This window comes from Sminthopsis crassicaudata, chromosome 3 (assembly GCF_048593235.1).
Source record: "Sminthopsis crassicaudata isolate SCR6 chromosome 3, ASM4859323v1, whole genome shotgun sequence".
NCBI lineage: Eukaryota > Metazoa > Chordata > Mammalia > Dasyuromorphia > Dasyuridae > Sminthopsis > Sminthopsis crassicaudata.
Window position 1 is genome coordinate 328,092,303 of NC_133619.1, and position 144,179 is coordinate 328,236,481.

A 144,179-nucleotide genomic window follows, 5' to 3' on the forward strand; every position below is an offset into this window, starting at 1 on the left:
TTTGTGGTTTTATTATTTAGTCCCTCTGCATTTAGTTATGATTTACCTCTGTGTTCCTCTTTACACATGTAATTAATTCCCCAAGTAAAGCTTAAAATTCTTAAATGGGAAGAAATTGAATGATATGAGGAGCTATCAATTTTGCATGTATTTCTTTTATTGAGACATATGCTTCGTTGACTAAGCACTTAAAGCAGGCTAGTCTGATGGAGAGATGCCTGGATTTGAAATCAGAATAGTGGGAATGAATGAAGGCCAGATCTGCTGCAACTTGTCCAAGTGTTCTCAGACAGGTCATTTCATTTCTCTGGGCCTGAGTTTTTACCTCCATAAAATAAAGGAGATGAACTAAATGAATCCCAAGGTCCCTTTATGCTATGATTTTATGATCCTATGTATGGTGCAGGAAACTTCTGAGGACTATAAAGAGCACTATGGAAGGAGGGGCATATTCCTAAAAAGGAGTGAATGGTTGGGAAATGGTAATGCAGAGCACACCAGTATTTTATAGGATCATATATATAAAATCAGAAGGGATCGTAGACGTCATGGAGACAGGTTCTCCCATTTTATAGATGAAAAAACAGGCCCAGAGAGGTTGAGTCACACAGCTAGTAAATGTCTGAGGTGGAATTTGAAGTCAAATCTTACTGATTCCAAGTCCAGTTCTCTATTTCTCTATTGTATCATATTACCTCTCAACTACAAAACACTGAATAGCTTTAATTGGCTAAAATCTAACCTTTTAAAATTTCTTCCACCTTTTAAAATTTTCATTTCCTCAAATTCTCTTGGCTCCTAGTCTTTTTCTATCCTTTCTTTCACCACCTCTCAGGCTAACATTCATGTAGAGACTCCAGCCACCCATCTTTTTTTTTTTCATCTCGTAGGGAAGGATAATATATGTGTATATATATATATGTGTGTGTGTGTGTGTGTGTGTGTGTGTGTACATATATTCATGTATACAGACATATATACATTTGTTTTGGACTTATAACTGGATTTAAATGAAGTAGAGTTGCATGATGTTATTGGCTTCACTCTCTATATGAATATATACATATATTTATTTATGTCTATATCTATCTTTATCATCTATCTATCTGTCTGTCTAGCTACTATCCTTTCTGTGCCCAACCTGGCTATAATATAGGAACTTCTGATATTCAGTGAACTCAAGTTAAATATGGTTAAATATGAATACCTTAGCTTAAAAAGACCAAGGTCCCCTACTACATCCTGGGCCATCTCCACTCATCCTGAGCTGTATCTGGCCACTGGACCCAGATGGCTCTGGAGGGGAACATGAGCCAGGTGCTTTTGCACAGTCCTCCCTCCCTCCTTCCCTTCCTCCCTTCCTTAAATCCAGGTCATTTGCATGTTGTAGCATCTCCTCCCTGATGTCATGGTCCTCCTGGAGAATGAAGGTCAAACAACAACAATCTCTCATCCTAACATCTCTATAAAAGGCAAAAAGGAAAACCAGGAAGCAGGTATCATGGGATTGGAGCAAATGATTCCTAAGATCCTACCCAGCTCAAACATTCTCTGACTGGGAAACAAGGATGCTTGTAGCGAAACATATGTTTCCCTTGCCACATTCCTGAGGTCAGCCTTATTCAGCCCAAACTTCTAGAGCAGGGGAGGGGGAGAAAGCTGGGAAAGAGATTTGAGAATAAACTAGGCCAATTGGCTTTCAGGAAATTAACTCATTCCTGAAGCAGCAGTTTAGATGGCCAGAAGTTACTCTTACAGGCAACTAGCTCCTTCCCGCTCCCAGGGGAGATTGGGTTGATTTAGCAGCTTATTGTTCATAGGATCTTGGTGCTGAAAACCAAACTGGGCCCATATAATTTCTGTTAGGGAAACCAGAACCCCCTCCTGGATCCTGGAGCCAGCCCAATTGCACCAAGGTCCCACTCCAAAGTAAAGTTTTCTTTGGAAAGGGTTGCCATTTTAGGTTTCTGTTTCCAGAGCACTAAAATAAATGTCTTTTCCATAATGAAGCATTCTCTTCTTCTCTAGAAGGAAAATAAATAGAAGTAAAAATGAAGTTGGCAAAAGACTGTGGAAAGAAGGTAGGTTTAGGAAACATTAGGGCATTCACTTTTCTTTTTCCTATTTCTTCAAATCATGCTCCATCCTGTGATGAAGAAAAAAAATGAATTTGAAGTCAAGAGAAAGCAAATTAAGGGGAAAAGAATAAAACTCCATACATTAGCAACTCTCCTTATGTTTGTTATGGTCATCCTCCAGGCCAAAGTGCCACCTTACCTCCATTCCTAAGAGTCCCTATTTTCTTCTAAGGCTCAGGTTAAGTGCCTCATTTAGCATTTAATATTTTCTGATCCCCCAATGCTACTGCCTTCTTATCCAAATCATTTTGTTTGTCACAAATAAAGAGAGGGGGAAGGGATCTTAGAGACCATTAAGTCCTAACCTCTTTTACACATTGGGTAACTGAGGCACAGAAAGTTTAATGCTTTGCCTTTGTATCCCCAGTGCTGGGACACTGCCTGGTATTTAACTGCCTGGTATAGTAGGTATTTAATAAATGCTTTTTTGATTGGTTATGTCCTAAAATGGCAAGTGACATCATGATCAATCATTGGCTCAGATCTAGTTATTTGATGAATATCATGGTATTTTAAAATGATTTCTGCAATATCTACAAGTCTTAGAGGAAAGTCCATGGATAACAGGATGATATCCTTACATGGATACCAAGATGGAATACAAAGTGAAAGAAGCATGGAAAACTGGCACAGAATGCAGTAACGAGGGCATGATGAGTGGGACTTAGCGAAGTACAAGTGCCCTTTGGCAAGGCAGAACAGAAATAAGTCTAACACTTTGCACACAGACTGTGCAAAGGTTTAGAGATATAGAGAGTCATATGTGAGAAATAGCAAGAAAGTCAGTTTGACAAAAACTTAAAAATGAAGGATGAGGAATATAATTAGAAATAGATAATAGAAATAAATAAATAGAAAAAATAGATTGGCATTAGATTTCGGAAGTCTTTAAAAGCAAAGCATTGGAAAACAACAGCAGCACAATACATATGCATACACACATGTGCACACAAGCACGCACATGCACGCCCAGATAAACACACACCTGAAGCTTGGAATAGTGCCTGTCTACCCCCAGGTACATAATATTCAAAGTCAAAAATAGAAAGGAATAATAGTCAAACAAAAAAAGAAAAAAAGGTGGTCAGTCATTTTTTAGTTGTGTCTGACTGTGACACCATTTAGAGTTTTCTTGAAAAAAAGACAGTGGTTATTTCTTCTCCAGCTTATTTTACAGAAAAGAAAACTTATGCAAAGAGGTTAAATGACTTGTTCAGGGTCTCAAAGGTAATTGAGGCTAAATTTGAACGCAGGTCTGGCTCTCTAACCACTGTACCACCAAGTTGCCTAATATTAAAAGAATTTGACTATTAAAAGTACTACAATGAGACCAAGACATAAACTCAGAAGATAGTACAATGAAATAGTCAAAAGCAAATCTTCAAAGAAAAATGCTAAGTGGATACAAATCCAACAAGAATTCCTGGAAGAGCTGTGATGGAGGGAAAAGTGAGGGAGAATGAGAGTAAAGCAAGAAATTTATAAAAAAGTTACAGAGGATAAAAGACATACACACACATACAAATAAAGAAAATAACAAAACTGACCTAATGATAAAAAGCACAAAAGTTTACTGAAGAAGAGAAACTATTAAGCAGTAGAATAAGCCAAATGAAAAAGGAAGTACAAAAGCTCACTGAAGAAAATAATTTCTTAAGATTAGGATGAGGTAAGTGGAACCTATTGGCTCTATGAGATATTGAGAAATAAAGTCAAAAGAATTTTAAAAAGAAAATGTGAACTATCTCATTAGGAAAACAGCTGATCTGGAAAATAGATTGAGGAGAGATAATTTAAGAATTATTAGACTGCCTGAAAATCATGATCAAAGAAAAGCCTACACATATTTCAAGAAATTACAAAGGAAAACAGCCAATATTCTAGATTTAGAGGGTAAAATAAAAATTGAAAGAATTTGCTCATCTCTTGAAAGAGATCCCAGAGTAAAAACCAAATTTCAGAGCTCCCAGGTCAAAGAGAAAATACTGCAAGAAGCCTGAAAGGAACAATTCAAATATTGTGGAGTCACAGAATCACACAAAATTTAGTAACTTCCATGATAAAGGAGTAGGGGGTTTGGGATATGATATTCTTGAAGGCAAAGGAGTTAAGATTACAACTAAGAATAATTTACTCAATCAAGAATAACACTCAACTGAGTATAGTCCTTCAGAGAAAAAACAACTAATGAAATAGAGGACTTAAAAGAATTCCTGATGAAAAGACCAGAGCTGAATAGAAAATTTAACATTCATATATAAGACTCAAAAGAAGCATTAGGGGCTCAATAAACTTAAACTGTTTACATTCCTGTATGGGAAGATGATACATGTAATTTCTAAGGACTTTATTATTATTAGGGCAACTATACAGAACTTATATAGTGAGAAGGCATGAATATAAGCTGCTTATTTTGGAATAGTCTAAAAATGATGGGGTGAGAAAGAGGGATGCACTGGGAGAAGGAGGGAAAGGGAGAGGTAGTATGGAGAAATGTTTCTCACATAAAAAAAGTGCACAAGAAAGGCCTTTTATAGGGAGAAAAAATGGAGGGATAGTAGATAATGCTTAAATTTCACTCTTATTGGAATTGGTTCAAAGAAGAATGTGTGTATGTGTATGTGTGTGTGTGTGTGTGTGTGTGTGTGTGTGTGTGTGTCTTTAATCACACACATAGTTGTGTATAGAAATCTATCTTGCCCTATAGGGAAATAGGAAGAAAAGGGGATAAGTGAGAGAAGGATAGGCTGGTAGAAGGAAAGGTGGATTAAGGGAGATAAAGAAAAATTGATAAATGGTCAAAGAATAGGAACAGTCAATTTTTAGATGAAGATATTAAAGCTATAGTCATATGTAACGAGCTGTCGTCTCTTGAAGCTGCTGGATCGCTCTCTGGGAAGAGATCTGCTGTGTCTACTCAAATCTCTCAGACAGATTCTTCTTCCTGTAACGAACCGTTGTCTCCAGGCAGTTGCTGTTAACTCTTGTCCAAAGAAGTGACCTCCCTTCCTGTAGAGAGCCCCGTCAAGCCTGATGCAATTCAGAGTCTTCTTGACTCCTGGCTCTGAATCTCCTCCAGCTCTTATCCTTCTCCAGGCCGATCTGCTCTCTGCGCCCAGTGCTGTCTCTTTTTATCCTCCCAGAGAATGGGCGTGGGATAATGCAAGGGCTTCTGGGAAGAACCACCCCAGCCAATGCTTGCCCCCTCTATCAAGTCAACCTGAGTTCTCACCTTGTAATTGTCCAGAAAACCTGAATTCTCACCTTGTCACCTCCAGACAACCTGAGTTCTCACTTAGTAATCCTAACAGTCATATGAAAAAATGCTCTAAATCCCTATTGATTACAGAAATGCAAATTAAAATAATCTCATACCTATCAAAGTGGCTAATATGGCAAAAAAAAAAGGGGGGGAAATGATAAATGTTGGAGAGGATGTGAGAAAATTGGAATATTACTGCATTGTTGATGGAGTTGTAAACTGATCCAAACATTCTGGAGAGCAATTTGGAACTATGCATACCCTTTGATCTAGTAGTACTACCACCAGGTCTATATCCCAAAGAGCTCATAAAAGATTGGAAAGGCCTCACACATATAAAAATATTTTAGCAACTTTCTTTGTGGTAGCAAAGAATTGGAAATTCAAAGGATGCCCATCATTTGGGGAATAGCTTAACAAGTTGTGCTATATGAGGTTAATGGAATAATATTGTGCTATAAGAAATGATGAGCTGGCAGATTTCAGGAAAACATGGAAAGACTTTACATGAACTGATGATGGGTGAAGTGAGCAGAAGCAGTAACATATATATAGTAACAGAAACATTGTGTGATGATCTACTTTGATAGACTCAGCTTTTCTTAGAAATACACTGATCTAAGACAATTCCAAGACTCATGATGGATATTGCTGCCCATGCTCAGAGAAAGAACTATGTAGCCTGAATTCAGATTAAAACATATACCATTTTAACTTTTTTCTTTTTTGTGTTTTTTTCCTTTTGTTCTATTTCTTGACTAATGTGGAAATATGTTTATTATGATTGTGCATGTATATCCTATCTCAGATCATTTGCCATTTTGGAGAGGGGAGAAGAGAGAGAAAAGAAAAAAAAATTGGAATTTATGCTATAAGAAATGACAAAAGGGTAGTTTTAGAGAAACATGGCAAGACCAACATGTACTGATGCAAAGTCATGTGAGAAGAACTGGGAAATCATTGTGCACAGTAACAGCAATCCCACCTTCAGAGAGAGAATGTGCTCTCTGCGTGCAAATCGAAATACAAATTTTTGCTTTATTTTTCTTGTTTTTTTGGTGAAATGGCTAATATGGGCTTATATTTTGCATGATTTCACATGTCTAGTTTATATTTCTTGCCTTCTCAGGGAGTGTGTATGTCGAAGGGAGGCGATAGGAGGGACGTAGAGAATTTTGAACTCAAAATTTAAAAAGAAAAAACTATTTAAAAACAAATGACAAATTGGGAGGGGGAAAACTAAGCATAGCTTTTGTATTTGATCCTAGAGGTAATTGGAATTTCCTGAATGGAAGATTGACATGGTCAAATCTGTGGTTTAGGAAAAGCACTATGACAAATGTGGAGGATGGATTGGATAGCGAGACTTGAGGTGAGAAAACAGTGAAGAGGCAATAGTCCCCCAGAGAAGTGATGAAGGCTTGAAGTACAGTGGTGAGATATAGTCAAGTGGGTCCACTAGATGGTGCAGGAGATAGAATACCAGCCCTGAAGTTAGGCAGAAAATGAATTCAAATCCAGATTTAGACACAGCCACATTTACTATCTGTGTTACCCTGTGCAAGTCACTTAACCCCAATTGCTTCTCAAAAACAAACAAACAAACAAAAACATAAAACAACAAAATTTAGGCAAATCACTTAGTTTTTCTGAGCTTCATTTTCTTCAACTGGAAAATGAAGTGGTTGGACTAGATGTCTTCCAAAGTCTAGTTTTAATCCATAAGGGAGGATGGGCTGTTGAGGATGACTCCAAGGCTATAAATCTGAGTGATTGATGAATAGTAATATCTTCAATAGAAATAGGTGTACAGAAGAGGGCGAGTTGGAGAGGAAAATTAGTTCTTATTTGGTCATGATGAATTTGAGATATCTTGGAGGTATCCAGGTAGAAATTGTAAGGGTGATATGCAGAGTTGTGCTTGTAAATGTTTAACATCTGGATCTCAAAAAAATAATAGATGATGCACTTTAAAACTTAATCTGCAACATTAACATAGTCTTCATTACCTTCTTATATCTAGACAATCAAAAAAAAAACCCAACCCAGAAATGAAAGCTGGATTTGTAGCATTCGCTAATTTGTTTTTTAAACTTAAACTGAAAAATTTAAAATTGGTGCAGGGTCCAGCAAGTTTCAAATAAACCCTTACATATGGAACTAGAGTTTAGGAGAGAGATGATTGCATCTGGCTTTTTTTTTTTTTTTTTTTTTTTTTTTGTGGAGGCAATTGGGGTTAAGTGACTTGCCCAGGTCACACAGCTAGGAAGTGTTAAATGTCTAAAACCGAATTTGAACTCAGGTCCTCTTGACTTCAGGGCTGGTGCTCTATCCACTGCATCAACAAGCTGCCCCCTGGTATTTATTTTTATAGGAGAAGTAATTAAACTCCTAAGTAAATAGCTCATGAGGTCACCAAGAGATAGAATATAGAAAGCAGAAAGTTCATGACTCAGGACAGAGCCTTAGGCCCCAAATTAAAGGAACAGAATATAGTGGCTGGTTCAACAAAGGAGAATGACCCTGAATCAAGCTATCTTTCTACTGCCTCTTAAATCATTTAACCTTTACAATTAGTTCTACTAATTATAGAGAAGCAATTCTCTAACACTATAACTTAGAGCTGGATTGCCAATCTATTTCAATAGTAGGAAGGGATATTCCTTCCTTATGAAATCTTAGCCCTGGGCCCCCCCAAAAATCTTGCTGTCATTTTTTGTCTATTTTATGTTTTTGAAGGACTAATCTTAGCTTTTAACATTACTCTTCACAAAATTCTGCCTTTTTGTGTACTTAAAGCCTGTCTCTGTTAATGAAACAGTATTTCCAGATTGGCTAAACTTTAAAAAAAAATAGGGACTATAGAGAATGGATATTATTGATTTTTTAGGCTACCTGGTGATTATATCCTTATTCTGAGTATATGTTGACATTAGGGTGTTGAGGCAGAAAGAAATGGCTGTACTGTACATTCCAAGTCTTGATCCTTAACTCTCAACACTAGAACTTCAAAAATGTGTAATTTTAATGGGATGGGCACACACTCCATCAATGAAAATGAATAGTTCCCCTTTCTTGAATGAGAGGCTGAGATAAACAAAAAACATTTCTTCTTGACTGCCCTTCTGATGAGAAGCCTCAGTCTGCTTCATCTTATTCCATGGACTTAGTAATAACATTCATTTTGTAGTAATCCAGGAAATATGAAGTAATATTACTCCTCTTTCCTGCTGTGCTCTACTACTCTCCGTTTATAAACACTGAACCTTGGCAGATAAAGGAGACAGTAATTCCAAGCTCCTATAGAAATCCTGTATTTCTTCAAGGTTCTGAATCTCTCATGGGTCGCTTAAGTCTCTTCTCAAGGTTTTGCAGACCCCAATCTTATATTTTCATAGTGAGCCATTTTTAAAGTCAGATAGTGGTCCAGAATAGAATTTTATTTGGTCATTCTTAGGAAAGGACAAAACAACAACAATGAAATCATTGTTTTAATTTCTTTATTTGGCATTTATATCTCCAAAGGCAAAAAATGAACCTATCAGGAATTACAAAAAGAATTAAAATAAATGCAATATGAAAACCTACTACTGACTACAGAGACCTTTCACCAACACATTCTCACATGCACAAGAAACAGAAAATTTTTTTAAGTTTTTTTTTTGTATGCAAAAAATACGCATAAGAGAAAATGTCCCTGCAGTCCTTTCTCTGAGACAGCTACTTAGAACTTGGTGGATGATGGAAGTGAGGCTAACTAGTAAGGAGAAGACTCATCTGCTCTTGAAAATGATCAGGCAGGGTATAGTTCTAACATTTCCATGGATAATTGTTTTTAACTTATTTAACACATGAACATAGGCTTATAAGACCATATTGCCCCTTTCCCAAAAGGACATAATTGTACGTTTATGAAATCCTCTTCCATTTATTGTGCAGAATTCTCTCCAAGACCCCCAAAGTTAAGCCACAAAGTCCCTTCCATGAGCTTTTGGGCTGCTCATAAGCAGTACTTTGATAGAACTGATTAGAGTTACTCTCAGTTTACAGACTAGGCCAGGCTGATTTTACATTTCATCTTTTAGATCCAAGTTGCCCCTGTGCTCTGAGAGATGGTGTTAGAGATAGGGAAATAGAATTTAAGTCAGACCTTGATTTAAATCTTGCCTTAGACATTTGGTAGCTATGTGATCCTAGCCAAGTCATTTAACATTTTTTGGGGATGACAATGTCCTCATGTGTAAAATGAGGAGGTTAAATCTTACCTCTGAGATCCTTTTTAGCTCTAAATTTATGATTTCATATGGTGATGGTAATTTTGAATTGTACCACTAATTAAGTGTAATGGTGGAATTGGTTGATGGGTCACTACATTGGTAATTTCCTTCCAACCTCACGGCCAGACTCTGACCTTCCTTCTCTCCTTAAGGATTCTGAGATGGGAAAAGGAGTCCATTTTCTGCAAGTGAAAACTTATAGTTTGATTAAGGCTGGCTGTGAGGTTCTGTAAGGCACTTGAACAAGGAGATGCTTAGACTTCAGGAATAAACAAGGAAGTTAACAATGCCTTAGACTAAAGATAGGAGAAAGATTAGAATTCTATGCAAAATGAATCAGAGTTGGAGTGTCTGAAATTGCATACTTTTTCAATGAAAGAAAGAAAGGAAATCTATTTAGGTAAAATTCCAATTTAAACAGCTTTTCATCATTGTTCATGCATTACAACCCAAATTATTTAATTCTGAAGAAAAGATGGATCCTTGTCTGTCTTTTACACACAAGACCTCATGTTTCTTCTATTAGCCAATCAACAAATATTTACCATGCGAGAATTATGCTAGGTTCCTGTGTATTGGTCTGAAATAGATGTAGTTCCAGTATGGGAAAAGGAAAGTTAGAATTGAAATTCTCAGAAACAGAAAGTGTCTTTTCTCAAATATTTCTTTTTCCCAAGCCAGATAGTGCCAGAGTTGTCTTTTTTTCTCTGTTAAAATTAGAAATAAAATTTTAATTCCATTCTCTAATGGTTCTGTGATCTTTTATAAGTGGGCATTCCTTTCAATGAAACAGATTTCAGTTCATCCATTCCTACCCATTCTGGGTGATTTTCTTTTATACAGAGTACCTGGCACATAGTAGATGTTTAAGAAACTCTTGTTGACTGATATCCTACCCATAAATTGCTATTGAAAATATTTTATTTTTGTTTCAAAGAATAAGAAATCTAACATGAATTTAAAAACACCCTCAAAACAAATCAGATATATCTCCCCCTATTGTCTGCTGCCTCCATTGCTTTTTAGCATAATCTACAATCAGCATTAAATTTACCCCCTTGTTGCCAATCTTCGGGGATCATAACAGAGCTTCATTTTGTGGAAGGAAATTAAAATCACATGGATCTGAGCCATAAACTCAGAGACAATCAGAATTTGAAAAAATGTCAAAGGATTAAGAGTAGACAAGCCTTCCTACACTCATGGAAACCCAGCTCCCTTCATAAGACTGTACCTCTGGCCACTATCTCTCTAGTACAAGATGTTCCCTCTCTCATAGCCCAATCCTGACAATCTGGGTCAGAAAAAGATGTAGTCTCCCTCCTTGACTCTCAATACTATGTCAGACCTTGCCTCTGTCGCCATCATTGAGTAATCTCTCCTTCTTGGAAGTTTACCCTTTCCATTTGTATCACTTGCTATCCATCCTTTTGTTATAATCTCCCAACCCCATTCTCTATAGAAAGAGCTGTATTGTTGTACTTTTTTTAAACCCCTGACCTTCTTTAATATCTGAATTCTGATACAGATAGCTTTTTGGAGCCCTCAAAATCATCCCCATGGAATTCAGTCTTCCTACACAGTTTCCTATGACAATGTTTCTTCTTCCATTGGCTTTTCTTTGGGGCCATCCTTATCCCCACTCACAGACATCAATGTCCTTGGAAATGATGGAAGAAAACCCTGACCATCCAGTGTGCAATGTAGTGTGTAGTCTGGGCTGCAGGCATGATGAGGCCATGCATGGAATTAGACATTAAATAATAATAAATTCTTCCCTCCCCTCCAAAGTCTAAAAAGTACTGAAAAATATAAAAACTCAATTCCTAGTCCAGAAAATAAAATATTCATGAACAACAGGCAATGGTAATAACAATAAATGAAAAAAAAAGAATCAACTTGTCAAAAGTGTTTCAAGAAAAGATAGCACCTTTGTGAAAAATTAAAAAATAAAACAAATGAAATAATGTGCCCAATGGAGTAGGGGGTGGTGGAGGAGACCTGGAGTACAGGGATGTGAAACTCCCGGGGCTCTTTGCCCAAGGCTCATGAGGAGGTGATGGTCTGGAGGATGTATGGTTACTAGCAGTTTGCCAGGGTCACAAGTAGAGGTACAAAATTCAGATCATGCTGACAGACAACTGGCCAATGGAAAGCTGCAGTGAATTAGCCTGGATAGAGTGGGAGAGCACAAACTGAGAGGGCTTGGGTTCTCAGAAGACAAGTTACAGTATGGTTTCCCTGCCCTCAGTACCTTTTCTGGGGCCGGGATGTATTAACTCTTATATAATCTTCTTCTGCCCTCCTCTTTCCACAATCCATAATGGCCACCACCCACCCATCCTCCTATTAACAGATTTCTCTGGCATTCTATTATTGCATTTCCTCTAGCTCACCTGAGAGCTGTATAGGACTGTACTGTGGTTCTGATCCATGTGGGCTCCTCCAGTAATTGGGAAGCAGCCTTCTTGGTGAGCCCTTCCAAATGCCAGTTCCAGTTTCCCTTAAAGCTTTCCTAAAAATGAAGGTTATGGCCCCACCCCCCTCTCTTCTTCCACCTCTTCCTTTATTATAAAAAATAAATGAAAAAAAAACTCATTATACAATGTAAATATTGGTGATTTGGAAAATTTAGCAGACACTTGTGTATATGGAATTCAGCACTGAAGTAAACGGGCACAGGCTGAGCCTGCCAAGAGGCAGAATCCCTGGGTTCCTTCTTCAAGAGCTGGAAGCTTCTATTATATCTCTTTGGTGCTTGGCTTTTTGTTCTTTTCCGCTGTCTCCTTTGAAAAGCAAGAGGAAAAAAGGAGCAGTTTTAGAGAATGTTGTCAAGCAATTTCCATTGTAATCATCCTTTTTCCCCCCTTAAAGCTACAATGGACACATTTTTAAAACTCAGTCTCGCTTAAGTGCATAAAGCTGACATGTGGGAAGGCTGCCATTGCAGCTGAAAGACAAGATGCTCCCTTTCCTCATCAATAGTTCATAAGATCATCAGATGTCAACCAGAAGAAATCCCTTTTCACCTCCTCCTCCTCCTCTTCTCCCTGTGATTTGGAGTTGGCTGCCTGCCAAGATGAAGTCTCCTTCTTCCTCTGATACTATTCAATGGCAGCCCACTATAATGAAGAATAGTACGGGAGATGCAGTAGTGGATAAAGGGCTAGACTTGAAATCAGGAAAACTCATATTCCTTAGTTCAAATCCAGTTTCAGAACTCACTAGCTGTATGATCCTGCACAAGTCACTTCACTTTGCCTCAGTTTTCTCACCTGTAAAATGAGCTAGAGAAAGGAATGGCAAACCACTCCAATATCTTTGCTAAGAAAAACCCAAATGGGATCATAGAAAGTCATAATAATGGAAATGAATGAACAACAAGAAAATAGTAGAGAGTATACCAGATTTGGTATCAAAGTACCTGGATTGGAATCTGGACGCTGGGTGGCCCCGAGCAACGTAGTTAACCTCTCTGACTCAAAATGTCCTCATCCATAAAATGATAAAATTGGACTAAAGTTCTTTCCCACTCTAGATTTATGATCCTATGATTCTTCAGTCACTTTTTTCTAGCTGTTCTTCCTTTTATGTTCCTCCCCACCGCCTGAGGCTGGGGTTAAGTGACTTACCCAGGGTCACACAGCTAGGAAGTGTTAAGTGTCTGAGACCAGATTTGAACTCGGGTCCTCCTGAATTCAGGGCTGGTGCTCTGCGCCACCTAGCTGCCCCTTTCTTCCTTTTATGTTAACACGTGAGACCAGGAAAAAAAGAGTAAAAATACTCTTTGCTCAATACTTCCTGACTCATCTTTGCTACCATCACTAAGCAATCTCTGATCCTTTTAAGATATATTCCATCCTTCTCTATCACTTGCCCTAGATTTTTCCTATTATAGTCTACTGGCCTTCTGATTATAGCAATAGTTACTCTGTGGCCCATTATTCTAAATTAACACCATTTTCTACCATGCTGCAATCTGCCATGATTGATAAAAACAAATCAATCAAAAAGTCAGCTAGGACAGAATCTGAATCTAATGGCTTTTCACATGGCAGCATCAGTTGAGTTCCCATGCCCTTGAATCAATCCAGGTAATGTTTTTAAGAGGGCAGGTCACTTGGGCATTCTAGGGCAGCAGAGTAAGAAGTATAGATTAAATTGTTGGTTTGGGGGCTAACTTACACTAAATGAAAGGTTTCTATTCACCTGATGCTTCTGTAGTTCTTGGACATATCTGGCCAGCTCCTCTTCAGTCAGATCCTCATTAGGCTGCTGCCCTTTCTGATTCTTTCCTGAAAGAAAAAAAGTCAGGTTCAGAGAATAGCAGAAGCAATTAACTGGTTTGGGAATCTTATTAAGAGTTACCCAATTGAGGTCTCACAACGATCATTAGTGAATACATGGATCTATCTCTACAAGTACATGATATAATTTCTCTCTTCCTTTGTCTCTCTGTATCTTTCTATCTCTGTCTGATCCTTATAACTAGGATGGAAGATCAGGCTTTGTGTCTAGGGAAGAGCTATTTTCCTCACCCATTCTTGGTGTTTGACTTATAAGAAGCAAAGTAGATGTTCATTGTGGAATGACTAAAGAAGTGTCGGGTCATGAATGTAGTAGGTGAAATGTAGGTGAAAAGAGTATTTCTTTTTTTTTTCTTTTTTTTTTTAATTTAATTTTTTTTATTCATTTTTCCAAACTATCCCCTCCCTCCCTCCGCTCCCTCCCCCCGATGGCAGGTAATCCCATACATTTTACACATGTTACAATATAACCTAGATACAATATATGTGTATAAATACCATTTCCTTGTTGCACATTAATCATTAGCTTCCGAAGGTATAAGTAACCTGGGTAGATAGACAGTAGTGCTAACATTTTACATTCACTTCCCAGTGTTTCTTCTCTGGGTGTAGCTACCTCTGTCCATCATTGATCAACTGGAAGTGAGTTGGATCTTCTTTATGTTGAAGATTTCCACTTCCATCAGAATACATCCTCATACAGCATTGAAGTGTACAGTGATCTTCTGGTTCTGCTCATTTCACTCAGCATCAGCTGATGTAAGTCTCTCCAAGCCTCTCTGTATTCCTCTTGCTGGTCATTTCTTACAGAGCAATAATATTCCATAACCTTCATATACCACAATTTACCCAACCAGTCTCCAATTGATGGACATCCATTCAACTTTCAGTTTCTAGCTACAACAAAAAGAGCTGCCACAAACATTTTGGCACATATATGTCTCTTTCCGCTCTTTAGTATTTCTTTGGGATATAATCCCAGTAGTAGCACTGCTGGGTCAAAGGGTATGCACAGTTTGATAACTTTTTGGGCATAATTCCAGATTGCTCTCCAGAATGGCTGGATTCTTTCACAACTCCACCAACAATGTATCAGTGTCCCAGTTTTCCCACATCCCCTCCAACATTCATCATTATTTGTTCCTGTCATCTTAGCCAATCTGACAGGTGTGTAGTGGTATCTCAGAGTTGTCTTAATTTGCATTTCTCTGATCAGCAGTGATTTGGAACACTCTTTCATATGAGTGGAAATAGTTTCAATTTCATCATCTGAGAATTGTCTGTTCATATCCCTTGACCATTTATCAATTGGAGAATGGTTTGGTTTCCTATAAATCAGGGTCAGTTCTCTATATGTTTTGGAAATGAGACCTTTGTCAGAACCTTTACTTTTAAAAATATTTTCCCAATTTGTTACTTCCCTTCTAATCTTGTTTGCATTAGTATTGTTTGTACAGATACTTTTTAGTTTGATGTAATCAAAATCTTCTATTTTGTGATCAATAATGATCTCTAATTCTCCTCTGTTCATAAATTCCTTCCTCCTCCACAGATCTGAGAGGTAGATTAGTGAAAAGAGTATTTCAAGAAATAAGTAAATCATATGAAAGAAGAGTTTCCTTAGCTATAACTATCTGAAGACAACTGGTGTCATATTCCACCTATTGCTTTCAAAGTGTGAAGCAACATAATGTAAAACCAAACAATTTTTCAAGAGGAGGCAATGTACAGTAATGGGTAAAGAGAGCTCCCACTCTCTTAAAGTTAGGAAGGTCTAAATTCTGATCCCATCTCTGAGACACACAAATCCCATATCACACTAAATTCTAAATTCTATGAGCTCAGACCATTTGCTTTTCTTGCCATCAATCTTAGTCTTTGTCTGGCACTTTCACTCTTTTTTAATGGTCCTATATTACTTGTCCATCATTCCCCATTCTCATCTAGAATTTTGACTGCATGACCTCGACAATTCCCTTTAAATTCTAACCTTCCATGTTTATGTCTCCCAGCTAATCACACATTTCTGTTTCACAGGGTTTGCCAGTGTTTGTTGGTACCTGAGGCACCTGGACTAATTTCCCATCTTTTATTCTTTGGCTTCCAAATACCTGTGTGCTTTTCACCTGCAGCACATCCATCTAATTCCTTAACCTCAGTGATTATTGCCAAAGGTCCTGTCAATTCCTTTTCCCCAAAATCCAGGCTTCATATGCTTTCTGAACTCAGCATTTCTGGGATGAGACTGTCAGTACTCTTCCATACAAAAGTATGATCACACAAGTCTGATCCAGTTTCTCTCTGTGTTCTAATAATTATCTCCCCTGTCTGAAGGCTGGCTATTAATTATATGAAGGAACCTATCTTCTTTCTTGTATTTGGATCAAAACTTACCTTCACAGGTCATGGCAGTGCAGACCCAGTTCCCACAGGCACAGACACAGCGATTACATTCCACCTGAGTCTCAGCTCCATCTTCATAGCTTTCATCTTCCAGAGCACATTCTATTAGGGCAAAAAAAAATGGGGGCAATGGTTTTAGTAGACAGGAACTTGAACTTTTCCTTAGGACATTCCATTTTTCCTTTTGCATGAATCAAGAGGACATTGTGTCTTTATATCTCCTGAAAGGCTCTACATAAAATAAGAACTTAATTCAGTTAGAAAGTACTGTTAGGGCAGTTAAATGGTACAGTAGATACAGCACCAATCCTGGAGTCAGGTCGACTTGAGTTCAAATGCAGCCTTAGACAGTTAACACCTTCTAGCTAGGTGATTCTGGGAAAATAACGTAACCCCGATTGCCTCACCAAAAAAAAAAAAAAATATATATATATATATATATATATATATATATATGTATTATTGACTACTAGATCTCCTATGTATAATGACTGTGGATCTACAGTTGGAAGGGAACTCAGAGACTACCTAGTCTAATTGCTTTATTTTACAGTTGTGAAAATTGAAGTTTTATAGAAGGTAAAAGACCTAACTGTGGTCACAAGGTAGTAACAAAAGTGGGTCCTTTGACTTCTCTAGAGTCATTAATTTTTCCTTAAGGGCTAAGTAGTAGAGAAAAATAAAAATGAAACAGTGCCTAGTCTCAAGCACCTTACATTCTATTAGAATGTTATGAATAAATGAAGGAATTTTTTATCGCCAAAATAGTGATAAAGAGAATGTAAGCACTAAAGGTCTGGCTTTTATATCCTAATCTTCCAGCAGAGAAGCAGTATCTGCCACATAGTAGGTACTCCACAAATGCTTACTGAACTTTATTATGGATCCCAGTTCTATAAAAGTCTTTCTCATTTATTGTTTTTGTCCTTTATTCTTGAAGAGGACTATGAGATCAGGGAGGTGATGCTATGACATGCAAGTGAATTGGATATAAGTGAGGGAGGGCTGTGCAAGGTCATCTGCTTCACTTTCCCCTCCAGAGCCATCCAGGTCCAGAGGCCAGATATAGATTAGGAGACTGGAAATGGCCCTGGATGCAGTGGGAGACTTTGGCCTTTCTAAAGCTAAAACTAAAGTCTTCAACAGGTCTCAGTGATTAAGGGGAGGTAGCAACGGAGGCAAAGAATCTCCTTTTTCACTTAGTCAAAAACACCAACAAAAAATCCTAAATAAATAAATCTGTTTGGGAGGGGAAAACTTTCAGGATTTCTGACAAAAGCAGAAATGGTTGCTATTTATATTCAATCTAAATCAATCAGGACTCAAACAATGACTAAATGGCACTTGGCTTGGGATCTTTTAGTGACCAATCAATGAGAATCAAAGAGAGAAATCTATCTAGTAAATGCCAAAATATAAGTTAGGAAAGCTTACTCTTCTCAGGAGGGTTGAAAGAAGGGTTGAGGCACTTGAGGAATTCATGAAAACTGAGTTTCCAATCAGCATTTTCATCAGAGAGCTCAATGAGAGCATCGATGCAGAGTCCCCTGAAACAAAAGACAGGGAAGGACAAGGTTAGCAGGAAGACTTCAGCCCTGTGCAACAAAATAGCCAATGAGAATTGAGTTCCTTCATTTCTACTGTGTACTCAGTCTCTGTGAAGCCCTTTATACCTATCAAGGAAGTCATCTTTACCATTTCAAGTCATTTTGCATTTTTAAGCCTCAGTTTCTTTATTTGTGAAATGAGTTAGGTTCCTTCCAGCTCTAAATCTCATGACAATATAAATATAAATCCATGAATTAACCTATTAATGGATGTCAGATTCCTTGGGTTATCTAAATGTTCTTGTATACCATGTCATGTTTTCAGGATGATTTTTCCATTTTGGCCAACAGATGCTCCTGTCCTTACAAATCTACCTTTAGCAGTGTTCTTTTCCACTGTGTCTTCTTTAAGTTAATCAAACCAGAAATGCCAATTGTAGAAACTAAAATCTAAAGGTGAACTCTGAAAGTAATAACCAAAACACAAAGGAACCATAAAATGGTATTGTTAAAACCAGAAGGGACCTTGGAAAGCAGTGAGTTCAATCTTCTTCGCAGATGAGGAAATTGAGACACATTAGTTGAGTGACTTGCCCAAAGTCACACAGCTAGTAAGTGTTTGAGGACATATTTGAACTCAGAAAGATGAGTCTTCCTGATTCTAAACCTAAAGTTCAATCCATTAATATGCTATATAAATGTTGGTTATCATTGCTGCTCCATGTTGTCATTTAATAACTGAAAATATGACCTGATCTAACTTATAGTAGAAAGAACACTGGATTTAGGAGGAGAATGATCAAGTTCAAATCCCAGTTCTTTTCTCTGTTATCTGTATGACATAGAGCAAATCATAACCTTTTGGTGTCTGCTTCCTCAAGTAAAATGGGAATCAAGATAATTATGCTATCTATCTCACAGAGTTATTTTAAGTAAAATGTTCTGTAAATTATAAATGTGAAACATTGGAAAAACAATACAAAATTAGAGAACAATAAATGGAATTGTTAGTGTGTCTCTTATATCCCTGTAGAAATAGTTCTTTTGCCCAGAAGAAGGAATCCTATTTCCATTCTCCCACCCAACCTTCCTACCTAAGCAGTTTGTTGGTCTCTTGGTTAACATAGGTAGTGATGTTGATTGCAGTTTCATTCTGTTCCACAAATTTTAAAAACTCATTGGAATCTAATCGGGAATCTCCATCATCATAACTCTAGGGGAAAAAAAAGAATGAAATGCACATATAAGCAAATGTTAGACAATGGTGGTTTCATCTTTTCTTCTATAATCTGACTAAATAAATTCATCTTTAAAAATATTTTTTATTTTTAATATTCTTTTCAAATTTTAAGTTCTAAATTCTCTCTCCTCCCCTTCCCACATACACTGAGAAGGCAAGAAATATAGCAATTATACATGTGAAATCATGCAAAACATATTTCCATATTAGCCATGTTTTTTTAAAAGAAAGAAAAATAAAGTGAGAAAATTGCATTTCAATTTGCACTCAGTTAATCAGTTCTTACTCTGGAGGTGGATAGCATTATTTCATCATGAGACCTTTGGAATTGTCTTGGATCATCATATTGATTGTAATAGCAAAATCTTTCATCATTACAACATTGCTGGTACTGTGGACAATGATTTCCAATTTCTTCTCATTTTATTTTGCATCACTTCATATTATTTTTGCTACATTTCTCTGAAACTACCCCCTCATCATTTCTTATACCACAATAGTATAATATCGCAATTATATACTACAACTTGCTCAGTCATTCTCTAATTGATGGGCATCCCCTTAATTTTCAGTTCTTTGTCACCACAAAAAAGCCACTATAAATATTTTTATACACATAGGTCATTTTCCTTTTCCTTTGATCTCTGGAATACAGATTTAGTAGTGATATTGCTGAATTCAAAGGGTATGCAGAGTTTTTATAGACCTTTGGGTATAGCTCCAAATTGTTCTTCAGAAGGTTTGGATTAGTTAACTACCCCACCAGCAATTCATTTATGTACCTATTTTTCCTTCATCCCTTTCAGTGAAGTGATACTTCAGAGTTATCTTAATTTGCATTTCTCTGATCAATAATGTTTTAGAACATTCCTATATGACTATAGATAGCTTTGATTTCTTCTGTTCACATCTTTTGACCATTTATCAATTGGGGAATGGCTCTTATTTTTATAAATTTGGCTCAGTTCTATACTCTATATCTGAGAAATGAGATCTTTATCAAAAATATTACTTATCTATGGTACTTTTTTTAAAGCAAATATAATTTCCCTAATCATTTCTTTTAATTGCCTAAATATATTCATCTTTTCACCTATAGTAGACACTCAGAAGATGATATCAAAGAAATTACTTCATTGTCCATGGTATCTTTTAGCAAAATAGTTTCTCTAATTATTTCTTTTAATGAAATCTAAACATATTCATCTTTTCACCCCTACAAGACACTCAGAAGATGATAGGTTTAATACTACAAATCAGAGAGACGTTCAGCTAACTTTCTAGATTCCTCCATCTATCCACAGAAGATAAGATAGAATGCCATTGAGGAGAAAGCTTGCTTAGACACCACTGAAGTATCATTGAATCCAAGAAGGGACTGAGCAGGTAGGGTAGAACTGCTTTATAGAATCATGGAAGGGCTAAAAGGGTCCTCAGTAATTCCCATTTACTCCTACTTTATAGAAGAGGACACTAAAGCCCTGGGAAGTGAAAGTTATGTAATGATTAAGCAGCAGGACCAGAAATAGATAAGGCAGAAGTTGTTCCGGAACAGTTACAGGAGAAACTGCTATCATGGATCTGGACTGCTCACAGATCATTGAAGCACTTTTATATCCAAGAAAGGACTGGTCAGTGGATGGAGACCTGGGTTTAAATTCAGAAAGAACTGAATATAAATTCTGTTTCAGATATTTCCTATGTGACCATACGCAGTTTGTTCATTTGTAAGAGGAGGGGATGTGGCTTGCTAATTTCTAAGCTGTCTCCCAGATCTATGATACTACAACCTCAATCTCTGGACAGTGTCCAACTGTTTCTCTGAACTCTACTTTGGTGCTTTCAATGGATGATCAAGCCTCTTTTTTCCCTTTACTTTTTCCCTTTAATTCTTCTTGATACATTTTTTTAATTTTTATTATATCTTTTTTATATACAAAACATATGCATGGGTAATTTTTCAATGACCCTTGCAAGAACTTCTGTTTCAACTTTTCCTCTTCTTCCCCCCATCCCCTCTCCTAGATGGCAGGTAGTCCCCTACATGTTAAATATGTTAAAGTATATGTTAAATACAATATATGTATACATATTTATACAGTTAACTTGTTGCGCAAGAAAGATCGGATTTAGAAAGAAGGTAAAAATAACCTGAGAAGAAAAAACAAAAATGCAAACAAACAATAACAGAAAAACTGGAAATGTTATGTTGTGGTCCATACTCATTTCCTAATGTTCTTTCTCTGGGTATAGCTGGTTCTATTCATTACAGATCAATTGGAACTGATTTGGATCCTCTCATTGCTGAAGAGAGCCACGTCCACTTGCTACTTTTTTTGTTTTTACATCATCTTCACTTTAAAATATATCCTTTCTCCTTCCCTCCCTAGCCAGCCAATGTAAGAATAAAAAGGAAAAATAAAATCTGCAACAAAAACAACAGATCAATCTTTTCTGAGAGTAATTAAATTGCTATTAAAATGTTTTGATACTGTTTAAAAACAACAGATTTCTTTTTTACTTCTCAATTACCGTTTTTCTCTTCTTTTGCTCTCTCATCTCAAAATCCTTTCTCAAAACAAATATCACTAAACAAGACAAAACAGTACACAGGCTATCTCTGGCAATATATGACTTATTTTGTACCAATCGCCCATCACTTCTCTGCATGTTTCACCAACTTTGACCATTGAAATCACAATTGAAACTAAATTTCTTTGCTCTTGACTTGACGTCTAGACTCAACAATGACTGACCTAGCCTGTTCTATCATACTCTTTGTCTTGTAGTCAATATTTAACTCTTCATGAAACAATCTGTTGCATCTCAAGACAAACACAATTCTCAGCATGACTTGCTATTTCAGGTCAAACAGCTCTAAGCTAGTCATCTCCTCCTCTCCTCCTCCTCGGCCTTGGCGAGATGGTTTTCTGATAGTAAGCTGAAAAAGGAAAGGTTACAAATTAATGGCCTGTAGGCTCCAAGCAGCACAAAGTTCATCAGAAGTGGCATGTAAACCACAAGCCATCCTGAAGAACTGTCAACACAAATTCCTGGATGATCCATTTGCAATTTCAGCTCCAGCAAAATCTGTCCAGGTAGATGAACAATGCAATGGACACTGATGCAGCTACTTTCCTATAAGACATTAAATTGAAACCTGATCTATCTGTGAACATTAAAGAAGCTATGGCATGGAAGAAATAGGTGATGAATTTCACTGCATTGAACAAAGTGTCAATTTGATGACTAGATCACAAGATCATAGATCTGGAACTGGAAGGAAACTTAAAAACCAACCCTTCTACTTCCTTCTTTGTATGGGAGAAAACTAAAAGAGACTCAGAAATATAGAGGGGTCTTATCCAAAGTCACACAGGAGCTCTACACGAGTAGAGCTCGATATGAACACCTGCCCTATGGCTTCAAGTTCATTGCCTTTTCCACCACATTATACTGTGTCCCAAAATATATCTCTTGCTATAAAGCATAAGTATGCAAATATACAATAATATATCTTATATATCACATATAAACCATAAATAAATATATCAAATATGTACGTATTATATACATTATGTATGCATTAGATATATACTATGTCATACTTATATATTATGCATATAGAGCATAAATAAATAAAGCATATAAAGCATAAGGCTTCTTGCTTTCAACTGTCCTACTTTTTTGAAGACCATGGACCAATTTTTTATGGTCCCTCTTACATTACACCAAAGTAAGAGATGAAAGTGAACATCTAAGACAGAACCCATTCTCTTTTCTTCTAAAAGTTTCTCCCCCTTCCAACATTTCCTATAAGTGTAGATGGCAATATCACCCACCCTGTCCTTCTGGTTCACAATCTAGAAGTCATCTTGAACTTCTCGCTATTTCTCATCCTCTCATACCCAATCTGTTACCAAGGCCTATTCATTTCACCATTTTTGCAACATTCCTTGAATATGCTTCCTTCTCTCCTCTGGCACTATTCCCACTCTAGTGCATGCCCTCATCACCTCACACCTGAATTACTGCAATATCACACCTGCTAGTAGGTCTGATTGCTTCAAGTCTCAATCCATCCTCCTTTCAGTCACTGATTTTCCTAAAATATAGGTCTGATCATGTCATCCATCTACTCAATAAACTCCATTAATTACAAAATACTGTGCTTAGTGTTCAGAGACCTTTATAACCTAGCTCCCATCTTTCCTATATCTTACTCTCCATTGTGTACTTTTCTATCAAGTGGTATTGTCTTCCTAACTGTTCCAGGAAAAACATATTCCATCTCATATCTCCAGACATCTTCTCTGGTTGGATCCTATGCCTGGAAAGATCTTCCTCCTCTGTTCTAACTACTGATCTCCCCCAACTTCCTTTTTGTCCTAATAAAAATCCCATTTTGCAGGAAGCCTTCTAAATAACTCTTCTTAATTGCGGTGCTTTTCCTCTGCTAATTTTTTCAATTTGCCCAAATAGAACTTAATTTGTATATATTCATTTGCATGTTGTTTCCTCCATTAAATAGTAAACTCTTTGAAGGCAGAGAGTGTCTTTTGCCTCTTTTTGTAGCCCCAGCACTTAGCATAGTGCTTGGTACATAATTGATTGAAAAAAGAAATGGCTCCTACCTTCCAGGAGCTTAAGTCAACCTTTGCTTGAAGACTTCCAGGAATAGGGATTACATTGCCTCAGAAGGCAACTTTTAGAGAATCTATTTATCAATCTTATTTTATCTTATAGCTACAAATAGCATTAATAGCACCATATCAAATAGCAGTAGTAAATAATGGATACCTTTGCTTTGTCCCTGATCTTACTGGAAAGGACTTTAAGTTATCCTATACAATGAGTGTGACTACTTGACTTAATTAATTCTTAACAATTCTGTTTCTCTCATTTCTCCAAAGGTGATAATAATACTTGTACTATCTCACAGGGTTGTTTTTAGAATTAAACTAGTTAATAATTATAGGTAACATGTTTGGATGAAAGTACTTTGTAAATTATAATGGTAGTATTGCCAATGTAAAGGATTATTATTTTTGGGAAGGCATCATAATGTGGAAAGAGTGTTGGATTTGGAATTCAAAATATCTATGTTTGAGTCCTGGCTCTAACCCTTATTAATTTTGTGATTGTGAGAAAGTCATTGAAGTTTTCTGGGTCCCAAACTGCTCATCTGTAAAAGTGTGCTAATGATACCTGTAGTGCCTATCTTATAGGGCGGTTGTGAAAAAAGCCCTTTGTAAATTATAGGACATCATATGATGATGTACCTTAGAGCTGGAAGAATAGGAAACAGCATGATATAATAGAGCTCTGAACTTTGACCCCTAAAACCTGAATGTGATTTCTGACTCTGCTAGTTACCACCACTATGACTTTGAGAAGGTAATTTAATTTCTCTGAGACTTAGTCTCCTCACTCGTAAAATCAAGAGTTTGGATTAGATGATCTCCTAGAGATGTGATTCTCATAGTGTAGAACTTTCTTGAGCTATAAATGATAGTTTGATGGGGAGGACTATTACATTAGGCACTTCCTAGGGATATAGTATTGAATGGCTAAGGGTATTGATTTCTAAGTGAGTGTAAACTAGAGTTACATTTTTTCCCCATCTGTAAAATGAGGCAGAGAAGGAAATGGCAAATCACTAAAGTATCTTTGCCAAGAACATCTCAAATGGAGTCATGGAGAATCATTCTCAAGAAGTTCAACAAGCACATCCAAAAATGGATCTCTTGATAAACATCTTTTTTCACTATAACCTTGTGCCACAGGCAGCTGGAAAATATTCTTTCTCCATAGTTTACAGCTCAGAAAATAGAAACATGCAAAGAAACATGTCCTTGGGCTTGGATTGAGAAGAAAGGGAAGGAAGGAAGGGAAGTCTCTTAGCATTAGTGCCAAGTACAAGTGTAGAGTTTTTTGAATGAAGAGTCAGGCCTCCACGTTCATAAGTGAATGGCAGTACTCACCAAGTTAAGGACCACTCCAGGCTATACCTGGGGTCAGAGAATAATTTAACACTAAGAAAACAGAGATAAGAAACAAGAGTCCAGGTATATGTCCTTCAGGCTATTTGAATAGATTATATCCAAATTGGATATAACTAATTGAATAGATATAGATTATTTGTTTATAAATATATTTATGACTTTGTGATCAGCCTTCTTAATTTGGATTTGAATTGAGCTTTGGATACTGTAACCCCAGCGATTGAAAGGAAAAAAAAAAAAAGCAGTCACTGTCAAATCCTTCCTGTAAACATGCCAAGAAGATGTTTCACTGATGTTATAGGGGAGTGACTAAATGGAGATAAAGAGATAAGAATTTATCTTTGTTTTATAAGTTTAGACTTTGTCACTTTGAGCCACTTGAATCCATCACCAACTGGTAGCTGCTTAAGACCTGTAGATGAGACATCTTAAATAAATGTTAGTATCAATTGGGTCAGTTGAAAATGAAAAGAGAAGTCCTCCAATCAACTCAGTGGAGTTCTCAGAGCATTTGGTTTACAAATCTTGGCTCTCACAAGAAGAGAAATTCAATGATGGAAGTGGGAGAAGACCTTTTAGCATAGATTTTTTTTTCCTCAAGGGAGCTTTTTATAGATGAGATCTGTTTCAGTATAGATTTGTAGGTGAGGGGTAGATGGAGATGTGTGGATATGGGAGTGTGATACAGGTACCCAGTAATCAAATCTAATTGTAGGTGTCTCTAATACCTGAGGCTTATGTCACCAAAGGCCCATTATTAACACTACAAAGCTACAAACCCCTCCTTGTGGAGAGGTCTGGGTCTCAGAGCTCCCAGGTGCTGTAATTACCACAGAAATGCCTGTGTTCCTAACAAACTCCTGTCAAGGATAATTTATCTTGCTATCAAGTGTCTTGTCTTGTCCAAGTTTCTTTCTCTTTCCACCTTTTATTTCTAGCACCGTTCTTTGATGTGCTTTCCCTTCCAGGAATACTTCAACCTGAAGGGTCATTGGTGTGCTGAGCAATGGAGTAAGTAAGTGCAGGTCTGTTTTTCTAAGAACAGATTTGAGAAAGGATTGTCCCTAGAAGTTTGCATCTTCAGGACAGTTAAATAAAACTGATTATTGAATCTCTGAGCAAAATGAAGTGAGTATTGTTTCAACACTTTGATAAGCTGCCTCCTTCTAAAGGGTTCGTAGAAATGCCACTTTTGACAGTAGCTACTGGGTTTGGTTGCTCTGGAACAGCCTAAGTCACCCAGCTCTATCTATCCACACCCAAGGAAATCAGGCTCTGTCTTCCTCCAGTGACAGAAAGAGGGGAAGGGAACAAGCATTTATTAAGGGAGAATATGAAAAGTTTCCTCTCTGAGGCAGGCCTTGTCTTACTTCCAAGGTCTCTTTGTCTCTGGAGACTTGCCTAGCTTTGACCCCTGCTCTCTCTTAACCTATTTAATGCCTGGCTGGCCATATTGTGATCTCTGCCTTCACTGCCAGGTTCTAGAATTATGACTTTAATTAGCAAGGAGATATTTCAACAAGAATGGGTTAAGACACAAGCCAAGCCATAAGTAGGAATTTGTTCAGTCAGAGAAAGTGGCACAAACATACTCTCATTTTGGGGAATAGGGGAAATGTTGGTCAGGACACCATTCTGTGATAAGGAGACAAAGATATCGAGGTTTGGGGGGAGGTGTATTCTTGCTAATTAGGCACTGGCAAGTGATGTCACTTCAGCACTCTGGGGTAAGGTCCCAGTTGCCCTGTCCTGGTTAGGGCTTTGGACAAAGGGTCAGCAAAATAGTCAGGAAGGAGTCAAGGACCCTATATAAGTTGAAAAAAGACCAGGCAACTGTAAATAAAAACAAAAAGTGATGTAAAAACAAAGGCTCCATTACAGAAACAATCTTCCTTTGTGGCTGGTAGCCAATCCCAGCCTAGGTGCTTCTGCTCCTCTAGGTGAGAATGGAAAATTGGCGACACTTACTTGAGGTGGGGACTGCAGGGGCAAAAAGGACCAGGGACAGTTCCTGATAAGCAAATGCTGACAGGTAATGAATTATTTAAGTCTTCTACATCTTTTCTTTCTCCTCTTTCTATCTTGCATGTTTCCAGGGAGCACTAGGAGCCTGCTGCTATAACTCTGCTTCTTAAGTAACACTCCTCTAAGCAATCTCTGAGGGATGCCTAATTGTCATTCACTGTAGTTGTCTGTGTATCTAAAGGAGGATAATTGTCATTCACAGTTGTGTGTACCTGTGATGGTTTATCTTTGTGCATGTGTATTTATATTGGGGCATACCTCAGAGCGTCCAATAATGTAAATTCAAACATATGCAGTGGTCTTCATGTGTTTACATCTCTTCATATCTAAAAGAAACTGTTTTTCTGTCCGTTTGCCTTTGTGATTTATGTTTTAAGTATGTCTGTATCTGGGTGGATATAAATTTATTAGGTATTTGTATATGTCTGTGGGCATGTGCCTTTATTCCTTGAGATCCCCTTCCCTTCCACATTGTTCCTTCCCACTGAGATTGCTTTCTATTTATAATGTAGATATCTTGGGAGTCTTTTTTTTTTTTTTTTTTTTTTTTTTTTTTGCTGAGGCAGTTGGGGTTATGTGACTTGCCCAGGGTTACACAGGTAGGAAGTGTTAAATGTATGAGATCATATTTGAACTCAGGTCCTCCTGATTTCAGGGCTGGTGCTCTATTATTCACTGCACCACTTAGCTGCCCAAGTACAGACCCAGTCCTACTAAGATTAGTATGGAAGCTTTCACCTTCTCTAGTTTTCATATGTGCCAGTTTCTCCTTCTTTTGGGGCAGCTCAGGAACCCTCACTTCAAGAACTCACATATATTAGAGTTAGACAGTGGAGATAAGGGATCAGCTTAGCTAACTGCACTCAGAGCTGCTGAACTCAAGTAATCCATTAGTCTCAGCCTCCCTGGTAAAGTGCACTCCAAGGACACATTGTTTCTTCAATTGGAAAATGAACTACCTGAGAGCAGGGAGCATGTTTATTAATTTGGGGAGGAGCTAAAGACAAACTTGTTTTCTTTTCCTAATTTATAGCAATTCCAAAAGCCTTATAGTTAAAATTATACCCCAAAGCTAGAATAAGACATAAGAAAAAACCCAGAGGTCCTAAAGATGTGGCCATCCTACTCTTGAATACAATGTGTATGTATGCGCGTGCACGCTTCACATATAATGAATTTAAAATTAATAAATATGCAGTGATCTTCTCATGAAGCCTGCAATCAGGAAATCCTAAGTTCAAATTCTATCTTAGACACTTAATGGCTGTGTGACTCTGAGCAAGTCAATAAACCCCTATTTGCTATAGTTCTTTATCTGTAAAATGGAGACACACTGAAGAAAGAAATAGCAAACTATTTCTCCAGTATTTTTGCCTAGAACGCCCAAAAGGGGTCATGAAGAGTTGAACATGATTGAACAATTCAACAACAACATTTCTTACCTTAAAATACTTGTCTAAGATTTCACTGTAGTTGCTTCCCTTAGAGAACCAGCCATCAGGTATGATCTCAGCCTCTAGCCACTGGATGATGCGCCTCCGGAGCTCATCACGGTCAGATTGATAGCAGACAACTGTAGAAGAAAGATGAAAATAAAAATAAAAAAAAGGGGGGGGATATGGTAGGGAGGATACAAGGAAAGTAAGAAAGAAATAGAGAAAGAAAGCATGCAAGATAGGTAAGAGAAATGCAGGAAAGAAAAAATATTTAAGAGAACGTTTCATTAATCCTTATTTACAGGATTTTTACAGGAACAAATGTTTTGATTACAAGATAAAGGGAAAAAATGCTTGATAGACCCACATTGTATACTTCTTGGGTTACAGATAGATATTAGCAAGCTAAAATGAAAAAAAAATGATCCTATCCTGGCCAACTGCTGTGTTGAAGCAGTTCACAAATAAAATGTCAATTTTACTATTATGACTGTTCAATCCACCTGATTCTGGGTCTTTAATGTGAACATTCTATCTCATCATATAAAGTAATATTCTGCAGGTTTCTCATCCTTATCAACTTATAAACCTGTTGTTATTTAGTTCTTTAAGATGACTTTTCATGATCCTATTTGGGGTTTTAATGGCAGATACTGGAGTAGTTTACCACTTTCTTCTCCCTCTCACTTTAAAGATGAGGAAATTGAGGCAAATAGGGTTAGTGATTTGCCCAGGTTTTCACAGCTAATAAGAGTTCTGAGGCCAGACTTGAAATCAGGCTTCTTAAGTCCAGGTTCAGCATTTTATCTACTGCAATATCTAGCTCCTCTATATATCATTTGAGATTGTTTTAATATAAACTGCTGTTAAATATTCCCAAGAAAGCTTTACATTTGGCTTTAACTGGCTCCAAGCTCATAATTAAATTTTCAGTGGGAGCATTTACATTCAGAAATTGGCAACTGCCCTATATCAGGGCTTGATTTATTGTTTTGTTGATTGTGTAGATTTAAGAAAGTGTTGATAATTCAGATTAATTTTAAAATGTAGGTGCATGTAGTTTTTTAAATAGAAATCTTGGTGGTTAAACATTTACCAGCCCACCCCTATTTTGCTTTATAAACATTGCTTAAGCTCAGCAAAAGCACAGTAGAATGCTTAGAGAATAAAGTCTTCACCAGACTCAATGCCTAGTGACTGTAGGTTAACAACAACAACAACAATAACAACATAATAACAATAATGATAATTGGTGCTTATATAGCACTTTGAAGATTTGCAAAGTGTTTTACATCCATGATTTCATTCAAGCCCTCAATGCATCAGTATTTTTAAAAATGTTATGGGATAGCTATCAGACATCACATTCAGGCTGAGGAAGGATTGGGAAACCAGAGTGGGAAAAACAGGATGAGAAGAGACCTGAAATACCCACAGGTGGAAACTAATGAAAAAAATACAAATGAGTTTAATGGAATTTCCAGCCATTACAGCTCTGAATGCTAACTGTATGACTTTGGCGTGAGTTATTTAATCTTTTTCAGCCTCAGTTTTCTTATCTTTAAAAGGGAAATAAACATACTTGTACTAATGACCATACAGGTTTGTGGTAAAGAGAGCAATTAGTAAGTTTCAAAGCTCTATATACATGAGTTATTTAATAGAATTTAAGTGTATGATTTAACTGTGTTGGTTATCTGATTTTTTAGGACCAAGAACCACAGGACTCAGCAGACAAGTGAAGGAGAATGGGAAACTCAGTTATAATTTCTCTAAAAAGTTTAAATCTTGCTCACATCAATATAACCCACTGGTTCAATTTGATGCGTAAAATGCAGAGTTGACCTTTTTGGATCAATACCCATTTCTGTGCCATGTCCACTGACGTCACTACTGATAATGACACAAACCTGATGTCAAGCATTAGAAAGTAGTTTCCTGAATGTGGGCTGGTTAGGAAAGGCAGATACTCACCTGGGCTTGCAGAAGGACTTGCTGGTTTCTTCTCTGCCAAAGGAAATGGAAAATTGTGTGACTTGTCAAAGTAGAAAATGAGATCATTTCATTATTATGGTTAGTCCTCTCCTGGGAGGCAGTTGAGATATGTGTAGCACTGTTATTATTTTCTACCTTAAGTCTCCCTTCATTTCAATGAAACTAACTTCCAGAAAGAAGCCAAATGGATCCCCAGCATTTTATCAGATTGCCCAGGTCCTAATTCATTGAGCATCCAAGGCCCAGGATACCTATTCTATTCTAGTAATATGAAAGGATTAGAGAACGGGGTCAAAGGTCTTTTCACCTAAAAGAGAGGTGGTTAAAGCATAAAACCAAGGTAACAGAATATGCTGAAGTGTTCCCAAATTCCTTCACATTTTATTCAGAAGGATAGACAGAGAAAATTTTATAATAACATATAGAAATCAGCTAGGGGCTCCACAAATTCGATATAAGAGAAAGAAAAATATACTTAGGATCAAGAAAACCTGGGTTCCATACCAACCTCAGATATTTACTAGCTAAATGACCTTAGTCTTTTCACCGATAAAATGACAGGGCTGGACTCAATGACCTGGGAGGTCCCTCCCAACTCTTAATCTATGGTCCTATGAGTACAACCTATTACCCAGCTGGAAATAAGGTCAAAAGATTTTTGTAGAGAATTTGACAGTCTGTCAGAGACCTAGATAAACCAGCATCATCTCTAGGAAAAAGGCCAATGATTAATGAGGATTTGGGTAGGAGCTGGAAGGGAATGGGGAAGAATTGGCAAAGTTTCAGTGAATCTTTTCTTTTTTTAATCTGTTCAACTGGTCTAGCACCCATACCTCTGAGCCCAATTCAAGGTCACAGACTACCCGGACTCACTTTACCTTTGCAGTGTCCATCATGGTCCACCTGGATTTTGGATCCAGTGAGACAAGCGTCACGGTGCAGCTCACAGTGGTTGAGGTAAGTCTTCCCATTACTGCCACACACAGGCCTCTTGTGAGGTTTGCATTGCTGGAACAGACCCAAGGATAAATATGATGTTCTTATAGCCTCTGACACAGGCACCAACCTGCTCATTGGTGAACTTCCCCCTTAGATGGATAAGGCTTCTCCTTGTAGTGTGGTATGGCAGATTGAGTGCTGTAGTTAGAGCCAAGAAGCACTGAGTTCAATTTGCCTCTGGCATGTGCTAACTGTGTATTCCCAGGCAATTCTCTTCACCCTGTTTGCCTCAATTTCCTCATCTGTCAAATGAGCCAGAGGAGGAAATGACAGACCATTCTAGTATCTTTGCTAAGGAAACCTCAAACCTCATGAAGAATCATATATGGACAACAGAATTTGCTTTACATATTTATTCCCTGATCTTCCCAATTAGATTGTAATTTCTTTGATAGAAGAGACCATCTTTTGCCTCTTTTTTTGTGCCCCTAGCCCTTAGCAAATACCTGGCATATGGTAGCACTTAATATTTATTGATTGCTCAAATGAGATATTTGTAAAGCACTCTGCTATATAAATGCGAGATATGATTTTTGTTACTAAGACATGAAAGGGCTACAAACCACAAGAATAGAGGAAATACCCACATGGGTGCAATCATGAGTATCAAAATATATTTTCCAAAGAGCAACTACCAGGTTAAAGAGTATGAACAGCTTGGTATATCTTCTTCTTCATCTTGACAGCTTACCACCCAGAAGGAGTGGATGGATAGATGTCTATGGCCACTAGCAATGTTTTAGACTACCCTTTCCCATATATAATCCTTCAATATTGAGTTTTATCATTCCAATTTGCTTTTGCTATTTTAATAGGTATACAGTGGCATCTTGGAGTTGTTTTAATTTGCATTTTGTAAATGTTAACAAGGGCAGGGCACTTCAAATGAAATAATATAGGTAGAGCCCTTTGGAAGCCTTAAAGTTATTTATAAATCTCAGTAATTAGTATCATCATCATCATATCATTATTATTATCATTATTATTTTATTGATACTTTGCTGTTCATCTTCTTTAACCACTTATTAAGTAAACTCTGATATTAGCATAAATATATATATAAATGCATAATACATATGTCAATTTTTTCAATATTTGGAAAACCAAGCTTTTAGCCATTTTTTACATTTATTTCCTCTTTATATGTTGCTTTCCCTGAGATATTTATGTTATTGTGCTTTATTATGCAAAAATTTTCATTTTTATTTCTTAATAAAACTGGAAATCTACATCTTGTCTTAGCCAAGAGTCCATTTCCCTTCCACAGTTGTCATAAATATGCTCTTAAATTTTCTTTTGTTGTTATTTTGTTAAGTAGGCTATTTTATTTTTATGTTTAGAACTAACCCATCTTGAATTTATTGCTATTCCTAGTGTGAGGTATATGGATTCAATTCTTCTCCATTCATATATATCTCAATTGCCCTTTCTTTGAAATATTTATTAAATAGTGAGTCTTTTTACCATTGTTGTATTATTTCTGGTCTACTGCACATGAAGTCTTTGTTATAGTTTAACTTTATTCTTTTAATTTCAATTATATTTCATTGAAAAGTTTTCTGATTTTTCTTCAGGCTATAATGTGGTTTTTTGATAATGAACAGACTAGGGAAATGTTTAATTAGAAGGAAAGGCTTACATGACAGATTTAGAGCTGGAGTAGAACTTAAAGGTAATATACTCCAAAGTTTTTTTATTTTACTGATGAAGAAACTGAGACCAAAGAATTTAAATGATTTGACCTTTTGGTTGGTAATGAGTTGCCAAGTAGGGAGCTGTACCCAGGTTTTTCTCATTCCATATCCAGCACCCTTACCACACATCTCATGATGGTTCTAAGTCTGAGCATTATTGGCATACTCCTAATTCAGGAGTTCTGGACAAAGGCCTACAAGGCAGCTTTCCTATGGTAATTCATATCAGGAGTAAGATTTATTTGCAAGTCTCTTACAATGAAGTAAATATGATTATTTCTCTAATTCTTATTCTGATTCCCCAAGTATGAATCTTCAGAAAATGCATTTATAATTACAATGAATCATTTAGGATTTGTTTTTACTCCAGAATGAAAAAATCCCTAAGGTCACTAAAATAGATGAAGGGCTATTCTGTTCCATTTCTAAATTAATATGGATAGCAGTGTGGTACAAGAAAAAGAATCCTGGGATCCACCTAGGTTTCAGACCCAGCTTATTACCACTTATTACCTCTGTGGCTTTGAGGAAACCTCTCTAAGCCTCAATTTCTTGATCTAGAAGCAGCAAGGTGGAACAGTAGATAGAGGCACTGATCAGAGAGAACTTAGCTTAAAAGCAGCTTCACATACTTACTAGCTGTGTGACCCTGGGCAAGGCACTTAATCTCTGTTTGCCTCAATTTCTTCAACTGTAAATGTGAATAATAACAGCACTTGAACTTCCAATATTCCTTTGAGTTCTAAAACTGTGATCCTGTGAAGGATACACACATACACACATGCATATGCACACATGTATATACACACATACATGCACATATACATATAAGATAATCGGAAAAGGCAATCCAAGGACACTCTCTAAGAACTTTAGAATTGATTGTATGACATGGGAGACACTGGCACAGGACTGTGTGTCCTCATTAAAGTCCTGTGCTCTGTGAGCAAGAGAATTGAAGTAGTTCAAGAGAAACTCGAGATGCACAAAGTTAAAGAATCACCCCAAATATTCATAGGGACTCTTTGTGTCCAACCTGTGGCAGATATTTTGAGCTCATGTTGGGCTGATCAGCCACAGTTGGATAGTGATGTCATTTTGGTCATCTTTGAGAATGAAGGACAACCGACCAACCAACATACACTCTGTCTCTGTCTTTCTCTTTCTTTCTCTCTCTCTTTTTTCTCTCCATATACACACACGTATGTATATACATAGATCCATAGACACATACACACACATATTCTACAGTATCTTTGTGAAAGCCAGCCCTTAACAAAACAGCCACATGCCATTTCCGAAGCTATCCTTTTTGCTGAATAACTTACCTCAATACAAAGACAGGTTGGTTCTCCCTTCTCGGTCACTGCACACTCCCGGCCTGCACCACAAAACACATTGGCACAGACTTTGGATTTGCTTTTTTGTTCTTCCTAAAACAAAAAAAGAAACAGAAAGAAGGTGACCAAGAAATATTCCGTATGGGGACAATTTGGGGTGAATTACAGATGATACAACATTTCCATTAAGTTTTTTCAGGTCTAGCTCTTTGAACTAGATTCAGCTATTGATTTAAAATTCTGGATCACAGGTCTGTAAGGACACAGTAACATTCTTAATCATTGCAGATCATCAGTTTTCACTATTATAGAATCTTAGTAGATGAAACCTGAAAAGATCCTTAAGGAAAACCTAGTTGAAGTTCATCACTCTGTCAAGAAAGAAACTGAGTCCTAGAAAAAAGTGACCTTTCTAGGATAGCAAGTGCCAAAGCCAGAATTTGAATGTGAATGTTCTGATATAAAATCCAGTATTTCTTTCCTTCAGTAGTTACAAAGCACAACACTTCCTATTCAATCACTACCTTGGAACAATAGGTCAATACTAGAAACCATTTCCTGAAAAGTCAGCATCTGAAAGAGCTAGTATTGATGGTTTACTAAATCTCACGATAAAAGTGGTAGAGGGAGGATGACAGGGGAGGGCTTTTAAGGCAGTTCTGAACCACATTGAGCATTCATTAAAACTCTGTGCTTGGAAATTAAATTCCTTTTATCAGATGTTTACTCAGTGCCTTTCATAAGCTGGGCATTGGGTAGTCATGGTTACTGTTATTACCCAATTTGGTAGCATCTGTCAGCAGTCCCCAGTTGTTGAATTCTACCTCCAGATACAAAATTGGTACATTATTAAATGTATCCCTCTCCAAATACATGAATGGCAGAAGTGATCAATTTGGGCATAAACTTGGTTTATGATATTAAAGCTGCTTTTCTTCATCTATAAAATGATGGGGCTGGATTAAATGATGTCTAGTTCATTTTCAATCCTAATATTCTATGATTCTAGTTTGTAGACTTGGGGAAAATGTCCTAAATTCCATTAAATTCCAGTAATATTTAGGCACCAATTATATACTAGAAGAGAGGCAGCATGGAGCTGTGAATAGAAGTCAGTTTTGGAATCAGAAAGAGCTCTATTCAAATCCTCCCTCTAAAACATACTAGATATGTAACTATGGGTTACATATCACTGCTCCCAAGCATTTGTCTTAGACCATACTCACAGAGGAGTTGTTGGCATATAATAAGGAGAGAGAGAATTGATGTATGTAAGGGAATTTCTGTAACACAAATGAAATCACAGATCTGGACAAACAAAAGAAACACAAGAAGGTGCCACGTGAGGCATTAGGGATACAAAGATAGTTGATCCTAGATGATCTGTCACAGAAGGCGGATGTTGTTTTCTTGTTTGTTTGTTTTGTTTCTGAGGTTAATTTTTCAGGGGAGGAAGGGAGATAGAGGGAGGCAATAAGATCAAGTGGCTTGCTCAAGGTCATAGGGCACATAAGAGGCAGGTGTCTGAGGCCAGATTTGAACTCAGGTCCTTTTGAATCCAGAGTTGATGCTCTATTCACTATACCACCTAGCTTGCAGACATTACTGTTAAGGAGTTTAAAACCTAAGGATGTAGGGAAGTAAGAAAATAAATTTGGAACAAAGAAAAGTGAGATAAATTCCAAGTAGAAATCCAGGCAAAGTGTCATGAAAAATTTGGGGGTGAATTACAGATGATAAATTTCTGATTGGATGGAGAGATCATCTAGTCCAACCTGAATATGAATCTTTAAGTATACCTGACAAATGTTTGTTGTTAGTAGTTTTAGTTGCCAGTAATTATTTATGACCCTATTTGAATTTTTCTTAGCAAAGATCCTGGAATCATTTGCCATTTGTCTCCAATTTTACAGATGAGGAAACTGAGGCAAACAATTAAGTGACTTGTCCAGGGTCACATAGATGAGTGACTGAAGCTGGATCTGAACTCAGGAAAATGAGTCTTCCTGACCCCAGGCATGGCACTCCATCCACTATGCCACATTAAAGTTTTGCTAGAATGATTCCAAGGAATATAGAAAACATACTTCTCAAGCCATCTCATTTCATTTTTTGGATAATTATGATTATTGGCCATTTTCTGTTACATCAAGCTTTCAACTGGGGACAAGGTGGGGATGAAGTGGGGAACAGGAATCAGGGAGGTAAAAATTAATTCCCTAATGAGATAAGTATGTAAAGTGGTTTGCAACCCTCTTGATTGTATAAATGGCAGCTATTATCATTATCATTATTAGGCAGATAGGTGGCACAGTGGATAGAATTTGTAAAATGAGCTGGAGAAGGAAATGGCAAACTTTGTCAACAAAGCCTTAGATGGGGGCACAAAGAACTGGGACATTGTTGAAATGATTCAACAACAGTAAGATGATTATTCTTACTAGGAAGCTAGGTGGTGCAGTGGATTGAGTGCCAGACCTCGCATCAGATAGACATAAGTTCATATCTATCCTTAAACACTTACTACCCATATGATTCAAGGCAAATCTCTTAACCTTTATCTGCCTCGGTCTCTATAATAATAATGTCTATTCTTCTAGGGTTCTTATGAGGCTCAAATGAGAAAATATTTGTCAAACATTTTGCAAACCTTAAAGTAACATATAAATATTACTGATGAGGATGAATGCAACAAAGATAATGACTACACCCAGACTTTAATTCCAAGGAAGTCACTACTTTTTCCATAGCAGAATGCTGACCCCTCCCTCTTTAAGTAAAGATCCTTTCAACCCCTTTGCTGGAATGGCAGTGCTGGAATAAAAAAAGTTTCATTGTTTCAGCCTCCAGTACCTATAGCGTGCAACAACCTTGGGTGGGGTGGGAGTGAGAAATGGATAATGGCAAAATAGAGGCCGCAGCCACAGACGGGGCAACAGATTCAAACTTGCAGAAACTCAAATTAAACACAAATTCTTATGTACTTTATTTCCAATTCCCCAAATCTGCAACACTGAGATACAAGATTCAGTTACTTTATATCAAGGGAGAACTAACAGATAACATGTATCCTTCTATCCTTCTCCCTGCCCCACCCCCACCCCATCCCCATCCCCACCCAATGCGGGCAATAGGAAGCTGACAGGCTGCCATCAATGCAGCTTGATCTGCTGCCATCTGCTGCCCGTTTTCTGAATTCTGCGCTTCAACTCTTGGAAAAGCTCATTTCTTTGTCCTTGACAGCTAAGATTCCCATTGGTTTAGCAACAACTTCCAAGCTTGCATTTCATTGGATCATTGATTTTTTTTTGCTGAACCAATGACTGCCTAGGCCTTTTAGCTCTTGCTAAAGGAAAGGAGCCAATAAGGTTAATGGGGAGGAGAAGAAAGGGGGATGGAGGCTAGCAGCTTCTGCTTCCCGAACAAGGGGGGAGAAATGGGAAAAAATAAGAATAAACTACTTCCCAGCAGGGTCACTCTTCCCTGGGAACAGGACCAAGAATATAAGGCTTAAGTAACGTGGGAGAAGGGGGAGGGGGAACCATTTCGCAGCCCAGAGTTAAAAATCAATGAAGAGAAAATGTCTGCACACTCTTTCTTTCTCCCTTTCTCTTTCTCCTCGCTCTCTCTCTTTCTCTGTCTCCCTCATTATGTCTTTTTCATCTTTCTTTTTCTCTCCTTACTCCCTCTCTCTTCCCCACGCCCCATGTCGTCTGCCTATGTCTCTGTCTCTCTGTCTTTCTCTCACACACGTTCATCAAATACCAAGGTCAGACATAGCAACATCTCTAAATATTCACTGGCAAATCTGTACATTGTTAAGCGGTTTGTCTACAGATGCAACATACATATAACTCCCAAATATACAGAGGAAGTCATTGTTTATATTTAAAGCATGCTCCAGTTACAGAATGTTCTTTATATACTTGGTTCTTAGCTTAGATGAAACAGGAATTATTACCTCACAGAATCAGTCTCAGATCTTTCTGAGAGGCACTGTGGAATCATAGTTAAAGCCAAGGAAAAGAGAGCTCAGACTCTGTCTTGGACACTTAATGACCTTGAGCCTTAGTTTCTTCATCTCTAAATGGGGATAATTAATAGCATTTGGTGCAGAGTGGTGTTGGGAAGAGCAAGGGAAATAATGAATATAATGAATATCATTCATTTAGTGCCCACTATGTCATCTAAAGGGCACACCGGGCAGAAGGTGTTCAAATCTCAGACACTTACTAGGCTGGGTGACCTTAGGCAAATCACTTAACTCTGTTTACTTCAATTTCTTCATCTGTAAAATGAGCTTTATGAAGCTTGAGGCTTATATAAATGTCTAGATAAAGCATCAAAGAATTAAAAAGTCATTTAATCCCTCATTTCACAAATAAGGAAACTGAGACCCAAGGAGGTTACAAGACTTGCTCACAATCACATAAATAATAGATAGAGAAGTCTGCATTTAAACGCAAGAACTCTGGCTTTAAATCTATTACTCTTTCCATTATACTATGCTTTCTCACCAGTCCTCTTCTTTTATTTATCAGGATGATGGAGACCCAAAAAAAAAGGGGGAAATGACTTGGTTCTGAGCTAGTATTTTGTTGTTCAGTTGTTTTCAGCAATATATGACACTTCATGACTTTTCAGGGGGTTTCATGGTAAGGACAGTGGAGTGGTTTGCCATTTCCATCGTTAGTTCATTTTACAGATGAGGACATTGAGGCAAATGGGATTAAGTGACTTGTCCAGGGTCACATAGCTAGTAAGTATCTAAGGGCAAAGTTGAACTCAGATTTTCATGACACTAGTCTTGACATTCTGTTGTGCCATCTAACTACCTCTTGAGCTAATACTAGTATATCACAAAGCTTCTGATTCTTGAATTCAGTCCATACCGACAGGTATTGTTTTCCCATACACACCTTAATAGCATAAATAGCTCTAACTAATTTAGGATGAATGGGGTTTTACTTCACATGCCAATAACTGAAGGAGGGCATAGTTTTTCTCCCTCATCAGTCCCTCCAACTGCCTCATATGGACTGAAGGAAGATGTGCTCTAGGAAAGACTAAAGAAGTAATCTCAAGTCAGGAGAGGATGGGCAAGGAAGTAAGGAAAGTTGTCCCGTCTTTGTAAAACTGTTTCTAGGAGACATAGTAAGCTGGGATTTGGTGCTTTGGAGTCTCCCCATTTTGTTCAGATACTGCACAATATGCCCTTTTATCCCTCTTGTGTTAGACAATGTCTCATCCTCATCCCTACAGTTGAAAGTGGTGATGTTGAAGTGCCTTATTGCTTCGGTCAATCAACTATAATTTATTTAATGCCCACTATAGGCAACTAAAAGGCACAATGGACAGAAGGCCAACCTGAGTTCAAATCTGGCCACAGACACTTACTAGCTGAGTGACCCTAAGCAAATCACTTAACTCTGTTTACCTCAGTTTCTTCATCTGTAAAATGAGCAAACTATTTCAGTATCTTTTCCAAGAAAACCCTAAATGGGGTCACAAGGAATTGGACACAACTAAAATTGAACAACAATGTACCAGAAACTAAAGTGACAGAGACACAAATAATGGCAAAATGTAGTCCCTGCTCTTAAGGAATTAACAAAAGTCCCTTGTGGAAAGAATAAGCTCCCCTGCCCAGAAAAGCATGCCCCCTGCTGTTGGAATTCCTCCTTCCCCAATAAGAAGAAGCATATCTTGTGTCCACAGAAGCATATCTTGTCTCCAAAACATCCTCTGTTCCTCAGAGTTCAGCCTTCTCTCTGCAGCAGTTCTTAGTTTACAAAGAAATTTCTCCTACCTGAAGCAATTCAGCCTATACCTGGGAGATTCTAAGACCCTGAAATACCTTAGTTCTCTTTCTCCTTTTCCATCCCCACATTCCCTTCTCTGTCATAGCTACTCTATCATAGTACATATGAAGGGAGGGCTATGCAAGACTATTTTTGATGAAGAGTAAAAAAATTCCTGGTTGTATCATTATTTAGGAATCAAAGTTCCTTAACCTGGGGTCTGCAAACTTAAAAAAAAATAAACATAAGAAATACAAGTTGTAAATAATATTTAAGCTACTCAAATTGAAAGTAAACTAAGTCATGGGAAAATCTATATAATACAAGTGAATAAATAAAATACAATATTTTGATGCATTTCAATGTAATTGGTTTTCTTTCTAATCCTATACATTTTATTTTATGTGTTTAAAAGCATTATCCTGAGAAGGGGCTCATAGGTTTCTCCAAATTGCCAAAAGAGTCTAGGAAAGGGTCTAAAAGGGATACTTGGCTTAAAAATGCACATGCTCACATGTACACTGAAGCTGTGTTTCCATATAGCCCTCATTTTCACCCAGTCTCACATACATACAAAGACAAACACACTCAGTGTTTTTCTAAGGAAAGTATAGGCTTGGGACTCAGCTGCAGTGGTGGACAGTCAGATGTCTGGTAGTTAGTTTGTATATTCTTGTACTATCATTCTGTGGATCCCTCCACACTGTATAGTCTTACAGACAACAATTTATCTTTAGCACTTACTTCACAGGGTCGTTATGAGGATTAAATGAGATAATGTCTGTAAAGAGCTTTGCAATTCCCAGACATCAGTTATTACAATCTTTAATATACCCCAAGATGGTTTTTGGAGACTCTTAGAACCCTCTAGAACTGCAGTTTTAACTTTGGAAAATCAAAGCTTCTGGGTTTTTAAATTTAAAAATATAGTTTTAGACTATGTTGAAACTTTGACTTTGGAAAGGATGACTTTGAGGGAGTGGTAGCTACAAGATCTTATTCTTTCAAGTATCTATGAGCTTATGCTGATAGAGGCAACTACTCTGAACACAGACTGCTTCTTTGGTTGTATTTAAATGATAGGCCAAAAGGAACTAGAAATTGAGTGGATGCCCATCAATTGGGCAATGGCTGAACGAGTTATGGTATATGAAGGTAATGGAATATAATTGTTCTATAATAAATGATGAGCAGGCTGAATTCAGAAAAATCTGGAAAGACCTATATGAACTGATACTGAGTGAAATGAGCAAAACCAGAGAATATTGTACACAGCAGCAATAAGACTCTGTGATGATTAACTCTGATAGACTTGACTCTTTTCAACAATATGGTGATTCAAGGCAATTCCAACAGATTTTCGATGGAAATACCAATCACATCCAGAGAGAGAACTATGGAGACTGAATACATATAAACTATATTATTTTCACCTTCTTTTGTTTGTTTTTTGCTCGTGTTTTTTTTTTTCTTTTGGTATGATTTTTCTTGTATGACATAACAAATATGGAAATGTTTAAAAGGAGTGTACATATTTAACCTATATGAGATTGCTTGCTGTCTTGGGGAGGGGGAGAGGGGAAGTAGGAAAGGGAGGGAGGAACATTTATAACACAAAATTTTACAAATATGAATATTGAAAACTATCTTTACAGGTATTTGAAAAAATAAAATACTATTAAAAGATATTGGATTTCCCCTGACTTTTCCCACCATGGGATCTCAACTTTTTGGGGGGTCCTGGGCCCCTTAGGCAATTTGATGCAACCTATGGACCCCATTTCAGAATAATGCCATTAAATACATAAAATGAGATATGTAAGATTACAAAAGAAAACAATTATATTGAAATACATATATGCATTACATATGTACATATATACATATGTGAAAACAAGTTCACAGACTTCAGATTAAGAACTTTTGAAATATAAATAGGCAGATCATTAGATATGAGGGTAAGAGTGCTGGGAGATTGTAGGTGGAGAGGATGAAAGGAGGAAGAATTTTAGACATCATATTGCTGAATATAAGAGATAATTTGGTTGTATCTTAGCTAAAGAAAGAAAAAAAAATCTGTTTATGCCAGTCTTAAGCTTTCAAGCGAGTAAATGGACAAGCAGGTGATATGTCTGACAGTAGGTGGCAATCTCTCTCCTTTTCTCAACACTCCTAGAAGCCTGCAATGCAGAAGTCTCTGCCTCTTTTCTTACAAAGATCAGATTAACTTGTGCTTTTAGGAAACTGGGGTTTAAGAAGTGGGGAATATCAATAGGCATTACACAACACAGACTTGGCAGTAGATATCAAGTTTGGATGTTTGCTAATTTGGAAAAAGAACATCTCAGTTTCACTAACAAAACCCAATCTCTCCATTTCTCTTTCTTTTTCCCTGGCATCCTCTGAAACACAAATGATAATGATCTGCAGAATGAAGAATGTGGGCTAGAGCTCTCCAAGGTCTCCTTCAGGTCTAACCTCAGTGATCCTAAACAGCATGCTCCAGAGGAGGTCCTTTGGTTATCTGAATACCTTCCAATTCCTTCTTTGCACTTCCTAAGAAGGGAAAAGCCTAGGATCACTCAGTTTGCCTTTAAGGGGAAGAAGTATCTTACTGTTCTTTCTGTCTCCCAGGACCTACTGTTCCTTCTCTGATGACTACAAACATGATCAAGTCTCTCCAATACTGAAAAAATCGTCAGTGGATCTCACCATCACTCAAGTGATAGGCTATTTTATTTCCAAAGGAGCTAGGAGATACTGGATGGAGTACTCTACCTCAAATCTGGCCTCGGATAGTTACTCGCCAGGTGACTAGGGCAAATTACTTAACCTGTTAGCTTCAATTTACTCAAATGTAAAATGGCTATAATGATATCTCCTAACTCTCTGGTTTGTTGTAAAGATGAAATGAGATAATATTTGTAAAGTACTTAGCATATGCTTGGCACACAGTAGGTATATATAAATGCTAGCTTTATTATAACCTCTTCTTTTTGTATCCAATCTTTTAGGAAAATCTGTCAGCATGTGTTATCTCCATGTGTGTTTCCATATTTCAGAATGAGATAAAAATGTATGGATACTGCCTAGTACTATTCCTGGTACATAATAGTCACTTAACAAATCCATGATGATAGATGGGTTGCAATGCATATCAATAGAGGAAGTATATACATCAGTGGCAGATTCACTGAATTGTTGAAGTGTCTCTCAATATAACATATAAAAGGTACTCAGTAAATATTTATGCACAATATTCAGTTTAAATTTATTCTGGTGAAGTCCAAGATATATCAGAAAAGACAAAGGGCTAATTTTTCAATAGCAGTAGAATATGTAGGATCTCAAAGTGGCATTTTAAAGTGAAGCAAGCTGGGGCAGCTAATTGGCCCAGTGGATAGAGCACTAGTACTCAAGTCAGGAGGACCTGAGTTCAAATTTGACTTCAGGTACTTAACACTAAGCAAGTCACTTAACCCCGATTGCTTTCCAAAAAATAAAAAATAAAAAAATAAGCAATCTCTAAATCTGAAGAAATTGTTCCTGAAAGAACTCTGAAATCTTGACTGTGAGATAGGAAAACATGTATGTCCTCTTAAAAGTATCTCTTCTCTTTGAGACAGTAGAATCCATACTCAATACATACTTTTGGGAGTACTAGTGACAGGATACCTTTTCTTCCTAGCCTCCAAGAGCTATACTTCAATGTGGCTGAGGGTTTTAGTTTTCTCACTTGTAAAATGAAAAGACAAACTTGATAATCCTAGTATCAATATTTTTAAAATTATATTCTTCTATATAAATTGACCCATCAAAACATTATATAGACCAGGGATCCTTACATCTTTTTTTGTATATAGACCCTTTTGACAGTCTGTTAAAGCTTATGGTCCCTTTCTTGGAATTATGTCTGTAAAAGCACAAACTAAAATCCATAACTTTATAAAGGAAACAAATTATACTGAAATACATATATATATTTTTAAAGCTCACTCACATCAGGTTAAGAATCCCTGATAGACCTTTACTATAATAAAGAAAGAAGGGAAAGGGGTAAGATATTTAGGCATTTCCTTTACAAAATCCAAGATATAAAAATCAGTTACACTATTTAGGAAGTGTAAGTTTAAATGAAACAACATACTTGCAAAGCATTTAGCACTATGCCTGGCTTATAGTAGATACTTAAGAAATATTTGTTATTTTTTCTTTCTCACTCTCTCCAGAGATAACACTACATTCTACCCCTTCAATCAAACCTTCATTCCCTGCTTTTAGAACAGGTAGGAAAGGTTAATTTAGAGAATGGCATTGTCAATGAGTTACAGGACGCTATTGATGAGGTAAGGGTTATGGGAGGGGGGACAAGCAGAAAAGTGGAATAGTTGCTTACTTCTATAGTAATACTTAATGGTTTTCTGGCAAGTCTGGTGACATTTAACCTAACACTTCTATTTCTTCATCTCATTACCATAATGTATTTGTTCCTCAAAGCAAACCTGTGAAAAATCAACAAGCTTTTATCAAGTGTTTACTCTGTGATCCAAACACACACAAAAAAAGAAGTTTAGTCCTTGACCTTGAAAAGCTTACATTCTCTGGGGATTGGAGATGGACGTAGAGAACAACATGAAGAGGAAAAAAATTTAGAGAAAGACATGGGAAGAAGGGGGAGTAAAAATGAGATATTTTCTAAATTTTAGAAGTCTCCAATCCCAGTATAGAAAATACCAAAGAAAAGATATTAGACATGATGTTTAGATGTAATTGTGAGAGAGTAATAATTGTTAAAAACAGGATCATTTTGAGGCTTTTGTGGACTAGCCAACATCCAGATTCACCTGTACCACTTTCTCTAGCTTACTCTTCACAGAGGCTATTTAAGAACTTCTCTTTTTTTCTCATTTACCACACCAATTTCTCTCCCTTTTGTTCATCTACAGACCTCATGCTTTATTGAGAAATTAAAGACCATTTATAATGAGTTTTCTCTTCTTTTCTGTAAATCTAAAAAAACCCTGGCATCATCTCCTATTCTCTCTTCTCTTAGCCCAATCTTTGTTGGAGATATAATGGCTCTTCTCACAAGGCCAACCTCTCTCCACATGCCTTTGACTGAGTCCCCTTCTATCTTCTCTAACAAGCTGTTCCCACAATCTTTGCTTTCTCCTTGTCTTATCATTTTTTCTTTCTGACTACAAACATGCTCAACATTTCCTCATACTGAAAAATATCTTCAATAGATCTGACTTTCATTTAAGATATAGATGGTCTAAATAGATTAGAGGAACAGAGGATAGTCTATCTCTCAGACTTATGGAGGAGGAAGGAATTTATGACCAGAGGAGAACTAGAGATCATTATTGATCACAAAATAGAAGATTTTGATTACATCAAACTAAAAAGTATCTGTACAAACAATACTAATGCAAACAAGATTAGAAGGGAAGTAACAAATTGGGAAAATATTTTTATAGTTAAAGGTTCTGATAAAGGTCTCATTTCCAAAATATATACAGAACTGACCCTAATTTATAAGAAATCAAACCATTCTCCAATTGATAAATGGTCAAAGGATATGAACAGACAATTCTCAGATGATGAAATTGAAACTATATCCACTCATATGAAAGTGTTCCAAATCACTACTGATCAGAGAAATGCAATTAAGAAAACTCTGAGATATCATTACACACCTGTCAGATTGGCTAAGATGACAGGAACAAATGTTAGATTTGTTGGAGGGGATGTGGGAAAACTGGGACACTAACTAATACATTGTTGGTGGAGTTGTGAAAGAATCTGGCCATTCTGGAGAGCAATTTGGAACTATGCCCAAAAAGTTATCAAACTGTGCATACCCTTTGATCCAGCAGTGCTACTACTGGGCTTATATCCCAAAGAAATACTAAAGAAGGGAAAGGGACCCGTATGTGCCAAAATGTTTGTGGCAGCTCTATTCGTAGTGGCTAGAGACTGGAAGATGAATGGATGTCCATCAATTGGAGAATGGTTGGGTAAATTATGGTATATGAAGGTTATGGAATATTATTGCTCTGTAAGAAATGACCAGCAGGAGGAATTCAGAAAGGTTTGGAGAGACTTACATGAACTGATGCTGAGTGAAATGAGCAGAACCAGAAGATCACTATACACTTCAACAACAATACTGTATGAGGATGTATGCTGATGGAAGTGGATATCTTCAACATAAAGAAGATCCAACTCACTTCCAGTTGATCAATGATGGACAGAAACAACTACACCCAGAGAAGGAACACTAGGAATTGAATGTAAACTGTTAGCACTACTGTCTATCTACCCAGGTTACTTATACCTTCGGAATTCAATACTTAACGTGCAACAAGAAAATTGGATTTACACACATATATTGTATCTAGGTTATACTGTAACACATGTAAAATATGTGGGATTGCCTGTCATCTAAGGGAGAAAGTAGAGGGAGGAAGGGGAAAATTTGGAAAAAGTGATAATGCTATAAAAAAATTACTCGTGCATATATACTGTCAAAAAATTTTTTATAATTATAAAATTAATAAAAAAAATATAGATAGTCCTGCATCTTTCCTATTCACTGTCAAACTCTACTTTCTAACTTTGGAAAGCCCACACAAACAGGCTTCAGCCTACTTTCTAAATCTATAACATAGTTTTGTCATTCCTGAATTCTAAAATTCCAGCACAGCCAGGCTTTCTTGTTCTTCTTCATATACAGCCCTCCACTACACCTTATATCATCATGTCTTTTGCCTGAGAGTTTGCCTGGAATTATATTCCTATGTCACCTCTACTTTTAGAATCCCTTCTTTCTTTCATGACTCTGCCCAAGTTATAAATTTCAGAAATCCATATTTATTATATAGAGAACTGAATCAAATTTATAAGAATATGAGTCATTCCCCAATTGATAAATGGTCAAAGGATATGATCAGGCAATTTTCAGACAAAGGACATGTGAAAAAAAATGTTCTAAGCCAGTACTGATTTAAAAAATGCAGATTAAAACAACTCTGAGGTACCATCTCACATATATTAGATTGGCTAATATGACAAAAATGGAAAATGATAAATGTTGAAGGGAATGTGGGGAAATTAGAACACTAGTGCACAATTGATGGAATTGTGAATTAATCCATAGTGGAGAATAATTTGGAACTATGCCCTAAGGACTATAAAACTGTGCTTACCCATTGACCTAGCAATACCACTGCTAGGCCTGTATCCCAAAGAAATTACAAAAAAAGATCAGGAGGGGGGAGCAGGACCTATTTGTACAAAAATATTTATAGCCATTCTTTTTGTGGTATCACATTTTGCATTGCAAAATGACTAATATGGAATTCCAAGTTGGACATGATTGTACATGTATCACCTATAATTAGATTGCTTACTATCCCAGGAAGAAGGCAAGGAAGGGAGAGAAGGATAGAATGTGGAACTCAAAAGTTAAACAAAACTTCCCCAGATGTTAAGAAGTAGTTTTACATGTAATTGAGGGAGGAGAAATTAAATATGATCAAAAAAGTATATATTTATATAATCAGTTGGAATATTAGTTACAAATAAACTTATTAATTCATTTATATAAGAACCCACAAGGGAAGCTAGGTGGTATAAAGAGAGTTCAGAGAACATAAATTCAAATCCAGATTCAGCCACTTCCTAGCTGCATAACCCTGGGCAACCCAATTAATTCTATCTTCCTCCATTTCTTCATCTGTAAAATGAGTCGGAGAGGGAAAAGGGAAACAATTCCAGTATCTTTGCCAAGAAAACCCCAAATCGAATGATGAAGGGTTTCGCAGGACTCACCACCACTACCACCACCACCACCAGCAACAGCATCATGGCATCTACTAACTTTGAAAACCCTAGACAAGTTGGGTTTTTTATTTTTTATTTTTTTATTTTTGTTTTTAATAATAAGATTTTGGGTTCCATAATCTCTAAGTACCTCTTAAATGAAATGTTTTTTTGTAGTACCATCATCTTCTTCCAAAATTTATCTTTAATAGGATCATCAGTTTAAATGTAAAAAAGATCTTAGAGGTCAAAGAGTACATTTTAGAGATGTCACACATTATTGCCTAAGGTCTCCTAACAAGTAAGCATCAGAGGCAGGATTTGAACTCAGGTCTAACTAACCTTTGTCAGCTATCTATCTAGTACAAGCTACTATGCTACCTAGCTCCTTGAAGGCAGGGGTGGTTGGTTCCCTTTTAGTCTCTGTATTATCAGTACTTAGTACAATGCTTACTAAGGATAATTAATGAATGCTTGTTGGTTGACTGCTTGCTTGATAATAACCGTTTCTATGGAAACATGCTTGCCTCTAGTTAAAAGCAGAGTTCTTAAATATATAGTTGTTTGTATACTAGGGTTTGCTTAGATATAGTAAAGCCTCAACAATGTGAGCAAATTGGCACATATAAATTAATGAAAATCTAAATCACAGAACATTGTAAAACTAATGCCATTTTCTTAGTGTAATCTCTCAAGGTTATTTCTAGCTCTAATGTGCTTTTCTTTCAAATGTGATAGTTTAAACTAGGCTAATAAAGTTATATCGCCTTGGGGAGATGCTTAAATTAATAAATAAATAATAACTAGTATACCAAGTGTTTATAAGAGTATCAAGGTGATTGAAAAGTTTTTTTTCTTTTAGTTATACTACTAAGTTCTAAAAAATTCATTTTATACCATTTAATTCAACAATCTGTACTATCTCCAACATAGGCTTCACTTTCCCTCCAAATCTGGCTTGTATGAAACGCAAGGGTGATATAATCACACTCTTAATATATGAACAACAAAAAAGTCAGAGATAATGAAATCAGTAATGGCAAAAATGAATTAAGCATTTATAGTGAGCTAGAAAAATATTTTTAAAAAATAATATTCATTTAACTATAAAATATATATTTATGAGTATAATATACATACATATGTATGTGTATGTGTGCTATCTCTAAAATCAGTGAAGTTTTAAGTTTTTAAGATATGCATACATGCATATCTACTAGGATTTCCCAAAAGTGTTAGTGTCTCTATACATGCATGTATATGGATTTTATAGATTTTATGTTTTTATATCCTTACCTAAATATACAAATATGCATATACATATACATATATGTATATAACACATATGCATACACATGCATATATAACTTTTAGGATACCCTATATGGTGTATTTATATGCACATATATATTTATTTGTAAATACATAAACACATTTTTTTTAGACCAGTCTCTTAGACTATGAATTGAAGAAAAGATGTCAACCTGCTTTGGTGGAACTTTCCTCTTCTCTGAGTTCTCCATACTAATGAAGACACAAGTCCAGTTTTTATATATCTTTTGTTGTTGCTATTCAATAGTTCAGTCTTCTCCAGCTCTTCTTCACCCTATTTTGGGGTTTTCTTGGCAACAATTCCTTCTCTAACTTGTTTGACACTCAAGAAAACTAAGGCAAACAGAGTTAAAATGACTTGTCCATAGTCAAAGAGATAGTAAGTATCTGATACTAGATTTGAACTCAGGAAAATGATCCTTTTTGATTTCCAGTCCTGTGTTTGATCTAGAGCCACCTTGCTGCCTTTATATACATAATGCATTCAAATAAGTCTCATTTTTCAGAAAGTGGCATATATTTGGGCTGATATGGTATTAAATGAGTTCTATTAAGAGGTGCCATTATATCATAGCTATACCAAAAGAATATGAGCCAAATAGAATTTGTAGCTGGAGGGGATTTTAGAGATCATCTAGCCCATATCATCCTTGTTATTAAAAAGCTTATAATCTAGCTGAAGAATGTAAAGCCATACACCCAGGAAATAGATACCTTGAGGCAGCCCATGACTAAATGCCCAAGTAAATGGTACAAACAATAAATGCTGCAGCTGTACAAGGAATATAGAGCTCACTGTTGGCTGGAACACTCAGGAAAATATTTAAGAATGAAGGAGGAAGGCAGAATGGTAACATGAAATGGGTCCAATTCTGGAGTCTGAGGACCTGGCTTCATGTGGGTTCCTATCCTATCCCTGACACGTATTCCTTGTATGATCTTGGGTAAGATCCCTGACCCTCAGTTTCTTCATCTATATCATGAGTGGGGGAGGACTAAATGACTTATTTTTCTTCCAGTTTTAGATCCATGAATTAAACTAGCTTTTAAGAGACATGGAGGATTTGGAAAGGCAGGGAGAAAGGCAGAGGGCATTCTATTTCATTCTTAGTCTACAATAATGCCTTCTGAATTAAGAGGGAAAGGCTTGTTAAGTGGGAGATGTGCTTCAACTTATTTCCCTTTCCAAATAAAAAGAAATACACAATTAGTAGACCCCGGGGTTCAGAATGACCATACCACATGACTTTTCATGTAGGTATAATGGAATATGTATGGGGTAATAAACTTAAGGGATAGCTATGTGGCACAGTAGATAGGAAATTGGACCTAGAGTCAGGAAGCTCTGAGTTCAAATGTGATTTCAGAAATTTATTATCTGTGTTGGCCCTGGCCAAGTCACTTAACCCTGTGTACCTTAGTTTCCTCATCTGTAAAACAACCTGGAGAAGAAAATGGCAAAACACTCTAGCATCTCTACCAAGCAAACCCCAAAAGGGGTCACAAAGAGTCAGATATGACTAAAAATGACTAAACAACAACAAACCTAAAGACTTTCAAGTTTTAAATATACAGAATCTGTATATTTATATGTATTTAAAATGATAGGTTAAGGAACCATTGGTATTCTACCAAATGGGACAGTGGCCCTCAAGGAATTCTAACGGGACTATTTCAGGCATCTGTGGTGGTAGTCTCTATTCTATGGGGCTGGTAAATTACTTAGTTGAAAAAAACAACAACAAAAAAACATCACTTAATTTTCTGATGAACTTATTTTGATGAGTCAACCCCCAGATGGACATCACTCTTTTTTTCCTTCTTTCTTTCTCTTTCTCCTTTTCCTTCTCCTTCTCCCTCCCCTCCTTCTCCTTCTTTTCCCCTCCTCCTCTTCCTTCATCTTTTCCTTCTCCTTGTCCTCCTCATTTTCATCTTCTTCCTTTTCATCCTCATCCTCCTTTTTCTTCTTGTACTTTTGTTCTCTCCTTCCTCCTCCTTCTATTCCTGCTCCTTCTTTTCTTCTTCTTTCTTTTCCTCCTTCTTCCCAGAGATTTTTTTTTTCCTTTCAAGAATACCGGAATGGAGATAATTGCAAATGACCAGGACAGGTATAGGTATGTTTGATATATTTCAGCCTATCCAAATCTATAGTCTGGATATAAGAAATGAGATGTTGCAAAGATTATGAATCTATGTCTTTGGCAGTGAAGAATGAACAGGAAGACCATGAGCTCTGGCTGGGGAGGAAGTTACAGAGCAAAGCCATAAAACTATCAGCTTAAAATATCATCAACCTCCCCAAAGTGGATTGGTTAGACCCTCATCCCTGATCCTTTTCTTCCTTCCCAACTTTCCATTTCAACAGCCCTTTTTATGCCGGTATGAGATTTTGGCTCAATTTGCAAAAGCAATTCTGCAACAGAATTCTAAGAAGAGAATGGTTTTCTTTTCCTTGCCAAAATTAGTAATGGAAACTTCATGGAACGACCAGACTAGCTTGGGCCCTCCTCCCTCTACCCCCCACCAGACAGAACGCTATGCAGCCTGAGAACAAAGGAATCCAAAGGACTGGGTGAAAGCCGGAGAGACTTCTCTGGAGGGTGGGGCTGCACTGCAGTGAATAGCATGTTCTATGAGCCTGGGAGACCAGACCACACCCAGAGAGGGGCTGCTGGCAGCCTGCAGGAGAGGGAGCAGGCTGAATAACAGGACCCTGGATGATGGAAGGATTGGGAAAACAATCAACCTGAACAACTCTGGGGACTAGGAATGATGTTGTCTCAAATGCATTTAGAGTGTTCATTTTTACTTTGTTCAACTGTATGTCTCTTTAATTCAGGTTCTCTGGTGGAAGGTGCGTTGGTGTGCTGTATGCCCTCTCAGAAAGCAGGTGGGGGAAGACAAGCAATGAGTTGTTGCAATCACCCTGATGCCAGTGGCAGGTAATTTGTGTGGCTGCTGCAGAGATGGAGTCGTCCCCATTATGCATGTTTATAGCCCACACTGTATTTCAAGGTTAATGCTATCACCATCATCTTGTTTTTCTTCCCAAATAAAAAAAAAAAAGGTCATTTCCCATAGCATCAGACTTCCAGCATCCCTCCTTCTCCCCAACAATAAGAATAGCTTGCATTTGAAAAGTACTTTATTATTACAAAGCAAAGTAGGGCAGCTAAGGGGATAGACTATCTGGCCTAGAACTGGGAACACTGGAATTTGAATATAGCCTCAAATACTTTCCTGATTGTGTGACCCTGAGCAAATCATTTAATTTCAGTTTCCTCATTAATAAAACGGGGATAGTAATAGTCCCCACCTCCTGGGTCATTGTGAGGATTAAATGAGAAAACAATCATAAAAGGTTTAGCACGGTGCCTAGCACATAGTAAGCATTACATAAAAATGTTAGTTATTATTGTTAATAGCTATATACCAATATTATCATCATTACAAAGCAAAAAAGGACAACGAGGTAATATAGGGTACCAGGTCTGGAGTCAGGAAGACCTGAATTCAAAATCAGTCTTAGATATTAGTTGGGTGACTTCAGGCAAGTCACTTAACTCTGTCTCAGTTTCCTTATGAGCTGGAGAAGGAAATGACAAATCACTCCGGTATCTTTGCTAAGAAAACCCCAAAAGATCATGAAGAGTTGGATACAATTGACAACAATTAAACAACAACAGCATACATCACCAGTAAATATTGATGTTAAAAATATTGATATTAAAAAACTCCCTTTGTTTAAGGGAGAAACTTGGGGATCATAACAACATTACACAATTTCTCTAAAGCAACACAATCCGGTTCACTCCCCTCTTTTTATTCAATTCTGGGCCCAGTTTATTGTCCATCTGCAATAGCCATCCAATAAAGTTTTATGGAGCATTTGGGCTCTGAGTATTGGGGATGTGTGATGTTTCAATGGGCTCAGATGAATATGCTTGAGCCAGGATCTGGCTCAGAAATCCTAGTTGCAGAAGATCCCAGATTTAGTTGGTGAGCCTGGTTCTTTGGGAGCACAAAGTTGTATGTGGAATAGGGTGGCTTCAGAATAAAGCCTTGCCTGTGTATTTAGGAGACTAAGTAAGAGTCCTAAATCTGAAGCAAATTCTACAAAAACAAACGGAACTTTGATAACAAAGCCTGGACAGATATAATCTCTGAGTTGATATAGCAATTAGGTCCCAGGAACAGAAAACAAAAGAAAACAGAAAGTCTGGGAACAAGCTGACATAGCTAGGATTTGGAAATGAGAGAGTAGGTATGTGGGTCTATTGTGACGGCTGAGAAGAGGAAGCTAGGAGCCAGGAAGGGAGCTAGATAAGTCCCATTTAAGTCACAGAAACAAGACCAGGAAGCTCAGTGTCATGGAACCCAGTGGAGGGAATTTCAACAAGTGGATGATCAATAGAACCAAATGCTTTGGATAAGATGAAAAAGATAAAAGATGAGAAAAGATTATTTAATTTGACAAGAGGAGGGTCAATGCTAGCCATTTCACTTTGGTGGTTGCAATGGAAACTGAATTGCAGATGATTAAGAAGGGAGCAGATAGGTAGAGAAATGAAGGCAAAGGAATATGGAGATACTGGGAGAGAAGAGGAGGGAGATTATTCAGTAGCTAGAAGAAGGACAAGGATCAGGCATATGTTTTTTAAGGGCAGGGAGACTTTAAAGAGCTATCCCTTTAAAAGGAATAGGAGGGAAGGGGGACTAAGGAAAGAGGGATGAAAGAGGCTAGAGAAGAAAGGAATATTATGGAATTGAGAACCCACAAGATAAGGTGAAAAAAGAAGGGGTCCAAAGCAGACACACTGAGCTTTGTATTAGGGAGGAGTGAAAACTCTTCCACTGCAACTGGAAGGAAGACAAAATGGAAAATTTAGGGATTTGTTGAGGAGACAAAGGTATATGAGTGAGTTCATTTTATTCTTCTTTGTAAAATGCACATGAGGTTAGTAAGTGGAGAAAGATGGTGAAGAGATGGAAGGAAGATAAACATGGTAAACTTCGCAATCCAATTCTTAGCGTGCAACAACACATATATTGTATCTAGGATATATGGTAACACATTTAACATGTAGGGGATTGCCTGTCATCTAGGGGAGGGAGTAGAGAGAGGAAGGGGAAAATTTGGAAAAGAAGTGAATACAAGGGATAATGTTGTAAAAAAAAAAAAATTATCCATGCATATGTACTGTCAAAAAAATATATAATTATAAAATTAATAAAAAAATAAAAAGAGGATGGTAAAGTTGGAATTAATGATTGGGGAGGGAATCCTAGGAAGTCATTGAGAAATGAATTAAAGGAAAGATAAGCAATACCTAGGCTTGAAGATACTGGGTAAAAACCTAGAGGAAAAATGTTCTAGATTTGAGTTTCAATTTGAGCTGAAACCTGGAATTGTAGAGAAAGAGTGCTCAATTTAGAGTCAGAAGATCTAAGTTTTAATCCAATTTTGCACCTCTATGACTTTTGACAAGTCACTTAACCTATCTTGGCTTTAATTTCCTTATCTATAAAAAGAAAGGAATATAATAAAAAAACTATTTAAATTAATCTATGCATTCAATATCATATCAATCAAATTTTCTTATAAAGTTAGAAAATGTAACAGAATTTATCTGGAGGAACAAAAGGTCAAAAATATCAAGGGAATGAAGGAAACTAAATATAAAGGAAGTTGGCCCAGTGGTATCATATTTCAAATTCCCTTGTTGATTAATGGTGAAGTAGACTGGTTCAAGGGTCTGAATATGGAATTGAGTTCTGAATGGCTCAGCAAATATATATATATGAAGGGAGAAAAAACCCAATATACCTTTCGAAGTCTTTCTGGAAATTCAATTTGAACCTCCCCAACAACTGATGGGTCCAAAGGAGCCTGTTTTCTGGGTTATAATTACTTGGGTTTTTAAATATGACAACAAAAATTACTACTGGTATCAAAGTTGACAATGGGGAGATGATTGCTATAGATGCCATTTTTAATTTTTGTAGTACAGGATCACAGAAAGAGAATTCTGGATTTGGAATCAAAAGAATCCATAAAATATAGTATATTATAAATACTCAGATGAATTATAAAGGACCGATGAAGGAAGATGTTATTTACTTCCAGAGAAAACTGATAAATAGAAATAGGCAGAGTATGGTTTTGCATCTGTTTATAAATCTGTGTCACATGGGAGCCTTCTCTAGTGTGGGGTGAGAAGAGAGGGAGAGAATAAGGCAATTTGGAACTTAAAATGTAATTTAAAATATAATAAGAGAAAAAGAGAGAAAGGAAGAGAAAGAGAGAGAATAAGAAGAGAATGGCCGAGGGAAAGAAAAAGAGAAAAGAGCAAACAGATAGAACATTTACTGTACACTGACATGGTAGACATAAAGTAATGGAGATCCAAGGAGTTTACTTTCTCTTTAGGGAAGACAACAAATAAAATATTTGCTTGAAGTATTTCTGGTGTGAGAGAGATGAGGATGATGCCCTGAAATCATTTAGTTCAACCCCTCGTTGTACAGGTGGGGAAACTGAGGCCGCAGGGAGTTAGTGACAGGCTGGAATTCAGACAGATAGTAAGGAGAAGAAGGGAATTAGAATACATCATCCTTCTTTCTACTTGCAGTAGGCAAAATAAAAGCTGTGTTATCCAAGTCTTTCACCAGTACAAAGAAGTCAAGAAATCACCACTTCAGATATTCCTGGATACACGTTTCCAATTCATCCAAAGAAGGTAACTTGAATCTGAAATACCAAGAGATTGGTTTATATGCTTATAAAAAACTATCACTGTGAGTTTTTTGGTGGATTGAGAAGTTTCTGGGGAAAGAAAGGGAAGTTAGCTCTGACTCATAAGCTTTTTAAAAACGTAAAAGTGATTTACATGCATTAAAAGGGAGTCTAAACCTACATGAGTTCACTTATACTTAACTTGATGGAATCCCCTGCATCTCACCCCCCCCCCAATATGCTAACAATGCAGGCTTTATAGTACTTGTCTTAGAATTACAAGGAAAAAAAGTGAGAAAAGAATGGTAAGAAAATGGTTAGTGGAAATTCAAATGAGATTCTCAGGCAAATGATCTACAATCTTTCATTCTTGCCAAGAAACTGTCATTAAACTATGTTAAGGGTTGCCAGGGTTCACATTTACACAGCAATTCTTTCTCTAATTATTTCCACATGTGGCTCAAGGAGAACACACTGATTAAAAGTGTGTGTGTGTGGGAAGAAAGACAGACATCCCAAATCCTATACTCTGGACCAAGATGGGGGGAAGGAAAGAAGCAGTTAAGTAGTACATTTCAAGGGGTGTTTCAAAATATGGTCTCCAGATAGCTGATTTTTAGAAATGTCTCCTGCTGTGGGACATCAAGCCTGAAGAGCCATTTACCATCTCCTGTAGCTCTCTACCTGAAGAAAACTCTAACCACAATTCTGGGCTTGCTTAACACAGAGGTCTCAAATTCTTCAGAAGAAAAGAATGGTCTTCAAGTAGATTCATAAGAATATTGTCCAGTGGTGGGGTGGGAGGAGGCTAAGGCAGGAGTCCCAGCTATTGCTATCAAAAGTCAAATTAGCAAGTCCTTGACTAAGGCCCTGTCACATTATGCCTATTAGAAAAGCCCAGTATCTTATCCTATGGTATTGAATGAATGCAGACACTAAACTATGAATTTAGTCACTAAAATTAGTTTAAGATTTCCACAGGGTTAAGTGAGCAGCCTATACGCAACTCAGGGAATCCATAAACAGACATTGCTCCTATGAAATTCTCCTGATATCTCAGTTTCTTCTTGGACAAAATGACCTCTCCAATCTTTGCCACTTTAAATCCATGATGTATTTTAATAGAAAGAGAGCAAACTGTTATTCAAAAATTCTCATGTAGTATACTATTACTCTTTACAATGTTGCAAACAGATTCAATGCAGTAATATAAATGCATTATACATTTTTCTCTTACAGTGTTTAGCATTAACTTGTGCATTTAACAGTCATTTTTTAAGCACCTACTATGTACCAGGCACTATAGGGACAAAACCAAAATTTAAAATCTGTTTCTGTCCTCAAAGAAGTTTTCGCTCTGATTTTGCTGTTTTGCTTTTACAGCTGAAGTAAAATGTAAGGTAATTTAAAGAGAAACTCATTGCTGTTCAAGTATTTTTCAGTCCTATCCAACTCTTCATAATTCCATCTGGGCTTGTCTTGGAAAAGATACTGTAGTAATTTGCCATTTACTTCTCCAGCTCATTTGACAGATAAAGAAACTGAGGCAAGGAGAGAAAAGTCACTTGTCTAGGGTCACACAGCTAAAGTGATATTTGATCTCAGAGCTATACTTTGAAACACCTAGTTGTCCCAATTTGAGAAGATACTAACAGGACCAAGAAAAGTTTCCTATGGACAGCAGAACTTTAGTTGAGCCGGTTGAAAGCTAAAGATACTAAGAGAAGGAAGTGAGGAAAGAGATGTCTGGGATAGCCTGGGGAGAGCCATAGAAGTGGGAGAATGAATGCTGAGTTGGGGAAACATCAAATAGAGAAGTTTCCTGGAACATAGAGTGAGTGAAAGTACAGAGTATGGGACAAGTCAAATTTACATTTTATCCTAGTGGCAATAGGAAGCCATCATAAGTTTTTGAGGAGGGTAGTAATGTGTTCTGACCACTGTTTCAGGAAGAACATTGTGGCAGCTGTTTCAAGGATAAATTTGGGAGGGAGGATACTGAAAACAAGAAAACTAATTAGGAATCTGTTGCAATAGTCCAGAGAAAAAGTAATAATGGGGCTGAACTCAGGGTGATAATTATAGAAATAGAGAGAGGAAGATCATTCAAAGGGCATGTATGTGGAATTGCCCAGACTTAACTGATTTTCTAGGAAGGGAGATGGTAAAGAGAGTCATGGTTGACTCTGAGGAAGTCATCCTTGTGTTTTACATTAAGTTGTACATAGTAGGTGTTTGGCTAACCTTTGTTAAATAAATAAACCATGAAGCAATCACACTTTCCACCACATGGAGTCCAGAAATATTAAAACCCTGCATGGAGGCCCTGGTAAAAATGAAGACTCCATGTGTTGCTCAGTAGGGTTCGAGGGGAAGCAGACAGATGTAATTAGATGTTCTCATACAGTGTGTTACTATGGCAACTGATGGTCTGGAGAAAATGGGGGGGGGGGACTTGAAATCCAAAGATTACAATCTTCCAAGGAGATGCCAGTGGATGGCTGAACAATAAAAGACTGCAGTACGTTTAGGTTTCACAGATGGGGGTCTTGTTCCTTTAGCTTGCCAGCTCTTGCGTACCTATAGGGCGGGTCCACTCAGTAGGAAGGCCCCCTGCTGAGACTTTGCTAAAGGAGGTGGGATTCTGAGTCAGCTGTTATAGGACAAGCAAGCAAGCGTGTTGAATAGCACACACAAAATATACCTTCTTTGTCCTGTGTCTTGGAGTTTTCTGGTTCTAATTATTCTAGTTTCCATCTGAGGTTCAGAATATACGTTAACAACTGAAATTTACATAGCTGTTTTTTCTATTATAGCTTTTTATTTACGAAACATATGCATGGGTAGTTTTTCAATACTGCCCCGTGCAAAATCTTCTATTCCAACTTTTCCCCTTCTTCCCCCCACCTAGATGGCAGGTAGTCCCATACATGTTAAAAATGTTAAAGTATTACGTGGCTGGTTTTAAAGTCTGACTATGGACAGATAGATGGTCCAGTAGATAGTTAGGTTGGGGGTCAGGAAGACCTGAGTTTGAATATGGCCTTAGATACTTACTAGCTGGGTGATATGGAGCCAGTCACTTAATATTTCCTAGATTCACCTTCTTCATCTATAAAATGGGGATAACATAGCATCTACTCCCCTTCCCTAGAGTTGTTGTGAGAATTAAATAAGACAATATTTGTATAACACTTTGCAAATCTTAATAGGTTAGAAAACTAATTATTATTATTGATAATCATGATAACCTTAGATTACACAGTAACTTAATGGCAAAGAATACTCTAAAAGCTAGTTCTGATTGGTATTATTCATTCCTATCTTAGAAATGTGTCTTATTTTCTTTTGTACCCTTAATACTGAGAATAGAACTTAATAAATATTTTCTGTATTTCTACATGTTTGGTGAATTGCTGAATATATGTTAACATGTATAGACTCCTAAGTTCAAATCTGGCTTTACTAGCTGTATGTGCTGGTCAAATCACTTAATACTGTTTGCCTCAGTTTCCTCATCTCTAATATGAGAAGGAAAAGGCAAAACACTCTAGTGTTTTTGCCAAAAAAAAACCCGAATGGGCTCATAAAGAGTTGGACATGATTGAAAATGACTGAACAACAACAATAGACTGACTTCTGAGGGTTTTCTTAATTGAGAGTTCACTACACCAATTAAAATCACAAGTCTGGTCTCCTCACCAAAAATTGTCTCCTGATTTCCAGAGCATTGCTTCTTTTCCACAGAGTACAAGTGGAGTGGATGGCCTTTTCCACTTTTATTCAATACCTCTCTTGCAAGTAACCTATTTTAAGGTGACTGAGCCTCCAGTCAAGAAAAGGCCTCAATCCAGCCTCAGATACTTATTAGTTATGTGATTCTGGGCAAGCCACTTAATTAACTTCTACCTAATTTTTCTTTTCTACAAAATGAGAATAATAATAGAATGAGCTATGGTGAATTTCAAATAAGATAATATTTATTAAGTGCCTGACACATATTAGGTGCTTAATAAATGGTTATTCCCTTCCCTTCTTTAGGTCCAGCCCAAACCTTTTAAGGTCATTTAAGTGTTGAGAGACTGATGTTTCTTCCCCTCATTCCCCCCCCCCCCCCCAGTAAGTTATGGAACAGAATGTTTTGGAGAGAGCATATAAGTGTTCATAAACACAACTAGATGAAGCATTGAAATCAGAGTATAGAATATTGAAGCCTGACAAGACCTTAGAGATCAGTCACCTAATCTAACTCTTTCCTTTTCCTGATGAAGTAACTGAGGTCTGGAGAGATGAAGAACCTTGGCCCCAGTCACAGAGTGAGATACTCACAGAGCTTTTATTAGTAGTAGTATTCAGAGAACTCCTAATATAAAAACCCTTTTTGAGGTCATCCTGTAGATTTAATTTCTTGTTGGAGAGCTCCATCTAGTTATCCCATCAACCCCTATACTTGCCGTTTATAGATCCTCTATTTCTGGCATCACCAACTTTCCTGTGTCTGAGACTGATAACCTTTGGGTCAATTTTGATTTCCCTTTCCTCGATCCTCATAGCAATTCGGTGGCAAATTCTGACCTCCAAAGGGTCTCTCACATTCAGATCTTCCTTTCTACTCCCATCTCCCAATTCAAATCCTTGTCCTTTTCTCATTTATACTTTGGTAAAAGTTTCCTATTTGGTCTCCTTGTCTCCTGTTTCCCCCATCTATTTAACCTCAACTTTGCTGCATAAGTGATATTTCTAATGTACTATAATGTTCATGTCACTCCCCTATTGAAAAATCCTGAATAGATCATTATATATTTTCATCTTTCTTCCTTCCCTTCCCCCTTCCTTCCTTCCCTCCTTCTTTCTTTTTCTTTCTTTCTTTCTTTCTTTCTTTCTTTCTTTCTTTCTTTCTTTCTTTCTTTCTTTCTTTCTTTCTTTCTTTCTTTCTTTCTTTCTTTCTTTCTTTCTTTCTTTCTTTTTCTTTCTTTCTTTCTTTCTTTCTTTCTTTCTTTTTCTTTCTTTCTTTCTTTCTTTCTTTCTTTCTTTTTCTTTCTTTCTTTCTTTCTTTCTTTCTTTCTCTTTCTTTCTTTCTTTCTTTCTTTCTCTTTCTTTCTTTCTTTCTTTCTTTCTTTCTTTCTTTCTTTCTTTCTTTCTTTCTTTCTTTCTTTCTTTCTTTCTTTCTTTCTTTCTTTCTTTCTTTCTTTCTTTTTCTCTTTCTTCCCTTCCCCCTTCCTTCCCTATCTTCCTGTCTTTCTTTCTTTCCTCCCTTCTCTCCCTTTTTCCTTTCTTCCTTTTTTTCTGGGTTTACCTCACATAGGGCCTGATTCCACTGCTGATCAATAGGGAAGCCTTAACCTACTCCAGCTATTCCAACTGGGACCTCCTTTCCTCTTACTAACCAGCCTAGAGGCTTTCTGTTCCCAGACCTCAGCATAGTAGCACCAGTCTTAAGGCAAGCATCCAAATTCAGCTTTACTGCAGCTCAGAACCCACGAATTCAAGCAATCCACCAGCTTCAGCTTTCCTAGCACAGATTATAGGCATTTGTCACTATGTCTTACAAGAATAAAGTTTTGATCCTAGATTCACTTTTTTTTTTCTTTTGGAGTGTTTGAACCATTTCATTGTAAAATTGGGATTAAGTATCTGGTCATAGTCTATTTGGCAAGTAAATACCCAACATTACCATAGATAAACTTCTTTGTCTCTTCTGTGTTTTGGGTAAACTGGACCACTCTCCATCCCAGTTACCTTTGTTTATATCATCTCCCATGCCTAGGGCAGATCCTCTGTTCCCTTAATCTCAGTTTATTGAAATACTTTCCTTCAGGACTCAATTCCAGTGTCACTTGCTCCATGAAGATTTTCATAATCTCATCAGGTAAAAGTGAATTTTTCTCTTCAAAGTTTGCATAGCAGTGATTTGAATCTCTTCTTTAAACTTGATTCATTCTCCTTTGTAGCATAGTTTTCTATTATTTCCCCCTCACCTTTCACACATACTGCCCCATTTACTTCTTGTGAGGAAGACTACTTTGTAGGTAGGTCCTACAGAAATGTTTTCTGAGTTCACCTGAATCAATAGTATAGATAGCTAGATGGTACAATGGGTAGAGCACTGGAGTAGGAAAAACTCATCTTCCTAAGTTATAATCCAGCCTCAGATATTTTCCTGGGCGAAACACTCACCCCTGTTTGCCTCAGTTTCCTCATCTGTAAAATGAACTAGAGAATAAAATTCAAGTTAGGTAGTATTTTTTGTCAAGAAAACCCCAAAATGGGGTCACAGGGAGTTAGACATGACTGAACAACAATTACTATATGCTATTACTAATATTTTGATTCTTTTTTTGCACAGAAATCCGCAAGTAAATACATATTCCATAAAGTTTTCCCCTTTCTTTAGACAACATATTATTTGTCTCTGTCTCTTATTTTCAGCATCACCTACACACATTTTTGGTGGTTTGAAAAATCAAAGTCAGTTGAATCAAGTGCATTTTCTTCTCTTAGGACATTCTCAGCCCACATTCTTTCTTTGCAGCAGCTGTGAAGTCACAGCTGGGGGAAAAGAGCTGGAAAACAAACTGTGCTGGCCAATCAGACTTCACTTGCCAAAAGGTCCACCAATGAGAAACTGCCAGGTACTCTGGACTTTTATGGTCTAAGCTGCTTTTACAAAGTACCAAAATCCCCTGAGACTCCCTCAAACAAAACCCACCAAAATGTAAAGAATTTTTTTATTTTCTTTTTCTTTTTTTTTTTTTTTTTTTTTTTTTTTTTTTGTGGTTTTCAAAGAATATAATGGAGATCACACACACTAAGAAAAACATAGTAAAGTATTTATATAGAAGCATTTTTCATTCTGGAAGTTTCCATCTCTTTGCTAATTAGATAAAGGAGTATTATATATAAAAGAAGACTAATATTTCCTCTTGGGACAAGTTTCCTCAAGTTTTTCGATCCTTTGGGCGGAAGTATAAGGTAACATAATAAGCACCAGAGAAGAGACCTAGATTCTAGTCTCAGCTCATTGAGCTGTGTGATCTTGAGCAAATCATTCTTCTCTACCAGCCTCAGTTTCCTCATTTGTAAAATAAGAGAATCAAGCACATTGATTTCTAGCATCTCTCTCAAGTTTAGAATTCTAAAGTGCATGAAGAAATAAGGCAGGATCACAGTTAATGCAATCATCACATTATATTATAGTTATCCCTTTCACATTTTGGGGATTAGGGGTACAGTACCCCCATGATCCAAAAATCCCTATAAAATTTTTTGGCCCTTTCCCTTCATACTAGAGAAGAAGTCTGAATTTTTTTTTCTCTTATGGAATGTTTATACTATTTAATTGTAAAATTGGGATTTAGTATGTGGTCATAGTCTATATGTGGACAGGTCAATGTTAGGTAAAAATGCTAGCATTTGTATATTATCTGCTGGCTTTTGAATTCTTTTTTACAAACTTTAACTTTTTACTTATTCTAATTTTTTTATAATAAGTCATAAAGAAATTTAGTTTAGAATAATTCTTTGTATATATAATTTTTACTATTTATTAAAGATGAAAGCAAAATTTTATATAATAAAGATGTATGTGCTTGTTTATTTCTACATAAAGAATTAATATTTGATCTTATTTTAACTTTTAAAAAATTGTATGTATTTATGGTATTAAAAGATAAAATATGCTGATATTTCATGATAATAAGAACATGTATTAAGAAAATGTATAAGAAAAGTATATGTATACTTTATGCATTCCTGAGTTTCTAAACTTTTTCTGTATCATCTGCTGGCCTTTGCATTTCACTTATGGCTTCCTCAAAACTCCCCCAAAATTCCCATTTAATTTCTTCTGCCAATCTGTGATATGCTGAAACCATTATGGGAAATTCATGATGTGGAAGGGATAACTATTCACTTTACCCTTTGGTTTGTGTAGCAGAGAGAGAGTTTGGGGAATGAGCCTATTAGTAAATAATCAGAGGATCATGAACTTTTTTTAAAAAAATTGGCAACCGCATTTCAATATAATTGATTTATTTTGCAATTTTATGTATTATAATTTTTGCATTTAAAAACATTCTGAGTGAAGGGTCCATAGGTTTCACTAGATAACCAAAAAGTTTAGAAACTCAGGAATGCATAAAGTATACATATAGTATTATGAAATATCAGCATATTCTGACACATAAAAAGGACTAAGAACTCTTAAATTAGTAACTAAGCTCTTCAAGAGATGGAGTTTTATATATATTCTTATCTTTTATCAGTTTATTTTGAATATATTCTGAACCATTTCCTTTACTTAAGCCATCTCTTATAATCAACTATAAAAGAGAGAATAAAAGCAGTTCAGAAAGACCAAGAAACATCAACTGTATGAGAGTATAGACATTATTCTACACCATAGTTCACTAAACTCTACCAAAAAAGGGAAGAAGGTATGTTATCTCAACTCTTTTCTGAAGCGAAGCTTGCATGTGTGTGTGTGTGTGTGTGTGTGTGTGTGTGTGTGGTTTTACTTAAAGTAAAAATGATATAATCATCTTTATCAAGACAGAATTTATTGTTCAGTCATTTTCCAGTCATGTCTGCCTCTTCATGGCCCTATTAAGGATATTGGAAAAGATACTGTAATTTTCTTCTCTCACTCATTTTGCAGGTGAGGAAATTGAGGCAGATAGGGCTAAGTGACTTGCCTAGAATCACACAACTAGTAAGTACCAAGTGTCTGAGGCTGCATTTGAACTCAGATCCTTCTGACTCCAGGGAACAGTGATCTATCCACTGTACCATCTGGCTACATCTGCATTCATTTACTTTTGACTTAACTCTTTCTCAAAAGATTTTTGATATCTACCTTGGCTGGTGGGTATTTTATATGTAAAATCAAAGCTCAGTACTAGTGTCTTTTTCCTCCAATTTAAGCCAATCAGACTTAGCTACCATTAAGCCAATCCCTTAGCTACCATTGCTGTAGAAGTGACTTAGAGATAAGGCTGCCAGGATGATACAGTGGGCAGGAAAAATGACAAAATGATTGAGGATTTTTGTTTGATTGATACCTGGCAAGCAGGATTGAAGATTGCTTTCATATTTCTGAGTGCTTCTACTTTCTCTAGATCTAGCAACTGACAGTGTAGTGTAATCATTAACATTTCATGCTGAGGCAATAAAACAATTTTTGGATGGATTGGACAGGTGAGAGATAGACAAGAAATTAGTTTTATATGGGAACAGACAATAAAATGTATCGTCCATCTAGTCTAGTCTAGTGCAGATGCTTAAGTCAGGAGGGGTGCCCAATTAGGACAGAAATGCCAACTGTAGAGAAAAAGAGCAAAGATATTTTTGCCATTCTGTCAATCTTGAGGCTATTTGCAAATTGGCTTGGAGCTGAGAGTATCAGAATCTGGATGAGTCTGACAGAGGCAGCCCAGTATTATTAGAGTGCTTATTTAGAGTTGAGATGTAAAAGAGAGGAGAAGAAGACTACAGACCAGTGAAGGTTCAAATGTGCTCAGCCTGTCTGATTCTATTCTTGTAACCAAAAGAAGACTGTTACAAGGGCTGCCTGAAGGAAGATTAGGAGAAAAATGCTAGAGGTGATGTGGAAAAACACTAATGCACTACTGGAGAAGTAGTGAAGTAGTCTAAGCATTCCAAAGAACATTTTGAAACCGGGCCCAAAGGGCTATCAAACTGGGCATACTTTTTAATTTATAGCAATACCATTACCATATTAGAAAGAGATCAAAGGAAAAAAGAAAAGAATCTATCTGTCCAAAATTATTTATAGCAGCTCTTTGTGGTGGTGATGAACTGGAAATTGAGGGGATGCCTCTCATTTGGGGAAAGCCTGAACAAATTATGGTATATGATTGTGATTGAATACTATTGGACTATAAAAAGTGATAAGGAGAAGGAAAAACTTGGAAAGCCTTATTGAATTGATGTAGAGTGAAACAAGCAGAACCAGGAAAACACTGTACTTTTTTTAAATATAATATTGTAACAATGATTAACCTTGAAAGTTAGCTAATTTGATCAAGACAATGATTCAAGATAATTCCAAAGGACATGATAAAAAAAAATGCTTCCTACTTCCAGAGAGAGAGAACTGATGAATTCTGAGTGCAGATTGAATGTAATTTTTTCACTTTCTTTATTTTCCTTGCTTTTTTGTTTTTATAACATGGCTAATATAGAATAATGTTCTGTGTAACTTCACATGTAAAAAAAGAAAGTGTGCTTTCTCTCAAAAAAAAAAATTGAGAATTAGAAAACAAAGATTTCAGGGAATACAACTAGCGCTGCTATTCTAGTGCTTTTCTTCCAACCTTGTATCCCCAAGAACTAAGCAACTTCTTTGAGGTGCTGATCAGGGAGGCACAAGCTTATGATCTAATCCAGGGTTCTTCCAGGAGGGTCAGTAGGGCTTCAGGCTAATCTTCAAGGGTAAGAGAATTCTAGGCAATTCAAAGTAAAATTTCTGGTGCACTTTAGTAGACAGGCAGAAATGGATCAAGGAATCAATGAGGTTTCTTGGAAGCTCACAGCAGGGACTAATGGCTAGACAATATTTTCATTTTAATTAGAGATCTGGGTGATACATAAACTCAGTTTAAAAAGATTACTCACTGCCTGGTTGTATGTTGAATGCAGCTGTCATCAGCTTATCCTCTGAATGCCTAATTTACTCTCTCGGGTATTATTTGCCCCTTACCAGACTATCAGTGCTACTGTTGTTATTCAGTTGCTTCAGTCACATCTGACTCTTTGTGACCACTTTTGGTGTTTTTCTTTGCAAAGATATTGTAGTGATTTGCCATTTCCTTCTCCAGCTCATTTTACAGATGAAGAAACTGAGGCAAACAGAATTAAGTGATTTTGCCAAGTGTCATATAGCTAAAAAATATCTGAGGGCAAATTTCTCTTGACTCTAGGCCTAGCATTGTATTCACTGTGCCACAAAGATGCCCAGAGACTGACTATTGGGGCTGCATTTGGCGTTTACTTTTGGCTCTCCATTTTCAGTGTGGTCCATCTTGTTGACTCACTAGGACCCTTCTGGTTGCTGCACTTTCTTGCCTCAGTGTTATCCATTCTAAGCATGTCTGCATTAGTCAGACCTAGTACTCCTTATTAAGGTCTTCTGTTGGCATCGCCTAGCAATTCAATCCAGTTTACTAAGCATTATGTGCCAGGCATTCTACAGAGACAAAACCAAAATGGTTCCTCACCTTAAGTAGCTTACATTCTCATGTATGTGTGTGTGTGTGTATGTGTATGCATACAGCATGTACATAGATAAAATCTGGCACAATATATATGCATATATGTTATTTATACACATGCATAAAATAAATACATGTTGGGTTTTTTGGGGGTTGCTTTGAAAAACACACAAAAAAACCCTTATTTGAGCTTATATATTTACAGCTGTGAATAGGGAACAGCACTAGCATGGAACATTGTCTGTTCAGAGATATAGTGAGAGATGTAATGTCATTTATAGAAAATTCAAAATAGGTCATCAATGCAAGTCTGGGCTGATTAGCACTTCTAGAGATTATTACCCTCCCAACTGGGATACCACGGGCACATATGTATGAGTCTCACTCAAGGTATGAAAGTTAATTTCTTTCCTTCTAAGTTCTATCCCATTTTGGTATATAAGTAGTACAGACTCTACATACGTCATGTTTCTAAACATATATTCAAAATTTCCTTCTTCTTACATATCTGCCCTCTAGATTACATGCTGGTCATGCATTTGTTCTGACTACATGTGCATTCCTTGTGAAGTATCTTAGAAAACAAAATTCACAGATGATGATCACCTCTCTTTTTTCTTTGTCCTTATAGGATTAGCCTGTGTGAGATAAGTGATATCCCCTATACTCCATTATTTCTATGATCTTGGGAAAGTATTTTCCATTATCTAGGCAATAGCTTCCTTTTAAAGCATATTATGCTTTCCTACTTTATTTTATTTTGGTTGTGTTTTTTTTTTGTAAAGGAGAATATGATGAGAGGAATATTTATTGGGAAATTATTAATGTAAAAAATCAAAATGTTAAAAGTTAAAAACCAAAATAAGGAGGTCAGACTAGACAATCTCTAAGGTCTAGTCCAGCTATAAAATTCTGTGATATGCTGATTCCCTGTGGACCATCCCTACCAACTTTTAAAAATTAATTTTATTTCTCATATGCCCTATTCTAACCTACTTTTAAGCTCAGAACCATTTTGATATGCTTCACTACCTAGTCTGAATACCACCGACTTTGAAATCTCTGACTTTTTCCTCTCCTCCAGAGATAATGTCATTGATTCCCTTGAGAATTGCCATTGTCACATTTGAGTATATGTAGCATTATCCCAACACACACACACACACACACACACACACACACACACACACACACGCACACAGCTCTCCAATCTAGTCAGGCAGAGGAAAAGGCTTTTTATCTAGAATGTAACAGTAAATCAATGGAGAATGAGAAAGTCTCTTCCTCTCAAGATATTGCAATAACTATGGACCACATTATAATGGTGCCCAATAAACCATGCACTCAATTTAAATTGCATAGAAGGTTGTAACAGTATGAAGAGGCATCTGTTCCTGAAGTGCATCCCTCAGAGAGGAGGAGCACAGTTGTTCTCCAGTCTTAAAAATAACAATGGGCATTAACTTTAGGACAGGAAATAAAGCCTCATTTATTTGATTGAAATACCAAAGGGATATGAAGTAGGATGAAATTTTCCAAGTTGGAATATGATCAAGCCACTCATGTTAATAATCTCTATTTCAAAAAAGCTGTTTTTACTTTTATTTATATGATAACATCATCATGATTTTCATATTTTGTCTCAAACAGGAGATGGCCTATAATGGGGGTCGTTAGCATAACCTATCAACTTTTAAATGGAAAGACACCAAAATATCTTTTAAAATCTCCACCAAATCACTATACACCTCTCAGATTCACTAAGATGACAGGAAAAGATAATGATGAATGTTGGAGGAAATGTGGAAAAACTGGAACAGTAATAACATTGTAAACTGATCCAACTATTCTGGAAAGCAATATGGAACTATGCCCAAAGAGCATGCCCTTTGATCCAGCAGTGTCTCTACTGGGCTTTTATATCCCAAAGATAAGAAGGGAAAGGGACCCACATGTGCAAAAATGTTGGTGGCAGCCCTTTTTGTAGTGGCCAGAAACTGGAAACTGAGTGGATGCCCATCAGTTGGAGAATGGTTGAATAAATTGTGGTATATGAATGTAATGGAATATTATTGTTCTATAAGGATCAGCAGGATGATTTCAGAGAAGCCTGGAAAGACTTACATGAACTGATACTAAGTGAACGAGCAGAACCAGGAGATCATTATACAAGGCAACAACAAGATCACATACAATGATCAATTCTGACAGACATGGCTATTTTCAACAATGAGATGATCCAAGCCAGTTCCAATAGACTTGTGATAGAGAGTGCCCTCTGCACCCACAGAGACAACTATGGGGACTGAGTATGGATCATAGCCTAGTATTTTCAACTTTTTGTCGTTGTTAGCTTGCTTTTTTTAAATTTTTTTTCCTTTTTGATCTGATTTTTTTTTGTGCAGTATGAAATCATGAAAATATGAATAGAAGAATTGCACATGTAGAACATATATTGAATTACTTGCCATCTAGGGGAAGAGGTGGGAGAAGGGAGGGAAAAATTTTGTAATACAAGGTTTTACTAGAGTGAATATTGAAAACTATCTACACATATGTTTTGAAAATTTTAAAAAAAGCTTTAAAAAATAAAAAACAAAAATCTCCACTAAAATGTTTGTGTATAATGAATACAAAAAGGTTACAGTTCATCTGCATCACCAGGCCAACCTTAACCTGAAGGCTAAGTTAATTTTCAGTGCAAATCAACACACACAAAAATTTTTCCAGGTTTCTGTGCTCCCCTCTCTTTACCCTGAGTCCTGCTTTTTAGTTTCTCCTCCAAGGCAATCAAGAAAGAAAATCATAGAATCAAAGGTGTGCTTACACCTAATGTGGGTCTTTCCAAGTGAGTCAGTTTACATTGAATATCATCCAGACTCTTTGGCCAATATTGGATGGGAGTTTGCTGTTGAATGCTATATTGGTTATGACTACAGCCTTGAGGAGAGGCCTTAACCTTAAAAATGAAAAACTAAATTAATAGAAGAACTTCTCAATATGTGGCTGTATTTGAGGTCAAGGATACACAAAAGAAAGAAAGAGACAAAAATTTGAGAAAGTGGAAGAAAAGAAGAGAATAAAAACTCCAAACATTTCTTCAATTAATTCCAAGATCCTCAGATAAAAACTCATGTGTATGTTTTGTTTCTGAATCTATCACTCTCTGTCCCCTAAACAATCAATCATTCAATTAAGAAGCATTAATTACATGCTTCCTAGATGTCATACACTGTGCTAATCAACTAATCAACATTTATTAAGCATCTACCATGTGCCAGGCACTATGCTAATAGCTGGGAATGAAAAAAGTGGCAAAAGACATTACCTCCCCTCAAAGAGCTTACAATTTAATGAGGGCCACAGGAACTATATTTTCTACGTAAACTCTTGAAAGGTGACATTCATAAAAGAAGTTGAATATAAAGAAATTCTTGTAAATGAGTACAGAATCTCAAACAAGCAGCAAAGGCAGTTACTGTGAACCAATACACAAAAGAAAGACAATCTAAGAAAACTACCCCTTATTTTGTGATTCTTATAAAAATATGAAGTTAGGCCATGATTGGGAGCAATGGTGAACATCATAATTATTACTAGATGTATTAGTTTTGCATTAGGAATAGGAGAAATTTAGAGATAAATATGAGGAATTCAAGAAACATGGGGAAAATTACATGGATTGATACAGAGTAAAATATGTATAATGAGGTACAACTGTACATGAACTGCAAATGAACATTGTAAATGAAAATTGAATTAAGAGGGAACTAAATCCTGTTTCATGAAAAAAAAAAAACAATGATGGTCTTAGACAAGGGAAAATATATGAATTCCCTAGAAACAGATAATAGATCAGAAGGAAAGAAGAGTAGGACATGCTATTGCATTATTGCACCAGGAGGATTACTAGGATAGAATAAAGCATATTGTCAGATTTTTTTCTTAAATTCTTTGTTACAAGGAAGATTTCATTCTGATGGTGGGGTAGTGGGAAGGGGAGTTTAAGTGGGATCATCTGCGAACTACATTGCAAAAACAAAAGGTAAAAAAAAAAAATTAAGTTGCATTAGAGATGAGATTAGTTGGTCACATCTGTTAGGATGATCAGGAGTCTCTCTGACTACTTCTTTTTAAGGTAATGACCATTTAATTTTACTATATAAACTGATTATGCCATTGACTTAATTGCTTCTCTTTAGTTTTACAATATGCTTAACCTATTCAAATAAATTCTGGTTGACAAGATTGCCTCTGCTTTATCATATTTCTAAAAAATGCCTAAATTAGATTCAAAATATTATTAGAATAATATTACAGTGATTAAAATAAGCCTTGGTCTATATGCCTGTGTTATGGAAATAACAACAAAAGAGGGTAGTGAGATGGAAATCAATAACTAGACCAAATTATAATTTGACAGTGATTTGAAAAAGAAATCTAAAGACCACATTCTTCTCTGTGGTTTTTATGAGCATATGTTTTGCTTGTGTTATTTCTTTTAAAACCATTATGTTGGGTAGAAGATGTTAATATTTTCCTGAGCCTAAAGAGATGGGGATATTCATCTAGTAACTGAGAGATGAGGAGGAAGAATATTGCAGGAATGTGGGACAGGAAAAAATGCACAATTGGGAAATGGGAGATCTTATTCAAGGAACAGCAGGAAGGTGTGCCATTGACACTGGAATACAAAGTATAGTGAAGATGGGCTGGGTGGGAGGACTAAGTATAGGAAGACTGGAAAGATAGGAAGGAGTAAGTTGGGAAGGACTTTGAACATTGAACAGAAGATTTTATATTTCATCTTGGAGGTGATAAGATATTGATAGGGGAGGAAAGGAGAGGAGTACAAGTGACAGAGTAGGAGTCTCTATGGACATTGTTCGCCATATAATCACCTAAAACTTAGGGAATAGATATAGACTATGTTCTGCTCTGGCCCCAACTCTTGAGCCTCAGTTTGGGTCAGAACTACTTTTAGTTGCTTCTCTTTGGACTGTTAGTTTTAAACAGAAGTAATCATAGATACTGTACCAAAGAATCAGAGAATGCCAGAGTTGATCAAGACTTTAGAGATCATTTAGTCTCTTCTCCATTTTACATATAAAATAAAAGAAATGACTCAATTAATATATAACTAGGTAAAAGCTTTATCTGTTGTTGTTGTTTTTTTTGTTTTGTTTTCTTTTGTTTACTTTCTCATCACTATTTAAATCCTCTTTTATGGTATCTACAACCCTGGTAAGTATACCATAATTTTCTCATCTAAGGATCTCTTGCATTTCTTCTTCGGTGCACCTGATAAATCTGCCTTCCATTCTTTCATTTAAATAGATGATAAAAATGTGAAAAAATAGATGAATACAAAATGATTGAGAATTCTGGTTCCCACCACTTAACCATTTCCAAATCCACCTGATTTATCCTATCATGAAGCCATTTCTCCACAAGTATAATATGACAGACTTAATCAAATGTTCAGCTAAAAATCTAATTATACCAGATCTATAGCCTTCTTCGCATCTCTCAATTCAAATATTATATCCAAAAAAAGAAAACAAGATTAATCTTGTATGATTTGTCCCTGATGAAGCTGTGTTGGTCCTTTATGATCATTGCTTCCTTTTCTACATGCCCATTAATGATCTTTTAAATAATAAATCCTAGTTTCCCCCCCTCCAAGAATTAAATTCAGTTCCTTAATCTATAAGTTACAAATTCCATTATCTCTTGCCTCCATTTTTTGTCTCTCTCTCTCTTGTCTGCCTCTCTCTCTTTCTCTTCCCACCCTTTCCCCCTCTCTCTATCTCCTGCTGCTCCTTTTTCTATCTCCCATCTCTTCTTTTCCCTCCTCTCTATCACTCTCTCTGTCCCTTTCTGTCTTTGTCTCTCTTTCTCTGTTTAATCAAGATAATACTTGCCCTTTACATTTTCAGCCCTCTGCTTTCAAAGATAAATGAATACGATTCAGCAAATAATATCAGCTGGGTAATTTCATACCCTTGCCAGGACTGAACTAATCAAGGACATCTATTCTCTTACCACGTTTTTTTTTTCCCTTTGGATAACAAATTCCCCATTATCCAGTTTTATCTTTTTTATCCTTAAAATTATTCCTCTTAACAAAGAAAATTAAGAGATGAACCACTCTGTCTTTCCTTAATTCTCAGTTATTGTGATTCCATTTACTTCCAGAAGTGGTCTAAATTCTTTTACCTTCCTCTTTTTCCCCCAATATTGTATTCCATTTTTTGGGTATCCTTAGCTTTCTCAGACTCTGAACTTCAGCCCTTCTGATACTATTCTTATGAGACCATTCCATGCTTTTGTATTCCTCTTTAATGATCTGCGTTTTACTCCCTCTTTTGTACATGCCTTTGTAAAATCTAAGTTTGTTCCTAAGGTCTCTGTGCATTCATAGGTCTTTTTAGACAGTGCTTTTTAAAATTCCTCATCAGAATTACTTCTCTTTATGTCTTCAGAATTTCATTCTTAAAAGCTTTCCATTCTTCCTAGAATTTCTCCCCCTATGAAATTTTACTTCATAAGATACTACCTATACTTCCTCTGAACCCTTTGAATTCTGTTCTCCCTAAAAGTAGGATGTATGACAAACTATTCTTGCCTTTCCTCTCTTTTAATTTTCTTTTTCTATTACAAATTCCAAGATTGAATGGTCTCTTTTCCCCAAGGTTCTTATCATTTCCACCTCAACAGCCAATTTTTCTTTTTTTGGGTGAGCATCAGATACAGAATAGTTTCCCCCTGTTGATTCCTCTACTTTATGAAGGATGAGATACTTTATATCTGGATTTCTAAAAGGCTTTTGGTAAAATCTTTCATGATGTCCTTGCATACACATGGTAGGATATAGTCTGAGATGATGCAGTTAGGTGGATTTAAAACTGGTTCAACAACCAGACTTTAATCCATTTAATCAATAAGCATTTATTAGGCAGCTAGGTGGTGCAGTAGATAAAGTGCTGGGTATGGAATCTGGAAAACTTGAATTCAATTCTGGCCTTAGAAACTTACTAGCTGTCCAACTCTGGACAAATGACTTAACATCTGTCTCTTTCAGTTTCCTCAGCTGAAAAATGGGGATAATAATAACACCTATCCATCTGAGTTGCAAAGATAAAATGAGATAATATTTGTAAAATGCTTATTACAGTATCTGGCACATAGTGAGCTCTATATGAATAGTAGTAATTATTGTTAAGCACCTACTATGTATCAGGTACTCTGGCACTTTAAGAGTGATAATCATTGAATCCATTTTTAACTGGTACATGGAAACAGAACTAGCATTAAAATGTAACCTCCAGAGGACACTGCCTATTTTTACTTTCCTTTCTATTCCCAGCATTTAACATAGTGCCTGACACACAATAAGTGCTAAATAAGTGCTTGGTGATTTAACTGAGCATTGAAGTCCATTGAATTCAAACCCCACCTCTGGGACTAGTAATATATGTGATTTGGACAAATCACTTATTCTCCCTAAGTCTCAGTTTCCAGATTTGTAAAAAAAGTTTGGACTACATCAGTAGTATTGAATTCAAATAGAAACAGATCCCTGCTGCTGCATATTGACTTAGAAAACCACACATTAACATTATTTGTGTTGTATTATATTTTTATTTTATTAAACATTTTATGATTCCATTTTAATCTGGTTTGGTAGCACTGGGGAGTTTTGTGAGTCACTAGTTTTACACTTCCAGACTAGATTACTTCTAACATTCTTTTTTTTTTTCTTTTTTTTCCCCCTGAGACAATTGGGGTTAAGTGACTTACCCAGGGTCACACAGCAGTGCTAAGTGTCTGAGATCATATTTGAACTCAGGTCCTCCTGACTTCAGGACTGGTGCTCTATCCACTGCGCCACCTAGCTGCCCCTAACATTCCTCTTTCAATTCTAAAATTATGATCTTGTGACTTGGAAGGTTATCTCTGAAGCAATATTATGGAGCTCTACTATTGGTCCATTTTTATTTAATATCTAAATAAATGACTCAAAGGAAGAAAGATTTTTGCATGCTGTTTAAATCTGAAATGACACAAAGATGGATGGGATGATTAACATATTAGATAACAAAATAGGAAACCTCAAAAATCTTCAGCAGATCAAATGTAATTAGATCAAATTTAATAAGCATAAATATAAAGACCTATACTTGGATTAAAAACAACAACAACAACTGTATTGGTAGAGAAGCATTACCCAACAATTTATTTACATTAAAGCCCTCAATTTAAGTCCAGAGAATGTAGGCAGCTAAATGGCATGGTGGAAGGAGTGCTGGCCATGGATTAAGGAAGACTCATCTGAGTTCAAATATGACTACAGATATTTATTAGCTGAGTGAGACCTTGAGCAAGACATTCAACCCTCTTTACATCAGTTTCTTCATCTGTAAAATGAACTGGAGAAGGAAATGGCAAACCACCCTGTTATTTTTGCCCAGAAAACTGCAAATGGGATCAAGAAGAGTCAGGCTTGACTGAAAAATAACATCACACATCAGTCAAAATGCTAATGCCAATTCATGGTTCCTTAGCCACGCACTATGGACACACTTTGCCAAAGTATATTGGACAAAAGAGGTGACAGTCCTACTGTACTCTGCCTTGGTCAGAACCCATTTGGGATATTCTGTTTAATTTTGAATGACACATCTTAGGAAGGATGTTGACAAACTAGAAGGCATTCAGGGAAGGGAAAATAGAATGTGAAGAGACTTGAAACTGTGCCATATGAAGATAAATTTAAAAAGAATTTAGGATAATTTAATCCAGAGAAGGGAATTCTTGAGTGAGATTGGAGCCTAAATGTTGTCTTGAGGTATTAAAAAAGCTATTATATGAAAAAAGAAATAAAATTGTTATGCTTGGCCCCAGAAGGCAGAATTAAGAACAAAAGGAATTCATCACATAAAGGCCAATTTCTGCTTAATATAAGGAAAATCTTCTTACCAATTAAAATTATCTCAACATGGAGGAGACTGCCCCAGGAGGCACTGGAAGCTGAAAATTTCAGAGGGGTTTCTGATTCAGCAAGGAACTGAAATATAGAACCTTTAAAGTCCCTTCAGCTCTGGGAGGTCATTCTAAGATACAGCCAACTCTTATTTTACAGATGAGAATACTGAGGCTTGGAGAAATGAAAAGACTTCCAAGATCCCAAAATGGCAGAACAGATGCCAGAGTCCAAGGCTTCAGATTCCCATCCACCTTAGTGCCCTAGCAGAACACAAAATCACAGCCTGGAAGAGATCTTAGAGACCATCTAGCTGAAAACCTTCATTTCACAGATAATTAAACGGAGGCAAACAGGGTTAAGTGACATATGCAGTGTCACATAGCTAGCATCTGAGGTTATATTTGAACTCAGGAAGACTCTAGGCCTGACATTCTAGGATACCACATAGTAGGTACTTAATAAAATGTTTGCTGAATTGAATTTAACTGAAGACTTTTTACCACACCACAGTGAAGCTTCTCAATACTTTGTTCCCTGGCTTATTAGCTCAGCCCTTCTCCTGCTGACAAACAGAGGCTTGTTTGAAGCCAGCTCACATCAGGGATCTCTGTAAACTCAACAACAGTCCCAGCTAGCATTGCTGCTATTTTTTAAACTTCATACTTCTTAGGGCTTACTGAATTCACAGAGCATCATAAATTAACTCCACCTGCCTCTACAGAGTACAACCCCTGCCAATCCCATGAGGTATCTCCAACACAGCTAACAGGGTTGAAGAAACAAGCAACAGGAAAATAACTAAATTCAGAGAGCATTAACTGTGCTGGTTGAACTGGAGGGATATATTGCCAAGCAGACACTGTCTAGACTTTATAACTGGCCTCTCCCAAAGGAATAGAGATCAGGGAAGAGGGAACCCAACCAGCCAGGAAACATGCTTGGTTTTTGTTCAGCTAATACAAACACATGACATAACTTCTTAAGCCTCAGGGCAAAGGGTTCATTGGTGAAAATATTCTTCTGAACTGGAATTTAGCTGTTGGAGTTGATTGAAGAATCTGCTCACTGATTAGAAAGAAAAGATAATAAAATGTAAAGCTGGAAGGGATGGGACCTTAGAAACTATGCAGTTCAAACTCCTAATTTTTATGATGATGAGACTGGCTCAATGACTTGCCTGAAATCATACAGATAGTTAACTAAGAGATCCAAAACTTAAACCCAGGCTGTCTGACTCCAAATTAAGTGTCCACTATGTTTTATCTAATTACTGGAATCTGGGACTTCCTTTCTGAATTCTTGAAGAAATCCTACTTCCTAGTGTGGGTATCCCCAAAGACTGCAAAATAACCAACAAATGGTTCCTTTAAGTAGTAGGATATTACATAGTTTGCAGAGCATTCTCACATCCATTATCCCATTTGATCTGCCCTATCCATGTACTATAATCCCACCTCTGCTGTACTTACTTCTTGTGTTTCCTGAGGAAAATCACTTTATCAACCTGGGTCTGAGTTTTCTCATCTGTAAATGAGAGGGCTGGACCATATGGTCTTTGGAATTCCTTGTAACTCTAAATATACATTCTATTAGTTCTGTCCTCCAAATAAGAAACTAAGTCTTAGACCAAGTAACTTGCAATCACATAGTCAGTGAGTGACAGAGCAAATCTAGATCTTGTTGTTCAGTTGTTTTTCAATCAGTCTGATTTTTTGTGACCCCCTTTTGAGGTTTTCTTGACAAAGATACTAGAATGGTTTGCTATTTTCTTCTCCAGCTGATTTTACAGATGAGGAAATTGAAGTGAACAGGCTTTATCTAGGGTCACACAGCTAGTAAATGTCTGAAGCCAGATTTAAACTCAGGAAGACAAATCTTCCTGACTCCGGGCCACTGTCCCACCTAACCATATGTAATTATTATGTATTTTAGCTGTAGGAGATTTGTTTATTTGTTCAGTTGTGTCCAATTCTTTGTGACCCCATTTGGGGTTTCTTGGCAAAGATATTGGATTGGTTTATCATTTCCTCTTCCAATTGATCCATTTTGTCAAGCAATTAGAAGTAAGTGCCCTGGGTTCTGAGGTTAAACCAAATCACCGATGAAGATGACTAAAGAATGGATGCTAACTCAAGGTTTTCCCCACTTGTATAACTCCAGATCATATCTCCTAAAATTCAGGCTTCTATGTTGAGTGTGAGTATAGTCTAGCTCATGGAAAGGATGGCAATCTTTGCAGCAGTACAAGACAAGCCAATATCACAGTGATTTTTCTTTGAAACAGGAAAAGGAAGGAGGAGATTGTAGGGAACAAGAAAGGACAAGAGAAGAAACAGTAAAAAGTAAAAAAGAAGGAAGAATAAGGAAAAAGAATCTATAAAGTATAACTATAACATGGATATAAAATAAAAAAGGACCTACAGACTATTTAGGTCAACTTTTTCACATTACAAATGGGGAAACTGAGGCCCAGATTCATACAGGTAGTATCATATATACACATGCTGAGGGCCTGAGTCAAAAAGACCCAAGTTGTAATCTTGCCTCAGTGGGATCACTTAACTTCAGTCAAACTTCATTTTTCTCATCAGGAAAATTAAGGAGTTGGACTTGAGGGCCTCCTTTCCAGGTTTAAATCTATGACTCAATGTGGGATTTGAATGTCCACTATATCTTATTGTCTTCTAACTCCTTGCCCTGGGAAATAGCTGCTACATATACATTGGCATACAGAAGGAAGGAATACACTTCCTGAAGTTCATAATCAGCAAAGAACCGTGGGTGGTATGCATTAAGAGAAATAGGAGCAGCCTCCAGTATCAGCTGAAATCCTCAGCAATTTTCAGCACTATTTCCTGGCCTGCCCTTGAGCAAATCTTGGCTTTATGCCAATGACGGTAAAAGGCTCTCTATACAAAATGCAGAGGAAATTGAAGTGAGTTTATACACATGAACAAAAGACAAAAACAAATTATGAAAGGATTATAGAGATGTTTCATAAATTTACATTATAATTTTCCTCACTTTGCTTCTTCTCCCATCATTCTCCATCTTCAGGAGAAGCCATTGTTGACTAGAACATCACAGGGGCTTGTGGCAGAATATATGCTCACTAAAATTCACTGATACATTAATTGGAGGAACATCAGGACTGGAACCCATATATGGGGAGAAATTTAAAGAAGATACTGGTTTGATGGAAAAAATACATAGGTAAAAATTTGGGACCATCAAGCAAAGATTTCAAAAAGGATCCACTTGTCCTTTGTTATTTACAAAGTAAATACCTCTAGATTTCCTGTAATTCAGTTAGAATTTACAGATATGGAGATAGCAAAAAAAAAAAAAGAAAAGAAAAGGAAGGCAGTTGGAAGATATTGTTTTTTGAGCTTTCTCTGATTTAAGCTTTCTCTCTTCCTCTGCCTTTTATAGTTTTTAAAATAACAATAATGATAATGATAGCAAAGCTCTTCACACACTTTATGTAATTTGATCCTTGTTATCTAGTCATTCTTCAGTTATGTCTGACTTTTGTGACTTCATTTAGGTCCTCATTTGGAGTTGTCTAGTGAAGATACTTGAGTGGTTTTCCATTTTCTGCTCTAATTCATTTTATAGATGAGGAAACTGAAGCAAACAGGGTTAAGTCTTTTGTCCAGGGTCACACAGGTAGTTAAGTATCCAAGGCTAGATTTGAACTCAGGAAATCTTCCTGACTTTAGGTCCAGCCCTCTATCTATTGTGCCACCTAAGTGGCCCTAGTTTGATCTTGAGCCTCAGAAAATAATAATAATTATTATAATAAATAGCTTTCCTATGTGGTTTTGAGTTTTCAAAACATTATATATATATGTATATATATATTTTTTTTTCCCATTTTATATCTACAACAACCTTGTGAGATAGGTGCTACTGTTACCTCCATTTTTATAGAAGTTAGGCTTGATGGCCTCAAAGATCCTTTTTAGATCTAAATTTATGAGCCAGAGTGGAATTTGAACACAAGTCCATTGACTTGAGAACCAGATAAGGAAAATGAGGCTGAGACAAGTAAAATAACTTACACAGGGTCACACAATTGGCAAGTGACTGAGATAGTGACCTCAAGTATTCCTGATTCAAGTGCAAAACTATGTCCACTGGACTACTTAGTTGTCTATTATTATAACAGTAGGTCCAAAGAACTTTCCTGAGGCTCTGAGGCTGTAATCATTATCCTGCTGATACAGCCCTGGGTTTTCGGAAAGGGTCACTTAGTTCCAGAAAAGAGGATGTCAGGCAGTGGTAGCCATCAGACTTTCAGGTTGGCAAGGGATGTTTCATCTTTCACTCTGTTTTTAGTTAACATACTGTAGATAGAGCTACCGAATGGCTTAACATTATGGGAATTTTGGTAATTTCTGATGTAGAAGCCCAATCCTCCCTGAATCAACCCAAATCAATTTTCAGATTATACTTTCATATCATAGCAGCTACAAAGGTCCTGGAGTGAGCCCAAGATGAGGTCACCAAAAGCCAACCAAATACTGGGCAGGAAAAGCTCAGAACTCTTCATGGATATTGCTTGCTTATCCACTTCCAGGAAAGCTGAAAAACCAGCATTGGCTAGGATAATGGAAGTGCCATTAGAAAAAGTTATCCTCTAACTTCCTCTCTATCTCCAATAGGGCATTCAGAATACGAGTAATGCACAACAAATGCTACTATGTGATTACTCTTGTGGGAAGGGGTGATGGAGAAGCAGAGAATAAGTCTCTCTCACTCTCTGAAGTCTTAAATCTTGGAGCAATAAATAACAGAGAGAGGAGAAAGAGAGAGAGAGAACACACACACACAGAGAGAGAGAGAGAGAGAGAGAGAGAGAGAGAGAGAGAGAGAGAGAGAGAGAGAGAGAGAGAGAGAGAGAGAGAGAGAGAGAGAGAGTGTCCAACACACTTTTCTCTTAAACAATCTTAAGGAACACTGCACTACAGGGCTTATACAAAGGAGACTGGGTCCCGCAAAGTGCCTTGTCTGATGCCCCATATCACATGACTTGTTTTTGGCAAGAACGCTGTCCTAAATGGTGTCCACTATTATTCAGGGAACATATTATAGCCCATAAATTCAGGCTTAATACCCACAACAGCATATTGGTGACGGCTGCTAAATTAGCATATAAAGAGTGTGGGAAGAGATGACATAGAAGCCTCCAACCCAGTTAGTGGATGGAGATTTATTGGATAACTCTCTTGAGCTGGCTCCCCAAGAGAGCCTTGCCATGACTGTGCTGCCAATATAAAAGCCATTATGTGTGTTAATGGCAGCTTACAGGAAACTTGAAGGGGGGCAGTTAGAGGGTGTGTGTGTGTGCCTCTGTGTAGAGTGATTACTCTCTCTAAAAAGAATAAGCTACATCTCATTATTCAGTTCGAGTTAATAAACCTTAATTAAACAATTACTATGTGCTAGGCATTGGGGAAATAAAGACAAAAATTTTAAAAAGGCTTTGCCCTCTTTGAGCTTACATACTGGAGAGAGGAGGAGAAATCATTGTTCAGTCACTTTATAGTCACATCTGACTCTTCATGGCATCATTTGGTATTTTCTTGGAAAAGATGCTGGAGCGGTCTGCCAGTTCTTTCTCCAGTTCATTTTATAGATGATGAAACTGAGGTAAATAGGGCTAAGTGATTTGTCTAGGGTAACACAGTAAGTGTCTGAAACTAGATTTGAATTCAGGAGGATGAATCTTCCTGACTCCATGCCCAGTGCTCTATCTACTGAACCACCTAACTGCCCAGGAAGGGAAGACCGACATACATATAAGTGAATATAAAGTATCTCTAAAATAATTTAGGAGTGGGTAGTGACTACTAGTCAGGAAAAAAACAAAAGAACTGGTGCTTCCAAATCCAGAAATACTAAAATCCAAATTCAGTGTCTGCTAATCACTAGGATAGCTATGGGACAAATGTGTTCCCTCTCTCTCTCTCTCTCTCTCTCTCTCTCTGTCTCTCTCTCTCTCTCTCTGTCTCTCTCTCTTTAACTGATTATGGATCCCCTTAATTATCTGGTGAAGTCTATGGACCCCTTTTCTAAATATTTTTAAGTATATAAAATTAAATAGGTAATAATGGATATCAAAAAAGAGGTGATACTTGACCCAAACCTTAAAAGAGTTGACACTGCCAGAGATAGAAGTGGGGCTGTGCTGCAGTCAGCTCACATTGGTGGCTCAGGAAAGTCAACTTGTTTTCAATGTACTTACCCTATTGGCAAATGCTACAGAGCAGGGCTTAATTGATTATTTTTTGATTATTTAGACATAAGAAAGTGATGGATAAAATATTAATACTGCAAATTACAATGACCCTGTATAAGTTACTTAACCCCAACTACCTCACAAAAAAAATTAATGCAAATTACACTTCAGAATGTACTGTCCCAATTTGGAAAACTGGTTGCTAAAATTTTCCAAGCACATCCATGAAGAGAAGTGAGAAAAGAAGGCAATCCAGACATAGAGAATGTACCAAGATGGGACATCCTGTACAGAGAAGGGCGGGTAGTCTATTTTGTCTAGAATATAGAGTACGTGATGAAGAATCATATGAAATAAATTAGGAAAAACAATCTAAGCCAGATTGTGAAGGAATTTATAGTCAGACATGTGAAAGTTGAAGTTCTAATGGAACATCTAGGTGAAGATGTCCAGCAGGCCCCTGAAAATGTGAGGCTGGAGATCAGAGTAAAAATTTGAGCTGCATATGTAGATTTGGGATATAAAACAGGAAGACCTCAGAAGGAGACACAAGAAAAGGAAGGTTAACAAGTAAATTGAGAAAGGAATATTGAAGATAGAGATGGGCACAAGGTATAGAATATAAGCTTTGAAGTGATAACTGAATTTATGGGAGTAAATGAGATCACCAAAGGAGAAAAGAACGGAGAGGGCCCAGAACAAAACCTTGGAACACACACATGCTCAAAGGCAGGAAGAGGACTACAGAGGAGACTAGCTCTCAGTTGACTATAATTTATGGGGGAGGAACTTCAGAGAGAAGACAGGGAAGAAAGAACTGAAATCTACACATCTTTAGTCTCATTTTAGTTTCAAACTTTCTCCTCTACTAAATTAGCATAAAAATCATTGATATCTTTTTATATCACCTTCTTCTCTAAATATGCATACCCCTCCACTTTTTACCCTCTGAACCATCCTCTGCAGCAAGCATTAAAACAAACAAAAATATGGCCGGGAAGCAAGTCCAACCAACACATCAAATGAGCTTACCACATGTGCAATATTTCACACTCACAGTCCTACTTTTTCTACTTGCAACCCCTTTTCCCCTAAAAAATTTTTACATGACCCCAGGTACCTATGTTTATAAAATAGGTATACAACTCAAACATTTACTGATAATAAATCATAATTTTGCAGCCTCCACATTCAGTTACAAGAGTCCATGTGGAGCTGCAAACCACAGTTTAAGAACCAGGGCTTTATATCATGGGAGGAAAAGAGATGCAATACATTTTCTTCACTTTTCCAGGGTCATCCCTATTTTTTTAAACTATCCCTACTAAGCAGCATAATGGATAAATGGATATACTTTGACTTTCTTTTTATCCCCTGCACTTAGCACAGTGCCTGTCTTATAGTAGGTCTATTGTATACTTGGGATTGACGGACTGCTAAATGGTAAAATGGACTGATTTGGGTTTTTCCTTTACCTCATTTGTTCCTCAATCTCTGGCATGTGCTGTCAAGACCAATGAGCTGACAAAAGACTAAGTGTAGAATTTAAACAGATGAGAAGTAAAGGGGTTGGATAATGTACAAAATAATCAGCTTCTCAAGCTGGCTCAGAGTATTTACTGAAAAAAAGGGAAGTCCTATGGAAAAATAAATGACCACAAAGAGAAAAGTTAATTTTATAAATATACCAATAGCTTATCACTGTAATAATAAATATTTTTAAAGACAAATAATACTCTGTTAAATTTTAAATAATTTGGATATGCAGATCAGGTCTTTTGTTTCATGTATTATTGTTCAGTCATTTTCAGTTATGTCCAATTCTTCATGACTCCATTTGGGATTTTCTTGGCAAAGGTGCTGAAATGGTTTATCATTTCCTTCTCCAGATTATTTAATAAATGAGGAAACTGAGGCAAATAAGGTTGTGACTTGTCTAGGGTTATATAACTAGTAAATGTCTGGGGCCAGATTTCAAATTAGGAAGATGAGTTTTCCAGACATTCCAAGACAGACATTCTATCCACTGAGCCACCTTGCTGTCCCTTCCCTCCTCCCTAGCTGCTTCCTATATAACTTTCTAAAGTACTCAACACATGCTCTGCGGATCAAAGGATTCCGGTGAATTTTGCCTACTAGGACTTTTCTCTTTCTGCTGCACTGGTAAGTCTCCCCTGGACTTTCTCTACTATGTCAAAGAAGCCTCTTCAGTCTGGAAGTTCACTCTATGCCACTGGATTTCTTAAACTGGAAAGACTCTCCAAACCTGTGGCCCCTTCCTCTGATTGGCTGGCCTTTTCAAGATTCCATTTAAAGATTAGTTTTCATACTATATTCCTCTCTCTCCTTCTAGACATTCTCTATCGTTCCTCCATGGAGAGTGCCTTCATCTTTTCCTGTCCCCCAATCCAACCTTTTGTTCAACTTCCTTTAAGATGTTGGGTTCTTCTATTAGAATGCAACCTTCCTGAGACAGGAATAATATATTTCTTCTGCTATATTTGTATTCCAAGTACTTAAAACAGTTCTGGACACATAGGAAGTATTAATAAATACTTGATTAAAGGATTAGGGTTACCACTTAAGCTAGGTCAATAATGAGCCAACAGAAGACTTCTATCTGAACAAAGAACTCACTTTTCCCAAGGCACCACAAGACCCTCTGATGAATTCCAATCTCTAGAAAGAGAATGGAGTACCATCTGAATTCAATGCTATATCCACAAGCCATCTGGACACCTAAGTGAAAATGAGTTCTAAATATGGGATCAACAACAAATTATATTTGTTATTTGAGGACCAGTTTAGTTAAATGTGGAAATATTCCTTGCCCTCAAGATTAGTTATTAAATCATGATTTTTTCTGACTTTTTGTTCAGTTATGACGCCATTTGGGGTTTTCTTGGCAAAGATGCTGGAATGATTTGCTATTTCCCTTCTCTAGTTCATTTTACAGATGAGGAAACTGAGGGAGGGTTAAGTGACTTGCCCAGGGTCACATAGTGAATTAACATGTCTGAGGGCAAATTTGAATTCCATAACATGAGCCTTCATAGTTCTGGCCATAACCTTGAACTCTATCTATTGCATCACCTAGCTGCTCCTTGCTAGCCTAAGCAACTCATAAAGATATTCTTAGCAAGGTATCAAGGGTGGGGATGGTTGTCTGTCTCAGTGGAGGAAATAACTAGACTGGTAAAGTCATAAATCTTTTGGAGCATGAAAGAAAGTAACATAAGTCTTCTAATGCTCTTTTTTATTTTAAATGCCAGAAACTCTTTATGATCCTCAGAGGAAGGATAATAAGGTTGAAGATTCAGAGGAAAGGTCATATATAACCAGAATTTCAGATCTCCTTTTCATCTTCATTCATGATTTGATTTTTTAATAGTTCTGGGATTAATCCTTTTCTAGCAGTTCCAGGACCTACATAGCATTCATTGGCATTACTCCTGGATGGATAATCATATTCTCTCTCTCTCTCTCTCTCTCTCTCTCTCTCTCTCTCTCTCTCTCTCTCTCTCTCTCTCTCTCTCTCTCTCTCTCTCTCTCTCTCTCTCTTTCTCTCTCTCTCTCTCTCTCTCTCTCTCTCTCTCTCTCTCTCTCTCTCTCTCTCTCTCTCTCTCTCCCCCTCTCTCTCCCCTCTCCTTCTCTCTCTCTCCTCCTTCTCTCTGTCTCTCTCCTCCTTCTCTCTCTCTCCTCCTTCTCTCTGTCTCTCTGTCTCTCTGTCTCTCTCTCTGTCTCTCTGTCTCTGTCTCTCTCTCTGTCTCTCTCTCTCTCTCTCTCTCTCTCTCTCTCTCTCTCTCTCTCTCTCTCTCTCTCTCTCCCCTCTCCTTCTCTCTCTCTCCTCCTTCTCTCTGTCTCTCTCCTCCTTCTCTCTCTCTCCTCCTTCTCTCTGTCTCTCTGTCTCTCTCTTACACACGCACAGACACACAGACACACACACACACACTTTTTTTGATTCTCATTATATACTGTATATTGGCAACTAGGTGGTACAGAGGATGAAGTGCTGGACCAGACATTAGAATAGTTTGAAGACAAAACTAGCTTAAGATACTTACTATGTGACCTTGCATATGTCACTTGACTGGCCTCCATTTTTTAACCTACTGCCCGGGTTGTGGTCAATATAGAAGGAAAGAATGTTTATAAAGCACTTTGCAAACCCAAAAGTAAATGGTAGCTATTATTACTATGGCTTTTGCTAATTGTTATTCACAAAGCAGTGGAGCACAGCAGATAGCGAGCCTGCCTTGGAGCCACAAAAGACTTGATTTTGAGGCAAAAGCAAATTCAGAACCTCTCTCTGGAATTTTCTGAGTCTGAGTCTGGGTCTGGAAGAGGAGATAAGAGCCTTACCTCTATTATGATATCAGCAAAGCAGACAAGTTGAAAAACTCTCACAACTTCCAGCTCTGCTTGGGAAAAAACCAAACAGTCTCTAAGGACTGCTAGTATCCTGGGTATCAGGAAAATGTGAGAGAAAATGAGGAACAAGGCCAGCCAAGGTGGAGCACATTTAATGGAACCAATTTCTCTAATGAGCTTCCCGGATCTGAAGTGGGACTTGGAAGCAAAGTATTCTGGCTCCCAAATGCCCCATGTTTGAAAGATAGGATTCTTGCCTTAAAAGTAATGTGCATAAAGTCCACTAACTCTTTGTTCATTCCAGCTATTTTTTTCAGGCTTATATCAAAATCCTGTTGGCATCTGTACAGAACTGGTAGAATCAGAGATCTTCCTATTAGTTTGTGCAGTCAGCAGCCATTGTTTGTTTTGAGAAGACCCTTTTTTTAGCAATATTTAGATTTATTTGATTTGGAGAATGGTGGATAGAGTGTTGGACTTAAAGTCTGAAAGACTTGAGTTTAAACCCTCCTGTGTGGCCCCAGGCAAATTACTTAACCACTCTCGGCCTCAGTAGTCTCATCTGAAAAATGGGGACAAAAATGACATCCATCTTCCTGGGTTGTTTTGAGGGACAAATGAGATAACTGCAGAATGCAACACAGTGCCTGGCTCATAGTAAATGCTATATAAATGCTAGCCATTATTATTTTGCAAATATTAAAGTTCTATATAAATTCTGGCCCAAACAAGTAGCCTAGGTCAAAAGGCAGCTTCCCAACCTAATAAAGATACAGTCATAAGTGGTTTGTTGTAAATATTTGACCCTGAGTATTTATTGTTGTGTGTAAAATATTGCAAAGGTGTCTGTCATTTCAAATTGCTCTAGAAACTAGGAAGGTCATTTCTTCACGTGGAGCTGGAGGAGAGGAGAAAAGTTACTGTCTATCTGGGCACTCTGACCATAGTCATCACTTAAATAGGAATAATAATTTTGTTGTTGTTCATTCACTTCAGTCATGTCTGGCTCTTCATGTCCTCATTTGGGGTTTTCTTGGCAAAGATATTGATTTGCTATTTACCTTCTCCAGCTATTTTTATAGATAAGGAAGCTGAAGCACACAGGCTTGTGCAGTCATACAGCTAGTAAGTGCCTTGAACTCGGGTCTGCTTGACTACAAGCCTGATGCTCTATTCACTGTCACCTGGCTGCCCTGTTAATAATAATAGCTGGCATTAGTGTATACCATAAAACTTTCAAGGCATTTACTAACAACAATGAGAAGTAGTTAATACAATCTTTGTTTTGTCAGTCAACCATTATTTTTTTAAGTGCTCAGCATATGCTAAATGTGGTGCAAAAAGTCCCTGTTTTGACTTTATTGATTTATTTTTGCTAGAGGGAGTTCCCAGTAAGCAATTTCCTCTACCAGCTTCAACTCACAATCCCAAATTGCCATTATTATCCCCATTTTTAGCAGTGAGACAATTGAGGCAGACAAAGGTTAAATAACTTGATTAGTGACATACAGCTTAAGTATCTGAGGCAGCATTTGAACATTTGAACTCTAAGACCCTCAATTCACTGTTCTATCTAGTAGGTGGTATTAAAAAAAGAGCATTGGCTTTTCTTTTTAGACCTCAATATTTCAAGGACCTATGATTTTGTCACATCAGAATTCCTTCCACAAACATGGATTGAAATCCCTCTGTGACTCAATGGTCTTTGAGAGCTGCTGTGGACCAAAAAATGGATCCTTTTTTGGCCATCCTGGTAAGGAATCTCTCCAAACCCAGCTAGGGGTTGGATGACAAACATACAGTTCATCACCGGGACCTATCTGAAGTCTTTCCAGTCTGAATGAACTTGTTAGGGCTTGACTGAAGGCAACTTTAGAAATGACTTAGCTAAGCCCCTTCATCAGATATAAGAGCAATCAAAAGTTTAGAAAAGTGTCACACATAATGTTAGCAATGGCAAAAGGGATAGACTCCAGTATTTCTGACTGCTATTGCAGAGTTATTTTCACTCTATCACAATGCCTTAAAAATCACTGATAAGAAGAAAAAATGCAAATTAAAACTTACTTATTAGGAATTCAATAAAGGAAGAGATATGTAGAATATAGTAATGAAAGTCTTGACAACAGAGGTCAATCAATCAACAGACATTTATTAAGTTTCTATTAATACATGACCAACACTATGCAGGGCACTGGTGATGTGGAGACAAAAATGAGAGTTTCTGCTATCAAGGACCTCATATTCTTTTGGTGGAGACAGCATGAATACATAAGTATACTGTATACGGAATAAATGCAAAATTAATATGCAGGGCTTTTTTTGGGGGGGGTGGAGTAGGCTCTAGCTGTTTGGTGGATCAAGGAAAGTCCAAGGAGAAACTGAAACAGGAAGTAGAGATTTCTAACCATCCTCAAATGCTATTATTATTGCTGAATCACATTATTTTAATGTATTGATATGCTACTCCATATATTAATATATTATTTTTAAAATTCATGATTTGATTATTAGATAGATACTATTAACTTAAATAGAACTCATAATAAAAATAATATTTATGAGATAATTTTAGTATCAGTTTCTATCTATATGATGTTTTATTATTTACAAATAATTTCATATGCATTATATCTAACAACCTTTCCAGTTCTAAATCCTACAGTTTCCTCTATAAGGAAAGCGGGACATGTAAGCAATAGATTAAACAAATCTCCCTTCTTTCAGTGAAGATATGGATGTCTACATTTGCAGAATACTGCATATACTCTCAGATGTGATAACTTTGTTAGTTGTTTCTGCTTAATTGTTTTTTCTTTGTTACTTAGAAGGATTCAATTTAAAATAAAATGGGTCAGTAAGGAAAAAAAAAGCTTTAAAGAAAAGCAAAGTAGAATAGGTGAGAGTGCCTAATTGTCCATGATTCTATAGTTAAATATTTAACAGCTGAACTAGAATAATACTCAGATCTTTTTGTTGCCTAATTTGTGCACACCTGAGAATGAAGTGATACATTACAATTTCTTTAAATCAATTCAAGGCCAGAAAGGCAATCCAATTCTGAAACTGTATAGGCATATCATTTTAAAACATTCACTGACCACTAGAGGGTTCAGATAACTGAAATTTAAGACTACTTTTGGGCAGTTCACTCCCAGTGAACCACAAGGAACAATTAGAATGAAAACCTATTCTAGCTTCACAAAGAATAATTAGAATGAAAACCTATTCTAGCTTCCAAAAGGACCACAACTTTCGTTGGTCCAAGAGTTTTTGTAGAGAGCTGTGGGTTCTGCCTACTACACCTACTTGGTCCTAATTGCTTCTGTTGTAGTATTATATGATAGTGAACTGATTTTCCTTTTGACTCCAGAGAATCAAAGCATGTTTTGGTTAAAGAAGACCTTAGAGATAATTTAATTAAACCCACCCATCAGACACTTATCAGTTTAATCACTGAGAGGCAAAGTATCACACATTAAGTTAGCAGAAAACAAAGACCTCCTTGTCCCTGGTTTCTTTTCCAAGTGTTCTTTCCATTATACTATAACAATTTGAAGTGATTAAGAATAAGAGAAATAAAAATGAAAACTCCTCTGAAGCCTCACTTTATTTTCCAACAGCTGCTCTGCTTGGTTTTGACTCCAGGTACATCCTACTTCCCCAAGGATAATTTGACATCTCATCATCATAAAGATTGACTCAACTTTGATACTCAACACTTCCTCTGCATCATCAGCTGCCTCTCTCTTCTAAATGGAAGGCAGAACAACCAATTCCTCCAAAGCCTTCCTTTATAGAGGGTTCCAGATGTTACAACTAACTCCTTTTTTCCATCAGCTGCTCTGCTTAGTTTCCACTTCATCATGAGGTACCCTCTGACAAGACCCCTGCTACCTCTTTCCAGCCTCCTTTTGAATATTATGTTCTCTATTAGACTGTAAGCTCCTTGAAAGCAGAAGCAGTCTTTTTCTTATTTGTATCCTCAGCTTTTTGGTACAATACCTTGAAATATAGTAGGCACTTAATAAATATTTATTGCTTATTGACCTCATAAGTAGCAAACTGACAAAGATGACAAAAAGATGGAAATAGTCAATATTGGATAGGCTTATTAATATACTGTTATTAGAATTGTCCAACTGTTATTGATAGAATCTAAGTAAAAGTAAGATATAAGAAGACTGGATAGCCTGGATGGAATCAGGTAGAAATTAGTACAATTATTCTGGAAAGCAATTTAGAGTTATGTGATAAAAAAGACACTAATCAATCACCACTCTTGGATACAGTGATTGAGTTACTAAATATGTATCCCCAGGGTGATCAAAAACAGAAAGAAGAGCCTCATATAAACCAATATATTTAAAACTTCACCTTTTTTGCAGTAACAAAAAACGGAAAAAAAAAGTAGGCTCTAAGTTATTAAAAAAAAATAGGTGAACAAATTTTGTGACTTGAATTTAGTAGTGTATTAAAATACTATAAAAATGAAAATAAAAGATGTTCGGAGAAGCACAGGATGATGCCTATGAGCTGGGGAAAGTAAGTAGAATCAATAGAAAAAATGTATGTGTATAATGACTAAATAACAACAACAAATTAAAAGAAAGTTGAATAATAAATAAAGGAATGAGCAGTTTTTGTCAGGAGATTATGTTGTGATAGAGAGATGGGGGTACACAGGGACACAAGATAGAATGCTTGGTAGGTTAGACAGTCTTTTTGTTAGTTTTGTTTAACTTTTTCTTTGTTCTCAAAGATTCCTGGTGGCCAGGAAAAAGGATATAAGACACATCTGGAAAAGAAATGTGGAAATAAAAGAGAATTGGATAAATTAGAAGTGTGGCCACAAGAATTAAAAGCCAAAATACAGAGTTGTGAAGTTCTGATATTCCTTGTCTTTTAGGTTATAATGATCTCAGATTCTTTGCTGAGAAAATCTTTACCATAAAATACAAACAGATCTATTCAATTTGGTTTGAACCTCTTGTAGAATCATGCCTATACAAGTAGCCGATCATGTCCTATTGTCATTCTCTTAAATTCTAGAATGTGGTCTCTTAGGGAGCTAGTAGCATGAAGAATATTAAAAGGAAGATACTTATTTATAAGAATGAGATCATTGAAGGTTCACAGACATAATCATCCTGTTTTTAGGAATAAAGGTTTAGAAATGCAGTTTTATAACTTGAAATTTAAGAGAAATTATTACTAGTCTGTTTGTTAATAATTAATTAATATTCTTGATATTCTAGATACAGGACTGAGTGTGGGACCTGGAGTCAGGAAGATTCATCTTCCTGAATTCAAATCTGGCTACAGGCACTTCCTAGTGGTGCGATCCTGAGTAAGTCATTTAATTCTGTTTGCCTTTGTTTCCTCATCTGTAAAATGAATTAGACAAAAAAAAAAAAAAAAAAAAAATGGTGAAGCACTCCAGTTTCTTTGCCAAGAAAACACTATCGAAATGACTGAACAAGAGTCATTAAATAATTAAACTCTGCTGTGGGCTGGTCAGGCTTTTATCATCTCTTACCTAGACTATTAAAATAGTTTCTTAATCGGCTTTCCTGCCTCATCTCCCCCTAGTCTAATAAATCCTCCACACTTCAACCAAAGTGATTTTCCTATAACACAAGTCTGAACATGTCATTCCACTTCTCAATAAACTGTAGTGGCTCCCTATTGCCTATAGAATTAAATATAAAACCCTTCATAAAGCATTCAAAGCCCCTTCTAATCTGGATTCTTCCTGCCTTTCCAATCATTTTACTACTATACTTCCCACATTGTCCTTGCTATGATCCAGTCACATTAGATTTCTTCCTGATTCCTCACACCTAAGTCACTATACTATGCCTGAAATGACTTCTTTTCTTAACCTGCCTCTTAGAATCCCTAGTGTCCCTCAAGGCACACTTAAGCTCCAACTTTGACATAAAGTCTTTACTGATTCTTCCAATTGTAAGTGTCCTTCCATTTCCCCAAAGTCCAATTGCATCTATTTCCCATTGATAGAATATAAGATCTTTGAGAGCAGAGATTGTTATTTCAAATTTCTCTAATACTTGGCATATAGTAGGAGCTTAATACTTGTTGACTGATTACCTGATTTACATTTTCAACAGCAGGTAGTTCTTGGGCAACTCTATAATGGTTTCTAGGCTTAATGAAAAGGAATTCTTGGAGCTGTAATTTGATACAGTAGACTGAATTCCTCCTCACTACAGCGGGTAATGTCACCAGCTTAGGTAAACTTAACCTGACACAAAGTCTAGTTCTAAAGGTCTAGTTCTAAAGTTGCAGGAGCCCTTTCCAGAAAGGGCTCTCTGCAGAAGGGTCATCTATATTTGGTGTAAAACACAACCTTTTAAAAGTGAACAGTAGACAGAAAACAGGAAATATGTGAAGAATTATTTTCTTCATGGTTGAAAAGGTTTTTAGTATTCTGGAATATAGAACTGGAAAAAGAGAAATTGGAATTTACTTTAGTCTTAATGATTGTTTGTTAAACTGCAACCAACCTCTCCAAAAGGACTACTAGGAAGTCACAGGGCCAGACTCTCATTAAGAGGATCCCTTTCCCTTAGACTGATCTTGAATGTGACTGTCACTGAATGATAAAGAAAACAGGGAAGAAGTCAGAAAGTCTTGCAGATAAAGTATATCTGCTTCTGCATGAATGTGTGTGTGTATGTTTAAGTGTGCACACATATGTGTTAGCAGGGGAGGCAGTTAGGGAAGGTAGTGAATGACCAAGACATTTGTTCATCTGACTTCCTTTTGAAGAAGATATTTGTCTAATTAAAAATGAGATACGGAATTCCCTCCTCTAGTTTCCCCCAGGGAGGCAACAGGGGCTCAGATTCAACATATCCTGAAAGAGCCATATTACATCTGCAAAGAGGAGGGGTTTGTAAAGAACTAGATCCTGCAGTTTAGGTCCCTGCCACTGAAAGAGACAGAGCTGGGACTCAAACCCAGGCTTCTTCCTTTCTCAGACTAGTGTTCTGTGCACAGCATCCTAGCTCTGTCTGCCTTTCGCAGCTGTCCCTCTTCCCCTCCTCCTAGCTCTTTTATCTCCTTCCACTACTCCACCCCTTTCCCCCTTTTTCTGTTTCTTTCTCTGCCATTCTTTTCTCTTAACTACCCATAATATGGAACTGAAGTGTATTTAGTAAAGGCAACAAACAATAAAACCATTTTATGTTCCATCTTCTCAAATTAAATGGAGAGTTAAATGTTTAAAGTGCTTTCTCTATTCTCCCCTGCCCGGTTCAGTGAAATTGCTTTTTAAAATTTGTGTATAGCCCTAGAATGATTTCCCCCCTAGTGGGTGAATGATTTTATATTATAAAGATAACCTTTATATTTTAAAGATAAAAGACAGTACAAAGAATTGCCATTCTTTCACCTACCCAGATTTGTACCTTTGAAATCATCTTAAATTCTTTTCTTTTCCTCAATACCATGTCCAATAAATTGGGAAGTCTTGTCCACCCCATCAACATTTCTTGCATCTTTTCTCCTTTGTCCTTACACTTTAACTTTCATTGCCCTAAAATGATGAAGGGATAACTTTCTGAAATTTTTAAATGGCTGAAATGAATCATAGATTTTAGAACTGGGAAGGACCACAGAGATCAGCCAAGTAAAGTCTTAACTAGGGTGGAGTGACTGAAAATTTACCCAAGGCAATAAAATCTAGAAGTTTTTGGCAAAACTGACATTCTTCAGATACATAGAAACAACAGAATTTAGCACCAAGAATTCAGTATAAAGAGGAACCCAGATGGCACAGTGGATAGAGCACCAACTGGAGTCAGGAGGACCTGAGTCCAAATTTGAATTCAGACAATTAACACTTCTTAGCTGTGTGACCCTGGATTAGTCACTTAACTTCAATTGCTTTGCCCTCCCCCCCCAAAAAAAAGAATTCAGTATAAAAGCCATGAAAAGCAACCTGAACAAGATAAGAGATAAAGAGGCAGTGTTACAGTTAGTAAGATCTAGAATAAATTTTCAACTTTCCTACATACTAACTGCCTAGGAAAGAAACAATGTCTCAATGCCCCAAGAAAACTTTAAGATCAAGAAGTTCAGTAGATATTCATCTGCATTAATAGAAACAGATGCTTTTTCTGGAAGTTATCTTCTTTACCATGTTCTCATTGGATCCTAGACTCTACCCTTGGGCCCTTAGCTAGGTAAGCCTTATCTTGCTCTACTTTACTTCTTGGTCACTTCCCAACTCCTGCCTGTACTTGGGTCATTTTCTTCCCACCAGGTCCCGGTTGAAATTCCTAATAAATACTTTTTGACTCATTTAGGCTTCAAGTTAAAATAAGTAACTTCCTAATGGTGATTTCCTTTCCCTGGACAGAACTCATGAGAAAGCTGAGATTCACAGCTTTGAAATAATTTTTTCAAGGTAAGACAGGAAGTAGCAGAACCAGGATTCAAATCCAAGTCCTCTGACTCCAATCTTTCAGCTATTTCTAATATAACTGTTATTGTCTGACTCTCTATGACTCCATTCGAGGTTTTCTTGGCAAAGATATTGGAGTATTTTTCCATTTCCTTTTCTAGCTTATTTAACAGACAGGGAAAGTGAGGCAAATAAAATTAAGTGACTTGTGCAGGGTCACACAACTAGTTAGTGCCTGAGACCAGATTTGAACTCAGGAAGTAAAGTTTTCCCAATTTCAGAACCAGTACTCTATCTACTTTGCCACTTAGTGGCCCCTGATACAACCTACTAGCTCTTAACACTGTTCTTGATCCTTGTATTCTTTGTTCCATTTTCTAATCGTAATTTTTTTTTCTAGATTTCAACAATACACTACTGCCTTTGTCAATCTTTTTTCCTCAGAGATAAGATGGTTCTCCTCCTTGCTAATACTAATCCATTCCCATCTCCTCTGGATTTCAGCTCTGACTGTCTTCTTTCTCCATGACTTTCATATTTTTCCTATCAATGGGTTCCTTTCCTTTCTATTTACAAACATGTCTAGATCTGCCTGATCCACTGACTTGCCCAAGGTCATTCAGTTAATATATAGGAAAGGTAAAAATTGATTCCAAGTCTTATTGATTTTAAGACTGATTCTTTATCCACTATTTCAGGCTGTCTTTCACATGTTTTATCCTGAATTATAACTCATTAGGTACTAAGTTCAGTTGTTTCTATGTTGCTGAAGAATATTAGTTTTGCCAGCAACCTCTAAATATTTTCTGGAGTCAGCTCATATTGGCTCCAAAGTTAATTATTAAATTTTCAATGCGAGCATTTACACCTTGGAAATCAGAAAACCTACAAATCAGGGCTTGATTTATAGTTTTGTTAATTGTGTTGATTTAAGAAAGTGATGGAGAAAATGTTAACGATTCAGGTTAAACTTAAAAGTATGTCAAAATTTTTAGAGAGCCTGTTGTTAAATATTGAGAAGTATATATTTCTGTCCCCATTCTATAAGACACACACACACACACACACACACACACACACACACACACGGTCAGGCACAGAATAGCACATAGGAAGAATGCTAGATATGGAGTCAGTGTTTTTGGATTCAAACCAAAGTTTTGCCATATAATACTATGAAACCTCGAGTAAGATATTTTGCCTTAGTTTCCTCATTTGTAAAACGATAGGGTTGTATTCTGAGGTGATTCTAGCCCTAAAATCTATGCTCTTAGAAACTTTCACTTGACTAATCAGGCTCAAGATATTGTCCTAATTCTCTTTTTTTTCATAGTTAAACTCCTAGGGGGGAAAAGTTATCTGCATTCATTGTCCCTACTTTTGCACCTTCCCTCATTTTTCAATTAATTCCTTTATGAAATGGTTTTTGTGTTGACAAACAACCAAAATTGCTTTCTCCTAGGTAATCAATGATCTTATTATTACAAAATCCAATAGTGTTTTCTCAGTCCTCATCCTTCTTAAGTTCATTGTACTTTTGGACATTGCTCTGTGGTGATTTACTTTATACATTTTTGACAGAAACTTCTCTGTCACCTTTGTAGGTACATCACTCATGTATGGCATTAGTATGTTCCTGGTCCCTATCCTGGGGCCTCTCCTCCTTTCTTCAGTTCTTATCTATTCAACTGTCACCCACTTAAATAACTTTAATTTGTCCTGAACTCCAGACACACATTTCCAAATATCTACAGGCATAGTATAGCTACCTCCAACTCTGCTAATTCTGTCTTTCTCTTTAATCCCACTTCTTCTACCTTCACTATTTCTAAAGCAAGAATCACCATTCTTCTGGTAAGCCAAATTTGTAGCTTTGGAATTGTCCTAAATTCTTTCCTTTTCCTCAATAAATTGGCAAGTCTCATCTACTCCAACATCTCTTGCATCTTTCCTCCTCTATTTTCATACCATAGTAATCACCCCAGTCCAGACCTTTATCATCCCATCACCTAAATTATACTAATAATCTTCTAGTTGGTTCTCCATATAGCTTCAAAATGGACATTTCTAATGTATAGATGCTACTACACCTCCTTTACTCAAGAACCTTTCAGGATTCCCTTCTGATTTTAGGATAAAATACAAACTCTTCTGTTTGGCATTAGAAATCTTTCTCAAACTGGCCAAAGCCTGCCTTTCTAGGCTGAATACATATTATTCTCCCTTATACATTCTATATGCTAGCTACAGTAGCCTATTTTTATATACTAGCTACAAGGGCCAATTTAAAGTTTCCTATATTCTGTGCCTTTGCAGAAGATGTCCCTCATGCCTGGAATGTCCTTTTTCCTTGTCTCCATCTCTTGAAGTTCCTCCAAGTTCAAACCAAGTATCATCTTTTTCAAGAAACCTTGTCTGATTTCTCAGTTGTTATTGCCCCTTTCCAAATCATTTTGTATCTATTTTCTATATAAAGTATTTACTTATCTGTAAGCATATATGTGCCTAATAGAGCTTAATCTCTTTGAGGGAAAGGACTGTCTGCATCTATATTTCTATCCTCAGTACCTAGTACAGGCTCTGGCTTTCAGAATACCTGCTAATAAAGTGATTGCCCTACAAATAGGTCTTTTATCAGATTTAATTCTCAGCAAGAAATCTTCAAGTCTTTCATCTGGTTTTTGGTAAAAACTTGTTTACCGTGAGGGGAGAGAGCAAAAAAGGGAATAAAGTCAATCAACTAGCATTTATTAACTGCCTATGATATTCCAAGCACTGTATAAAGTGTTGGAAAAAGAAAGGGTGATTTGTAGGGAGGGTCGGGAGGGAGCTGTGTTAACTTTTGATTCTTAGGTCAAGTCTCACTGAAAATTAATATATTTATTATATTCTTGAATTTTAAGTCAGTCACCTATATATTATAAGTTGATTGTAAAACCCGTCCATTTTAGGTGAGTTGATAAAATTGAGCTTCAAGAAGATTGAGACTAAGAATTTATCCTAGAGCAGATGTAACCACAAAACCCTTCAGGGCTGCTAATAACTAATGACACTCACCAAGGTTGACATGTCCTTCAGTCAGGCTGTACTCATTATAGCTGGCAGTTTTACTAGAAGCAGCTACTTCAGCTTGCTACCTAGGATCACAGATTTAAATTTGGAAATCACTTTAATCCAACCCTTTCATTTTGGAGATGAGGAGAGAATGACTTACTTACAGTCACTCAGCCCCAGAACCAGGATGTAAGCCTAGGTTAGCTAACGCCAAATGCAACCCTGTTTCCACAACATTATGCTTTCCTCTTTGATGATTAATCACCAGAGGACAGACACACATTCTAAAGAGTTCCAAGGGAGTATGATTTGCTGGACAGTAGAAAGTATGGAGGAATTGATGAATCAGCTGGAAGCTAGGTAGGTTAAGTATGTTATTGGAATGAATTACAGAAAATGAGTTGTGTAATCACCAAAAATCCACAGGGGCCTTGTGAAAAAGATGGCAAGAATATGAAATAGTATCATTTCCCTTACCCCTCCCAAATCTTTTTTTCCCAAAAAACTTTTTGTGAGCTATGATTTTTATAGCCAATTGATTAATCAATTAAATAATTTATTAAATATCTACATATGAAAAACATAGCAGCTTGCTGGTACAGTAAATAGATAGTTGGGTTTGGAGTCAGGAAGCCTTGAGTTTAAATCTGACCTCAAACACTAACTAGATATGTGACCTTAGCAAGTCACCTGTTTGCCTCAGTTTCCTCATCTGTAAAATAAGCTGGAGAAGGAAATGGCAAATCACTCCAGTATCTTTGCCAAGAAAAGCCAAAATGGAATAGTGAAGAATTAAACACAACTGAAATGAATGAACAAAAGCAATGTACAAAACCCTAAGATAAAGTATTAGAATTTAATTTGTGTATCATTAGAGCACTTTTAAGTTCTAATGACCAAACCTAGTTATCACCCTTCCCAGATCTGGATCATATCTAGCTTTTAAGGTCTACTATTTCCCTGTTTCTTCACAATTGACTTGCCATAGCCAGGAATTCCCAGTGTGGGAACTCCCTCCATAAGAGCATGACTTATTTATTGGTAGCTAGAAACTAAGGAAGAATTCTAAACATTCTAAAACATCATTCCTATGTTAGTTAATGGGGAAAAAATGTTTTTGTGACTTTCTAAAGCTTTAAGGTAGTTATTTACTTAATAGTAAAGGTAGTTATTACTTTAAGGTAATTATTACTCCATAATTAATTTACTTATTATTCCATAATTAGACTTGTATCTGTCTCTCCATAAAAAGAAAGATATATATATGTATATATGTGTGTGTGCATATAGATATAAATGCATGCATATATATATATACATACATAGGTGTGTATTTACATATGTATATATCATATTTATATGTATTAGATTCCTTTGTAACTAACAATTTACTGTATTTTTCTATCCATGAGCCAGAGTCAGGATGAGGACTGGAACCATAATCACAGGGAGCTGGGATTCAATTTCCAACCAATGTAGATGGGCACTTTGTAGTTTACAGCAGAGGTTCTTCACCTTTTTTAGTGTTATGGACAATTTTGTCACTCTTGTCAAACCTATGGACCTCTTCTCAGAAAAAAAAAATTAAGCACAGAAACACATTATCAAAATACTAAAAATATTTTCTCTAATTCAGAATTTGGGAGAGTTTCACTGGATCATTAAGTGACTTGGCCAGAGTCACACAATATCATTGCTGGGACCTAAACTAAGGTTTTCCTCCTTTTAAGAAGGATTCTCTATTGACTCAACCTCTCTGTCTCTCTATCATGAGAGCCAATAACTATGAGGTGCATTAAACAAATCAATGCCATATGGAGACAACTGGTCTATTGCATGAATGAAATATGATTCATTTTCATTAAGAACATGGATGAAAACATATTTGTCTTTTCAATTTCAAGTCCATCCTAGTAAAGGCATTCTTACAAGTGATCTGCACTAATGTCAATCAGTACCTGACACTTTCTAAGAAATTAACTGATGGATAAAAGGGATAAAGGCACAGGCTCATAAAATTATATCTTTTGTCACTAACTTCTTACTCGACCTCTTTTTGTATACATTTCACTAAGAGCCTCCCTCTTATGCAACCACCCTCACTTTCCAAGTCTTGGCTTTTTTTTTTTTTTTTTTTTTTTTTTCATTGTAGCTCTTCTTTTTACCTCCTATTTCCCCTCAAGAATTTTAAGAATGACTTACTGTAAGACTTAGGGCAGCTAGGCGGTGCTGTGCATAGAGAGAAGCCTAGAATCAGGAATACTTGAATTCAAATCTAGCCTCAGACACTTACTGCCTGACACTTAACCCTGTTTGCCTTAGTTTCCTCATTTGTAAACCGAGCTAGAAAAGGAAATGGCAAACCATTCCAGTACCGCTGCCAAGAAAACCCTAACTGGAGTGATGAAGAGTTAGACACAACTCAACAATGACAATATTTAAGACTTAACAATTCTCCATGCTTGTTCATCTTCATCAGGAAACTGCCACTCTGGGAGAACAGTTCAGACTTTCTGAATAACATAATAATTACAGAAGAACAAGCAGCCTGGACAGCATAAATAGTTCTATATTTCTCAAAAAGAACACAGAGAGGGTGGGTGGAGCAACATAGCAGAGACAGACTTCCTGCTTTAAATCTATGATCCTAAGAATTTGCCAGAAAATGCAGGGATCCATTATAATAATTTTTAAGCTTGGTGAAAAACTAATTTAAACACATCTGCTTCTTGGCAACAGCTGCTTTTGTTTTCAAAGTCCCCGAAATCACCAAGTGTTGTCGGAAAATCTAGGATTCCTCTGTTACAGACAGTGGAATCAGAAGTGGTCACTCATATGTGAGATCAAACCACTGGCTTCTTTGGGTCAAGCACTACAAATCACTGATTATGACTTGCATTGTTCATTCTGCTTTTCTAGTTCAATCAACGAGATGACTGGGAAGAGGTTAAGAACGAGTTTGAAGACTTTTCTGTCTTAAGGAAATTATCTGTGCTTATGATTTGTCTGGGCAGAGTCAAGAAGTGATTTGAAGAAGGGTGGAGCAAAGCTGTGACATGAAGGGAAAAGAAATACCCACCAGGGACCTACTTTTGTAATGCACATTCCATTTTCTCTCCCTCATGTAACTGGGTTCGTGCTTTTTAATTCCTTCCACATTTTCTGTAGTAATTGTCAAATACTTGGCGTCTGACTTCACTTGTTCTTGGACGCCAAAGCACCCTGGGAATATTGTTTATTTTCGGAAAATAAACCTTAGAGTTCAGGAGAGACGAGTGAAGGGGCTCCTAGGGGGCAGGGTCGGTCGGTTCCTAATGACAGGAAAGGGGCCTCAAAGTTCAAAAGGAAACATTTGCAAAAAGAAAAGTTCTGAAATACTTTCACTGATAATCCTGGAGCCCCCAAAGTGAATACAAGAGATATATCACTAACATTCGTGCATTCAATGCTTTTAAGGGATCATTTTCATTCTGCTATTTGGGAGGGTATAAGTCTGCCCCTGTAAATATCTGAGACGTGAATAGTAAGCTCGAGAAAGGGAACGAGCACTCCTGCACAATGAGCAGGAAGGGAAACAATCTCAGGGAAATCTAACTCACTTCAGAAAGAAAGAACTTTTTCACCTCCGGAAAAAGAAGAGAGGCATTTTCTTTCATTTCAGCCTAGCTTTTTCTTTGTGAGCAGATAGTATTGGCGGGCGGTGAGGAGTGGGGGGGCGGGGAATGGAGAAGGAAGGCTTCCCCATTGAGAGGGCAGTTCAAGATGCCTTTTGGAGCTCGGCTACATGTGGGACACCTCCTCCGCTCTCGGTTGGATTCTGGTAGTTCTCTCCCTCTCCCTCCATATTAATGCTATGTGTGCGCGCTCGAGTGCCCGTCTTCCTCTGCCCGGTCGACTTTTGCCAATTTAGGGTACATACTAAACTTTCCCAAGAGGAGGAGGCACACACAGCCTAGAGGGGCCGCTTGTTCAATCCTCCTCTCCCCCCTCCCTCTTCACCTCACTTCTCCAGAGTCTGCTGCAGCTTTAGGGTTAGCCCGGGGCGGCGCAGCCAGCCGCAGGAATGACCCAGCTGCAGCGGCTCCAATGACTCCGCCGGACTGGGGACAGTTCACATACCTCAGCGTGGACCCAGGCGACGGCCACCAAGGCGAGCACCGGCAGGCTTTTCCAGATCTGCGAAAGAGAGGGCATCATGGGGAGACTGGTGTATAGTGGGGTGGGGGTAGAGAGAAAAAGAAATGCAGCTCCCCCCTCACAATACACACACCAGTCCCCACCCTGCAAACTTCCTCCCGCTGCCCCTTTTCTGTCCTTTCTCCTCTCCCGGAGCTCCCCTGAGCCCAGCCACCCCAGAACCCTGGGCGGGCCGGCAGTGAGGTCGGCGCCCCGCCAGTTCCCTCACCATCCTGGGGCTCCTAGGGTCCCGGGCGGACGGCGCAGAACAGAGAGACAGGAGGCGAGCCCACTCGGGCCAGGCAGAGGGAAGTGAAGGTGGGATCTTTGCTTTTTCTTCTGCCTCTAGAGGAAATCTGATCGGGGCTCCAGGGGAGGAGAAACTCTTCCACCCTCCGCCTCCCCATTAAGACCCCTCCCTTCCTGACTGCCACCCCGCGGAGCTCCTCCCTATCCTCCTCCCCCCATCAGCATCAGCTGCCCCCACAGCTCTCGGCTCCCTCTCCTTCTTTCCCTCCTCCTCTTCCCCCGCTCAGCTTCAGTGATTCCGTCGCTTACCCCTTCGTTCTCCTGTCTCACTCCCTACCCTAACCCAACTCATCCCCATCCCTCAAGCTCCAGAACCCTAAAAGAGACTCCTGCGTGTGTGTGTGTGTGTGTGGGGGGGTGAGGGTGCTGCTAAGGGCAACAAAGGAAAAGAGGGGAGGGAAGGTGGGGAAGGGGACCCGAAGCTGAGAAACCTTCCTTCCTCTATATCCTCCCCCCACCCACTCCGGAGTCTCGTGCTGCAACCTAGCTCCCCCATCCCGGGGCGCCCGCAGAGGCAGCCAGGTGGGCGGTACCCGAGGGTACAGGAAACCTAGGCAGCGGGGAGGGGACAGGGAGAGTAAGTAACCTTTGGAAGGGGAAGAGTGGCGCTTCTCGACTTAGGGGAACGATTGAGGGAGGGAGAGAAGAGGTTTCTCTGCAGCTGAGGCCAAAGTGGGAGAGGGGCCTCTGCAGTGGGGCTTGGGAGGGAGGTGCCCCTGAAAATGGACTGAGGAGAGAGAGGGAGAGGTAAGGGAATGGAAGGCGGTAGGAGAGCTCTGTAGCTAGTTTGGGGGATAACTGGAGAATCATTTCCCTCCTTTAATTGTGAATTTCCTGAGGAAAAGGTGAAAATCTCTCCTACTATACTTACTATACCATTTTGTAAGAGCTTTAACATTTAACTCATCACCTTCGCAACTCATCTTAACCTTTCCCTCCAGTTTCAGAAAGTGCTGAGTCCCTCCCTCCTCTGTAAGCCAACTATCTACTTGTGCCCTTAAGCCAACTATCTACTTGTGCCCTTAACCCTTCTGGCTCCAGAAAGGATTCTGTTTCCCTTATTATGCAAACCCCTCCAGCATCTTCCATAGCTCCCTCTCCACTAAAGAGGTGGAGCTCTCTTTCCTTTGCCTTGCACAGTATTCTGTATTTAAACAACAAAACCCTCACTTGGCCCTGCTGTCACATTTAGTACTGTATACATAATTTTCCCTGTCAAAACCTCTCAACCAGTTTCCAGTTTCTTCTTCCTCCTGAACATCCTGCAATCTGCTTCCTTTGTGTTCCTGAAACTGCTCTCTTAAAGGTAGTGATGATTTCACTAACTAATTCTCATTCTTTTGCACCTCATAGTTACATTGAATTGTCAGTTAATCAACAGACATTTATTGCATGGTAAAGCCTAGGATGGAGGAGGAAAAACCCCAGAATAAAGCAAAGTCCTTGACCTCTTTAAGTTTACAATCTAGAAAAAGAGATATGTGTATACAACACAAGGTCACGTATAAGTGTCATCTGAATACTATGATAATAAATATTCTAGGTAGACATCCAATAAAAAATGTTTGTTGAATGAAAAAAAAAAAGAGAGAGAGTTCAAAGGAGGCTGATTTTAGTTGGGACGGTAAGGAAAGATTTCACAATGGGTTTGTCACTGTAGACAACTCAATTCATTTTGGAAAACTCTATTCTTTTGATTTCCATGATGCCATATTATCCTGATTTCCTACTATTACTTCTTGTTTTCTTTCTTTAGTGACTCTTCTTTATCACATTATCTTTTCCCTGTAGTTTTTCCTCACATTCAGTCTTTAATTCTCTGCCTTCTCTGCCTCACAATATTCTCTCACTTTTAAGATAATATCAGTTCATGAGGTCATCATCTTTATGATAAAGTCTACCAAATGTATAGACAGCATTGTAAATGGTAAGGGAGATTGGAAAAGGAAAAATAAAGAAAAGGATTTGGCTTCATTCTAGTTCTATTTCCTTCCTAACTCTATGACATTATACAAGTCACTCAACTTCTAAGAATCTGAGCTTCTTTATCTGTAGAGAGGAAATAATGATATTCATCATTACTTAAGTCATGGAGTTGTCTTGCATCAAATGAAATAAGTATGGAAATTTCAATATTAACTGTTATCTGTCCATACTTATTATCCCCATTTTGCAGTTGAAGAAACTGTAGGGATTAAGTGATATACTTGTTCAGATTCAGAGGGAAGCATTTGAGGTTGGATCTTTTTGACTCCAAACAGGATTCTCTATCCACCAGACATGACTCTCTATAAACTGTACTACTTAGCTTCAAATTTAGCATTCTGCCCATACACCAGGCTTCCAAGGCCATCTTAGCCATCTTTACTTTTGTCTTGTCACTAGTGTGTGTTGACTCTCAAGGAGAGGATGAGGTGATGACTTTGTGCAGCTTTACCTCACTTGTATCCAATACACACACACAAAAAAATCAAGATATCACCATGGTATTGTAATTGGTTTTTCTTTGAAAATGAAGGACAAACAACAAAGCACTTTGCATATGTAAAGTCCAACAATAATAAACCACTTCAGGGTCAAATAGAGTAGGTACCCACTTTTCTTAAGGGGCCCTTCTGTTAGAGTCCCATTCTCTTTGTCTAACTAGATTGTTTCCTCACACTAACTGTCCCTGGGCAAGTCAATTAACCTTATTTGCCTCTATTTCCCCATTTATCAAATGAATTGGAGAAGGAAATGTTAAATCACTCCAGTATCTTTGTCAAGAAAATCTCAAATGGGTCATGAAGATCTTGAAATGACTAAACAACAAGAATGAAAATTATTCCAAAGCTATGAATCCAATTTCTGAGCCACAAGATGTACTGAAGCAGTCAGGAAGCTTCCATTTTGGGAGGAGTCCAGACTAGCTACTCTTAATTCCCTTCCTGGCTTTGCTCTTGACTTTCTAGACTTGGACACCATACTCTCACTGGGTACCTCCTTCCCCTCACCCCACCTCTGTTTATGGCTTCCTCTTGTGTGTTGTCTTGTTCCATTAGACTATATGTCCTCTGAGGGCAGGGAATATCTTTTTGCTTGTCATTTTGCCTCTAACTTCTTTTTGTTAATGACATAAGCATATCTTCAGTCTTCCAAAAGTCAAATTCTTTGATTCATTTTTGACTTCTCTCTGTCCTTCATCCTACATGTCCTATTAATATTTCTTTTGAACTATTTCTGTTTTCTGTCCTTTGTTCTCCTTGTCCAATATCTAAATATAAACCTTCATTCCCTTATACCTGAATTTTTGCAAGTCTTCTTCCCAGATTCTTCCTTCTGTAATCCATACTGAACATCAGAGCCCAGTAGTTTAATCCTTCCTAAACAACAATTCCTTGCTCCTTTAACCCTCCCTCTCAAAAACTTTCAGTGTGTTTCTATTTTCATTGATTGAGGCAGATAGTTGGCACACTGGGTCTGGAAGCAAGAACATTTGAGGCTTAGTACTATAAGTGTGAACCTGGACAAGTCATTAAACTTTCATTTACCTTGGTTTCCTCAATTGCAAAATGGAGATAATAATAGTACATATTTCACAAGGTTGTTGTGAGGATCAAATGAGATAATACTTGTAAAGCACTTAGCACAATACTTGACACAGAGAAATATAAATATTAGCTGTTATTATCATTATCATTTTTATCATCATCATTATCATCCCATATTGAAACTCTGTTTTAGAGCCTCCATTTCTTGTCCCCTTTTACTTATCCAACTTAATTTTCTACTACTCCCCAGCATATATATTTTTGTTATGCTAAACTTCCCCTGCTTAAGTCCTACTATCAATGCACAATTGTGAGAATCTTTTGTATTTTATTATTTCCTTCATGATTAGGAAATAAATACCTGTATCATACCTGATTTTATTTTATATTGAATAAAATGTACTTCCTATTTCCCTCTTCTGGAAAAACTCTAGATAGGAGCCTAAACTTAAGGTTTAAACTAAGCTTTTAAACCTATTATGCTACGTTATATCTCTATACCTTCATTTTTATTCCCCACTCCCATGCTCAAAATGATTCTCCCCATTTCCTATCTAAATCCTACCAGCTGCTCATAATCCATCTTGATTTTCTTTATCTGAGCACTACTGCATCTATCTCCTTTATCAGAATTAGCATATATTTTAGAAAAATATTTTTACCCTTGTTTATTGTGTTATGTTGAATAGTGTGTCCTCAACTGTAGATTATAAACTCTTTGAGGGCAGGGACTATGTTTTAAACTGTATTTACTGTTCCCATAGCACCAAAGAATATAATGAGCATTTCTTTTCTTTTTTTTTTTTTAATTAAGATTTTATTAGAAACTAACATTGGTCATCAGCACAATCAATTTAAATTTAATTAAAAACATTGGGTGACAGTGAATAGAGAGCCAGCCCTGCAGTAAAGAGGACCTGAGTTAAAATTCTACCTCAGACACATACTAGTTTAGCTATGTGATCTTGGACAAGTTACTTAATGCAGTTTTCTTCAGTTCCCTCATCTGGGAGAAGGAAGTGGCAAACCACTCCAGTAAGTATCTTTGCCAAGAATATCCCCAAATTCACAGAGAGTCAGACTTGACTGAAACAACTCAACAACAACAAAAACTTAGTCAATGATTACTAATTATTGAATCTTAGTTAATTTACTAATACATGAAATTAGTTTCAGTGCATAAAGTATCCATATACTTTGGAAATCACTCTCTTTAAATCGTCATTAGAAATCTTTGTTTATTAATTGTCATTTGCTTTCTCCCTTACATACTTCTAATTAGTATGTACTACATTTCCCCTCCAATTTTTCCACTTTGCATAATTTTACAAAAATCTTCCCAGGTAGCTCTGATTTCCTCATGCTTGTTAGTCTTGATTGCATTTTGGCATTGTTATATTAATATGAATTGTTTAACCATTCTTCTGTTATTGGACCCAGGTTATTTCCAGTTTTTTAAAAATGTAATTAATATAATGTTGCTATGTAAATTTCTCAACATAAAATTTGTCTTTTTATTTTGTCTGTCAACAGACATTCATTAAGCTCCTACTATGTGCCATGCTCTGTGCTAAGTATTGAGGACATACAAAAAAAGGCAAATGACAATCTCTTCTTCCAAAAAGTTCCATTTAATGAGGGAAACAACATGCAAACAATTATGTACAGACAAGATATACACAGAATAAATTGAAAATAATCAACAGAGGAAAAGTCACCAGATTTAAGAAGGGCTGGGTTTCTGTGGAGGGTGAGATTTTAAAAGAATTTGAAGGAAGCTAGTTCTTTTGGGGTATGTTCCCAGCAATGGGATTAATGAGTCAAACATATGATTATTTTGATAATTTTTACTTCTTGCAATTTATTTTTTACTAAATTTTATATATTTTTTGTTCTTATTGTTTTATTTTGCTAGCTGTGGGTATGACTCTGTGTTTTCGAGAAGCCCCTTCATCTGAAGCAAACTGCAACTCAACTATAACCTTATCACAGAGTCCTTGAAAGTTGCTTGAACTCAAGTAGGTTAAAGGTCTTGCAAAAGACTTGCCCATGATTACACAGATAATAAATGTTAGTTGTGTGATTTGAACCCAGGTCAGGAGAAGAGCTAGCTTGAGAGAGAAAAGTCCCTCTTTTCCTAAATGCATAGGTTTCCAAACAAAAGGCTTTGGTGAGTCTGAATATATTATTATTGGGACTCTGGTATATTCTCTTTTTAATTCCCTATAAACCTTCTTTGGGCAGGGATTAAATGAAAAAGTCTCTGGGTACCAGGGAGTGATGAGAATTATCAATTAGTTAATGTACATTTTTGAGTGCTTTCTAAGAGCCAGGGTCTATGCTAGGATTGTGTTCAAAATGGAGAAATAAAATGGGATAGAAGCTGAGGAATCCTGTAAATCACAGGAATTCTTTGTGGTTGTGTATAGTTCTCCTCAACTCTCAATCCTCTACCTATATACCTTTCCTGATCCATTGGAATCCTGATGAGCTCTTAACCTAGCTTGCATTTCTGTATCTTTATGAGCAAAGAAAAGGTGCTGGGGAAGGCACTGGAGACTAGTGTTTGTCAGAGAACTTTTACCAAAGGTATCTGGGAACCCAAAAGCAAGTCATAATGCCATTGAAGTAATTGCTGATATTCCTATTACCTCCACTATTTCTACTAACTAGCTAGTATTTATGTAACATTTTAAGGATGGCAAAGCACTTTAAAACTATCTCGTTTTATTTTCACAACAACACAGAGAGGTAGGTACTATTATTATCTTCACTTTTATAGATGAGGAAAATGGAAGCAGTGATTAAGTAACTTATCCAGGATAACATAGCTAGATGTCTGAGTCTGGTTTCAAACTTGCATTTTCTTGGTCCTAGGTCTAGTACTATCTACTGTACCACTAGCCATTCTTAATCTAACCCAATCAGAGAAATTGGTTAATTTTATATAACTCTATTATTATCACTTAGAATAGTGCAGTATATTGGAAGTAACTATTATTAAAAAAAAAACCCAGGATGCATCAATAAAAATTTTTAAGAATAATCAAATCAATGTTTGAAAAAAAAAGTTCATGCAACTGAATCCATGCAAACTGACAAGCCCATGGGGGCAGGGCTTGCCCACTCCACATGGCACTATTCTCTATTAGATCTGAAAAGGCATCTTCCATTTGTTTCTCTCTCAAATCTGGTTATGGTGTATTGCCCCTGACCCCTCCTCTCACATATTTGATTCCTTTATGCAGCTGGTCCCATGGTTTAAGTGAAGAAAATATTGACCCTGCATTAAATGGGCTCATGTTTATTCTTTGTATGGTCCTGAGAAACAAATGCTGTTCCCTTCCAGTTCTAAATTCATGCACCTATTAAATTCATATTCCAGGAGAAAACCCTGGAAAAGAGATTCATTTAATTTTCTATCTTCCCTACTGGGGCACCCTGAGCTGTTCTAGGTTGGGGAGAGGGTGCCAGGAGATTGCCCACATAGAGACTATGGACTTTTTTAGGAGACCTGAGTTAAATCCCAGCTCTGCCATTTGCTATCTCTAATGTATCAAACAAATCATTTTATCTCTCTGGCAGAAGATAGTTCCTCGATTGTAAAAAAAAAAAAAAAAAAACAAAAACAAACAAACAAAAACCTATTAGTCCCATCTAACTTTAACAATCCCAAGGAAATCATGTCTACTAGAGAAGGAAGAGAGGAAAGTAGGAGGAGAGAACAAAGTGCATACAGATAAATGTATAAGATAAATCCACAGTGTGGACAAAATAGTTGTGGTTGGTTGTTGTTATTATTGAAGAGGACCAAAATGATGTCGCCATTGAGTCAAGTTACAATGTGTCCCACTGATCAGACTAGTACAAGCTCAGAATGCTCTATCACAGGTTGGACACAAATAGTCCCTATGAATATCTAGGATGGATTCTCTAACTTTGCACATTTCACATTTCTTCTAAACTAATTCAATTCTCTTTTGCTCATAGAGCACTGCACCTTCTCTATTGAGGGCATGTCATGCTGGATGGTCCTATGACAGTGTCTTTCATGTCATACAATCAATTCTAAAGTGCTTAAGAAATACCTAGAGAGTGTCCTTGTATGGCTTTTTCTGACCATGATGTGAGTGCTTCCCTTGTGTGAGTTTTCCATAAAATATTTTTTTGCAAGTATAAATTGGCTCCAAGAAGCCATAGCATGCACAATGGCCACATCATGATAAACCATTTCAGCAAATGGGCTAAACCAGTTTGAAGGTAAACAAAGAGTCTTAAATCATATGGTGAGTTAGGGAAGTGTCTACCTCAAGCATGTAAAAGACTTCCCCTGGTGGATGGGCAGATAAGAACAATTTGTACCAGTGGTGATGAAAGCAGATGTTGTGGAGCACTTAGAGCTTGCTTAGACATCAAAGACATCAATGTGGTCATCTACTGCATCTTGAGTCATCGCCAGTCCACTTGACTCTGTCCTGTCACTGAACAGTAGTGGCTTTAGAAGAGAGAGTTCGGTTGACCACTTCATGCAACTCTGCCTCACTTAAATCCATGAATGATTATGCATGAATAAAAGAAAAAAAGATATGACTCTGGGAGCAGCTTGATGGCACTAAGGATAGACCAAACATGGACCCTGGATTCAGGAAGATCTGAGTTCAAATTTGGCCTCAGACACTTGATACTTAATAGCTGTGTGACTACTTAACCCCAACTGCCTTGCAGAAAAAAACAAAACAAAACAAAAAAAAAAAAACTCTTTCTCCTCCTTCCCCCCAGAACCAATCTATGATTCTCTTCCACGTGGACACATATGTCTCTGTTACTGAGTATCTTGGGTATCTATATATACTTCTCTCTCTTTGGTCTTCAGTTTATGATCTTTTAAAAATGTGAAAAAGATCATTTTTTAAAAGGGGAAGAACCTATATGTACAAACATGTTAATAGTAGCTCTCTTTGTGGTGACAAAGAATTGGAAACCGAGGGAATGCCCATCAATTGGGGAATGACTGAACAAATGGTGGCATATGGATGTAATGGAATATGATTGATCTATATGAAATGAAAATAAGATTTCAGAAAAACCTGGAAAGACTTAACATGAAATGATACTGACTGAAGTGAGCAGAATCAGGAGAACATTGTATATAAAAACAGCAACATTATGCAATAATCAATTTTGATAGAGTTTGCTATTCTCAACAATATAGTGATCTAAGACAATTCCAAAAGACTCACAACAGAGAATGCTATCCACATCCAGAGAAAAAAATCATATAATCTGAATGCTAACCAAAGCATACTATTTTCACTTTTTTGTTGTTTTTTTTCTTTCATGTGGTTTTCCCCTTTTGTTCTGATTGTTCTTTTACAACATGACTAATGTGGAAATATATTTAATATGCTTGTACATATATAACAATGTCATATTGCTTGCCATCTTGGGGAGGGAGGAAGAAAGGGATGAAGGGAGAAAGAAAAAAATTGAAATAAAAATCTTAATAAAAGTAAATATTGAAATCTATATTTATATATAATTGGAAGAAATAAAATGCTATTAAATAGAAAAACTAACTTTAAAATTTTCAAAATAAAAACAAACATGAGGGCTAGACAAGATAATCCTATAAGGTCCCTTCATACTCCACACATGTGATTGAGTATAATCCTATGAAATTCAGCCACTTCCCTTCTGGAACCAGCAGATCCTCTACATCTTAAACGAATTATTTAAAATCTCCTAGAAAGCTTTCAAAGTTTGTTACCGTGAGATGCTTATCCTTCAGTTAAGGAGTGGCCCTTATAGGCTGAGATCTCAAAGAAGGTACCTGAGTATTCTTCTGTGACCAATGGTCAGAGATCATATTCAAATGGACAACAAACCCAGAAAGATAGATAGCAGTGTTTCTGAGGGAGAACCCAATAAGCAGCTTGCTCCCTGATGTAGCTTGACTTGAAGTCTTGCATGATTTTCATTTAGGGTGGTCACTTTGGCCCAAAGTTTGGTATTCCTGGTCATAGTGAGTTAGTTCCTTACAGGAGCTAATATACGTGAATTGACCACAGGGGTTTCAAGATTCCCCAAGAATTTCGCCTGTGAAGGAAGTCTCTCCCAAAGAACAGGAAAAATTGAGTCCATGGACATATTATTGTTTGTGCTTTGTTTTTTTAAAATTAATATTATAATTATAATTTTTTTGACAGTATATATGCATGAGTAATTTTTTATAACATTATCCCTTGCATTCATTTTTCCAAATTTTCCCCTCCCTCCCCCTAGATGACAGGCAATCCCATACATTTTACATGTGTTACAGTATAACCTAGATACAATATATATGTGTAAATCCAGTTTTCTTGTTGCACGTTGAGTATTAGATTCTGAAGGTATAAGTAACCTGGGTACATAGACAGTAGTGCTAACAATTTACATTCACTTCCCAGTGTTCCTTCTCTGGGTGTAGTTGTTTCTGTCCATCATTGATCAGCTGGAAGTGAGTTGGATCTTCTTTATGTTGAAGATTTCCACTACCATCAAAATACATCTTCATACAGTATTGTTGAAGTGTATAATGATCTTCTGGTTCTGCTCATTTCACTCAGCATCAGTTCATTTGTTCTTTGTTTTTTAAGAAGACCAATCCTTTTACTGATGATGTCTAGATTAGTGTGTGGATTGGATTTAAATAAGATAAGAGTTGCACAAAGTCATCAATCTCACTCTCTCTTCCAAAGTCATCGAAGTTCAGTAGCAGGACAAAAGTCAAGATGACTGGCAATGGCCAGAGATGCATTGGATAACCTTAGTATTTGTCTTTTATATCTGACCAAATTCTAAGCACTCTGTAATACCTGCTTTTAGCTGCCTTCAATCCCCCTAACTTACCAACAGATTTGAGACCTGTCAGTTATTCTCAACCTGATTTAGCTCATCTGAGATGGTTTCACAGGGTGTAGTTATGGTACATGCTACAGCTTCTTGGAGTCCCAGATGAGAGTTAAGTGAAAGTGGACACCAAAAGTGAATGAGTAACCTTGAAAAGAACTTGATTATAGAGCAGTAATGAACTGAACCAGCTACACTCAGCGAAAGTACTCTGGGAGATGACTATGAACCACTACATAGAATTCCAATCCCTCTAGTTTTTTCCGCCTGCATTGTTTATTTCCTTCACAGGCTAAATGTATACTATTTCAAAGTCCGATTCTTTTTGTACAGCAAAACAACTGTTTGGACATGTATGCATACATTGTATTTAATTTATACTTTAACATATTTAACATGTATTGGTCAACCTGCCATCTGGGGGGGGGGAGGGGAAAATTAGAACAAAAGGTTTAGCAATTGTCAAGGTTGTAAAATTACCCATGCATATATCTGGTAAATAAAAACTATTTTAAAAAAAGAAAAGAAAAGAACTTGGTTAGCTTTCACAATTTCTTACTCTCTTTTCTTTCTTCTTTCCTTCTTCTTCCCCTTCCTACAAACCTATTCATATATATTACATATATATTTATAAATGATTCGCTAGGAGTACAAAAATATTATTTTGACCCAAACAACTTGCCCTTTGCCTAGCCAGATAGCCAGACAAGGTGAGTTCTCTTTGTCTTTAAGATGGTCCCAGTCTTGAAAATATGTAGGATAGGGTCTTCTTCTATTGGGGTTGGTCAATTTGGCATCTGGAATTGTAGGGCAATGTGGAATGGGAAAGACTTGTCATGATCTAGAGCATTCACAGCCATTCTAGCCCTGGCCCCTCACTGGCCAGTCCTATATTGAATATATGACTGGATTGATTTGGATTGGACCCATGATTTCACTGGGATAGGGAATTTCTTCTACCAATGAAGACTGTAACTGACAGTTTTAGAGAATTGTCTAGGTAGAGACCATTCTTAAGTGCACTTAGGCCACTTTAAATTATCATTGGGAAGTATTTGACAAAATAAATAAGCCAACAATAAAAACACAGATAGCATTACATTTAAAAATCAAGTCTATATTCAACAGGCAGAAGAAATCCCCAGGCCCCTGTTTCTGTTTGAGTTTGACACCAATGCCCTAGGCAGCTCTCTAAGACTTCAAGTTGCAGAACTCTTTGCCTCTATTAGTAGAGGGAGTTGCTCAGTGGAAGCTTCCTGTTCTTCAGTGAAATCACAGACATAGTTCCTATTTTATTATTAACTTAAGGTCCTATAAATATGGCATTGTCTCTCCCTCTCTTGGTTATATTTAGATTTGGAATACTGTTTGGGTCATCATCTATTCAGATACTCATATTAAGCTTCAACTAATACATCTCTGAGCAAGGTAATACTAAATGATACATTAATACAAAAGCAGAAAGGCATTTATTTAAAACAGGATAGCAAGGTAATTAATAGCATTTGAGTCAGGTAATAACCAATGATATTTGTACAATACTTAGCAAAGTACCTGCCATATTTTAGGCAGTTCATCCTCCTTCCCTACTCTAACCCATATACTCCTATACAAATAGCTGCTCTTTCTCACAACTTCAGGGAGTGCAGATCAGCTTTCTATTTCATCCTTTTTAGCCCTCAACACAGAAAGAGAAGACTATAATCAAGTAAAGATAATGGTGAAACTTAAAAGTTCAAAGCTTCTCTGCCTACTTACTTTCCGTTTAATCTCAGTGCAATGGTCAACACTGGCTTTTCTTAATCTTTTTTTGTGTGTTATGGACCCCTTTGGCAGTTTGGTGAAGCCTACATACTTAGCAGAAAAAAAAAATTTAATGCATGCAATAATAGGATTATAATGGAAGTCAAATATATTGAGAGTTATTAAAATATTTTTAAAAACAGGTTCATGTACCTCAGTGTAAACACCTTATCTAAAAAGTATTCATATCTTGGCTTAGTTGACTTCTAGAGTCTGTGCTCCATTTTCATAGCAATTAAGGATAGGTACTTCCTGCTGTAAAGTCAAGATCCTGATGTTTAGGATTTCACGGTGAAATCTGAATCACTTGCTACCCCTCCTCGTGATAGCTATTTTTGTCTGTCTCTTCTATGACTACTGACACTGGTCTTAGTACTGACAATACTCACCCTGTTCTTGCAACCTCAGCTTTTTAAACATCCCTTGTTGCAGAGAACCTTCATCAGATCAATTTTCACTAGATGCTATCACCATGATATGGAGTAAGACATAGTCTTCTGGGAGGTGATTCCCTAAGAATTTCTCCTAAGAAATAAGTTTCTCTTAGTCCCAAGAAAGCAGAAAATGTAGAGTCCACAGAAATATATATATATATATACATATATATATATATATATATGTATATATATATATATATAATTATCACTAGTTCCATATTCATCTCTTTCTTTTCTTACTCTTCTTCCTACTATTTCTATTCCTCCTCCTCCTTCTCTTCTTACTACTACTACTACTACTACTGCTACTACTACTTCTACTAGTAATAATAGTAGTAATAGTAGTAGTAGTAGTACTACTACTACTACTACTACTACTACTACTACTACTACTACCACTACTACATTATTGTTATTTTTGTGATGCATACAACTTATCTCCTGGCTAGCCAGACAGGGTAAATTCTCTCTAGCCTGGGGTTGAACATTGAAGAGACCATAGGTCCTCTACTTTGGTGCATATTATTCCCACACCACCAATGGGTTTGGTGTATTGGATAGGGATATCATGAAGACTAAGGAAACACTTGACATAGAAACTCAGAAATTTCACAATAAACAAAATTGACCCTGTTTTGCCAGATAAAAAATTATGTATTTTCTAGCTATATCTGCATTAGAACTTGATACTTAAGCTTCAATTATTTGTTGTGTGTCTTATATATAAAAAATTAATCATAAATAGCTGCTGATCAATACTTGTTGATTGATTCATGGCAGCCTTGTTGTTCATGCTCAGCATTGAAAGTTGACGTGAGCTATTGTCTCAAGAAATATTTCTTGTTGCCTTTGGACACAAGTCAAAGTCAACTTTTCCATTTCTTTTACTGGTGTCTTCAAGGAGAACTTGTGAATCATCCTTCTATATAGAGGAAACTATTTTATTTCTGTTCAATCAGTTTATAGCAAGAATGTGAATATTGATATGATTCAGTTCTTATAGAATAAATAATAATATCTAGCATTTATATAGCATTTATTACATGCCAGACATTGTGATAAGTACTTTTTAAAAAGAAATATTTTCTCATTTGATCCCCACAACAACTTTGGAAGATAGCTGTTATTGTTGTGTACATTTTACTATTAACGAAACTGAGTCAAATGGAAGTTAAGTGATTTGTTCAGGCTCACACAGCTAATAAGTATTTGAGGCCAGATCTTAACTCAGGTATTCCTGAAATGCTCTAATCTCTATGCCAACTAGTTCTCACTCCCATCACTGGTCAAGGAACTTGCTTACAATTAAGTTAATGCTTATAGATGGTCTAAACAGGGGTTCTCAAACTATGGCCAGACGTTGCCTGATGGGTTATGGCAAATGAGCTGAGGGGCGGAGACAGAGCTTTTGTTTTTACTATAGTCCCGTCTTCCAACAGTCTGAGGGACAGTGAACTGGCCCCCTATTTAAAAAGTTTGAGGACCACTGGACTCTAAAACAATGTAATTTTCAGTACTTTCATTCCTCTTTTGCACAACTCTGCTTCTGTTATTGCAAAGAGGGAAAGGATTGAGGATCATTTTGTCCTTTTTCTTTCTTTTTTTTCTGTTTGATCTTTTGCCATGGCCAAAGATTCATCACCTAAAAGGCTACCTACTAGTGGTTTCTCTTAGTACTTAGTAATTCTGCTCTTCTGACCAGAGACATGGTTCATAATGTAGAACACCCTTCCACTCTTACCAGCTTGATAGAATTTGCCAGAGCTTTAATTATGCACATCTCAGGGTTCTGTCCATTCTATTAATAGACATGGAGATAAGATTTTTATAAAGATTGTTTGGTTCTACTTTATTAAATTATTTAGCATAATGCATTAAGGGCTTTATGTATGATTTTGTTCCTTATTTTGCATATATATATATATATATATTTGATTACTTTTGCTGTTGGTTATTAAATTTATAATTTTAAAAAATGTATTCCTATTGTTGTTGTTTTTAAGTCAGTTCATTTAGGGAAAATCATCTTGGCAAATTATTTGCAGTCATTTACACATTGAATTCAGAAGACTGATTTAAGGTTATTGAATTGTATCAAATAAGGCTGGAGAAAGCTATTATTTTGCATAAATAGGAGTGCAAATTTACATAATTTTGCATTTTGGTACTTTTAAATGTGTATCCATCTATAAATATATAAAACAAGTGTAACCCATGACTCAGAACTAGAGCTCTGAGCTCACATGGACTGAATTCCCTTCTTTATTTATTTACTTATTTAAGATTTAAGTACAAAATAGGAAAAGAAAAAAAATTGCCATGTGCATAGCATAAGAGTGGATTCAAAATATGGAGCTAAATTTTCATTTCAAGAAAGCCCATATGATAAATACCACATATTGAGATCTCACTTCTTTCCCCCCACCAATTTCTTTTTTAACTTTTTAATTTAAACTTTTGAGATTCAAATTCAATATATCCCTTCCTCTCTCCTTCCCCTCCCCATTCTTTGAGACAGTAAACAATCAAATATATATTATACATGAACAATTGTGTACAAGTCATTTTGTACAAGAAGATTTAAAAGAGGGACAGCTAGGTGGCACAGTGGATAGAGCACCAGCCCTGAATTCAGGAGGACCTGAGTTCAAATCTGGTCTCAGACACTTATCATTTCCTAGCTGTATGACCCTGGGCAAGTCACTTAAATTAACCCCAGCCTCAGGGGAAAAAAAAAAGATTTAAAAGAAAAAAAAGAAAAAAAGTAAAAATAGTTTGCTCCAATCCATATTCAAACAATATCAATTTTTCCCCTGCAAGCAGATAATATGCTTCATCATTAGTCCTTTGGGATTAGTCCTTAGATCATTGTATTGCTGAGAGTAGTTAAGTCATTCACAAGTCCTCATCAAACAATATTGCTGTCACCAGTGTTCTTCTGGTTCTGCTCACAGTTACACGCGTTAGTTCATGTAAGTCTTTCCAGGTTTTTCTGAAATCATCCAGCTTTGCCATTTCTTAAGCAAAACAATATTCCATTACAATCATATATACCATAGCTTGTCTAGTTTTTCTTTAATTGATGTGCATTCCTTCCATTTTCAATTCTTAGCATCACAAAAAGATCTGCTATAATTTTTTTTTTGTATAAATAGGTCCTTCCTCCCCTTTTTGGGGGATAACTTTGGGATATATTTCTAGCAGTGTTTTTTTCTGGACCAAAATAATTAATTTCCCAGCTTCTGTAAATTCCTTTCTACATACAATGTTTTCCTTTTTGTCATATTAGCCACTATGACAGATGTGAGATAGTACCTCAGAGTTGTTTTAATTTTCTTTTATCTGATCAGTAATGATTTAGAGAATTTTTTCATATGACTATAGAAAATTTTGATTTCTTTATTTGTAAACTGCTTGTTCCCGTCTTTTGTCCATTTATGAATTGAGAAATAAATCATATTTTTATAAATTTAAGCCAGTTTTCTATATATTTAAGAAATGAGGCCTTTCTCAAAGATACTTATTGCAGAGTTTTCTCCCAGTTTTTTGCTTTCCTTATAACTTTTGTTGCACTGATTTTGTTTATGCAAAAAACTTAAATATTATATGATCAAAATTATCTATTTTATATTTTGTAATATACTCTATATTTCTTTTGATCCTAAATTCTTCCCTTCTTCATAAATCTGACAAATAAACTATGATATGCTCTCTTTTTTTTTCCCCTGAGACTGAGGTTAAGTGACTTGCCCAGGGTCACACAGCTAGGAAGTGTTAAGTGTCTGAGACCAGATTTGAACTTGGGTTCTCCTGAATTTACATTCTCTCTTAATTTATTTATGGTATCCTCCTTTATGTATAAATTATGTACCCATTTTGACCTTTTCTTGGTCTATGATATGATATGTTGGTCTGTACCTGCCATACTGCTTTCCAGTTTTGCTAGCAGTTTTTGTCAAATAATGAATTTTTATTCCAAATTCTGTAAGTTTATAGTTTTATTAGGCTAGTAGTTTTCTTTCAATTTTATTAATTTTTCATTTGATTTTTAGGATTTCCAATTTGGTGTTTAATTGTGTAAATTTAATTTAATTTTCTAAGATTTTTTAAGTTACATGCCCAATTCTTTGATCTGCTATTTCTCTATTTTATTGATGAAAGCAAATATATATATTTTCCCCTAAGTAGCACTTTGGCTATATCCAATAAATTTTGGTATGTTGTTTCATTGTTGTCATTTTTTTAAATGAAATTTTTATTGTTTCTATGAATTATTCTTTGGCCCATTTGTTTTTAGGATTAAATTATTTAATTTCTAATTAATTTTTAATCTACCATTCCACTGCCCTTTATTGAATGTAATTTTTATTGCATTAAAATCTGAAAAGGATGAGTTTACTATTTCTGCCTTTCTGCATTTGTTTGTGAGGTTTTTATGTCCCAATACATGATCACTTTTTGTGTAGGTGCACTATATTGCTGAGATAAAGGTAAATTCCTTTCTATTTCCATTCCATTTTTTCCAGAGATCTTTTATATCTAACTTTTCCAGAATTTTATTCACTCCTCAAATTCTTTCTTGTTTATTTTTTAGATAGAGGGGAAAGTTGAACCCCCCACAACATAGTTTTATTATTTATTTCCTCCTGTTAATTCATTCAACTTCTTCAAAACATTAGATGCTATGTATTATATTTAATTTATACTTTAACATATTTAACATATATTGGTCAACCTGCTATCTGGGGTGTGGGGGGAGGAGGAGAAAAATTAGAACAAAAGGCTTGGCAATTGTCAATGTTGTAAAATTACCCATGCATATATCTGGTAAATAAAAACTATTTTTAAAAATTTAGATGCTATATCATTTGGTGTATGTATGTTTATCTCTTTTGATTATATCTGTTTTTGCTTTTGCTTTTCCTGAGATCATGATTGTTATCCCTGCTTTCTTTACATCAGCTGAAGCATAAGTAATTCCACTCCAACTGCTTACCTTTACCTTGTCTTTATCTCTATGCTTCAAATGTGTTTTTTTGTAAAAAGAGATTGTAAGATTCTGGTTTTTAAGCCACTGTGCTATCTGCTTCCATTTTATGGGTAAGTTCATCCAATTCAAATTAATAGTTGGGATAACTAACTTTGTATTTATTTCTCACCATGTTATTTTTTAAACTTATTTATCTTCTCTCTCTCTTCTCTCTTCTCTCTTTCTCTCCTCATGAGAATTTTACTTCTGATCACCACATTCCCCAGTATACCCTCCCTTTTATAAGTTATCCCTCCCATTTCTATTATCCCCATCCTTTTTTATTACCTTATAGGGATATTCTTTATAAAATAAATCTCTATATCCAACTAGTCTGTATGTTATTTCCTCTTTGAACCAATTTTGGTGAAAGTGAGCTTTAAACTTTGCCTGCCACACTCTTCCATTTTCCTCTCCATTATAATAGCTCTTTTTTCTCTCATTCTACTTCCCTTCTTCTTCCAGGGCAATTTTCTTTCTTACCCCTTTATTGCGTTATATTATTTTTTGTGGATTTATTTTCTAAGTCAGTTTTTTTCCAATGAGAAATTTCACATTTCTTCTATTTTTTCTACTTTTTTTAAATATTGCTATCTCATAGAGTTATTAGTTTCCACTTGTTCAATTCTAATTTTTAAGGAATTATTTTCTCCAATGAGCTTTTGTATTTCTTTTTTTCCATTTGGCTAATTCTATTTTATAGAAAGCTATTTTCCTCAGTAAAGTTTTGTTTATATTTTCCCATGCTAATGACTCTTTTTCATGATTCTCTTTCATACTTTCATTTCTTTTCCCAATTATTCTTCTACTTCTCTAATTTGCTTTTGAAAATTCTTTTTCAATTCTTCCATAATTCTTTTTGGCCCTGAGACTAAATTACATTTTTCTTTGAGACTTCACATGTAGTGATTTTGACACTATTATCATCTTCTAAGTTTGTGCTTTGTCCTCCTTAATACCATAGAAACTTTCAATAATCAAGTTCTCTTTTGCTTTTTACCAATTTTTCTGTTTGTTTGGTGTTTTTATGTAAGAGTTGGGCTCTGGCCCTGCACTGACCCAAGTTTTTTGTTCTGAGGCTTTGGGCTTTACTTTTACTTATGGCTTTCACTGGAGTTCAGGAATTAGCTGCTTCCTTTTTCTGGAGGGCAGGTTTTCCTTTTAGCTTGACTGGGAGAAGGTAGGGGAAGCTCTGCTGGTCTCCCGTGGATGTAGGGTGTAGCTTGAGAGCTGGATCCTTGCTGATTTGTTGCCATGATAAGAAAGTCTTTCTAGTGGCTGAGTCTGGAAAAAGGATCTTGTTGATGGTCTGCCCCAGGGGTGGGGCCCTGTTGCTGATTCCTATAGAAACAGGGCCTCTCTCTTTGGTTAGTCCCAATGGAGGGTCTTACTGTTGGACAGCACCAGGATGGTACTTTACTACTGGTCAGCAATTGGGTCAAGTCCTCAATGGTAGTTTATGATGGGAATTGCCTTGCTGAGCTGCACAGATTGCTCACTTGCCTAGGGAGAAGCTGGTTTACAGGAAGGTGGGGCCTCACTGGTAGATTATCCCAGCTTAGAGCTTTGCTGCAAGCCATCAGGTGTGAACTGCCATTGCTATTCCAGACCTTTCTTTCTGGCTAGTAAGATGCTTCCATACTGCTGGATCAATTCTAAGGTAGTTTTTTTAGTTATCTGGAGGGGAATTTGGGAGTACTTGAAAGGGTTCCTTCTTCATTTCACCATCTTGGCTTTGCATACCTGAATTCACTCTGAAATCTCACTAAGTTGTACTTTAGTCTTACCAGATTTTTTTCTTTTTCTTTTAATTTATTTTTTTATTTACAAAACATATGCATGGATAATTTTTCAGCATTGACAGTTGCAAAACCTTCTGTTCCAACTTTTCCCCTCCTCCCCACCCCCTCCACTAGATGGCAAATAGTCTAATACATGTTAAATATATTAAAACATATCTTAAATCCAACATATGTATACATATTTATACAGTTATCTTGCTGCACACACACAAAAAATGGATCTAGAAAGAAAGAAAAAAACCTGGGAAGGAAAACAAAAATGAAAGCAAACAATAACAGAAAGAGTAAAAATGCTATGTGGTGCTCCACACTCATTTCCCATAGTTCTCTCTCTGGGTGTAGCTGATTCTCTTCATTACTGAACAATTGGAACTGATTTGAATCATCTCATTGTTGAAGAGAGCCACATCCATCATATGTATAATCATCCTATAATCTTGTTGCCTTGTATAATCTCCTGGTTCTGCTTCACTTAGCTTCAGTTCATGTAAGTCTCTCCAAGCCTCTCTGAAATCATCCTGCTGGTCATTTCTTATAGAACAATAGTATTCCATAGTGTTTATAAACCATAATTTATTCAGCCATTTTCCAATTGATGAGCATCTGTAATATTCTCTTTAAAATGCAATGTTCTTTGTTGAGATTTTCTTGGGATCTCTGGAGGCAGCCTTCATTTCAGTTCAGTAATCACAAGTGCAGCCAAGTGTTAAAGTCCAAATCCTTTATTGTCTCTTTCAAAGTTCTATGTCCTTCACTTGGGGCTTGGCTAGTTTTCTGGAGGCCTTCCTCTCTCCTTGGTTCTGTGAGCTTGACCTCTTTCCCCCTTCTCTGCCTTCTGAATCTGTCTCAGCCTCCGAGAGCTTTTAGTGTGCTTGTTCTTTCTGGCTCTGAGAGCTTCTTGCTTATATGCCCCAAAATGAGTATACACCAATCATTATATCACTAGGAAACCATTATTTGTTGTAGAATTAAATCAATGCTAAACTAGATTTAACCATTGTCTCCTCCCTTCCACTTAGTACCTTGTTTCAAGTTCTGGCCCATAACATCTTCTTGTAGGATTAAATCAATCATACAGAACCATGCTAAATTAGATAACTGTTATTATATCAATTCCACTGACTTAATACCTTGTGAGAATCCTTGGTTTCAAGTTCAGAGTTCTGGCTCATAACCAGCATCCACTCAGTTTCCAGTTTCTAGCCACTACAAAAAGGGCTGCTATAAACATTTTTCCACATGTGGGTCCCTTTTGTTTCTTTAAGATCTCTTTGGAATATAAGCCGAGTAGAAACACTGCTGGATCAAAGGGTATGCAGTTTGATAACTTTTTGAGCATAGTTCCAAATTGTTCTCTAGAACGGTTGTATCCATTCACAATTCCACCAACAATGTATCAGTGTCCCAGTTTTCCCACATCCTCTCTAACATTGATCATTATCTTTTCCTGTCATCTTAGCCAATATGATAGGTGTGTAGTGGTATCTCAGAGTTGTCTTAATTTGCATTTCTCTGATCAATAATGATTTGGAGCACCTTTCATACTAGAAATAGTTTCAATTTCTTCATCTGAAAATTTTTCATTTATGAATTTATGAATTGGAGAATGGCTTGATTTCTTATAAATTTGAGTCAATTCTCTATATATTTTGGAAATGAGGCCTTTATCAGAACCTTTGAATGTAAAAATGTTGTCCCAGTTTATTGCTTCCCTTCTAATCTTGTCTACATTAGTTTTGTTTGTACAAAACCTTTTTAACTTAATATAATCAAAATTTTCTATTTTGTTATCAATAATGATCTCTTGTTCTTCTTTGATCACAAATTCCTTCATCCTCCACAGATCTGAGAACCTCCTATGTTCTTTTAATCTTCCTATGTTCTTTTAATTATTTATTTATTAAATTATTTATTATTATTTATTATTTATTTATTTATTTATAATTTCATTCTTTATGCCTAAATCATGAACTCATTTTGATCTTATCTTGGGATATGGTGTTAAGTGTGAGTCAATGCCTAGTTTCTGCCATACTAGTTTCCAATTTTACCAGCAGTTTTTGTCAAATAGTGAATTCTTATCCCAAAAGTTGGGGTCTTTGGGTTTATCAAACACTAGATTGCTATAGTTATTGGCTATTTTGTCCTGTGAACCTAATCTACTCCACTGATAAACTAGTCTATTTCTTAGCCAGTATCAAATGGTTCTGATGACCATTGCTTTATAATATAGTTTTAGGTCTGGTACAACTAGGCCACCTTCATTTGATTTTTTTTTCCATTAGTTCCCTTGAAATTCTTGACCTTTTGTTCTTTCAGATGAATTTTGTTGTATTTTCTTCTAGGTCAGTAAAATAGTTTCTTGGAAGTTTGATTGGAATAGCACTAAATAAATTGATTAGTTTAGGTAGTATTGTCATCTTTGTTATATTTGCTCAACCTATCCAAGAGCACTTAATATTTTTCCAATTGTTTAGATCTGACTTTATTTGTGTGGAAAGTATTTTGTAGTTTTGCTCATATAGTTCCTGAATTTCCCTTGGCAGATAGATTCCCAAATATTTTATACTATTGGCAGTTATATGGATTTATTTTGTATCCTGCAACTTTGCTAAAGTTGTGGATTATTTCTAATAGCTTTTTAGTAGATTCTCTGGGGTTCTCTAAGTATACTATCATATCATCTGCAAAAAGTGATAATTTGGTTTCCTCATTATCTACTCTAATTCCTTTAATCTCTTTTTCATGTCTTATTGCCAAGGATTGCATTTCTAATATAATATTGAATAGTAATGGTGATAATGGGGAACCTTATTTCACTCCTGATCTTATTGAGAATGGTTCCAGTTTATCCTCATTACATATGATGCTTACTGACAGTTTTAAATAGATGCTACTGACTATTTTAAGAAAAAGTCCATTTATTCCTATACTCTCAAGTGTTTTTCTATATGTGTATTTTCTAGTATTTTTAATAGGAATGGGTGTTGGATTTTATCAAATACATTTTCTGCATTTATTGAGATGATCATATGGTTTTTGTTAATTTGGTTATTGATATAGTCAATTATGCTCCTAGTTTTCCTAATATTGAACCAATCCTACATTCCTGATATAAATCCTATTTGGTCATGGTATATTTTCCTGGGGATGATTTTCTGTAATTTCTTTGCTAATATTTTATTTAAGATTTTTGCATCAATATTCATTAGGAGATTATAATTTTCTTTCTCTGTTCTTGTCCTATCTGGTTTAGGTATCAGTACCATGTCTGTGTCATAAAAGAAATTTGGTAGGACTCCTTCATTCCCTATTTTTTCAAATGGTTTATATAGCATTAGAGTTATTTGTTCTTTAAATATTTGATAGAATTCACATGTAAATCCATCTGGTCCTGGGAATTAATAGTTAGTTCTATTTCTTTTTCTAAAATGGAATTATTTAAGCAATTTACTTCCTCCTCTATCAATCTAGGCAACCTATATTTTTGTAGGTATTCATTCATTTCACTTAGAAATTTAGATTTCTAAATTTAGATTTATTCTCAAATTTATTGGCATAAAATTGGGCAAAGTAACTCCTAATTGTTGCTCTAATTTTCTCTTCATTAATGGAAAGTTTTCCCTTTTCATTTTCAAGACTAACAATTTGATTTTCCTCTTTCCTTTTTCTAATCAAATTTACCAAAGATTTATCTATTTTTTTTCATAAGACCAACTCTTAGTTTTATTTATGAATTCAATAGTTTTTTTTTTTTTAACTTTCAAATTTCTTTTATTTTTAGAATTTCAAGTTTAGTATTTGATTACAGGGTTTTAATTTGCTCTTTTTCTAGCTTTTTTAGTTGCAAGCCCAGTTCCTTGATCTTCTCTTTCTCTATTTTATGCAAGTAAACCTCTAGAGATATAAAATTTCCCCTTATTACTGCCTTGATGTCATCCCACAAATTTTGACATATTGTCTCATTATTGTTATTCTCTTGAATGAAATTATTAATTGTATCTATGATTTGCTGTTTCACCCATTTATTCTTTAGATTGAGATTATTTAAAAACTAGGTTTCTTAAGAGAATATCAGAATTTGGTTTGTGCCTAAGAATCCCCAATAAAAGAAAAAGGAAATGGTCCCTGAACTGCTATGTAAGCATTCAACCATCATGACCTTGAATATAGGACAGATTTTATTTAAGGAAACAGAAACTATAAAGTACTATAGCTGAGCACAATAGCAATTAATACAAGTGTTGACTTTTCCCAGGGACCTATACAATCCACATAGCTCACTGAACTATCAGAGAAAAAAGTCTGTTGCTTTCCTCTATACCTTGGTTCTGTTCTATTAGGCTGTATACATTTAGAAGGCTCTCTCTAGGGAATCCAGTCTGTCCTAGTTCTTCTTTTATATCACCTCATCCTCATTCTTGGCTCTCATTCCTTTTTAAACATTTATTGTATATTTTAAACAATAGCCTTTTATTTATAAAATGCATTTAAACATAGTTTTTAACATTCACCCTTGCAAAACCTTGTGTTCCAAATTTTTGTCCCTCCCTTTCCCCTACCCCCTCTCCTAGATAGTGAGTAATCTAATATATATTGAATATGTGCAATTCTTATATATGTATTTTCACATTTGTCATGTTGCACAAGAAAAATTAGATCAAAAAGGAAAAAAATGAGAAAAAAAGCAAGCAAGCAACAATAAAACAGTGAAAATACTATGTTGTGATCCACACTCAGTCCCCACAGTCCTCTCTCTGGATGCAGATGGCTCTCTTCATCACAAGACCATTGGAACTGGTCTGAATCACCTCATTGTTGAAAAGAGACCCATCCATCAGAATTGATCATTTTATAATCTTGCTGTTGCTGTGTACAATATTCTCCTGCTTCTACTCACTTCACTCAGCATCAATTTAAGTAAGTTTCTCCAGGCCTCTGAAATCATCCTGTTGATAGTTTCTTATAGAACAATAAAATTCATTATATATAATATAATTAATTATATTATTATGTATAATATAATTAATTCATTATATATATATATAAGTTATAGTATATAACTTATTCAACCATTCTCTAACTGATGGGCATTCACTCAGTTTCCAGTTCCTTACCACTACAAAAAGGGCTTCAGCTCCTATTTCTAGTGAGTCAGTATTTGCTGATTTGCTACTCTTGGACAATTTCTTTATCTTTCCTTGACATTTAGCTTCTTCATCTATAAAATGAAAAGATTGTACTACACAGATTGAGGTCCCTTTTAACTCTAAATGTATGATCCTATTAACCTGAAAAATGCTACATAATAATATATGACAACTCTTTAAATACTTGAGTGGTGAGAGTTTTTCTCTAATTTTTTTCTTTTCAAGGTGAAATATATACCATATTTTGAGATTTTTTTTAAGTGGCACTTTATAACATGACTTCAATACTATATTTCTTACTGTGCTCCAGTTTGCCAGTATGCTTTCTGAAATATAATATCTAGAGCTGAACTCATTTTGGGAAGAGAGACCTCAACCTTCTGATCTAGGGGAAAAAAGAGGTTCCAACAAAATTAAGAGTGCCTCTAGGTCTAAACCCCAAATTCTTAGAGGCGGTAATGGAGAGGTGCTAAATAAAATACCCACCAAAATGCCATGAAAAGAAGGAATCTACCATGCACCCTAGATAGATTCAGCACCAAACCTCTTGGGACAGTGCTGGATCAACTCATCTATCTTTTTATATCTTCACAGCAGCCCTATTAAATAGGTGCTGTTATTATCCCCATTTTACAGTTGATGAAATTGAGGCAAACAGAATTAAGTGACTTGCACAGGGTCATATGGCTAATAAGTGTTTGAGGCTGAATTTGAACTTAGGTTTTCCTAACTTCAGGTCCAGACCTCCCTATTCACTGTGCTCTTTAATTGTCTGGTAGCACACTAAAGTATGTAATGTTCAAATCTTACATAACAACAATAACAATAATGACAATAATTAGTATTTATTGTTGTAATTATTATTATAGCTAGTGTTTATGTAGATTGGTAGATGACATAATGGATTGAATGCTGGACCTGGAATACTTATTAGCTTTGTGACCCTGGGCAAGTCCCTTAACCTTGTTGCCTCAGTTTCCTTATCTGTAAAATGAGCCGAAGAATTTAAAGCCAAGTATTAGTGTCAAACCACTCTAATATCTCTGCCAAGAAAACCGCAAATGAGGTCATAAAGAGTCAGACACAAGTGAACAACAACAAAGAATTTCTAGAGTTCTTTTAAGTTTTATAAAACATATGTATGTTTTACATATATTGAAACATTTGAATCTTTCAGTAAGCCTGTGAGGTAGATGGTATCATTATCCTCATTTTACAGATGAAGAAACTGGGACTGAGAAAGATCATGACTTGCTTTCAAGTAGTAAATGTCAGAGGCAGGATTCAAACTCAGGTCTCAATTTGGACACTCCATCCCCCAGCCTTTTAGCTATAAAAGACTTTTCCCAGATAAGCTAGGAAATTGGCTTCTAGACAGTGAGCCCCAAAGTAGATGACAGACACCAAAGTTAGCCACAGTCTCCTTTGTAGTCTGCTTACTGGCAGTTCTTGATTCTCAGATCAAGGTCAGGAATGGTGCTGTAAACTCATCAAAAAGGTTTTCTCTGTCCCAGGGCAGTTGCTGGGGACAGTAAATCTGACTTCTGGGGAAGCTGAGAAAGAATAAAAAATATGACTGCTGGGTTTGGGATTCTCCCTCCATCACTTCCTTGGTTTGTAGATATTGAAATATTCTTCTTCTGTTTCTTCCTTCCCCTTTTTTGTCCTCCCCAGGCTTTTGATCAATGAGGTTGTGACACTGTTATCTCAATTTGCAAACAATGATATCTTTCCCATGGCTGCTGATATCAGAATATCAGACTCTGGTGTCCTGCCCTTAAAGCCATCAACCATCTGGTCTAAGTACAGCTGAAATAACAGAACCCTTAAAACTCAGCATTCCTTCAGCAATTAGAATCAGTGACCCAGACATAGCACCTTTCATAGGCACCTTAGGGGGTAAATTATTAACTCATTGTTGACCGGTTCCCTTAAAGTAGATGTTGAGCTGGTAAAGTGAAGAGGGAGGGGAAGGTTGACAACGGTCCTCTAGGTTGACATTAAGACATCCCTACCTGGAGGAGATGGGAGGTAGTTTGAATTGGGACTGTTGAGAATGTTTGGGATAATGAATGTCTTTTTATCATTTTATGCTGCATTTCTATTTTAAGTAAATTGGTTTCCTGCCTCACCCCCAACCCCATTACAGTGGGATATCATGTGAGTAATGTAGCAGCTGATTGTGAGGACAAGATACAAAAAGAATGGAGGCTCAGAGCTTTAATTCAAGTGAAGAAGAACTTAAAGCCAAATACTAGAGATCTGGGTGTAAAAGTGGGCAATCACAGAATAAAACCCAATCTCTTAATGAGACAGAATGTAAAGAAAAATGTTTCTTTGAACTAATTTAGCCCTGGATTTTCTAGGATTTACTACTTTTTCTTCACAAAAGAAGCCTTCTACTCATTACTGTTGATTTATTACATATAGCATAGTTGCCCATTGAATATAGTCAGCTAATAAGCCATTCACCATGGATAAGTGGACAAGGGATATGAACAAATGATTCTCTGGGGGAAGAATGAACATTATTAACAACCATATTGAAGAATGCTCCAAATCACTAATAATAAGAGAAAAGTAATCAAAAAAACCTTGAGACTTTACTTCACACTTGGAAAAGTAACAAAGATGACAAAAGATAGGAATAATCAGTATTGAAGAGGCAGTGGAGCCTGGCACAGTAATGCATTGCTGCTGAAGCTATTTTCATTTATGAAAATCACCTGAAATTATGCAGATAAATATGTCCATGCACTTTAACTCAGATATTTCATTATTTGGCATATACCCCAAGGGAGGTCATTGACTAAAAGAAAGTTTCCTTAATAGAAAATATTTACAGTGTGTGTGTGTGTGTGTGTGTGTGTGTGTGTGTGTAGTGTGTGTGTATGCATGAAGCTAGCTGGTGTTATGAATAAGGTGCCAGACTTGGAGTCAAGAAGACTCATCTTCCTGAGTTTAGATCTGATTTCAGACACTTACTAGTTGTGTAACCGTGGGCAAGTCATTTAACCATGTTTGCCTCAGTTTTCACATCTTACTTTTCTCATCTTAACATGAACTGAAGAAGGAAATGACAAACCACTCTAGGATCTCAGCCAAGAAAATCCCAAATAGGGTCAACTATTTGGAAGCAAAGTTGATAACCATCAAATGGAAAATGACAAACAAAACATAGAAAGGTATGTGAATGTAATTATTCTATAAGCAATGACAAATACAGTTGAACACGAAGAAACATGAAAAGACTTATATGAACTCATCCAAAGTAATCAGAACCAGTAAACAATATCCACCATGATTATTACAATTTTAAATAGAAAGAATAACTACTTAAGAAACTATGAAAAAATAAATCGTTGCAGAATTGTAATTGTAAATAGCAAAATTGGTCCTAAAGAAGAGATAAGAGGAAACTACTTCCTTTACTCTTTCCTTTTTAAATATGAGTACACAGGTATGGAACATGGGTTATATTGTCAGTGAAGAAAATATTGAGTAGTTTTGCTGAACTTTTTCTCTTGTTTTCTTTTTTAAAAAATTAATTCTAAGAAGGATGGCTTTCTGGGGGGATAGGAAGCAGGGGTCTAAGGGAAATTCGGGGCAACATAAAAGCTTTAGATACCTACAAAAATCTATTTTTTAAAAGAGTCACCTACTGACCTACTGTGCTCATTTACTATATTGCTGTTTGAAATAAAAGAACTGTCAGATACAAATTTACAACAAAAAATTTATTTGGTGTGAAAACACTAAGAACTGAGGAGATAAAAAGTTTAGGTGAATCCTGGTTCTTCTCCTCAAGGAGCTTACAGACAAGCTGGAAATTAAGTCCCCAAAACAAACTATTAACAGTATACAAGATTATAGTGTCAGTGCATTTCAGGACTTCTTAAACTTTTTCCACTCATGATCCCTTTTCACTTGAGAAATTTTTTTTGTGACCTTGGGTATATAGGTATGTATATGTAAAATAGATATATAAATCAGACATTTGCTAATAATAAATCATAATTTCATGACCCCTACAGTGAGTTATAAGACCCCATATGGGGTTATGAATCATTCTTTAAGAAGCTGAACATTAAATAAAGGCAAAAATTACCAAAAAATGTAAGATCTTTGGAGTTAAGCTCTTAACATCATGGAAGATCAGGAAAACCTTCATGGAAAGAGTGAGTTTTTGAATTGATATTTAAGGAATGAGTATTTCTTAAATAAAGGAAAGGAAGGAGATCCTTCAAAGCATCAAGAACTATGTGAACAAAGGCATGAAAGAGGAAGAATGAAGATTATGTTCAGAAGTAGGCAAATTTGTTCAGTTTGGCTGAGTTCAAAAACTGCAGAAAATAAGATGAAATAAAGCTGGAAAAGCAAAGAGGTATCAAGTTAAGGGCCACTTTGAATATGAAACAAGTGAGCTTGAACTTTACATGGGACAAAAAGGATCCATTGGGGATTTTTAAACATAGTAATGACCTGACCAGATCTATGACATGAGGAAGATTATCTTGGTGGGGTAGAAAGGAAGGATTGGAGTTGGAAGAGATTGGAAATAGGAAGACCTATTAGAAAGCTATTGTAATAATCAGTTGATAATGCAATTCTAATTTCGATAGATTTTGATCTCCTTTTAATCTTTCTCCATGGATCATTATACATCCTTATCTAGCAAGGAATCCTGATACTGGGGAAAGTTTTGGTGCTACTGGGCCTGGAGTCAGGAAGACACTCCTCTCCCAGTACAGACCAACAACTTTTCTGTAATTTAGTCTTAGACAGTTGCCTTACTAGATATATGACCCTGAGCAAGTCACTTAATCCTGTTTGCCTCAGCTTCCTCAACTGTAAAATGAGTTGGAGAAGGAAAAACATTTCAGTATCTTTGCCAAGAAAACACTAAAAGGATTCACAGAGAGAGATACAATTGAAAAATTACTAAATAAAAGATTGATTTACTAATTTTTTTCAGAGAAAAAAATTTTTAAAGTTCATGCCAAAATATTTTACTGCTGCAGTTTCACTCTCCCCAATAATGGGAGGTTGTGGTGCTAGGGAGCTGTTTCCAGATCTCATAGCACCTTCTCAAATAGGGCAAAAGTTTTATCTACTTTCTTCAGCTCTGCCTCTGCCTGTTGAAGCTTAGCTTCCTCAGACTCCTGAACCTGGGAGGGAACTTAGGTGGCATAATTGGGAACAGCCTGATGCTCCCAAAGCCAGAGGCAATTTTCTTAATCAAGATTTCTGTAAAAGGACTAATATGAGTAATAAAGGAAGTTTTTCTGAGCTCCACTTCTCATCTCTCAGATTGGCTAAAATGACAGGAAATGATAATGATAAATGTTGGAGGGGATGGGGGAAAACTGGGACACATACATTGTTGGTGAAATTGTAAACTAATCCAGCCATTCTGAAGAGCAATTTAGAACTATGAACAAAAGGCTATCAAACTGTGCATACCCTTTGATCCAGCAGTTTCTCTATTGGGTCTGTATCCCAAAGACATCATGAAAAAGGGAAAGGGACACACATGTCCAAAAATGTTTGTAGCAGCCCTTCTTGTAGTGGCAAGAGAGTGGAAATCAGTTTGGGAATGTCTGAATAAGTCATGATATATGAATGAAATGGGATATTATTGCTCTATAAGACAATCAACAGGATGATTTCAGGAAGGCCTGGAGAGACTTACATGAACTGATATTAAGTGAAGTGGTAGAACCAAGAAAACATGGTATATAATAGTGAGATTATATGATGATTAACAGAAATGGACTTGGCTCTTTTCAATAATGAGGTGACTCAGGCCAATTCCCATAGACTTGTGATGGAAAGAGCCATCTGCATCCAGGGAGAGGATTATAAGAACTGAATATTGACTACAACATATTATTTCACCTTTTGTTATTGTTTGCTTTTTTTTTCTTTCTAATTTTTCCCTTTGTTTTGATTTTTCTTGTGTATTATGAATAAATGTGGAAATATGTTTAGTAGAATTATGCATGTTTAAGCTATATTGGATTACTTGCTGTTTAGGACAGGGGGAATGGAGGGGGAAAGAGGAAAGAAAATTTGGAACATGGGGTTTTGCAGGGATGAATGTTAAAAGCTATCTTTGCATGTGTTTTGAAAAATAAAAAGTTATTATATATAAAAAAGAAATATCCAGTTTTGATGTTATGGATATTAGCATCGTTTATTATCAGAATTAGGTCAATACCACAGCCTGGTCAAAGAGGGACTTACTGATGAGGGAGTCACATATTGACCCATTCAGGGCATAGCTGTACTTATATAAGAATTGTTCTCTGTGTATGGGTATTAAAAATACAGCTAAATTTTTTAAAATATAGCTAATGTAATTTTATATAATGCTAACTTTATTTGATGCTCACGTTCACTTACCACTTAAGAAGGTTGAAAAGCATTTTTATTATCCATTCTATAGACAAAGAAACTAAGGATCTGTGAGGTTACATGATAAGCCTATGGAGTTAGAACTTGAACTCAGATAAAAGCAATGTCTTTTTTACATCACAGATATAGAACTCTATGGAAACTCTAGAAAGCCAGGATAGTGTGATGTAAATGTATCAGATTCAAAGATAAAAAGGAGTAAGTATTTTATATATAAAAGGGCAATGGAATGGTGTAGTGGTGAGAACACAACCTTGAAATAGTCCATGAATATCTGTTCAAATCCAGCTTGAGAAACCTACCAACTATGTAATCCTGGACAAATCACTTATCTCTTATGTTCTTCATCTGTAAAACGGGGACAATCTAGAAAAAAGAAATGGAAACCACTCCAATTTCATGGATTTTTGTCATGGAGAGCAGATGTGACTAAATGACTAAACAACAATGTATGTATAAGAATCTCTGTATGTATCCGACTTAGTTTTCAAATGTAGTATTATGCATGTTTTATTGTATTTTTAGTTATTTTCTCATGTATTTCCCAAATACATTTGAATCATATTCAGGAGTGTTATGGTTCACCTATGACCTATAGGTCATATGTTTGACAGTTCTGGTATAGTGGGGAAAAGCCATCCTTGAAATCAGGAATATATAGGTTTAAATTCTACCTGAGATGCATACTGGCTGTGTGACTCTGGGGAAATCATCTAACTTTCCAATACCTCCAGGCAACTGTCTAAGATTAAATTGTGGAAAAGTTGTTGGTCTGTATTGGGAGAGGGAGCTTTCAATACCAATGAATTCACTAGTCTGGATCAAAAGGAAAAAAAAAAAATTCTGTATCAAATTGACCTCTCCCTTTCTAGCACAAGTTGGGCTGTTCCAGAAGCAGATATAATTCAGGGAAGTGATTCAAACTCCAATCTATCCTATGCCTACATTCTCTACTGTTTTCCTTTTGACAATAGCTTTGAAAAACAGTTGGGATCCAGGAGGGAAGGAACAGGATACTGGAAAAGGAAGGACTTAAGGTTGATTCAAAATTCAAACTATCCTATGTCTGTATTCTCTGCTCTTTTCCTTCTGTCAGTAGCATTGATCCAAGACCCAGTATCCAGAAGGGGAAGGAGTAACATGCTGGAAAAAGGAAGACTTAGAATTGGTATTTTTAAAGGTTTATATTTTTTTTACTATGTATATTTGTTAGAAGAGTTTTCCTTTTCTTTTTCTTTTTTCCCACAGAGGAGAAGGGAGGCTAAAAAGGAGAGAAAATGGGGTTTTTGTTATTTGAAAAATTTGATTAAAATTTTTTGGAGTTTTGAGAAAGTAAAGTTCAGTATTTGGTAATCAATTTGTGTGGACTAGTGAAAATTTGCTGTGGATTAAAAAGGGAAAAATATTGGTCCTGAGTGAAAAGATGTGAAAAGATGGGTGTGGCTCTTTGCCAGGGTAGGTACTGAGAAAAATTGTGAATTACAGTAACATTTCACCCCTCTGGAAGTCAAGCTCTATAATCCTCACCTATCTGAATACAGTGGAGAAAGAGGAAGGAAGTAAAAAATTCTCAAAAATAATCTTACTCATGCTAAACCTCAACCTTACAACTCAAAGGAGAACCTAACAGAGACTCACTCAGCATTTACATGTTTTTTCTTTGCAGACAATTCTAACAATGTTTGTTTTTCTGCTTTTCAAGCCTATTGTGCATAAACCTGGAGTAAATTAGGGAAATAAAAGGGCTACTACAGGAGGGTACCTTGACATAAACTAGAAACGATAGCTGACTGAAGGAAGCAGCAAATTATTAAATGAAAACATACACACCAATAAGAGCACAGCAATCTGAGGCCGTTGAGTGTACTGGAAAATATCCCTTCAAGCTCATTAGCTCCTGAAAGTAGCACTGTGTTTCATCTTAGTATAGTAATTGATGTTCATAATGTGATTCAGGAAAAGGCTAAATTGAATCCATTATCCTCTTGTGAAATGTAGCATATTTTCTCTCCTCACATAAGTTCTTTGAGGCCTACTTCATTGTATCATCTACAACATTTTATGTAACATTAAGTACTTAATACATGCTTACATAAAGATGGAAATATTTCTTGATTTGTATATATCATGTACAGATGGACTCCTGGAATCTCATTCATTCATTTAATTTCTTTTTGCTTTTTAAATTTTAATAGTATTTTATTTTTACAAATACATGCAATTTAAAAAAAAACTTTTTCAACATTTATCTTTACAAAATGTATGTTCCAAATTTTTCTCCCTCTCTTTCCTGTCCTCCCCCCCAAGATAGCAAACAATCCAATGTAGGTAAAACACATTTCATTTTGATGGGGGTTGAAGTCCCTTTAAGATTCCTTCCTGATTCTCCAACTCCCATGGCTGACCTTTGATTTACAGATCCTGGTCATCGGGCCTGTCCCAGCCCCCACCGGATCTGAGCCAACTTGGGACACTACCCACAAGCCCCTTTAGGTATAAAAGAGCCAAACTGGAGCTCTCTCTTTGCAGGAGCCTTTCCTCCCCCCAAACATGATATCCTTTCGGCCATGTAAGGGTTCTGTCCGTCCAGCAACCACCTCTGGCCCTGGAGTCTTTCTACCTTTGCCCTTACTTCTAAACCCCTACAATAAACCTTTTTTTTTTTATCAATCTACGTTTTCAGGCCTGTAAATTTCTTTACAGGGGCCTCTGTGCCGTCATGAGACTATCCTTACACTGATCCAAAAGGGGTTCCCCCTTTCCTAACTCTCATCAATTTATTCTTAATTTCAGAATCAGGGATCTTTGTAAAATCTGCTTACATACACATATATAAGTAAACATGTAAATATACATATTCATGTATAGATAAACACAAAGTATAATGCTATGTATAGAATATTATATATGCAAACATAGACATACATACATATATGCTTGTAGTTTGAGATCTCCTTGATAATCACTGAAATCTGAAAATCTGGCTAAACCTTTTCTGTGTCCTGAATAAGAAGGAAGACAGGAGAGAGTTGTAGCTAAGATTTCAAAGAACACAAGTAATAACTAGATATAAGTAATAATAAATATACAAGTAATAACCTTGGAACAAAGAATGGAAATGACAATACTATACAAAATAGAAAATGACTCTTTTAGATTTTCTTTGTTCTCAATAATGTGACCTAGTTCCCCCATATATTGAATATTTATTGTTTTATTCACTTTTAAAAAATGCATCCATTTATTTATTACCTTTTATTTTTAACATCAGAGGGGAAAAAATAATGGACTACATGTTGTTGTTGTCTATAGCCCAATACAGTCCAAAGTGAATGAGAACAAAACAATCCCAAAGCATTACTATGGTCACATTATAGCCAAATTGGTAGAATAAAGAAAACAGGTTTGAAGATGGGGTTCAAATCTAAACTAGCTTTGTGACTTCAGGAAGCTTATTTATCCCCTCAGTTTCCTTATCTGAATGTAACCCAAAACTCAGGCCCATTTCCATAAGACTTTCCTCACTGATGAAAATTCATCATTGGATACTCCATGTCAAGAAAGACAATGATATATGCTATAGACATTTCAATTTCAAAATGTCCAAAAAACTCTTCATTATCTTTTGCCATAAAGATTATCCCTTTTGCTAACTTCCATTTTGAGTATACCATTATCTTTCTAATCATTCAGATTAAAAATCTTAGCATTATCCTAATACTTTACTAATGTATTAGGATTGGTGTCAAGTTGGTTGATTCTAACTTTACAACATTTCTCATATTAATTCTTTTCTCTCCACTCACACAGGCACCACCCCAATTCAGACCATCCTCACTCCTTACTTGTATTATTTCCATAGTCTCTTAAATTGGTCTCTCTGCCTCAAGTGTTTCCTCTCTTCAATATGTCCCCTCTGTGGCTGGAACATTGATATTCCTAAAGCACAAGTCTGCTTGTGTAATTCCTTGGGAAACTTCAATGATTCCTATATTTCTGGTGTTAAAATACAAACTTCCCTGGCATTTAAAGTCATTCATAATTACTCCATTTTCTCTGATTTGTCACTACCCTCCCTTATGCATATTCTAGTTAAACTATCCAATTTGATGCTACCCAAACTCAGCATTTTGTCATCTACTTCTTGAGCTTTGCACAGGCTGTTCTCCATATTTATGTAATGGGTATTTGACAATGCCCAGAGCCCCTAAGGTGGAAGTATTCACAAAGGAGATGCCAAGGGACCTACTTCTGCAAGAAACATCTCCATTGACCTACTGTGTTATTGGGAACAGGAACAGCCTCTTTCCATTGGCTGTGTAGCCAGAAACACCAGCATCTTTAAATCTACCTGAAAGATACAGTAGCTCTTTTTCCTACAGATGGTTTTGGATTTTGAATGGATTCTATGTTTATGTGATGACAGCCACAAGTCTATAGACGGATTAGCTCAAACAGATCCAATCTCCTTCTTTAGTTCTATATAGCACTGATGCTATTCCATCTCATCTAGTACAAGTTTGATATCCAGAGCCATGAAGATGAGGGCTTTCAAGATGGAGGTGAAATGAGATGGTCACTCCATTCTTCAGCTGCTCTGCCTAGAGAATAAGATGCCTTTTGCCATTTCCAATCTCACCACCATGCTCCTAACTCAAGCCTGGACTAATATCACATGTCCCAGCCTCCTCTACTCTATGATTAGAAAGCTGGAGGGTAGAGTCTCAAACTTTCCCCAAAGCCTTCCTTTATAGAGGGCAGATACTAGACTTTGGAGCTCACTCTATGCAATATCTGTTGCTCTGTCTGGTTTCAGCTCCTTAGAACAAGATATCTCCTGGAATCTCCTCCTTTCCCTTTCCTGCCTTCTTTTGTGTATTGTCTGTCTCCTTTAGACTGTAAGCTCCTTGTTTATTGGATTTGGGTATCCCCATAGGAAATGGACATTTTCATTCTCACAGATACAGGGTGGCAACTGGGGGAAAGCTTCCCAGAACAGGAATTTGATGCCTTGCATCTAAAACTGACAAGGACAAATGAAATAGCCCAAAGCCTTAAGCCTTTCTCTTATGGCCACAGGACCTAAGGAGAGGGAAGTTAACTGTCAGACTCTTCTCTACTGCTTCAACTGACAGCATGATGAGTGACCAATCCTTTGATCCTGCAAATGTAAAGCCACAGATAGTACAGCAATGTAGACAATGACAAGAGACTATTTTCAGCTATCCAGAAGCAGGTTTCTAGGATCTCCCACATGGGGACTTCCATCTTCTCATGGTCTAGACATGCATCAAACACCCATTACACGTAGTACGTGTCTTCTTCATAGAGTTCCTGGCTTCCGTCACATCATAGCTCAAAAGTGTTTCATAATGACTCCGTTTTCTTCTTACAGGAGATCTTCCCTGATTTCTTCAGTTGTATGTTACCTACCACATAATTCATGGTGTAGTTGACAGATTTCATTGTTTTCCAGTCATTTCTGACTTTTCATGAACCTGTGGACCATACTTCCATGAGTGTTCTTCACAAAGATACTGGAGTGATTTGCCAGTTCCCTCTTCAGTGGATTAAGGCAAACAGGTTAAGTGATTTGTTCAAATCACAAAGATAGTAAGTCTCTCAAGCTGGATTTGAACTCTGGTCTTCTTGACTCCAAGCCCAGTGCTCTATCCATTGTGTGTTTTTCTGAAACTAAACTGCCAAATATTTCAACTCTACTGCAGAGAGTGCAGCTGTTGGGTTGGCCACACAATTTGAATCCAAATGTATACTTTCTAAAAAGACTATTTTATGGAGAACTCAGACAGAGTAAGTACTCACAAGATGGTCAGAAAAAGCAATACAAAGACATTCTCAAGATCTCTTTTAAGAATTTTAGAATTAATTGTTTGACATGAGAGACATTGGCACAGGACCACCCAGCAAGGCAGTCTCATCAAAAGTGGTACTGTGGTCTATGAACAAAAGAGAATTAAATTAGTTCAGAAGAAACATGAGATGTGCAAAGTTAGAGAACCTGCTCCAAATGTTCATAGGGACTATGAACGTGTGGCAGAGCATTCTGAGCTCATAATAGTCTATCAGCCACAGTCAAATATACTAACTTGATTCTAACATAGTGATGCCATTTTGGTCCTCTTCCAGAATAAAGGACATCAACCAACCACAACTATTTTGTCCATACTTTGGATTTGTGTTATATATTAAACTGTTCTCTCTCTTTCTTCCCTCTTTTCCCTCTGTGATAGACATAATTTCTTTGAGGGAAGGGACTGTCTTAGTCTTTGTGTCCCCAGTACTTAAGACTAGTTCCTGGGACATAGTAAATGCTCAATAAAAACTTATTGAATTAAATTGCATTTGAATAGTCTTTATATAAAAGTTCTTTACATATCATAAAGCATAATATCATTGTTAGTTATAAGTAAAATTATAATTGATAATAATGACAATAAATATTATTATTACTGAGAACAATTCTTATGAAATTACGTGGAAAAATCTTCCTTATTTGTTTTGTATTTGTGTTTGTGCATCTGTGTGAGGATGAGAACTATGGAATTCTTCTATACTCATATACGACTATTTATTTGCTATGGGATTCTCAAAAAAAAAAAAAAAAGATCAATGTGCTAAGGGGGAAAATGTCAAAGCCTGTTCCCACATGAGAGGTTCTGAGGTGTTCTTTGGCTCAGCACACAGACCCTCCCTTGACATACTTGGAAAAGCTATGTATGGCTGTTTTTCCCAACCCCTGCTCAATCCTACTTCACATAATAACAATTGAGGTAGGGCCAGCCAATAGTGTGACCTAATAAGAATGTGAATCACTGAAGAAAACCATACAAGCATAAGTCTGCTTTCCAGAATATTTAACTAAGTAGATGAGGTAAATGGGAAAATGTAAAATAAACTCTCAAAGGCAGCTAGCACAAAAGACCACTGTGTGTCATTTCTTAGCAATGTTTTAAGATTGTTCTGTACACCTCCCTTTTGGGTTCAGTAATGGAATTAAAATGAGAATATTTGTCCAAAGCCAAAGAGTATCTCTCTTTCTCTGCCTTTGTCTGTTTGTCTCTCTCCTTAATAAGAAAAAGGCAGTAAACTTATTTTTGCTGGGAAAACATTTTCTTCTAGAATATCCAATACACAAAATAATGGAATACACAAAATGCAAGCTAATCTTACCTAGTATTGTTGGATTATGTTTTCACAGTATGCTGGGGAACCTTATTTCAATTTATATAGAAAATAGATTAATCTTTTTCTGCTTGATCCTGATAAAACTAGAACCAATGGACGACATCTAAGAAGAAGTAGATTAAAATTCAAAAGGAGGAAAAACTTGTGATAATTAGAATTTGGTCCAACAACAGAATCAGCTGCCTGAATGGTGGGAGAATAGTGTATTCTCTGTCATTGGAAGTTTTCAAGAAGAAGATGGACATCTATTTGACAAGGATGATATAAATGATATTCATACTCCTGTATGAATTGGACAATAACTCCCTACTCAGAGATAATATGACTTAACAATGCTGTATATTATAAAATGCTTCTTATAGAAAGAAAGAAATAAGAGTTTGAAGATGTATAAAGAATCAGCAGCCTCTGTCTGAGGAGAGTAATACCACAGTTAGATATAGTTAGTATAGGCCTATCACCCAAATCCAAAGTTCCCAGTGGAGTACAAGTCAGCAGTAATCAGAATTATAAACATATATTACTCAAACCCCATTAACCCTAAAGGTTTTGACTTTGGAGGGAAGGACTCTACTCACTTAGACTGACATTAGCAGAGTACATGAGTTGGTTCTTTCAGCTAGGAAAGCCACAGGTAGCTTTTGGATTTTTCTTAGGTATTAATGTGCCCAGTTATGAGAGATCTTTCCCTAAAGCCATGAAGACATGAACTATCAGAGACTAGTGAGGTGCAGTTTAATTGAATTACAGCTGTAGGATACATGAAGCAAATTAGTCTATATATTGCTCCTTTTGAAATTTTAAAAAGAACCAGATTGGGGCATCTAGGTGGTGCAGTAGATAGAGCATCAGCCCTGAAGTCAGAAAGACCTGAATTCAGACTTGACTTCAGACACTTAACACTTCCTAGCTGTGTGACTCTGGGCAAGTCACTTAACCCCAATTGCCTCAGTGAAAAAAAAAAAAATCCAGATTGAGGTGTCTAAATATTAGTATCCAAAAAGAGTATAATTTCCTTGAAGACAAGAAGTGTCAGATAGATAGATAGATGAAAAAATAGATATATAAATGGATAGATGATTACTAGATGAATATATATGTATATCTGTATAAATGTATGTATAGATATATGTGTATACAGATATACATTCATATAGTTGTTGTTCAGTCTGATTCTTTATGACCCCATTCAGGGTTTTCTTGGCAAAGATACTAGAGTCATTTGCCATTTCCTTCTCCAACACATTTTACAGATGGGGAAACTGAGGCAAACAGGTTAAGTGACTTGCCCAGAATCACACAGCTAGTAAGTACTGAGACCAGAATAGAACTCAGGAAGAGAAATTTTCCTAATTCCAGGGTTGGTACTCTTTTCACTGTGTAACCTAGGTGCCTCATGTAATACACATGTATGCATTATGTATATTTGTGTATGTATGTATGTATATTCTCTCTGGGCATAAATATGTATGTGTACATACACATGTAGGTATTTATACATATACACATATTGTATAGGTCTCTATGTGTAATTGGTCTGGTCCTGGGATTTCATTCTGGGTCCCAGTGTAGGGACTACTTTATTATCCTGGAAAGGATACCCCTTCTACCCAAGAAAGAGAAAGGCACGAATTCTGTAGCTTCTAATTATAGAGATTTTCCTGGGGACATTGAAAGCAACAACAGCAGCAGTTCATATTTATGTAGGGTTTTAAGGTTTTCAAAGTCTTTTACATATTTAGCAGTTGTACTGTGGGAGAGGTTATGGTGGGGAGCTGAGTTAATTATTCCCTCTGGGGGACTAGCCAGTCCCCACCTTCTCGTAGACCAGATCTTCTCTTCGGGCAGCTTTCTCTTTTTCTTGATCCTTTCCAACTTTGAATGGTATATGAAGTGTACGAGGTGACTGCCTCAGGAAGGGTATTCTCTTTCTCCTATGAACCTCTTTTCTTAAGGACTCTTGACTTATCTCCCTAGGGAAATCCAGTTCTTTATTTCTTGCTTGGGAAGGTTACATAATATGGATCAACAAAATTTCTTTTGTTTATTTTGCTCCTCTAGTTGAGGATGTCCCAGTGATTAAAAAGATAATCTGTTTTTCTGTTTATCTTTAATTCTTGCTGGCTCTTGCACAAATATGTACACACACACACACACACATCTATATATCTATATATCTATATATCTATATATATAGATATATAGATATATTCCAGTATTAAAACTTGTTCTTTCTTACCACTTATGCCCTCTCTTTCATTGCACTAGGACCAAGGACATACACAGATCTGTAATGCAATGAATGACCCACATTATCTTATAAAAGCCATTTTGTTGTTTTTTTTAAGATCAATGGTGTGTTAGAAAGTGAAATAAACTCTTATGAAACAACTCTTGTGGATGCTGTCTCAGCCCTCTCCTGAAAAAGCATGAGAATCCAAGCAATACATGGGATGGGAAAATAGGGCATCGACAATTCTGTTCTTAGTAAGAGGAACAGACAGATCATCTTACTGGATCCTTTCATAGACCCTGTGTGATAAGTATTTTTGTTATCCCCATTTTGCAGCAGATATAGTGCAAGTTCTGGAGGCAAGGGGAACCTGAGTTCAATCCAGCCTCAGATATTCACTGGCTGTGTGACTGGGCAAGTCACTTAACAGCTGTCTGCCTCAGTTTACTCAACTGTAAAATGGTAATGGTACCATTAATGATAACAGCACTTATCTCTCAGGGTTGCTATGAGGC

At 36.6% G+C, this 144,179-nt stretch overlaps 2 protein-coding genes and 2 long non-coding RNA genes across 4 annotated transcripts in view; 3 read left to right on the forward strand and 1 right to left on the reverse strand.

Annotated features, from left to right (window-relative positions):
• Nucleotides 1-8,883: 8,883 nt before the first annotated feature.
• Nucleotides 8,884-103,266, reverse strand: FSTL1 (follistatin like 1). The gene is made up of 11 exons (XM_074301338.1): nt 103,090-103,266; nt 102,804-102,860; nt 34,657-34,761; nt 31,514-31,643; nt 30,615-30,647; nt 28,647-28,777; nt 19,029-19,147; nt 17,822-17,934; nt 16,379-16,489; nt 13,887-13,972; nt 8,884-12,463 (listed from the first exon to the last, which is right to left on the reverse strand). Exons 1-11 carry the CDS (start codon nt 103,090-103,092, stop codon nt 12,419-12,421), a joined length of 933 nt encoding a protein of 310 aa, XP_074157439.1. The 5' UTR covers nt 103,093-103,266; the 3' UTR covers nt 8,884-12,418.
• LOC141561554 (uncharacterized) lies at nt 25,989-31,592 on the forward strand. Its single transcript, XR_012488083.1, has 3 exons — nt 25,989-26,190; nt 27,120-27,211; nt 31,460-31,592. It is a non-coding gene; the product is annotated as an uncharacterized LOC141561554 (long non-coding RNA).
• LOC141561553 (uncharacterized) lies at nt 43,104-52,708 on the forward strand. The gene is made up of 3 exons (XR_012488082.1): nt 43,104-43,279; nt 44,699-44,755; nt 52,468-52,708. It is a non-coding gene; the product is annotated as an uncharacterized LOC141561553 (long non-coding RNA).
• Nucleotides 103,267-134,448: 31,182 nt separating the features above from the next.
• NDUFB4 (NADH:ubiquinone oxidoreductase subunit B4) overlaps nt 134,449-144,179 on the forward strand; it is a 127,391-nt gene continuing 117,660 nt past the window's right edge. The window contains exon 1 of the mRNA XM_074301339.1: nt 134,449-134,674. The gene's annotated coding sequence lies outside the window, so the exon portion shown is untranslated. The remainder of the gene's footprint in view (nt 134,675-144,179) is intronic.

Coding starts and splice junctions, on each gene's coding strand:
- FSTL1 (XM_074301338.1), bottom strand. Junction 17,935..19,028: donor GAGACCAACAAACTGCTTAG/GTAGGAAGGTTG, acceptor CTTTTGTTTCAG/GGGACTCTGCATCGATGCTC. Junction 13,973..16,378: donor CACTGCCATGACCTGTGAAG/GTAAGTTTTGAT, acceptor TTTTTCTTTCAG/GAAAGAATCAGAAAGGGCAG.